Source organism: Leuciscus leuciscus, assembly GCF_965113295.1.
Source record: "Leuciscus leuciscus genome assembly, chromosome: 12".
In the NCBI taxonomy this organism is placed as follows: Eukaryota; Metazoa; Chordata; class Actinopteri; order Cypriniformes; family Leuciscidae; genus Leuciscus; species Leuciscus leuciscus.
The window spans coordinates 26,365,135-26,509,313 of record NC_138736.1 but is presented as its reverse complement, the minus strand read 5'-3'; the positions used below and the strand labels follow the sequence as shown (position 1 = coordinate 26,509,313).

Here is a 144,179-nt window from a genome sequence, read left to right as displayed (position 1 = left end):
TTTAGTTGTGCGGAACAAGTTCAGAAAATAAACTGGTATCTCCAGCGGATAGCCACGATTCTGTCATAAGTAAGAAAGCCAGGCTGCCAGTGGTTATATAGTCATTCAAAATAACTTTTTCCTTCATTTTAGAATTATATCTTTATTGTTATTGTAAGAACTGAGAAATTAGAAAATGCCGGGCAGTCTGGTTGAGGAACGACCTTTCTCGAAATTAACATTTGACTCTCTCTTGAGAAACTAGAATCCCTGAGTCAATCACCTCCCCCATGTTGTCTCCCTCTCACGCTGAGACCACCAGATATTCACCCAAAAATCGATATGGTTAATGTGAATAATTATCTTATATTATACGTTTGCTATCATTTGAAATGTCTCAGTGCGACTGATACAAATGTCTCATTCCCAATGAAGTAAACCAAAAGATAATAAAGTTCTTAAGAGTTAAGAGATAACTTGCACACAGAGGAAATTCCAGGCAAATGGCATTCTGCTCCCAAAAGGTGTTAACTCTGAATGCAAATTCCCATTGTTATTAAATGTTTCCATGTGAAAGAAGTTTCTGTCTATATAAAGAAATGCAACAAGAGGCTCAGGGCGATTCTGTAACTCAGATCATCCCATAATGTTGAAGGACCTCAAAGACTTCAGCATTATGTATTTTTCTAAATGTCGGGTTTAGCCTACATCTTATTACTCTTTATCTTTGAGCATTTAATGTTATTATATTGATTATCTTTGGACTGATTAGCATTATACATTTACCTGACATAATAAATTGTTACATTTGATTTTATTCTGACTGACTCTGAAATTGTTTTCCCAAGTAGATTAAACGGATTCGTACGTTACCGCAAAATCTGATTAGTGAAGACTAATATTTGGCATTAATTCAAGTGTACTTGGTTCGCCAAGACAAGAAGTGAATTTTCGTTTAGAACAGTAAAAATGCTGTTTGACCAATCTAAATTTGGGTGTCTTACCTCTGTTTTAATTGAATGTTACTTTAGATAAGTGTACGTGGGAAACCACGGCATGGCCAATCCGACTTATATCTGTAGTAGTGGCCATACCTCTGCCTGAAGTAAACGTTAGGTTAAATTCAAGTGTATGCGAAACCACGGGGCCTATACCAAAGTATCTTTGATTGTGTAAGCGTGAATTGTGACCATCTCAGGTATATAGCAAATTACCTCTGTTTAATTGACACAACAGAAGGCGTGAGGACCTCAGAGCGACATAGCATCCTAATATGAACTGGTAAAATATAAGTAAAGCGTTAAAAGGAATAATCAAACATTCGCTCACATTTAAAGGAACCGTATGTAAGATTGTGGCCAAAACTGGTACTGCAATCACTTTCAAATTACTGTAGAGCGGTGTATCCCCTCCCCCTCCCCCCTGACTCGAGGTTGCCAGATAGTCTTTTTTTTAATCCGACACGTTTGTAGCTGCAGCTGTGGTAACTAGAGCAGAGCTGGCAACCCGGATGCCGAAACACTACTGACTTTGTGATTGGTAGATAGGTGGAGGGTGGAGCATCAGGCCAAAACACAACATGACAACATCAACATCAGTTGAGGGCTGCAACTTCACTTTTAAATGACAATATCCTGGCCGGACTACTGTTGTCAGTGATATAAGTATTTGAAATGAACATGATTTCTTAATGTCTAGTGACATATCAGGGCCATTTTATGATTAATTGAAATACATTTCTTACATACGGTTTCTTTAATGATGCTCAGATATCATTAAAACCTTTTTCATTTATGGAGTCAGTTGAAATAACGAGGTAATACATATGAGAAAATGTATTTAATTTAATCTTCTTGTGTCGCGTGAAAGGAAAGACAGTAACACGCAGGGACCTTCACCCGTTCTATCGGATACCGCTATTGGACCAATTTAGACGGGCTTACATTATCTTTATAGTTATCCTTATGTCCTTATGTGAACGGGCCTTTAGGCTTCAAATTCATAAAAGCTGTTCATCTGTGAAAATAATCTTGATAGACAAAACGTGTAAGTATCATAAAACTTTTGTTGATCACAGAGCTTGTTTTGTTGTTGTTGTGATAATCCAAAAGCCTATGGAAAAATCCTAATGGGTTTTGTTGAGGGGAGTTCAGTGTTATGCTAACTGCTGATTGGCCTACAAAATGACGTCATATCTGCTCGACTCTATAATAAGACCATGGCTGAGTCCGAAAACTTAGGCAGCTGATTTGTTGCCTCACTGCCCTATCAGGCAATGACTTTGCAGGCAGCATTTATGCACAAAGGTACCTCACAAAACTGATTTCGGACAGAATTCTGAGGCATCATAACAGCAAAATAGAGCAAGCTTTGGTGAAAACTAAGAGAATATTTAATGATACAATAGTACAATAGTTACTACAATAATAATTTCTCACAAACTGACGACCAGCCACAACTTTCAGACGCCATCTTTATTTTTCTAGCTCAGCTGTCACAGAATGGAAAGCACAGGATTGTGGGATATCAAAGGCAGCGAAGGATACATCTATGGTGCCTTCAAAAATCGATCAGATGAAGGTATTTCAGGAGATAGGAAGTGAAACTAACATTTACATTTATGCATTTGGCAGACGCTTTTATCCAAAGCGACTTACAGTGCACTATCCCCCTGGAGCAACGTGGAGTAAAGTGTCTTGCTCAAGGACACACTGGTGGTGATTGCTGGGATCAAACCAGCAACCTCCGATTTACCAGTTCAGTGGTTTAACCCACTAGACCACCATCTCCACTAACATTGCATTAGGACGTGCCTTGATGCCTTCCAACCTTGGAATGTGTCCTCCGAAGGCAGCATTTATGAGTTTTTGGACGCAGCCAAACTCTGGTAAAAGCGCGCCGTACTTCTTTCTTCTTCTTTTGTTTATTGGTGATTTATATATTTAGTGCATATCGCCACCTATTTAATGGTTGTACAATCATTTTTCAATCTTTTCGTTTAATAATCTTTAATCACTGTGAATATTAACTATATTGTGAATATAGCCTATTGTTTGTTTGATGCTAATTATATATTAAAAATAAAGACTGATTAACTAAATAACAGTCTGTGCTTGCAAAGATAATGTTTATTTTTTGTATAGTCATATTGCTTCCACATTGCTTGAAAGGTATAAAGGTATGTTTTTTTTATTATTATTATAGAAATACATTAGCATAGAATATAGACATATATTACCTTGTGCTATGGCTACTTACCCTAAAGTTACCTCCGTTTTTGGAACCGAGTGTTGAGGTTATCCGCTTGCTTAACACATAAGCCTTAACACATAACCTGCTTTCTGGAATAACCCCCAGAGCAGATTCTGCAAAGCGTCACGAGAGACAACGTTAAATTACTTCATGTCTCAAAGCACATAAGAATAACAATATTAATGAATGTGACTTAGAGCTCAGACTTGTACCACCTGCAGATTCATTTCAGCGTTGATAATGTTGCCAGTGAAATGCAAATCATGGCATGAACGCAGCATAAGTTTGTTTTGATTCAGGAAAACTGTAAAAGGTGGCTGCTGTTTGTTTGCAGTGCTTGGTGACAGTTTGATGAATGCTGCCTCCCAATTCAGAGGCTGCATCCTTCGAAGGCCAATTGCGTCACCGCAGTGCGACGAAGGCTGTCCCAATTCAAAGGCTCCTTCAAATGTGGACTCCAAATGCGTCCTTTGGTTCTCGTGAAATGGATAAAACAGATGGATCCTTCGTGGCCTTGCCTACCCCCGAATTCATTGCGCACCAGTGATGACACAATATTTTGAGAGAAATTGACAAATTACACTTTTAAACAAGTATTGGGTTTCCACTTAAATATCTTATGATACAAATGTAAAAAAAACTCTTTAAAGCAGTTCAAATGTTGACATCTTACTAAGATATTATATATAGTTTATACTCTATTATACAGAAATGGACTACTGAACATATTTAGACAGTTTGTGATCCCGGTTTTGTTTTCAGACACTAATATAACTTTCAAAAAAAGTCCTTCAAAGGCATGCTGGTGGATGCAGTCTGCGAATTGGGACACAGCCTATAACTCTGCATGGCCTTATGGAACAAGCTGATGTGTGCGCAGAGGTATGCAAATACACAGGTTGACAGTCAGGTAAGACATTATCATTGCATTTGGATCGGCCACTTCTATTATTGATTGGTATCAGGATGTGAAGAGTTTCAACCAGAATAACAAAAACTAAGAAAAATAAAATAGCCTGCCTTTAAGAACAAGACAGGGCACAAAGCATTTTATATATATATACACACATACACGTATTTTTAGAGCAATTAAAATATTCTTGCATTAGCACTTTGAGGGCAAGGAAGGTGCATTAGAATTAACATTGAATGGTGTAGTAATGTGACCTAAACATGTTTTAAAATTCAAAATAAGTGCCTTATACATTTATGTAATCACACAAACACAATTGGAATAAAAGTCTTTTATTGATTAGCCATGTCATTATCCATGTTCCCAAAAAAAGAGCCACACAGGCTAACAATGACATTGCTTCAATAGAGAGTTACCTCCAGATAGCATAGAAAAGATTTCTGTCTCTGTGTATACCTCATAAACCCAATCTACATCCCCCACCCCCCCCACCCACGCTGCACCCACACCCTTTTTGGAACAATCGTGACATTGAAAACTGCTTCTCCTTGCTTAACATTAAGCATTTTGTAAGAATGCATATAATTTTTTTGAACTCCCAACAACCACCATTTTAATTGATCATATAAAAAGCTACACATTGTTACACTTTCAGTCAGATTACATAGAAACTGAGATTAGTGTTGTTTACTAGCATGTGATAAAGATCCAGAAACCAATGAGGCAAGTCCACTACAACTTAACACTATAGAAGACATTTTAAAAAAGAGAAAAGAAAAAAAGAAAATATTGAATACAGAATGTATGGCAGAAAAAAAAATGTGCCAGGTTTAAAACCAAGCTAGGGGTCAGTACCATGAAAAGGTAAAAAAAAAAAGAAAAAAAAAAGATAAAAGAGTTCCATCATAAAAGATCCTTTTCATGTGCACTCGTCAGTATCCACATCACAATCCCTCTTGTACTTGCACTTTTCCATCCTGGGCAAAAATAAAAAAGGGGTCATAGCAATTAAGGAGACCGACATCCAAAATTTCCTGTTAGACATCTCCCTTTCGTCTGTGACAAGTGTGTTGTGCGTCAGGCACTTTCTGAAACACTGGCCCACCCTCTTGCAAACCTTCCACGACTCTTCAATTCACAATGCAGATTCATTCAACATACATCTGTGGAAAAACAGAAGTACATTAACATTTATATTAAAATGTAAGCAGAATGCAATGAGTTTTTGAAAGTCATCTTACCTTCAATACTTTTAGACCATTAGAGGTCCGTGTCAAACCACGCCAGCTGATTGGAGTCTGTAGGGGGAAGGCCATCCATCAGGTCCTGAGCATGGCCCAAGTCGGGCAGTCCCTCTACTGGGTACTCTGCTCCAGGATGGTGGCCTCCCATCTCATGCTCCAGCATGCCATCCATACCGAGACCATCCTGACCATAGCCAGAGTGGAAAGAACGATAGCTGGGGTCTAAAAGGGATACGAGAAAACCATGAGTAGTGTAAATGTGTTCAGATCAAAATCATTTACATTAAAAAAAATTATAAATTTAACGATTACATCTGCAGATTGTTTTTATTAAATTAAAATATACGTTTAAATAAAGTGCCATGAAAAATGTCTTACCATCCGGTCTGTATCCAAGAGGCTCTCCCTGAGCACCAATATCAAGACCTAGGTCACCAGTCTAAGACAACATAGAAAAATAAAAGTCTATAAACATGGATTTATAGAGTGATTAAGACCATTTCTCCAGTGTGCAGATGAAAGTTCGTACCTCATTCCAGGACATGGGCTCCGTTCTGAAAAGAGAGCTAGTAAGTTCCACAGAAAGACGTTTCTTGTAGTCCTGAGGCTTATCCTCAGACATGCGGAACAGCACTGCTGCGGCATATGTGGCTATATAGAGAAAAGTACATGACAGAGTCTAGATTAAATGGAAAGCTTTTGTGTCTTAGACCCCTTCCACCCTTTAGCTGGTAGCACAATCCACAACAAAGAAAGAAATTGTAAAAGATGCACCACGGATATAAAATGCGTTTTTTATTTGCTGTAATGTACAGTATTTGACAGTCAATAGGGGGGCAGTCACTCACCCACTCCCTCATTTCTGGAGTGTAACAGCTCTGTGAGAGGAGCAGTGGCTCCTTCTGCTTCAATGGCCTCTGCCGCCTCCTTATCCTGAGCCAGCTCACACAACACTCCTGCTGCTACTCGCTGGATATTCTCAATGGGCGAATAAAGCAGCTACAGAGCAAGAGAAACAAAAATCACAGGGTTTACTAGATTAAAGATGGCAGCCATCTTGCATGTTGATTTTATAGGGAAGTAATTAGGTGGTGAATGTGTGCACATGAAGACAATGAGCAAGTCAAGTCATACTTGTACAAATAAGGGGATGGTGTTGAGCCCCCTGATGACGATTCTGTTGTGCACATCTCTGGCCAGGATGTGAAGTGCTCCAGTGCAGCCTTCCACAATCTCCTCCATACGAACTCCCTCCTGAATATTACAAATCAGACAATTAGTATAAAACATTTGTTTGTATTTCCCACTATTACACAAAAAAAATACAACAACTCACCACAAACTGTTGCTGTGTGCCACCCATTGAAGTGCGTCTCTGGGTGTCCTGGTGTGCCCTCACCAGCAGTTGGACCAATCGAGGAATTGCACCCTGCTCACGGAGTGGTGCATGATTGGCTGGGCATAGTGCCAGATTACGGATCAGACCGACCGTGGCCTACGAGGATGTGGAAAGACTTGTTAGAATGTGCAATCATTTCAGAAAATGCAGAAAAACTAGACACTTTCTAGCACACTCACCTTAATTAACGGCCAGTGTGAGGGTGGGTGCAGCAGTTTGACCACTACAGGTAGGCCATAGTGAAGACGCACAGCATTCTGGGCCATCTCAGCATCTTGGTGTCTGGAGGTAAGATGGCGTAGAGCGCATACGGCAGGCTCAGTGATGTCCTCTCTGTCACCAGCCCTGAGAACTGTGCGGACCAGGGCCTCAATTCCACCAACTTGGCAAACCATCATCTTATTCTTGTAGTTGTTACATGTGAGGTTGGATAGTATGCCGGCAGCACAGGTGACCACATTGATGTCATCAGAAGCAAGAAGCTGAACTAGAGTGCCAAGAAGTCCTTCCATCCCTTCCTACAACCCATGAGAAAATGGGAAATTTAAAAATAGGTGCCAGCAGTTCCATAAACTTGTCTAAACATTTAGTTAGCGCTTCAGTCCAAGCATGTACCTGCTTTGTGGCAGCATCTGACAAGTTTCTGAGGGTCCAGAGGCAGTTTTGAACCAGACGCTGACTGGGATCTGTCAAGTGAAGGCCGAGAGCCTGCATACCACCTGAACCACACAAGGAAGCAAAAGATGAGACACTGACATCACACGCATGAATGAACACTTTACTGGCACAAGCAGGCAAGTACGTACCAGCCTCGACAATGGCAGGTTTGTTGCTGGAGCAGACGGATAACACTTTGAGCACACGACTTGTGGTCCAGAGCAGTTTCTCATACGTGTATGTTCTCATGATGTTGACCAGAGCCTGAGGTCCTCCACTGGCCAGGATGATCAACTGTGGCGGTAAGAGTTTAGATAAGAGCATAAATAAATGTGTACTTTTATTCCCCATTTAGCAAGACCAATGCAGTACTTGCCTTGCTCTCCTGGTTGCCATATGCCAGGATCTGTAAGCAGTCTGTGGTGATGGCGAGGAATTTGACGTTAGTTTTGTTGAGTAGGGCCACCATCTTCTGAAGTCCTCCAGCTAGACGGACAGCCATTTTAGCACCTTCCTGATGGAGTAGGAGGTTGTGCAGGGTTGTGATGGCATAGAACAGCACACTGTCCACAGGGGACCTGGAAACACAATCATGTAATCAAAATCTCAAGACTTAGTGCCTTTGTTTAGGATCTTCAGAGTCTCAGAAGTTTCCATGGATCTCTACTCAAGGCTCTCTAAAACCTGGCGCCTTTGCTCTTACCCCAGCATTTTGACGAGTGCAGGGATTCCTCCTGACTTAAAGATGGCGAGAAGACCCTCTCTGTGGTGGGACAGGTTGTGCAAGGTGCCGGCAGTGCAACGGGCAGTCTCCACGTCATTGGTGTTCTGCATGGTCCTCACAATGGCCGACACCATCTGGGGGGAGCGCATAATGGCGTGGCGAGAGGCCTCTTTCTTGGAGAGCTGGTGCACCATCACTGCGGCTTTGTTCACCACCACCTGGACAGCAAGTGTGAGTGTTTAAGGGTTATCGAGATGGAGTGAATTTGAAACTACTGGAATTTGGCAACTTGTCATTTATCAGTGAGCTTCAATAGAACAACTGCAGACACTGATCAACCAGAAAAACCTGGATTGAAGTGACTAATTTGCTTGTCAAATGCAAAACTTTCAAGGGTCACCTCAAACTAGTGACTCGCTCTTCCAACCTCACTTCCACAAATAGGCAAACATTACCTTATGAAATTGACAACGACAACATCCAAAAGCAAAACTTCAGGTGATTCAGAAAGCATTGTCACTGCTTCAAATTTTCACTATATGGCTAAAAATAATCTTAATGAAGGCTCTTGCAAAGAGCTTCCATTTTTAGCTTCAGCTGCAAATAAACATTCCCAGGAGCAGAAATGTCCTGTCAAAAGAAATTGCAATTCTGACAGCTTAACACCTTAGGAAACAAACATTAAGTATTGGAACATTCCTAACCTGGTCCTCATCATTGAGAAGTTTGGTGAGCTCAGGAATGGCTCTGGTGGCCAGTTCAGCATCATCCTGGTAGTTAATGAGATTGACAACAGCATGTTTGAGCATTTGGGAAGGCTCAGCCAGCCGCTGCACGTTGGTAGGGTGGGCAGAGTTAAACTGGGTAGAAGCGATCTGCATGCCCTCATCAAGAGTCTCAGGAAACATGGCTGCACGGACACGCTGTGCACGGGTCATGGCATACTGCCCATCCAAGTCTAAGAGAGGAAGTTTGTGATTTAGCCAGACAGGAGGCAGGTAGGAAAATGGCAAGACTGAAAATATCCAGGCAGAAGGGCTTCCATATTTATTTTTAGACTAATACAGGAATCATAGGGTGTTGGAAGCAAATACAGCCACATACCCGTCACCTGCTCAGGTGTGAAGGGCTGGTTGAAGCCCTGCTCCCACTCATAGAGCACCTGGTTGTCCAGATCCTCCTCTTCAGGGTTGCCTTTGCCTGAGAGAGATGGCGCTGTGGTGGTGGCCCCAGAGTGAATACCTGAATCCAGGTAGGACTGCTGTTGCCAGTGACTCACAGCAACTTTACGATCCTGCTCCATGGCCATATCAAGCTCCATAAGGTCAGCTACAGGAGATCAATATAAAAACATAAATTTAATGTTCCACATAGATTTTTAGATGGGTTCTCCTCAGCAGTCCTCTGCTACACTATAGGACTGTCAAATTAAAATACAAATTTAGAATGTGTCAAATTTATAAATGTAAAAAAAAAAAAAAAAAAATGTAGGTGAGCATCATGCAAAACGATGTAAGAGTCGTTGTTGCATTTTAATGTTTTTGTTAGCCTAGACTAGATGTGGCGCTGCATTGTTCATTCAAAATATTGCAGAAATAGAGAAGCTCCATGCAGCAAAGATACTGGTTACGTCAAAACCACAACCAAGCCATTCACAGAGTGGTGCTTTTCCATTCTTTTCATGTAAGCATGCGCTAGACGGACATCTTTAACCGTTGCACTCGTTTCACACATGACAGCCGCATGTCTAGAAAGCCATGTAAAGTGAAAAAGTTAGACTTAAAAACATGTCGAGACAAAACTTTATGAAATTATATCCAACTTAAATGTTATAAAACAATTTTTTACAGGGAGTCTTTGTTTTGACTATTTTCCTTATGTTTTTCCTTGCTTTGCAGTGCATTCATATTTTGCTCATTGTGCCTGAAATTATGCCTTTTAAATTTGAATAATTGAAATATTAGTAATTTAAGCACAAATTCGAATTTAGACCATTTTGACAGCCCTACTACACTAAAGATTCAGGAGCACACAATAGCCTTACATCTCACTGAACTGGCAGTGGAGTATGTGAAATTGCATTTTTATGCTACTTGCCATACCTGCAAAGCAGAACTACAATTCATTTAGGTAGAAAAACTTGCAACATAACAGTAAATACATATTAACCTTTAAGTTAAATTTTTTATTTGTTATTTGCTGTATGTTATATTTGCATAGTTGTCCTATGACAGAAGTAAAAAAAATTAAGTTTAGAATTTTGCATTTGAATGCTATCATTAAATTTGATACAATTAGTACATTTAATAAAAAGGGGCATTTACTTTGTGTTTGATATATTGGCTCTCTGAGGGTTAGGCTAACTGAAATCATCAAGTAAATAAACCAGTTCTTTATCAGCTTATCTGTGTTTGTGTGTCTGCGTCAAGAAACAGTCATCGGGCAAGCATGCTGAAACTGACTGGTTACTTTGGAAAATTACTCACACTGGGTAGCCATCGTTGTGTCAATCCCTCAGCCTGAGCGACTTCCAAACCTGTAGACAAGAAAAAGAAAAGCCAATTAGGATAGGAATAAAACTACATAACAGGTCAAGCATTTAAAAGGTCAAGAAGATGCTCCATTTTACAAACTAGCAGTAACATTTGGCTATTCCCCTCAGACACCAGCTGCTTTTTTACAAGCGAGAAAGAGGCTTCAAACTACATTTCAGACCCTAAAGGTAGTGTAAATGGTTGGGAAACTCCCCTCATTTAGACTGTAGGGTGTCACGCGAGAAGTCGAGAGTAGGAGACGGGACGGTGAGTCATCTTGGCAATACCAGTAAAAACACGCTGAGAGGGTTAGTCAGCTTCATTCATCCAAAGCTGATGAGAACAATACAGCATAAAGCATCACAAATTATGTGATTATAAAGAGCCAGAGGACATGAAATAAACACTGTTGCTTATTAGGATCTTAACCTAATGAAATCAAATGTACCCTGCTAGGGTGGCAAATTTGAATATAGGTTGCAGACTATTATTCTAGGATAGTTAGACCCAACTAACAAGAAAAGCATTAAGTATGTTTTCTTTGACAATTTTATTGTTGAAATTTTTAGGTTATAAATAGTCAGCCATTCATTTATAGGCGACTCAAGCTGAAAATCTTCAACCTGGTTTAGATCACTACAGAAACAGATACTATAACTAGCAAGAGATTGTGTCCTTAATGTGGTTACGATGAAGTGATGACACCAATGTCATTAAATAAATGTGACCATCAACATGCAATAAATAACTTGACAAGTCACCTAAATCATAAAAAAAAATGGATGGTGGATGCTGAATATATGTTATAGTCTGTGTGACCATAAAGTCTTTTGCTGTTGTTTTAAAACATTAAAGTAACTTGCAATTATTGGATTACTAGGAATTACCATTTTTAACTATTTTAAGTTTCTTGTTTTACCAGTAGGCCTATATGATAAACAGCCTACAGTAAATCAGGAAACTAAGCGAGAACCATGAGTATGGGTTGACATTCTCTGATTTATTACTAAATATGATCAAAACTAAAAAGGTACATTTCACACAGAACTAAGACCAAGCCTATATTTAAAAAAAAAAGCTGACAAAACTAACACTAATCTCCAGTACACCCTTAATGGGTACTCACACAAGACATTATGTTTAAAAGTTAAAAGCAGCTGAATGGAGTGCAACAGAATGGAACAATGCAGGGAACTCAAGACAGGTTATTAAAGAAAAGTTGGACAATTTTTAACTGTAAACACTGTCCCTGTCCCAAATGGCACCCTAAACACTTGAGTTCTTCCTACGGGTCTGCACTTTTGTGACATAACGCAGCTTTGACTGTCGGGAAGAAATCTGCTGAGGAGCTCGCTTCAGTGCGGCTCTGCAAAAGTGTGCATCAAGGGCACATATTGACAGCAAAGGGGGTGTTCGCGAGCACCCTGAAACCTAAAATGACAAGTGGGACACCCTACGGTCTCCTGGACTTAGCGGACGCGACAGCCATTGTAGTCCACAAGACCAAACGTGCATATAAAGTGCCATTTGGGACAGGGAAACAGTCTAAAAATGCAACCTTATTTGCAAGATACTCAAGCGTGCAAATAACGGCAACATTATATAACGTAAAAACCTTTCAAAAATCATATGTATAAAATATCTTACTGACCACAAACTTTTAAATGGTAGTGTTTAAATCATATTTACAAACAGTAGGTTATGCATTTACTACAGTTGATGCAAGTGTTTGAAGTTAAGTCACAGTGCTGTAATGACCTCTGTAAACCTTAGTTTTGCGCAGAGCGTCAGGCTAGTGATGCCAGTTCATGGGGAAGGACATTTTTAGCATGAAAAGATGCCGCAACGAAAGGAAAGCAGTCAAGCATTCAGAATGTGAAAAGTTTCCTCACACTGGCCTCAAACCAGAGAGTTCAAGTTATATTTCCATAGGAAACTGCTCACGTCTGTTCAGGGCCAGTCTTCCTTCCTGCACGAGTCAACGCGCCAAACAGCAATTAAACCAATGAAATGAGTCTAACATCCCTCCTCAGCTCAAAGAAAAGAAACGAATAAAATAGGTCTAAAACATCCTTAAGTATAAATCAGCGTCAGATTAAACTTCTGTATAAACAGGTTAGTGAATAGCCTTAATAGTTAATAGCAGACATTTTCACATAGCATCAAGGAAGCGGACAAGCATTGGAAACTGACACGTTGACAATCTGGCTTCCTGCTGCAGTGAAGAACATCAGCTCTCACATCTTGCAGGCTTTAAAATATCTGATATGCGTCATGATATCAGGGTTAAATGCAAAAGTAGGCTACAACATGGCAAGAAACCGACAGCTTCATTTCCAACTAAACTAGACATTCAGCAACAATCAATGTGGTTAATCCAACCGCAAGCAAGCGTCATCTAAGCACTGATTTGGTGCCATGGAAAGGAAGAGCATCATGTGGCAGGGGAGATCAGTGAAAGACTGCATGCAATATGAACAGTGCATTTAACTCCATATTAAACATTCCAAAAATCACTAAATTTAGGGGTCAATGACTAACTAAAATAAATATATGCATTATTATGCACTTAAATGTGAAAATTATCATAAATGTACTAACTACCATAAGTATATTAAATAGGGATGCACCGATACAATTTATTCAGTACTGATCTGAACCTGATACCAAAAATGATGGGCAGTCCATGAGCAGAATGATGCGCTAAGGAACAGAGTCAAAGTGCACAGCTCTTCGCATTAAAGTTCAAAGAACACAGGGAAGAGATATTGATGCGTAGCGTTTTCTATTTATGCAACAGTTTGAGTCTTTTATTATAAGTTTTAAAATTTCAATTACATCTGTTTCAGTTTTTGCACGTAGAACAATTCATAGTCCAGGGTTGTGATCTAAGGCCTGGAACACACTAGGGCCGCAACGACGCGTCGACGTCATCGATTACGTCGACTATGAAAATACGTCGACACGCATGAAATGCGTCGACGCGTCACATGAATTATTTACGTTTAAATATCGAGTAATGGCGGCTTCTGCTCCCTCTCATGGTGAAAATGACAGAACACGATCATCCGAAATATGGGAATACTTTAAACTACGGCCGAACAGAAAGGTGCTTTGTTCACTATGCAAACTATGCCCCATTCGGCGACGATAAAATGGACTTTAATTTATAACTTAAACTTAAATCTGTTAACGAAGCTTTCAGTGCATTTGACAGTTTTTAAAAGTTGTGTATGCACATGTAGACTAGAGACCTGCACTCCCGCGGGACCCACGATCTGATGGCCGAGTGCGGCGCGGGAATATAGATCTGATGGCCGATTGCGGACGGTAATGCACTCGTGTGTGTGCTGGTTGCGGGAGAATAAAACGATTTGCAGGACTCCCGCAAAATAGAATTATCTATAAATTGAACATCTAAAAACGAATAAATTGTCATTCATCTGTTGCACAAAAGCAGCAAGAACATCTAAAACAAAATAGAAACGATTTACAGGCCAGAGTCTCTATCCATTTATAACATGTTTGCAGCGTTGAACAATGTAGCCAATCACAGACATATGTGTTGATTTCTTGAACGGCAATCAGATGCATTTAAGATAGAATCCCCTCACCGCTCAAAATGGACTTTTTGTTCAGTGCTGAATTCTGCATACTGGCAAATCCTTTGATTATAGCAAACAAAGTGTAGATATTATGAAAGATTCATTGTGCAGCCAGTTTCATTTATAATAACCAAGATTTGTGAGATCACGATGAACTGAGATGTCAGCTTTTTAGGAATTATTAAGGGAGAAATCCGTCCCGCGCAGATGTCTAATGTAGACTTTAAAAACAAACGACTAACATTATATTTAACAGTAGCCTAGGCTGCAATCTAGTGTATGTGAACCTTTTTGCAGATAAACACAAGTGCATTTTCGGACAAGTTAGAGTAAATCATACTCCCACTACGGTAATTAATAACAGACTATAGTAAACACATTTCCTAAATAGGCCTGTGTATCTTACATTTTATGAAATAGTACCATTAGTTAAAAATAAAGTTAAAAATGCTTCCTGTTCGCATAGGCCTATTTCATAATAAAATGACAATTACCCTTTCTGAAATACAATTTGTGTCATCATTTATAGATTTCATGTTAAAATAATATACAGATGCACTACCCTCTTCAAAATACAGCTGATATATTGTTGTACTTATTTATTGGAAAGTTTGCCAATGCATAAATCAGCTAATCCCAAAAATAAGCATTAGATTAATCGGAAAAATAATCGCTAGATTAGTCGACTAATCGAAGAAATAATCGGTAGATTAATCGACAACAAAAATAATCGTTAGATGCAGCCCTAGAACACACCAATCCGACGGTCGGCCATCGGGCAGTTTGTGTGTTGGCCGACTAAGTTTTCGCAGTGTGTTCCGCACTGATTCGACATGTTGAATCGGCGTCGGGCCGTCGGTGAGAGAGAACTCTGATTGGCTGTTCAGCTTAGTGAACGAGTCAGTGCATGAGAATAGCAAAACAGCGAGCAAAGTAGTACAGATAGAAGGCTGTTCTAATGTTACATCAATGTTAGACAGTTGTCCCATTTACACGCAGGCGCAGAACACGCATTCTAGCTGACAGTCGCCTGTAGTCCTCTGTGCGTTCAAGAGCAGCTTTTTTCCCCCAACGCAGGCGACAACAGAGACAGACAACAGAGACAGACAACTTTCGTCAGTGCCGGCTTGGTGTGTTCCAGGCTTAACAGACAGCCCGACACAAGGAACATGATTTAGAAACGGCAATAAACTCCAGAAAGATAAAAAAAAACAAAGACCTTTATTTACAAATCAAGTGTATAATGATGGGAATATTGAATGATCTTGGAGAACGTCTTACTGTGCTGACTTTTGTAACCGAACGCGAGGCACCATTTAAATGAAGAACGACAGACAGCCGCAGCGGAGAGAAGAACTTAGGACTGCACGATTTGGGGAAAGTCTAATTGTGATTTTTCTGGTTAAATGCGCCTTTATAAAATATGACTAATAATAATAATAATAATAATAATAAATTATTGCTAAATAAAAGCATTAAACAATAATTACCATTGAAATAACACTTTCATACAAGTATTGTCTTGTATTTATTCTTAAATGACAGAAATTATTTTACTAAAAACCTGCATGGTTACCCGTTTACATGCAGGCAGACTATGACTAAATCATTAGAATGGTCTAAGGATTTATTTTTAAATCTGTGACAGTTTCTCAGGAGGAATGCAAAATAAAAAAGTTAATATATGCTGTTTTTGAAATTCAGTATCTAACATTATTGAATCATTAAAAAGTTGAATATTAATATAATTAAAAATAAGCTAATTTAAAATTCTAATTTTGGTGCATCCCTGTGCAAATGTGTGTATAACTTTCTGATCTGAGAAACCTTGGCAACCTTCACATCAAATTCACTGAAATATTGAATGAACGCACAAAGAACAAAGAACAGTCTACCACTATTAGGGATGTGCATGAGTATTTGGACGTGACCTCGACGATTGATCATGAAAACGATGATCGCAGGGTAAAAATTTATTTTGTTTTTCTGCTTGGTTATTGCAGCATTTTGGGCAGTACCTGAGGTCTGATTGGTTAGCGTTAGGACAGCTTTCTGTCCAGACCGGCAAAATAAAGTAAACCATGGATTTGAAAGCGCACAGTGACGCCTGGAATCATAAAAATAGTTAAATGCAAGATGTACAGTGCCAATCTGTCATATACATAACATTATAATGAGAACACTATTGTAATGGAATGTTGCAAGTTCTTTGTGCTTTAGTTGCCAGTGTTTCAGCGTTGTTGTTACAGGAAGTAACAGGAATTTGTAGTTACACATGCGCATTCATGTACATTTGTGCAGATGTAAGGTGTAATATTACCGCTATCAAAGCATTTCAGTTTACCGTTGTTTATTCATTCATTCTTCAGCATCAGCTCAAACAGCAAATGCCCAACATTGACTATTGAAGAAGAGTCATTCTTCTCGGATGTTTCTTTCAAAACATTAATATTAATAATCCATAACACTGTGATGCCATTTTTAAACAGTATTAATTAAAACAGTTTATCATGGCTTCGAAAATGTGCAGGGATGTCTAGAATCACTTTATAAAGTAGATGAAAATACAGCTGAGTGCAAGATGTGCAGCACCAATCTGCCATTTTGGCTACATACCATTATAATGACAACTCCATAGAATGTGAATTTCAGCACGCTGTTACAGGAAGAGTAACACTTTCTGGCTAGCACTTAACTTGGGCCAAGTTCACTTGCATGCTTTGCGCCCTTTTGTGAAGACGGTGGTAAAGTAATGTTTAGCCTATGTTGTGTGTATGGAAATCTGATTAACATCATGTAGAATGTATCTTATAGAACGGGTCTCAGTTTACTGGTGTTCATTCACTCTTTAACTTCACCTGATGCAGCTATTCCTTTTAGAGAGGTTTCTTTTTCAAAAACATTGATGCATTTTTGATAATCTAGCAGCAGTGTTATTTTTCTAGTCATTTTCATATTTTGATAGACATTTTTATTTGTCAACATTAAGTTTCGTAACGGTTTTACTTAAAATATCAACATTATCGGACACACCCCATCCTGCCCCCAAGTAGGCCTACTTGTTTGAGACCTATCAGTACATGAAATCAAATTAACAAAAATGCCCATCCCTAACCTAGGGTTGTTAACAGTATGAGATTTTCATGGTATGATAGTCTCAGAAAATATCACGGTTTCTCAGTATTAAACAATCAATTATCAGTTAAAATGACCGTTAAATGAAAGAAAACCTGTTTTTTGTTGAACAAATGCTTTTACAGTCTTGAAACCATTTGTTGGTGATATATCTGCATACCAATAGCCTATACCGTTATGTATAATGTAGAAATCTGACATTTGAGGACGTTGCAGGTATCCCAATTGAACAGTCAAAAGAACTGAACTTCTACAGCTGTTCCATGGTCATGGGCGAAGAGAGACTGAATGAGAACACTGCTCAAGTCACATGCACTCCAGATCTCTTCAGCTAAATTGCAAACCTGTGCAACTAGGTTAAGTGCTGGTTCTCAGCTGGGTGAGTATCCAGGCTGTCTGAGAACATAAGGCTGAGTGAGAACAGCTCTTAATGATGGGGAAGCTGTAGAATCACAATGTTATCCTTCACCCAGCCACAAAAGAAAAAAAAGAAAACAACATGGTACATACACCAATCTATAGCACTAGTGTAGCAGAATTTGAATGACCTCAAATATAACATCAACACAAGAGCTGCTTTCACATACAGGCATTAATGGGAAACCTTATGACAACATCCTGGAGTCAGCACTGGACATTCCCCTCCTGTCTGTGTATGTCTGCATGACACAAGATACAGCATTTCAAATACAGGCATGCACTGAAAGACCCTGCTAGCGGGAAAAACAGTGCTGTGAAGCCGTGCCAATGTTAATAAATTAGGCTTTTTAAGGGTGCGTGTGAAGGGAGATGGTTTGATTCAAGAGCAAATAGAGGTAGCTGTAATAGTTTATGCAAAATGCATCATCATCCACAGTGGTGAGACAGACCTGGAATTAATTTACCAGACAATAAACACAGAAAGAAGTCAGACGCAAACTCACAGGGTTTTCCTTGCGGCACCAGTCAGCATTCCACACAGACGCACGGGAGGCGGACGTGCAGACGAATCACTGTGTTATTATGGGACGGATTTGGAAACCAAACCTTCAAAGTAACGGAAGACTGCCTGATTAGCACTTTTAATGGGCTTGTTTAAAGTTTATTCACTGTATCCGGTTAACACAAGCAGAGATGTTGCTGCTGCACAGGGCCAGTGAAAACAAAGCACGTTTAGGTTAGCTAGTCAAAAAGCTATACAATGAATAAATTGGTCTTTCAAAGTTGCTCCAAACACTTAGGCTATGTAGCCTATTGTTTGACAGAAAATAGGTGATTTTAGGCAAAACTGACAGCCTCAAAGACTATAACTATAAAGTTAATTCATTTCTAATTGTGAGAATAGGCAAATCCATACTACAGCTGCACGATTTGTTTGGGGGATGGGTGGGGGGCCGGGTTTCCACACCCTGGTTAACTTCAAAATCAATTCAAATTCAGTTGGAAATCGCAATTAAGTATTTTTCCATTTTTTTTCTTACCCAAAATAGGATGAAGCAAGCATTAACTGAGCACCAAACACAAGTCTGTTTGATTCATACTAGGGCTGGGACGATACACATATCTCCCGATTCGATACTATCACGATACTTGGGTGCCGATACGATATGTATTGCGATTTTTAAGAATTGCTATTCTAAAAGTATTGCGATTCGATATTGCATTTTTTTTTACACTAAACCATGGGAAAAAGTTAAATATAATTATACAGACTGCACATGTATAAGCTGAGTCATATTTACAAAAAACAAATCACCACATCTTTCTGAATTTTATTTCAGAAGCATCATACAATACTACATTCTCTTTAATAAATGATTCAATAACAAATAAATTTAACAGTCACTTATCGTCACTTAGTGGCCAAACAATGTAATCGATAAACACGTTATTTTAAGCACCAAGTTTGGTGCAAGGGCTTTTCAGTGCTTTCAGTCTCACTTCTCTTCCATTCATCCACTTGGGATATTACATCACTCAACACTCATAGATGACATTTCATCCTCTGTTGGAATGAAAGCGGCTAACTTCTGTCAACCTCATCTACAAGCAAAGACAAAAATAAAGCAAATGAATTTGAATTAATATCGATTCTGGAATAAAAAAAATCGATTTTAGAATAAAATAAAAAAATCGATTTTTTTCTACCAGCCCAAATTCACAATGGAAGCCCAGAGGTCACCCTCACACGCAGCCTTTGGGATTTTATGATCGCACTATGCCAAATCGCGATATTGGTTTAATTTCAATTAATCGAGCCCCCCCCCCCCCCCCCAAAAAACACATCCATCCATCATAAGTAATACAGCTCAATCTCAGGTACTACTCACTCCCATTATTTTATTTAGCCTTTATTTAACCAGGAAGATCCCATTGAGATATCACAATCTCTTCTTCCAGGGAGACCTGGTCAAGACGGCAGCACAGAGTTTATAAAGCTTGGAAGAGCCAAGATATTTAATATAGGCTAACTCCGATTGTGTTTGGCTGTCTGAAAGAAGAAAGTCATGCCTACTACGATAGCTTGAGGGAGAGTAATTTATGGGTCATTGTTTTGGATGAACTAACCCTTTAAATCAGGCAAACAACATAGCAGTGCACGCTTATAAACCGAAACTTTTGCCACCATTCAGCTTCACTGAATCTTTTCAATAAAATGAAACCGATCATCCTACTTTTGTCAACATCATACACATTTGGAACATGAAGGTGAGAAGTGACAATTTAGATTTTTGGTTAAACTATCTTAAATTATGTTTTGTTGAGGAAAGTGATTATAATTTACAAAAGTAAACATGAGTCAAAACTATTAGAACTATATTTTTGCAACATTAAAGACTACATCCACAGTCAATTATTTTCAAAGACCATTTCCACAGGTTCTTCCATAAAACCACCATTGTCTGCGTGTTATGGGAAACAGAGGTTGTTTTTAAACAGACTACTGCGGGTATTTCCCGCACAGGTACGAAACCCGAGATTCGTTCTCCGCTAGACAAAGCGACCACACGCGCAATCGTGGAAAAGTTTCGACCTCTTCAGTTTCCACAGCGCACGATAGACTTTAGCCCCGCCCACACTTCCTCCAGCGGAGACGCGCACGGTGGCTGATCTAAGGTCAGTTCTGCTGTGCCTCTCAAGGTGGGTACGTCTAACTAAAGTGTGTGAAACAGCTGTTCCGGGCTCTGGGAGCCGAGAAACCCGAGCCCCTCCTAAAAGCACGCAGGAATTCGGCCATCGGTGCCTTTGTTTCGAGAAAGAGCAATGAACCCTGAAATGTTTTGACTCAGTTTCCCATTCGCAAACTTGCCTATCGGATGACACCGAAATGTGACCAACTATAACATCACAACACCTTGAAGACAAAACCACGATAGTTCTTGTAGCCAAAACTCCCTTTCCCCCCCTACAAGTCCATCGTGGATATCCACGTACACATACGTAACTTACGTGTTGCTGGATGGGTTGTCAAGACAGCAATTTTAATTAACATAACTAACGTTAAATTCAACCCAACAATCCACTTTTGAATAAAATGCCCAGCAATCTCAGTTTTAGAGAGATTCAGAAGTTTTACACTGCACTTCTTCAAACTGAATACACGTAAATTGAGGTGTGCGATAGAGCAAAAAAAGAAGAATTTTTTAAAATAAAATAAATAAAAACACGGGACGGGGATCTTCATTCTCACCTGATAAAACAAGCGCATTTCTAACTGACATAATTTTACCCGACTGACTTACCTTAATCTTACAAACTACAACATAACGGATCGGCTCAGTTTATACTAATTTGAAAATATTCGCAAAAGACAAAACAAGTTAGTTAAGTTAACGTTAAGTTAAAAACTCCCCGGTATGCCTGACGACATGGATTAAACCGTTGAAGGAGAGGAAACTAAAATCATGATGTGGTTAAGAAAAAAATGGGTAGAATATGTGCATAGAAAAACAACATGTGGAGTCCCTGGTGAAATCATACGCGTATTTATTATTAATTCTAGTTTATCGATTGAGATCTGCTGGTTTGCTGTTAGCTCGCTGCTCGAGCCATATAACTGAATGAAGCTAACGTTAGCCAGTGTTTGCGAAGCTACCGTAAACAAACACAAGAGTAAATGTGCGTCGAGTATAAACCTGCAAATTCCTGCCAAAACTAGTGTAAAACAAAAAGGAAAAATCTAAACCAAGCGTTTTTATATGCCCAGGTCGCGGAAGGTAAATCCAACCCCAAGTCTCGCATGGAAAAACCTGGGAAGATCCTCTCCTCCAATCAAACTACTTGGAGTTTAACGTTAATCAATCCTCATTTAAAAAGCTTACCTGAAATTAAAACGACGAACCCCTTTTTTTGGCCGGCGAAGGATGACCAACGCGTTGTTATTCAAATAGGAAATGAAACAGCCAAGCCAGCCGGTGAAATTCCCGGACGGGTAGCTGTTCTCCTGCGTTAGAGGTGCTGCAAACCTTCCGCGCTGATGTAAATCTAGACCTTAAAATGGCGTCGCTAAGACGCAGCTCTTATACAAGGAATGCAGTTCATGTATCCTACCGCACGTGACAAACTAGGGCGCAGCAGCGGCTCGTCCAGTATGAAACTAAGCATTAGTATTGTATGTATACGTTGACAGGTGATAATCAATAAATACTGTATCATATTCAGAGTACCTTATCTGAGGTCTGGATGTTTTTAAGTCGACACCAGGAATGTGGTATGCGCGGAGTAATATAGCAGCTACAGGAAGGGCGAGGTGCGTCCATTAGGTTGGAATGTGGGTGTTTTGAATGGGATGTCGGGAGCAGCTATACAAAGGTAACATTTGTATTAGGGATACAGGAAACACTGCTGCTGCAGGATGGTTAACTTAAGTTACATCGTTTTTTTTCTTTTCTTTTTTTTGTATTATTACTAAATAGTTTGTAACTTTTTTGTATACTGGGTTTATCTTTTAGGCTATAATGTCTTATATCATAGGACCTAACCAGCACTGAACACTGAAGGCTAATAATTTTGCTCATGCAATGGACCTTCATCTTCTAGCCCTTCAGGTCTTGTCACTGTATTTTTTTTTTATTTTTTTTTTTTTGTGGTCATTTTTTATTTTATTTAACTGGAATAATCATAAATTCTGGATGAAAAAAAAAACTAGTCTTTTTTACAAAATTTGCTGTTTGTTTTGACACTTATTTTTTCCTTTTGTGGTTTTGCTTAAAAATAATGTGATTTACTGTTTGTGTTTACAAGCGCATTTAACACTTCATATCAAAATAGCACAACATATTTTCTTATCCAAATAGCACAACACAAATAAAGACAAAAAGAAAGCACAAATGCTGTAAATATTACAAATAAATGTTTTATTGTAACGATCAAAGATAAAAAATTTAATTCAAGTCTATCTTAAATTCATGTATCCTGTTTAAAAATCGATAAATTAAAATATGTCAGATGATTTGAATATGATTGGTGTACAATAAGGAAGACATACAGCAGTAGATTCCAGATGAGACATACACATTAATTCAGAATATAATTGACACATATACAGCAGTTGTCAATGAGAACAGTGATGAGGGGAGCAGGTTTTCGTCAGTAAGTATTCTGAAGATGTTAGGGTCGCGCGTGTGTGTGTGTGTGTGTGTGTGTGTGTGTGTGTGTGTGTGTGTGTGTGTGTGTGTGTGTGTGTGTGATCCTCATTCATGTCACTATAAATTCAAAAGTCAGTATGCACTTCGGACAAGTGAGCATCAATTTCTCTTAATATAAATGTTAAACATTATCTACAGGTGAAATCGAGAACAAAAAAATAAATAAATGTAAACATGTTATTCATCATTTTAATTTGACGATACAAACTTTAAAAAAAGCATTAACCACTGTTTACATATACATGATTCAGGAATGATGCAATTTATCAGATCACACAGTTTGAGATGCATACACTTCATTTGTGTTAGCACAATATTATTCTTGAATTAGGCGTAACAAAACATGTTGAAATGTTGTAACAAAACATCATCAGTTTATTATTAAAGCCATTTGACATCCCAAATTGGTGTTTAAGTGCTTGTGTGTGCCGTATCACACTCCAATGGTAATTGTGCATGCACATTTTGGGCAGTGGCCACAAAGTTTCTGAATGGTGGGAGTGTCCTTAACAAATTTAAGTGCTTTATGCCTTTCATCAGGCCAACCCCCATGACCCACATCAAAAGAGATAGGATCTCTTATATTATGGGCCTGTTCATCTTAAATAAAAATAAGATGTTATGATAAAAAAAAAGATTTTCACTTTGAAAATGAAATCATTACCACCCATTTTTATTTATTAATATTTGTTATGATTCTGTTATATAGCCTAATAGAATGTAAATTATATTTTAAAAATCCATGCAGTTTTGTAATAATAAAAAAGAATAAACAGAAATCTACCAATTTGTCTTTTATCTAACCCGTTTTGTCTTTTGGCAAGAGGTAAACCTCCCTTTGAGTTCATGCTGAGAGCTACCAGGTGTGAGGTAGTCAACCAAAACTCAAACAGTCATATTTTAATAACCTCCTCCTGTTCCTTATTTTATTCCTCGCCACATTTATCACGGCCTGCAGAATCTGTCTGTCATGTCTGTCTTCATCCTACTTTCACAGGCAGATTTAAAACAATACCTTAAAAATATTGATTTTATTACATCTTACAATTCTGCTTTGAGCGTTTTAGGGGGAATAATATTTTGGAGTGGATCTGTTGCCTTCTTTAGCATAAAACATTTCAGCATTAAAGGACAATTATGAAATTAATTTTGGACTCTGAAAAAGATTTTAAAAACCTAATCAAACATACATTTAAATGTGAAATGTAAATCTAAACCAAATAACCATCATAAAATGATATGACAAATAATAACTTCATTTTTAAGTACAAAATTATGATTGCTGCAAACATATTTATTTTCTATAAGGTGACAATAAAACAGTAAAAAACACTTTGTTTGTCTTAAATTAAAGAATAAAAAAATACATTTAAAATGTTCTCTATTTGGTTTGTTAAAGAAATATTGAACAACAATTATCAAAGGAGGCTGATATTTTTCTCATCACATTCTTTTTTCTATTTAATATAAATGACACAGTCCCACATTGACATGTGTATCCTGCGGAAATCAGTGAGACTGAGGCCTTTGTACTGAAGATTAGCAAGCACAGATCGATTGCAGATGGTATAGAATAAAGGGAGAGAAATGATTCATATTGATGCCCATGGTAGTTTCTCCTTATATCCCATTTTTTCAAAAACCGAGGGAAGGCTTCTTGAGTCATCTTAATGCAGACTCTATTCTGCTTTCACAGAACTGTGTTTGTCTTTCACCTTTTTTGAGGGATCTTCTTAAAAACCAGAGCACACCTTAAACCAAGCAGAAAATCAATCAACTCTCATCTCCTTGCCTTAAAAGTGTGTGTGTGTGTGTGTGTGTGTGTGTATATGTGTGTGTGTTTAAATAGCCGAACAGATGTAAGGAATCGGCTGCCTCGTATTACAGCTTTGACAATACTCTGCAAATAAACTCTCATGTATGGTTGCTTCAAATATTATTCATGTAATATTGTGTCACACTTGTTAACATAACATAGGGTATTTAAATGAACAAATAAATGCAGCTTGGATTAAAAATCTCTCGTATTATCTCTCCTTTTTTGTCATGTATTCTCCCACTAAGGATTCCTGATGCAAGTGCACTATATCAACACATTTACCATTGTTACCTCTTTAACAAAATCAAATCCTTGCATTAACCTTATTCAATTTTGTATATTTTAATTAAAACATGCATTAGTTTGTTTATTAAGCTGTTTTTCTCGTGGGAAACACAAGCTAAAATGAACACAATGTGAGTAATTTCAGGTTTTACTGCCACCGGTTCCATTTGAGCATCTGACCCATCTGAAAATATTCATTCAAAAACAGTGATAGTAAAATTGCATAAACACTCAAAATAATCAACCAAATTGCTCTCTTTATAATCCATTTCATTACATTACATACACACTGTCCGTATCCATTATCACCATAGTACAACTATTTTGCCATCTTGGTTTCGACAGTATATCCTGCATTCCTTTCACTGTCATCTCTTGAACACTGTAATGAGCCTGAATAATATGTCTTCATCATTAATTTCTACTCCAAACCCACAATAGGAAAACATTAGCATAGTCAAATTAATTCAAGCTAAATCTTACCCATATAAAATGCAACTTCCTCCACTCCTGAAGGGGCAGATTTGCATATTAACCCAGATATTCACCTGCGGTATAAAAAAGCAAGTTGCTATTTAAATTTGCTTTACAGTATATGGCCAAAAAAAGAGAGAATCTGAGAGTGACTGAGATTGCTTGCTTTCAACGTTCGCATCCATTTCTGAGTACATCTCTCGTTTCTCCTGGGATAGAAGGGGCATATGCGCGCTCCAGGAGGGGTGGGTTCGCGGGGGTGGCACCCTGAAATTTTAAGCCTAGTTTTCTAAGCTCTTTTTGTGGGGAAAAGACGCTGCAATCTGGGCCTCCTCTCCCCAGGAGCCATTAGGCATGGTTTGGTGGCCAGCATGAAAAGAGTACGAGGACTTGGCACAAAAGAAAAAAAGCGTTTTTGTTTTTTTTATAAAAAAAGAGGGCTTCGGATATATATATATATATATATATATATATATATATATATATATATATATATATATTGCTTTTTACTTGTGCTTTTCGGCAAATGACACAACCCTGGAGTTTTGGTAATGTGTGAGATGAGAATTGAGTTGGCATCTCAGCTCTTCAAATGAACAGCGGGACATTTGGCCAGAAAAGGATGCAGGATTTTGCTTGGATAAGGAGCCTGGTGCTACAATACTTCTATTCAGCAGTCTCTTTCCATTATGTTTATCTATTATTCTCTATCCATATTTTGCCTACAAACAAATGTGCACTCTTTCCTAGACTAGATTCATAATATTATAGGCCTCTTAGGGGTTTGTTCACACAGAGAGTGTTCTTGCATTTAAAAACGTAAGAGGTAACAATTTTGAAACGTGTTCACATCGGTGCTCATGCGTGAGACGCTGAGAAAGCGGAGCAATGGTTAAAATGTCATCCAGTGGATGTTTACATAAAAATAGCATTTAAAAACATGCAGAGGCATAAAATGTTGTGCTTTTGTGCGAATCGCCTATTTGGAGCCATTTTTTTGTTGTTTTAAAAATGCACCATGCCACACAATAGTATTCAACTGCAGAACCGCAGCATTGATAAATGGCATGTTTTTAAAATTTAAACTTTATTTAAAGGATAGGTCACCCTAAAATGAAAGTTAATCCATCATTTACTCACCCTGGTGTTGTTCTAATGCCAAATTCCCTTCTTTCTTTTATGAATTTCTTCTATGAATATCTTCTCAGTTCTAACGCATGCGTCGTGGCGATCTCGTGAACTCATGTCAGAGGCCCACACAGAAGAAAATGAATAGTTGAATAAAGTCGTAATTTTAGATTTTTTTGCACACAAAAAGTATTCTCGTCGCTTGATAACCTTAAGGTTGACTATTTTAACGATGTCTTTACTAACTTTTCTGGGCTGGCAGATGCAATTACCTAGTAGCCTATGAAGGAGTGAGACAGCTCTCAGATTTCATTAAAAATATCTTAATTTGTGTTCAGAAAATGAACGAAAGTCTTACAGGGTTGGAACAACATGAGGGTGAGTAATTGCTGACAGAATTTTCATTTTTGGGTGAACTAACCCTTTAATCAAAACAAAAACAAAACAAAAAAGTATTAAATTCAGTACCCTTTTTCTTTTTTAATAGATCACTAAAACCCAATTATGGTAGACTTCATAGTGAAGTGTTAAGAAGAATAGAAATAAAAAGAGGTTTGAACAACAGAAAGCACAGATTTTCTGAGAAACCAGATATGGGCCAATATTTCTGACACACTGTGTGCAAATATCTTACAAATGATGCATAATTAGGTGTGTTGGCTTTATGCAACTTACAGTAAACTGTATCGTCATGTACTGCGGTTTTATGAAATACATTTTTACCAGTGTCAGTATAGTTATGAATTTGACACATTTGCTTATTTTAATTTCCCTGCAATAAGCCATACACAGTTATGTTGGTAATTAAAAGCATACAGTGGCACTAATTCATTTCCTGGAATAGACTTTATGTGTTTGAGAGTGAGAGAGGGTGAATGTGCATTGTGAAAGCTACGCGTTTCCAACAACACATTGCTGAAACCATAGCAATACATTTTTGGGAGTCTAATTTCTCTTCATTTCACATCTTCCACCTCATCCCCAACTATAATCATATCCAGAATTAGATCTAAAATGTGCATATGTATTTCTGTCTGAGAGAGTGATACAATACAAGTGAAGCTAATGTTTGTAATGTCCATTTTGCTTCACTGCAGCATAACTAGATTTTCTCCCTCCGATCAGCATCATTCACACCGTCACTGTCGGTTTTCTCAATACTTGTATATGTGTGACTGTGCGTCAAGAATTAGGACATCATCCTGTGACAGATGCTGCACTTTGCATTATTTATAGACTTTAATAAAGGACAGATGCATTTTTATAGTTAAGGCAAATAAAATGCGAAAATACTGTTTATTCTTGAGCGAAGCTGCACAATATGCAATTTTATTGCACACACACACACACACACACACACACACACACACACACACACACACACACACACACACACACACACACACACACACACACACACACACACACACACACACACACACACACACACACACACACACACACACACACACACACACAATAAATATGAGTATCTGAAGGCTTATTTTAGAGATCAGGCACTCATCGTAAGCTTCCATGGAATGCTAAACAGATTATATTGGAAATTATCCTTCTCTAATGTGAGTATTGATTAAAGACGTACAAGGTGAAGCTAAAAACACATATTCATGAACACATATACTCCTGACTCACACACTTATACATGCTGTCAGCAGAACCTTGACATCAAGACATGCCTATAAAACCCAATCCACATGTATCTTCAACATACATGAGCATTCTTAGACGCTGCTGGAATGATGACCTTCATAGTGTCAACATGCTCAGAAAAAAAGGGATGGAAAATATGTGAAAATTTATGTCTATACCTTTTCAGATTGTATTATACCCTACAAGAATATCACAAATAGCCCATCACTTCAAGATGCCCTTGGACACAACTGCCTTTGAGATGGAGGCCTCATTTTTATGTCAAAGGAGACATAAATTCCATTTTGCTGCCAGACTTTATATATTGATAAACATATTATTATGTAAGAAAATGTACAGGACAATAGCAAAGGTACAGTGAGGATCAATTTGGATGGATAGTTTCCCCTGTACAGCAGGACTCTACTTTTAGAATAAATATGCTGTTTAGACTGGTATTATTCAATTAGAGCTATGTTTTTTCTTAATCTTAAATTGTATGTTTCAAATGGGTTGCATAACCTGTGGTACAAAACAAGCTAATTTGTTTTAATTACTCTGCTGGTGATTATATTTCAAATTGCTCCTCTTACAAGCCAGCACAGTTTCAGTCACCCTTCCTCATCTGTGATTGGGTAGTACATCACATGAACACAAAATAACCGTTTTCTGATTCGCTACAACATTGGTTTGAGAAACGAATGCATGATTCAGAGCTGTAGGCGAAGTACACTGTGTGCTTTAAAATGAGAAAATTGCAGAGATCAAAGTTGTGATCTTTTTAAATTTAAAATCACAGTATGTAGACTCCCATTATAATGATGTCTATTTTCATACGCAGCAATGTAATTTAATTTATTTTTATTAGAGGTAATTCAGTCAATGCTCTGGCTGTGTTTGAGTTTTGCATTAGGGGAAAAAAACCTAAAGAAATTATAAAGAAAATTTCAGTGTGCATGAACATTCAAATTATTCTAGAAAGGTGCTCTTCGTCACACAGAAATAGCAATTTATTCCATTAAAAATCAAAAACTACTTAAGTATTATTACACACTTCTGTACATGCCTTAACAATGTTCAGGTTTTGTCTCATAAATAGTTTTATAGCAACTGGGTCTTAGAAATAGAACAATGCACAGTTTTAAACAGGCAAATAAAATGAGCCAGAAAAATATATATGACAAATTGTTGTATATTTCAAAAACTAAATATACAGTATAATGCAGTTATCCTAAATGTACTAATTTATTGTGCTTTCAAACTGCTTTTTACATTTATAATAACAGACCACGGTTCTTGAGCTAATCTCATAAGGGATTACAGGTGATGGATGTAATAGGAATTTAAAAAATGTCAAGATATATTGCTGTAAATTGTCTATTTAGAATGTAAACAGTGTAAAATTAATGCAAAATATTATTATAAAACCCTAAAGGGTAAAGAGGTTTTAAACATGTTTTAAGGCATTTTCTTCCATAGAACAACGCATTTTGATTTGATCAGTGAACAAGCAGATTACATCAAGATGGTAATCAGTTATGTTAAAATTGTTTATTTTACACAAAATAAAGACATATTGTTCTGAAAGGGATATGCGACAATTTACAGTTTAATACCCGTAGAGCTCCATTTTAGGCATGCGTTTTATGTGAATCTGTCTAATACCAGTGTTCTTACGTTCCTTCTGGATGGATATAAGGGATTATAAATTGTCTTTCATCTAATAACAGTTTGCACTTCTCACCTCATCTACTAAAGCCTTGAAATCATCCTAAGCAAAACAGCCCATTTCAAGCCCTTGCTCGAGTTAAATCTAACAGCACAAAGATACTGAATTGATGTACACTTTGAGTATATTGCAAACAGGAGGCTGACATGCAGTAACAATCAGTTCTTTTTCATGTTTCCATTTTATACAGTTCATCCACCTGAGGAAAGTGTGCTGTTTTTCAGAGCTGTTTTTTAATCACAGATTTAGACTCGAGAAATTAAAAATGTCGAATAGGTTGTAAGTTTAGTTGCTGCTAGGCCCGCGGTAACTATTATGACATTTTCAGCATTGGCTTCCCACCAAAACAAACATCCTAGACTCTCCGCTATGGCAAGAATTTGAAGTCAAGCCAATATCACAGAGCAGAATCTGAAAATATGAGCATATGCTGACTTTAAATGATATTTGACCACAAATCTCCTCTTACGTATACTGCACACCTGGAGAGGTGAGCCAAATATTGATCAGCTCCTAAAAGTTGTAGGATTCTACCTCAGGTACCGTATCGATCGAATTATGACACATCTCCTCAAACCTCCCATTAAATCATAACCTGCCATCATTATGCTTGTATAGTGTGAATGGGAATATTCAAGCATTAGCAACTCAGTGTCTTGCTAGAATAGCGTTCCATTACACAGAACTGTATGACCAAATATAACCCTAACTTTTACATACCTCAGATCTTTTGTGAGAACCTTCTGCTCAGAACTATGTGTTATTCCCAGCTAGTTGTCAAATGGCTGGAATTTTTGCAGGTCGATAAACTCGATAAACTGGAATCTCCTAAACCAGGGTTGAAGTCTGGGTCCAGAAAGACATAAAATGGTGTAAAAAGAAAATTAAGGTAAATTAATATGGAGACCAAGTCCGTGTTCAGTCCTCTGTGGCTTTGTAAGAAGAAAGTGAGGCTGGAACACTGAAGATTTGGCTTTTCTTTCCCTAAAGAAGTGGCTGCTGGAGCTTCAGGCCCCCCAACTGTGCACAGCATGGGCCTGGAGCTGGGAAAGCCAGAAACAGACCCACTTAACACAGAGAACGATATATTGTGTAAAGAGAAAATTTATATCAGAATACTGTAGAAATATTTAGTAGACTTATATTGGAGAATCCACTTGAGCAATCCTAAAAGATAAAGACGCATACTATTTCACACACTATATTTTACATAACATTACTTTATAATTTAATTAAATGACCGAAAGGCATGTGAACACAAACACCTAATTGTGTGTGTAATGTTTAAAAAAATCGATTTGACTTTTATCAACCTAAACATTTGATGTATTTTATGCTTTTTCTGTTGTTTAATTGATATTTACAAATCATTGTAACAGTTAAGATGTGTTGTTAGGGCTAGAAACAATTTTTTTAAATGTATGTATGCTCAGTATTGCTTTACTGCTCTAACACACAATATATTAGCAAAGTATATCCCCATGCAGTCAGACTGTCACATTCGGTCTATTCAGACTGAGAGGGCAATGAAAGGACCAGTGCAGCTTACACACTGGCTAAACCAACATGAACACAAACACACAAATACACACTCTCTAGTCTATGTCTGGCACCTAATATCATGTTAATGACCCTGTGCCTAAAGGCTGCCTTGCATAATGGGGCTTGCGAGTAGCTGGTCGGTCACTTTAGTGCGGGTGGATTAGGGAAATGCTGTGGTCCCTGTGCAGAGCGGGGTCGCAGGACTAAAGGGTTTACCCCGCACACACACAGGCCCAGACTGACACTCTCTCATTCGGCTGTCACTTTGACTCACCTCTGCGAAGCTCCGCACCCTCTCCTCACAAAAGAGTCTTTCTTGTTTTCTTTCTCTCTGCAGCCGGACGCTCCTGCCTTTGTCCACCTCCAGCTTCCTTTTTTTGTCTTTTTTTTTATTTTTTTTTATCGAGTCTCTATTTTTTGTCTTTCTTGTTTGCTTTGCATTTATCGATGTTTTGTCCTTTATCGTAACCTGTAACGATATTCATTGCAATGTTACCAAAAACTTTGTTAAAATTCTTAAAGCAAGATTGTTTAAAGATTATTACATTTTGTAATTTATATTAGAATCAAAGGATATATTCATAAAATAAATAAAAAAAATTAAACAATAAAACACACAATATATAATTAAACTTACAAAATACAACAGTAACTATATAAAATTCTTCAGTTTAATATTTGAGAGAGTTTACATTTTAAAATTTGAGTGCAGAGCAAATACACGAGTCTTAACTCCTCATGGATTCATGTTATTTCTGTTTTTATTTATTTATTGCAACCCATAAAGCTGACTGGCTAGTTTCATGTCATTCATTTTATATAAATGGAAAAAGATTCTTATTCATGGATTTATTAGCCTAGAATACATATACATATGTACTAATGGGATGCAATAGGAGGTACTGCAGCACACAGTTCCATGGCTTGCTGTTTTGCCATATGTTTTGCCATAACAGGCTGTTTTCCAAAAATAGCATGGCCAGAAACATCTCATTTGTTGGTCATTTGCAAAATACAGAAGGCCCAAATGAGCAATTTGAAATGAGGTACAAAGTAATATAGGTATGGCTTACTAAGGCCTTTAAATGCATATACTGCAGCAGGCTCATTGGTGACCTCTTCCATATGATTTCAAACAGCTTCAAAGCCTATTCTACTGGTTCAAGACCTACTGTTTTACATTTGGATTGTGTTTTAAGATATCTATATGGAGATCACATAACTGTATAGTGATCACTCAGGCTATTGAACTACAAGTAATCACTCTCCACATACGTATGGATACTTATGTTTAATGTTAATGTGACAACAAACTAACATACAAAGAATAGAATCTAACACATGCTGCCATGGAAATATTCATTCAAAATAAACCAAACACATTATATTAATTAACAGCTCAACAGACAGTTGTTTATTTGTAAGGCAGTTCAAGTTCAAGTTTAAATTAAAATGTATAATTTTATGGTAATAATACAATAGCAATTGAATTTTTTTAAAACTTATTTTTCTTCTTACCCAAATCTAAAGCCATCAGACAGATGTTATTGAAGCTTTAACCATCTGTTTGAAGCAAAAGCAAGTATACACTTTTTAGAAATTAGAACAGTAATCAGTTGCGTTGTTTCTGTTTTGACCGGTGCAAAAATTTGGGGTCTGAGATCCCAAACATATGTAACATGGAGAGCGCTGAATTACAAAAGCAAATAAATTTTGAAATTTTGCTTATAATCAGTTTTCAAAACTAATTAGGGATGTTTGCCAATTATGTTATCATTAATCACCCTCAAGAAGTTCCAAACCTAAGCATTTCTGTATTTTGTGGAACACAAATGAAGATATTTTGTCCATAAAATTAATATAAATAGGGTCTAATGTTCTAGTCATTATATGGACAAAAACAATTGAAATAGTCTTCAAAATATATTATTTTGTGTTCTACAAAAGCAAGTCAGTAAAATGACAACAAAATTGAACCATCCCTTCAAGCATCAGCAACCTGCTATTTCAATATGTACATATTTTGTGCTATTAAAATAAACTCTCCGAGACCCCAAACAGAATATGATAAGCCATAAAGACAACATGATATCTGAATTGAAATGCTTATTGCATACTGCAAAATTTGCACATAGCAACTTTTGCATTTGCAACCTTGGCCTGCACATCCACAACACAATTTCTACTCGGCTGTTCGAGAGATGTCTAAACTAGATATCTGAGTATGTGTGTGCGCATGTGTTCGTATGATAGACAGGGACACCGTCTCTTATGTTTCATTATCATTCCTGTTGCAGACCCTCCATGAAAGAGCAAAAATCCAGAGATTTATGAGACGGCTTACCCCCCGCAGAGCACATCATCAATGCCCTGCGCTACCCAGACTAACTCACAAAACATGCACATATATACTTAGACTCTTGCTTTGCCCTCATCTATGCCCAAACCTTCATATGAGCACATACACAGATGCTTCATGACGTTTGTACACTGACAGACAGACAGCACTGTATAGGGAGTGCTGAATTAAGGCTTAAAATAGTCCAAGTGCGAACTGTCAATGGATTGTCGCATTGTGACAATTGCATGTTTTGCACGTACAATTGTTAGTTTTTTTTTCAAATAAGAGACATATCAAAGCACGATTCCTGCTGTGCATAGTTAGAGCAAGCAGACAGGGGAATGAATTTTTCACAGGCTAGCCTCTATCCCAGCACACACACACACACACACACACACACACACACACACATATACATTCACATTCTACTTTTAAGTCTTTTTCATAAATAATTGTGTGTGCAATTTGAGTGACAGTGTGGGCACAGGCAGTACAAATACTAATTAAGTTTCACAGCAGGGGGCGGAGCTGTAAGAACGATTACTTTTGACAAAGAGGAAATTAAACTCGCCGCACAATAACATCATTTGCATATTTATTCACAGAGATGTGCTATAGATGATTTGGACTGGACTGTTAAGCGAGAGCTTAAAACATTTCCTTTCAAAACATTTTCATTTCCTGAAAGATATCTCAAACTTTGCTATAAAACTAGTATTTTAAATCACTCAGTGGGTAACTTGGATTTTCACTTGAGTATAGATGTCTTCAGACTGCTTTTCCTATTGAAATTAATTTTTCTTTGGGAACCTCATGAATGCTGTTTAATCCCAGCAAATTAGACATCTCAAGTAAGACATATAAGAAAATAAATAAATAAATCATGCTTTGGTGAATCCTATTTATGACAAAAAGTCACAATTATGACACATGTCGAAATTATGACATTTAAATTTAAATTATGAGATAAAAATCATTATAACAAGATTGCATTTTGTCATAATTGATTTTTTGTGTATGACATACTAAATGATAATTATGACATACTAAATCATAATTATGAGAATATTAAGGCAAAATTATGACAAGTTTATATTATAACATACTATGACCATTTTGACGTTTTATGTCCTAACTGACTTTATTTCAATTATTTCAAGTCATAATTTTGATATACTAATTCATAATTATGAGATAAAAAGTTTAAAATATGATATACTCAATCATTTACATTTACATTTACATTTATTCATTTAGCTGACGCTTTTATACAAAGCGACTTACAATTGCTATATATGTCAGAGGTCGCACGCCTCTGGAGCAACTAGGGGTTAAGTGTCTTGCTCAGGGACACATTGGTGTCTCACAGTGGATTCGAACCCGGGTCTCTCACACCAAAGGCATGTGTCTTATCCATTGCGCCACCACCACAATCATAAATTATGACTTATATATGATTATGACTAAATCATAATTGAGATTAGAAAGTTAACATTTTGAGATAAAAGTTGAAAATATTAACTTTTTATGTCATAATTATGACGTCATATTTTGACTTAGTAGCCATGTCATAACTTCGACTTTTCATCACATTAATATAATTTAGTATGACATAATTTCGACTTTTTATGTCATGATCTAGGCCTACAAAAGCATGATTATTTTTTTCTTATATGGCGGAAATGTGTTTTCATATGTAGGCTATATTGTTAGATACATAGGCTACACAAAACCGGCTGGCAGGTGACTCACCTGCAGATAACAGTGAGTGAGGTCATGCAGGAGGTGAGGGAGGGGAGAGAATGTCCTCTTGACTTTGGATAAAAGAATGTATGAGTAAAACCACACGTGCTGTCACTAACACCCACGCATACATTCCCACGTATCGGGTAAAAAGAGCTAGTTCACCCAAAAAAAGAAAATTCATTATTTGGTCCCATGCAAATACGTGAACACAGACGTGAGCGCTTGCACTACCAACTATCAATGTCCGTTTTAACATGCGTTGTTGATCAGGCCTTAAAAAGATCTCATTCAAATGCATATATATATATATATAAATGCAATTGAATATATTCATATATGAATATATTGCTCAAAATATTGTTGAGCAAGTTAAGTAAAGTGAATATATATATATATATATATATATATATATATATATATATATATATATATATATATATATATATATATATATATATATAAATGCATAATATTCACTTTACTTAACTTGCTCAACAATATTTTCTTCAAACTGTTGCTCCACCCTGATAGTATTTGAACCGAAAGAAAAATCTCGTCGCAAAACAAAACAGTAGGATCGTCTGATTTCCATCGAGCACCGAGATTCTAAATTGGGGCGTGTCAAACATGGTAGAAACAACGGATGCAACGTAGTTTATGGTAAAATAATAATAATAATATGGTAAATAAAAAAAATCAAATAGCAAATTGCATTCTTTGTTCTTCATTGAGTTAGTCATTGAGTTCATTGAGTTTTTTAATTTTTATATATAAATAGGCCTCTTGGTGACGTTTTTGTGGGCGGAGCTTAGCTGGTGGCAGAACGATCCCTCTGGCCTCTTCACTAACGTTAGTTTGCAAGTTTTGTTAGCTTGTTTTTTAATAATGACTGGATAAAATCCGATTTTATCTTAATGTGCAAGGTCACTCACTGTCCAGGACCGCGATTGTTATTTGCAAAAGTAAATTTTAACGGACATCCCAGATAGGCTGACCCCTTTTCAGCGCTGCGCTCGTTGTCTTTTGTCTTCTGGTCTGTATTTTCACAGCGATCTTGCTTATTTATGAATGAACGGCTCGTTTTAAAATCTTCCCGGTCTAGTGACATTTTAAGACCTCATGATAACTTTTGTTAACTTTACATTAAGTAAATCTGCTTCAAAAGCTAATTACTCCTGGACAACAATGCCATAGAAATATACAGAACAACCGCAAAAACGGAAGTTCAAAGACAATAATCTAAAGATGGCTGCGCCCTTGTTTCTCTGGCGAATAAGGTCTCATAGACATAATTTGTATATATATATGTATATATAAATATTATTGTCCAGCACAATTAGGCCTACATGATAATAGTATTATTCACTATATAAATAAAGGATAGGCTAAATAAATCAAATATAAAAAAATATTTTTATATACTGAATTTTATACTGTGCATGTGTAAATGGTGGTCATCAAGTAATATTTTCAGTCTGTTCCTTACACAAAACTGCCATATGGTTTCAGAACACCTTTACAGTTGTATACATGAGGGTGAGCAAATGATGAGAGAATTTTCATTTTGTGTGAACCATCCCTTTAATGCCACCATGAAAAAGTTGTGATAGTCTTTTCTTCCCTATAGTGCTGCAGCCTAAACTTGAGTGAAACAGCTTCTCAAACAAGAAAAAATGTAGGGCGGAACTTGATTTCATGGTGACTTTAAGATACCCCTCTGTAGTAGATTTTACTGGCCATTTTCCAATTATTTCTTTTGTTTATGTGTGTTTGCAGTTTTTCAAAGATGTGCTGTTTCTTGTCTTTAAGTATCAAATCATATAGGCCTACATATACTACGTAATAAAAACATATACATGCACTCACATACAAAGGGGCCTGTCATGTGATGCTGACTTCATGTCATTCTACTTTAGGAGCAACAAGAGGGATTAAAAAAAAGAAGCAAATGTGTACGAAGGCCGGTTCAGGTGTTGTCCTAGTAGTGTGTGAAAGATGTGCGTGGGTGGATTGTTTATGGCTGTTAGAAATGGGGGCAGTATGTTTAAGTCACTGCTGAGTGATGAACAGTTTTTGTATGAGCAGGTGAGTTTGCTCACATTTGAAAAGAGTTTGCTTGAATGCCAGCTTTTTTTTGTTTGTTTTTTTTGCCTTTCTTTCATTGTATTTTAGACATTGTTTATGCGTTAATTTCAATCTTTCAATCAATCTTGTATCAACATACATGATCCTATGTCTGCTGCAGCGCCTTATCTCCTGACCTGGTCTAGTAGAGCTGACCGCTGACCAATGTGCTGTACTGCCATCTAGTGGCATCTCTGCAGAATTTTCTACGTAAGAGGAGGCGCGGCCAGTGTAACTTGATTGTGTCGAGGTTTCAGTTCTCATCGCAGTTATTTTACCTGTTATTATGCTGCTTGATATTTCATTTTTTTTGTTATTTTTGTTATTTGTAATAATATTTGTATCCTAATCATAAACACACTGGTTTGTAGAAGAGAAAGAGAGACTAGTTGTCACAACGGAAACCTACTTCGCCTCGTTGCAATTACAATAGACTACAATTCCCAGTGAAAATTGCACGGGGTGTACGGTTGCTTAGCAACGCCGTCACACGAAGATGGACGCTTCTGAGACGCTACGTGATGAAGTTACTTTACAAGGTGAAATAACACTTTTAATGCTTCATTTTGACACAAAACCATGTGTTTGAGAAACGCCTATTGTTCGTTTGTCGTTTAAACGCAATTCTTATATAATTTTGATTAAAAAACAACTCTTTAACTCTAGGTTATCAGCAGTAAACAAACCTGATAGCTGCTTGCCTAACAGTAACACAAAGTTATTGTCATGTAAAACAATATTAAAATTGTTTAGCAAAATTTCATGCAGACATATTAGAACATTCATCATGCATATTTTCTCAGTGTGACAAAAACACAATTTACATTTTCCTGTTTTAATGGCATTTTAATTTCAGAGCAGGCAGATGTTTTGGTGGTTGAAGAGTGTGATGGAAACAACGAGGAAGAGCACAATAAGTTAATACCACATGATATGTATTACAGCTATGAGGAACTGTGCTCCAGACCCTTCATCACTGCAGACTCCAACATCCCACAGAACCTACTGCACCTCTCGTATCCACAGCAATTAAAACTAAATAAAATATATACTATATTACTATTTATGCTACCAGTCAAAAGTGTGAAATAATTACGATTTTTTAAATGTTTTTGCACACCGAGGCTGCATTATTTGATTAAAATGCTGTAAAAACAGTAATATTGTAAAAAACAACAACAACAACAAAAAAAAAAAACTATTTGAATGTGTTTTTAAAATGTAATTTATTCCTGTGATGACAAATCAGAATTTTCAGCATCATTACTCCAGTCCTCAGTGTGAAACGATCCTTCAGAAATCATTCTAATGTGCTGATTTGCTGCTCAAGAAACATTTCTTATTATTATCAATGCTGAAAACAGTTGGAACTGCTTAATATTTTTGTGGAAACCGCAGTACACTACCATTCAAAAGTGATTAAATGTGACAGTAGATATTTATAATGTGTTACGAAAGATTTTTATTTAAAATAAATGTTATTCATTGAACTTTCTGTACATTGAACATTCTATTCATTCAGTTTCTAAAAAAAATGTATGCAGCAAAAACTTTTTTAATGTTAATAATTATAAGAACCATTAATAATAATTGAGCACCAGTAATAATTGATAATAATTTCTGAAGGATCATGTGACACTAAAGACTATGTAAGTAATGGCTGCTGAAATTTCAGCTTTGCCATCACAGGAATAATTGATCAAATAAATGCAGCCTTGGTGAGTTTAAGAGACTTCTTTAAAACATTACAAATCTTGATTATTATACAGTATATATAACTAGATGAAAAAGTTTGTAGACAAACTTTAAGTTGGCATGAAAAAGCCTTGCCAGAAAGTTTGAAGAATTTTTAAAAGCTTGAAGTTTAAGTTTTAGTTTTAAAAGTTTGAATGTTTTCAGTTTCAATTAGTTTAAGTTTAATGTAGTAGTTTTAAAAGTTTGTAGAAGTTTGACGGTTTTCAGTTTAGAAATATTAGATAGAAGGGAAGTTTAAATTAGTCTTGATTGATTAGAAATAGTACATAGAGCGGCAGCTGATGGAGTCTAATGAGCCTCTCCAACTGTCAAAATTTGAATTTAGTTTGAAGTTAGAATGAAAGAAAGCAAGATTAGTAAGAAAGAGAAAAAGAAAGAAAGAAAGAAAGAAAGAAAGAAGAGAATGAAAGAAAGAAAAAGAAAGAAAGAAGATGAGTCTCAATGAATTAGAAACAGTACATAGAATGGCAGCTGATGGAGTCTAATGAGCCTTTCCAAGAGGCTTTCCAAGAAAATGTCAAAATTTTAATTTAGTTTGGAGTTAGAATGAAAGAAAGAAATATTAGTTAGTTAGAAAGAAAGAAAGAAAGAAAGAAAGAAAGAAAGAAAGAATGATTAGTTAAAAAGATAGATAGATAGATAGATAGATAGATAGATAGATAGATTAGCAAGAAAGAAAGAAAGAAAGAAAGAAAGCTTAAATGAGTCTCAATGAATTAGAAATAGTACATAGAATGGCAGCTGATGGAGTCTAATGAGCCTCACCAACTGTCAACATTTGAATTTAGGCAGTTGAAGTTTAAATAGTCTTGGCTCAATTTGAACATTCCGCAATGAAAGTCTATTGGATTTTTCCAAGTTTTTATCAGCAATTTTAGGAAAACAGCAAGTCTGATCAGTCTACTCTAAATAGATGAAGCAACTCGAGTCAGAACAGTTTGAAGGTCTAGTCTGAGATAGTGGTTATAGCTTGAACAGTTTAGGAGGAGTTACGTGGAGAAATTTAGTCTAATAATAATAATAATAATAAAAATAATAATCTTAAGTACAATATCAGTAAGTTGGCTTTTCCAAGCCAACTTAATAAGTTTGTTGTCTTGGGAAGACTATCTGTTCATTTAATTTGCTTCTTAAACTGAGCCCAGACATTCGTTTGGCTATGACTGTGGGCGGAGAGGAAACCTACAGCTATTGGATGAGCATACGTTGGCCTTCATAGCCGGAAATCTGCTCATCCTATTGGATGTGCACACCAAAGAGCAGTGTTATATCCGCTCTAGCAGCGGGGGCGGCATTGGTGCCATCATGGTACATTAATACTGTTATTTCGGTGACTGTATGTTAATAGAAATGCAAGAGCTGAAAATATAGCTGTGAGCAGCAATTATCGGGGTTCAATTGCCAATTGCCAAAAGTCCTTTAATCATGTGCGTAAAAAAGGTATTATGTTTCATTTAGCAAGCCTGTAACCATCTCAATCATAGATGAAAAAGGCCATTTACAGCCAATACAGGCAATATATGGTTTTTAAAGCTTTTCAACAGTTATGGCCCCACCTATGGGCCGATCTCCATAAAAGTTTGCATGCTACTTTAGAATCACGTGCCACATGTGCTCACCTAATGCAGAGTTCTGCCATGCCTGTTTTCTTAAGGACCTAGCTATAGCTATCCAAAGGCCAAAGTTAAATTTTCTTTGATAATTATTGACCTAGAGAGTTCTGTAAATTGTGACTCAGTGGTTTTATCGAGGTTGAGCCAAAAACCTAGGACTAGTTCACGAAAGTCGGTTTTTGAAATAATCTCCAATACAGGTAGCCTGGTTAAAACCAGACCATTCTCAGTAGTAACCGAGTTATGGTCTGGCAAAGCTTCTTTAATAACTCATTTCCAAAGGGGCGTCACCAAAGGACGTCGCTCAAATGCCTCTGGGCGCAATTGGATAGACATAAAACCAATCAGAGCGATCGTCATCGTGTAAAGCCATATGCTGCGTCCCAATTCGCCTAAGTTACACTACGCCATAAAAGTATGTACTCTTTTTGTGAAGAAAAGGTATTTACTTTTGAATGTGTAGCAAAAAAAGTAGGCAAGCTTTGGGACATACTACTTCGTCATCTTTATTGGACGGATCTGTCGCGTGCATTCTGTCACGTAAACTGCCCTGTCAATCATCTTGTCACAGTTAAAATCTTCTATTAAATCTAATTTAATTTCCTACTGTTTCGGAGAGAAATGTAGTAGCACGTTCATCTGCCAGTGGGTCTTTAATGGAGACTGTGCTCATGTGTTTGCAATTTGAATATAATAATGCATTTAAAAGTTGCTGCGCTTCACCAACGGACGTCGCTCAAATGCCTCTGGGCGCAATTGGATAGACCTAAAACCAATCAGAGCGATCGTCATCGTGTAAAGCCCGCCCCAACGTTTCTGATTGGTGCCGCGATTTCGACGGATTAGAAATGGGCTTGAATGAGCTCTTTGCCAGACTACTTGCAGAGCAAATCTAAATTTGCCGGAATGAGGAGTTCTACCATGCGGTATGAATGTCGTGGGCGTGTGTGAAAAATCTTGTGGTATACAATCCCTTAGGCACGTGAAAAGCGTAAAGGCACCCCTCCCAGGCCCTGTCCCAAATGGCACACTTCATATGCACTTTCGGTCTTGTGGACTTACAATGGCTGCTGCGTGCGCATGTCCGTTAAGTCCATGAGACCGTAGGGTGTTCCATTTGTCATTTTAGGTCTCAGAAGGGTGCTCTCGAGCGCCCCCTATATGCGTCGATTTGCGCCCTCGATGCGCACTTTTGCTGAGCCCGCACTGATGCGAGCTCCGCAGCAGACTTCTTCTGACAGTCAAAGCGGCGTTACGTCACAAAAGTGCGGATTTAGAGGAAGATCGCGAGTGCTTAGGGTGCAATTTGGGACAGGACCCCAGTGGCCGATTTCTTTCGAATTTCTTACAAGGCCTCTAGGGCCGTGAGTCAAACAGGCCCAGCGAGTTTAGATCTGAATCGGCCTCCGTTAAGCTTGTCTGATAGCTGCTCAAAATTCATTGGCCGCCGCCAACCGCGTTTTTCGAGATACGTGAATGTCCTCAAAGGCAGTCTTGGCACATTGGACAAAGACACAGCATAACAATTTTCAAGTCAATCAGACTTAGGGCTGCGTAGTTATAGACATTTTTATGTTTTTTCCATGTCATAGCGCCACCAAGTATACCAACTATGCGCTTGAACCCATAAATACCAAATACCAACAACAACAAAGAATGGCCTTGACATATGAGTGTATGAGCAACATGAGAAAAGTCATAGCTCTTACTTTTTACAGGCTCAGACACATTTATTCATCATTCATTTTACACTCTATTGTATGCACATAGATTATTATGCACAATTATGGGGTTATATAGCCTACAGATTTGTGTGGACCTGAAGACCTAATATCTCCTTTCGTCTCTTCAAAGACTCATCCAAGTAAGCAATATTTCGCAGTGGCAGAGAAAGGCCGTCAGCCTAATATCATCATATATGAGTACCCATCCCTGCGGCCTTACAGGATCCTCAGAGGTAGGACATCAGTGGCAGGTCAAATGTCTTACAAAAGTGTAACTTAAATTTGAACAAGATGTGATTTGAGACAGAATCATACATACATAATTGTAGTTTGTTGTGTTTAATATGAAGGTGGCACAGGCAGCACATATAGCTATGTGGATTTTAATCGGGATGGCTCTCTACTGGCCAGTGTGGGTGGTGCTCCAGACTACATGCTTACACTCTGGGACTGGAGGCAAGAACAAGTGACGCTGTGCAATAAAGCTTTTGCTCAGGACGTCTACAGGGCCACCTTTTCGCCCGACTGTGTTGGACAGCTTACTACTTCTGGCTCTGGGCACATTAGGTCTGTATTACTATAATTTATCCACTTATGAATTTGCATTTAAAACATTTTTTAAAAAGATCTTTCAAAGATGCTTTTTGTATGTTAAGAAATAATATTTATACACTACCGTTCAAGGGTTTGGGGTCAGTAATTTTTTTTTTATTAAACTTTTTGCTTACTTTAAAATTTATTCAAAGACATTGTTGTGTCAGGATCATTGTTACACACCTGCTTTCAACAGTGAGAATAAAAACAAAGGTTTCTTGAGGAGCAAATCAGCATTAGAATGATTTCTGAAGGGTCATGTGACACTGAAGACTGGAGTAATGATGCTGAAAATTCTGATTTGCCATTACAGGATTAAAAAGAAAAAAGAAAACAGTTATTATAAAATAGTATTACACAATATTACTGTTTTTACTGTGTTTCTGACCAAATAAATGCAGCCTTAGTGAGCAAAAGAGACTTTTTCAAAAACATAATAAGATCTTACCGACCCCAAACGTTCGAACAGTCTATATATGTGCTGAGAGAGTTTGGGTTTAATGTTTTTTAGATTCTGGAAAATGGCCAGTACCTTCACTGGTTTAAAGTTGCAAGGGTTGCTTGGAAGTTTTGGAAAAACAACTGTAACAGATATAGAAGGATACGTGGAGCTTCCTGATGGAAAGGTTTTTTTCAGCACCTTCTTACATTTTGCATGTTCACACGCACAAACCTACAGACTTTTAAATGAAATATGTTCTTGAAGAAATTGATCTTTCTTTCTCTCTCTCTCTCCCAGGTTGTGTCAGGATCAGAGTGGGGAAATATGCTCCTTTGGGAGGGGGGTCTGATAAAGGTGGAAATATGCCGTAAAGGTAGACGCACGTGTCATAGCGGAACCATTTACCAGTTTAATCTGGATGAGGGAGAACTAATGACTATAGGATCTGATGGTGTCGTCAGAGTAAGTACAGGTTACTTAGTGAGATTATGCTACTTCACTGGTTTTTGCTGTTGCTAAAAAGTGTAAACTTATTTGAAACAAATTCATTTAATGGGGAGGATGTTTTTTGTTTTTTTGAAAGGTTTTAAAGCAATTTCTCCATCTTTTTCCTCAGAGCTGGAATTTGGAGACCATAGACACGGCAGATGCAGTTGATGAGAGTGGCCTGTTTGAGACTGAGCCCATGAATGAGATAACAGTAGGCCGTAATGTCAGCTTGTACTCTATGGTCAAGAGCTCCATCCCAGAAACCTCCAACTGGTTTGCTCAGGTATGAAATCTTTTTCTTTTAGATGTGGAACTTGCTTTATGTATGTATGAATGTATGTGTGTATGTATGTATGTATGTATGTGTGTATTTTTTTAACCATCCAGGACCTAGTCTGAATCTTTGTGTCTGTGTGTGGGTTTGATTTTTAACAGGATTCTAAAGGCAGTATTTGGAAACTGGATCTCTCATTCTCCAACATTGTGAGTCAAGTTAAACAGGTTAAAAGATGAATCGTTTTTTTTTTTTTTTTTTATGGTGGATCCTATTAGCATTTTTTCTGGTCTTTTGTCTTGCAGACCCAAGATCCAAAGTGTCTCTTTTCATTTCATGCTGGTGCCATTCAGGGCATGGATGTTTCTGAAAGTAGCCACCTCATGGCTACTACAGCCTTGGACTGTAAGAAAAAATGTTGCATTGACCAAACATATACCCACATACCTACATAATGTGCTTCTGTAAATAATAACAAATACCATTTTATCCTACCCAGCCTCTGTCAGGGTGTTTGACTTTCTTTCAAAGAAAGAGCTCACGATAAGTCGCTTCAATCAAGGAGGGACAACGCTCACCTGGGCCTCAGACACGGTAATGTAAATGAACTTCTTAGAAACATGCTTGGAGACTCTCTGTGCATCATAGGATTGAGTGCATAGGGATGTCCAATATTAAAATTCTGGAAGATAATATAAGCTGATAATTATTTTAATGTGATGGCCAATAACCAATAAACAGTCAAGTAAAGTCAAGTCACCTTTATTTATATAGGGCAATACAGATTGTTTCAAAGCAGCTTAACAGTGATAACAGGAAAATTATTCAATGATGCAAAGAGTTCATTTCGGCTGTACAGCAGCTCTAAAAGAAAATAGTGTCATTGTTCAGCTAAAGTCAGTTAAGTGTTGATTCAGTTCCATTGCAAAGAAAAACAATTGTTAAATTAGTTCATTTCATCTATAAAACAGTTCTGCAGAAAAACAGTGATGTCATTATTCAGCTCAGTTCAGTTCTCATCCATTAGTGTCAATAATATTGTTGAATTTTAAGTGTTCCCTAAGCAAGCCAGAGGCGACATTGAAACTCAATATTGATATTGAAACTCTTTACAATTTTGTCTAAATAAAAAAAAAATACACAAAAAACTGAAATATTTTTTTATTCTACAGTGTTGTTGTTGTACACTAAAAGTAAAACTATCGAATTTTTTTTTTAATAATTGAAATAAAGCTGAAATAAAATAAAACATAAATATTACATGAAAAACTTAAACCTAAAACTTGAAATAGGACTAAATAAAATAAATAGGTTTAAATTGAAGTGCTAAAATAACAACAACAAAAAAACTTAAAATAAGAATAAATTAAAGATAATATAGAAATTAAAAATATATATATTTAATGACAAATGCACATAACAAAATTACCAAGACTTAAACTAAAATGAAAAATGAAAAAAAAAAAAAATATATATATATATATAAATTCAAATGATTAATAAATATTATAAATGTATATAAATACTACTAATATAACACTGAAATTCTACAAGTGAATTTAGGAAACACAACATTATGATTTACAGTATGAAAAATGGATATTCATTTTGAGATTGGACAAAGATTATATTTATCAGTGTTATAAATGATTAGTGTTTTTAAAGATGAACTTTAAGTGAGTGTTTGATGACAGCAAAGGTAACTTATATGTAAAAATAGGGCTTTCACAAATAAATATCCAATATCAAACAATACAGATACATTTAAAAGTCTCTAATATTGGCTGATAAGCAGTATAGTACCAGGATGTGTGCATATTGGATATTGATGGAGAGTGTGTCTGTCTCCGCAGCTGAACAGTGCTGGGGGTCTGCTGGTTGTCGGGTTTGATGATGGTGTGGTACGTCTCTTAGAGCTGTATAACCCTCAGAGTCTGCACACGGTTGCAGGGCGCACACGCTCTGGATATGCCGAACTCCGCCTTAGACAAGCTCTCAAGCCCCACAATGCAACTGTTACTGCCATCGCTTATGAGAGAAGTAGAAAGATCATGGCTACTGGGGTAAGGGTTGAGTGAGTGAGCATGATTTGTGTCGGAATATTCTGCTGTTAATATTACATTTTCTCTCTGTCTTTAGAGTGCAGACAGCACTGTTTTCTTCTTTGCGGTGGGAGAAACATATGAGCCAATTGGTTTTGTTACTGTCCCAGGGCCTGTGCAAGGCCTGGAGTGGTCACCTCAGTCACATGTGAGTGATGATGATAGTTAAAGGGATGGTTCGGAATAAAATCAACCTAGGGTCCTTTGCACCATGACCTCGAGCCAAACACCCCCCCAGAATCCTTTTTTCCCTTGGTCGAACATTATTAAAGTTAGAGCTTATTTAGAGATATAAGTGTTATGTAAATAAACTCCTGATGTACTTACAAACTTTCCAATGCCTCGTTTTATGAGTACAGAACCTATTTGTACTACTGTAGAAGATTGGTACCATTCTGGGCATTATTAGTGGGGTAATTTACGAGATACATCCTTGGATCCATTAGTGCCTGCACTAAGCCATTCAGCTGATATCTCTAAATAAGCTCTAACTTTAATAATGTTCGACCAAGGGAAAAAAGGCTCGAGGCATGGTGCAAAGGACCCTAGGTTGATTTTACTCCGAACCATCCCTTTAAAGGTAGGGTAGGTAGGATTTTTCTAAAAAACTTTTTTTTCAAATTTGTTTAAACTGTCTTTATATACCAATACATAATTTAAATGTAAGTGCTCTGAAAAAGAGAGTATAAAAATTGAGTGACTGTAGACCTTTTAATCTGCAATAAACACAGCTCATTATTTCCATCCGGTACGAAACAATTGATTGGTTTGGGCGACTGTCACTCTCTCTCGCAACCATGGCTACCACCCCTGTTGCTACAAGATCTGCCCATATGCACGCGCTCACCCGTTTGATTTGAGGAGTGCAAGAGAGGCGCGGAACCTACGAAGAGTAAAATTATGGCAGAGAAAGAGCATTCAAAATTCAAAGCACCTGCATATGCAGTCAGCGAAGGCAAACAAGGCAAAAAAAGAATCTTGAAGGACCTCCTCTGCTTCGCCCTCGACCTGTCCTCGAACCGATGATGCGGTACTTGTCTCCGGAGTGTAACGTTAGTCCTCCTCAGAGTCAACAGTGTTTTCATCATGGAAACTCTTACATGCAAAACACCGTATATGTTATGAATCTTACACGAAATTCATCTTCATCACAGTGTAACTGATGGTAATGGAAAAACGTGTATCAATGCAACCTGTTTTTAGCTTTGCCTTATAAATATAGCTCGTTACCTATAAATATAGCTCGTTACCGAATCAAACAAAATATATTTTAAACTTTACCAGTATCGATATGCTAGCTTGATAGTGAGTACTAAAAGCCATCTTATTTGTTTATATTTATAGTGATAAAGTTAGGTATTTTATTACATGTGATTCTGACATGATGTCACTGCATGCACTGCGCTCCTTCCTCTCCACTCGTCTCAGGTAAATAAATAAGTAAATAAATGCGTCTTCCAGCTGAGCCTGAGCGTCGCGCGTTCATGTGTTTTGGGGGCGTGGCTTTGGAAGAAGCTCAGAAGGGAGGGGGTGGAGTGAATGGAAATAATTAGCTGTGTTTACAACAGTCGTGAGAGGTCTACAGACACTCGATTTTTATACTCTCTTTTTCAGAGTACTTACATTTTAATTATGTATTGGTATATAAAGACAGTTTAAACAAATTTGGAATGTTTTTTTTTTTGAAAAATCCTACCTACCCTGCCTTTAACTGTGCAACTCACTGAGGCTCTTGTTGGGATTGTATCATATGATTTATCGTAGCGCACTGAAGCTTTGTGTATGTGTTTAAAGGAAAAAAACACTTTGCTGATCTTCTGTCAAAATGGTCACGTGGTGGAAGTTCAATGTCCTGATCCTGGAGCACAGACTGGTGGAAACACCTTCCAGCTTTCAGGACTTCCCACAATGCATTTCTACTTCAGAAGCATCAAGTCCCGAATTAAGGTTATCCACTGACTCTCTTTTTGCCGTTCTCTCTCTATTTCTCTTTAAGTTTGTATTGTTGTTTTATTTTGTTGTATTCAGCTTTCATTCATATTTGATTTACTTTTAAAATTTATTATTTTAAAATAAATTATTCAAAAAAACCACAACTTTAATGTATTCATTTTTTTTAACTATTTTTCTACATTTAATTCTATTGATTGGGATTTATATTATTAAATTAATAATTATTTATATGCACAGTGATGATACAAACAAAATGATTAAAATCATAGCAATGGTCAGTAATAATGTCTATGATGTTTAATGTTCGATGCATGTGTGTTTTCAGAGAGATGCAGAGGTAGCACTCAGGCAGGCCAGAAAAGAGAAGAAAAAGAAGGAGAGGGAGGAACGCTTGAAGAAACTGTTGGAGCAGAAGCCAGATGCCACAGAGGAGGAACTACATGAGAAAGAGGAAGAAGAAGATGAGGAAGAAGTGGAACTGCCTCCTCTTTACATTCCATCTCAACCCAGTCCTCTACACTGTGGCTTTTACTCAACACCAGGGTCATTCTGGCTTTCTATGGTAAATAAATACACTCACAGACATACACTACAGTTCAAAAGTTAGTAAGATATTTTTAAAAGAAAATAATACTGTTATTCAGTAAGGATGCATCAAATTGATCAAAAAGTGACAGTAAAATGCTGAACAGTTATTTCGAACTTTCTATTAATCAAAGAATCCTGTAAAATATATAATTGTTTCCACAAAATTATTAAGGAGCACAATGATGGTAATAAGACATGTTTCTTGAGCAAATCAGCATATTATGATTTGTGATTATAAATCAGAAAATATGATTTCTGAAGGATCATGTGACACTGAACATGAAAATTCAGGTTTGCTTTCACATGAATAGATTGCTTTTTAAATATATTCAAAACAATTATTTTAAATTGTTATAATATTTCACAATATTTGTACAAACTGCTCCGAGACAAAAAAGGTTGGAGATCCAAGCGCAGCTTTTATTAGAGGGACAATCCAGACTGTAATCTAAAATAGAGGCAACAGGTCAATAACCAGGCAGGTAATCCAAACAAGCAAACAAGGCAGGAAACACAGGCAAAAGGGTAATCCAAAAACAGGCAAGAAATCCAAAAACCAAGAGACATGAACCAGGGAAAAGGCTTAGAAGTGCAGGATTTGCAAAACCTCGCAGTGAATTAGCCCTATTCGTACGATAATTGTTTCTTATGTGGACGTCCATAAAAAATAAGTTTATTGACGGTGGAGGAGCGAGTTTTGTAATCCCACAAACGCGCTGCTCACGTGGTCAGTCACATGATTGTCTCCTGTAAATATCTGTATTTAATTTAATAATATGAAAACAATGTTCTATTTATTATTTTATTATTTAAATCTCATTTGTAAAAATAGGAAGCTAGACGCACGTATGCTATATTTGAAATGGTTTTCTGTCTTGCATTTTATCTCAAAAGGATGTCATTTAAAAAATATGGACATTAGCAGAAACAAGTTAATGCAGCCTCTTATTTACATGAGGTAAAAATAAAGCTGCTTGGTTTGTATTTTTAATGTTGTGCATAATAGCCTACATATTTTAAAATTGCATCATATATTGTTGCCACAATGACAGCTCATTTCAAACGTTTTTTCTCTTTCTCCTTTTCGCTGAGGTGGAGCGGTGAAGAAATATTATTCTTGTAAATATTTTACAGCATTTCAATAATAAAAGTGTACATCTTTAAAAAGTATGCAAATTATGGTGAAGCGCAACAGTTATCTTACGTACGGTGCTTGGCAGTGATCAAAAAGGATTTAAATTTTTGAAGCGATCTCTTCTTAAACACAGAGATGTGGATTCGGACGGCAATTAAATGACCACACAACCTTGGTGTTTGTCAAAAAACAGTAGGTAATTCGGCTGGGGATTTTTACACAGGTGGTGGGAGAAAAACCACTGACATTCTGGATTTAAGGATGGCTGACGCGAAACAGTCGTTCCGAAGCTTTGCGAGATCCCGAAGCGCAGATGTTTCGAAACACTGATCCGAAGCGTGATTCAAAACACCCATGTCACATGACTATGGCCAAACGAAGCCTCGAAGTGTTTCACTAAGTGTTTCATCAGGTGTGGTCCGCCGAATCAGCGTTTGATTGACACGGTCGGGAACAGACCACACAGTCGCACATCTGTATAAAAGTGAAATCAACGCATATTGACCTCGTGGGTTTTTGTGAGAGGAGTTTGATTTTGAGATAGTGGATTTTTGGTGATATAGTGACATAATGCGATTTGATTTATAGGCTATTTGGCCTTGCATTTAAATTTAACTGGAATTTAAATGAAACTGGAAAGAGATAGCAGTAATCTTTCCTCATTTGTATGTCCTAGCTAAAAAAAATATCTCCGCCGTCTGCGTCAATGGCCTCGTGGTCAGTGCGCCGACATGTAGCGCCTTTGCACTCGGGCGTCCCGAGTTCGAGTCCCGGCTCGTAGACCTTTCCCGCCTCGTTTTTTTGTCATCTCTCTACTGTCCTGTCACAATAAAAGGAAAATCACCAAAACAATATATATATATATATATATCTTTGCATGCCAGCAACAAGTGTCCCTTGTGAGAGGATTTTTTCAAAGGCTGGAGAAATTATCTGTAAAAAAAGAAGTAGGCCTAGTCTAAGTCCTTCCACAGCAGAGAAATTAATATTTTTGAATAAAAATCTCTAAAAAAGTGAGACATTGTGGCTTGATTTCTTTTATTAATATTCATTTTGCAAGACCAAAATAACATTATGCACAGTGAGGAGCCTATAGGTTACAAGCTTCACATATTAGAAAATTATAATAATAAAAAAACAACACATTTTTTTAATGGCTCGTCAAGGTTGTTTCAGATCAACACCTGCAAGTGACCACTAGGTGTCACCGTTGAGACGGGTGTCGGATTGATTCGAAGCCTCGAAACAATATGGCACATTTGGTTCAACTGTTTCATTGCTTCACGAGGCCTCGATCTGGCCATCACTATCTGGATTTGGACAGCAATAAAATCACCAACTAACCCCTGTCAATGTTGAAAATACCTTAGGTCGTAAGAGAACCATGAGAAACAGTTACCATCCGAATAAGTCTGTGAACATGGTTTAAATAGGCTGAGACTGACAATGTAATGAGGAACAGCTGAATGCAATCATTTATGATGAGTCCAGGCAAAGGATTATGGGGAATGAAGTCCATGACTGAGTGGCAATTGTTAGGGGTGGAGTGCCCTCTGGTGGCTATCACTGGCACTCCAAATGGTGATCTTAGCAATATTATTATTTATTTATTTATTTTTTACTGTATTTTACTCAAATAAATGCAGCCTCGGTGAGCATAAGATACTTCTTTTAAAAAATCTTTCATATCCCAGACTTTTTAACTTCAATGTTACTAATAAATGTGCTGTGTGTGTCACTGAAATGCCCCTCTTTCTCTTTCTCTCACTCTCTCTTTCAGGGTGGCTATGACTCAGGGTATCTGTACCACTGTAAATTCTCTGAAGAGCAAATTCAAGATCCATTAGAGAGAAAAGATGAGCCCTTCTTCTTCTTACCTGTGCATGACACAGACCATAACCCCATTCTCACCATCACTTTCAAGTAAGGTTTTTCTCTCTCTACACTTGGTGTGTCTATGTGTGCATGTGTTTCTCTAATAGCCTAGGAACTGAGAAATCATTATTAGTTTCCTTATTGGATTCTATTTATTTTGTTTATTTTTATTCAGCAATTAATCAGAAGGATGATATTTTCCACACCTTACTTCTCATTCTTCCTGTCTTAGTTCCAGCAGGCAGTTATTGTTATGTGGCATGGAGGATGGCAGTATTCGGGCGTACCCTGTACAGGCCTCTGACCATCAGCTCAGCTCCATGCAGGCTTACTGGGCCCTCAGCGTCCATGACAATCAGTACGGCTGTGTGTGCCACCTCCGCTTCAGCTTTGATGACATGTTTGTCCTGACCGCAGGAGAGGATGGCAACATCTTTTCTTTCAGCTGTTTGCCAGAGGAGGAGCTCCAGAAAGCCATGCAGCTCAAACATGCCAAAGTGCCCTCTCCACGGGTTAGTGTATATGTATGTTTGTGGGTGGGTTAGTGTGTACTTATGTGTTTCAACTTTACCACCTTATTCTGTCATGAAAACAGGTTGGGCTGGAGTTGGAGAAAGCAGCACAGGACATAGAGGATCCATCTGCTTACAGGTGACAATGTGTATATTGTGTATAATGTATATATTATATGTAAATAAAGCAAGCAATAGGGTCAAGGCTTGTGTTTTTTCCACTTACAAAGACACAAGAGCAGTGCTTATCTCCATGCTTTTCTGTGTGCCATATCGCCCAAGTGTGCCACAGAGGTACTGTCAATTGTAAATAATCTTTAAAATGTTTCACACGAAACTAAATAAACTACCATTCAACTCTCTTATGCTCACCAAGGCTGCATTTATTTGATCAAAAATACAGTAAAACAGTAATATTGTAAAATGTTATTACGATTTAAAATAGCTGTTTTTTATTTGAATATATTTTGAAATGTAATTTATTCCTGTGATGAAAAGCAAAATTTTCAGCAGCCAATTGGCTTCAGTCTTCAGTGTTACATGATCCTTCAGAAATTATTCTGATATGCTCAAGAAACATTTATTATTATTATCAATGTTGAAAACAGTTGTAATATTTATATATTGTATATATATTGTAATATATTGTAATAATAATTATATATATATTGTATATAATCATATTTTGTAAGAGTCATAATGACAGAATTTCCATTTCTGTTATCATGCATGGTGCTTGTTTAGTTAGCATAAGTGTGTGTGTGCAGCATAGAAACAGCTAAACAGAAGCTGGAGCTGGACCGCATGCATAAGGAAGCTGAAGAGAGGAAACAGGAGCGGCGTAAGAAGCTGGCTGAACTGCAGAGTCGATTTCAAGCTTTACTGGAGCAGAACCAGAGCCTTCCTGAACACATTCGCCTCCATCGCTCGGTGCACAGCTCTCACACTCCTCCCCGCTCACTCACCTATTGCAGTGTAATGATTACATTTACACAATAATCTAACATAATATTTTATGGGTGTTTGTAGGAGTTTGAACTGGACACGCGCTTCCACGAGGAGATTGAAAGACAGACTGAAGAAAGAGTGATGGAGGTCAGGAAAGAACTAGCCTGGGAGGAGGAGAAACACCGGATTGGCCTAAAAAAACTACAGACAATGTACTATACATCCACACATATCCACTTTTTCTCTATTTACATGTTTTTTTTTTCTTTTCAATACCTCTTTCTCTTCAAATTTCTCTAAATCTCCAAATATGTTACCAAATAAATTTTTTTATCATTTACTCACCCTCATTTTTGTTCCAAATATGTATGACTGACTTTCTTCTGTGCAACACAAAAGAAGATATTTTGAATGTGTCTGGCCATACAATGACAGTCAATGAGGTCCAAAACAACATTGTACTCTTATGACTTTCACTGAATAGACAAAAACAGTTGAAACAGTCTTAAAAATCGTATTTTGTGTTCTACAGAAGAAAGAAAGTCAACGATATGAGGGTGATATGATGACGGAACTTTAATTTTTTAACGAACTCTCCCTTTAGTCTTAGATGTTTCCAATAAAGCTTTTAAAGGAAAAATAAAAATAGACACAAATGAGACAGCTGTTGAAATACAATATAGGGCTATTAAAATGAATACACAAAAATATAAATCTGAGAAGCTAGACGCTTAAGCAAACGTCTTAATTTGTAAATGTCATTTATTCTCATTGATTTGTAGGAAGAAACAATTGAGTACCACAGCTTTAGTTATTCTTTCATGTTGCTGTTGTCTCTGTAGGTTCTGGGAGTCAGTGGTGCAGGACATGGTCACGGTGTATGCGTTTAAGAATGGACATAAGATCTCCAACTACAGACTGTTGGCTCTGCCTACCATACAAATGCATCTGCACCAGCACGGCACAGTGGCCTCTCAGAGCGCAAACGTGGAACAAGAGCATTGGCGGAACAAAGCACAGCCTGGCAAAGAAGCCAGCAACATTTCACGTGAGACAGGATGAGTGTGTTAACTTGACACTTAGACTTTTAGAATGTATGTGTGCAGTCATCGTTCTACTTCTCTCTTTCTAAGCAGTGCAGGATGAGCTGGTAACAGATTCAATGATGCAGTCAGGAAGGATGCAGTCAGGGTCTCGTAAACTGGGCAACAGAGAGGCAGAGAAACTCCGCAAAGCTGCGGAGAAGGCAGAGAAAGCTCGAGCCATGATAGAGAAGAGGAAAAAAGAGTGGGCAGAACTGTGAGTGAATGCCAGTGTGTGTGTCTCTTGGTCTCTGTGTTTATGTGTGTAACATTTTTAGTGCTTCCTCAGCTATGCCTCAAAGCCCAGTGAGGACTACGAGGACCCTAAGGATGTGGAAGCGATTCGATTGGCTAAAGAGAAAATGGGCGACTTTAAGCTGAAGTCAGCGAAAGACTTTACTGTTCCTGAACACCTGAGGATGAACGTGGACAAAAAGAGAGTGCAGTTAGTGGAACTGGAGAAGAAGGTGAATGACACAACCGAATCAGCAAAAATCACACTTTCCTAAATGGAAATGTAAAATGTCCACAATGTAAAAAATAATAAGACAGTGAACTTGAACTGTGTAATACTCAGTCAGAATGCATAAGTAAAACATGAAAATGATTATATTTTTTTAATTTTATTATTGAACATACACTTCTTTGAAATAAGTCTTTAATGTTCACCAAGGCGTTATTTATTTCATTAAAAAACAGTTCAACAGTAATATTGTGAAATATTATCACAATTTACAATAACTGTTTTAAATTTCAATATATTTAAATTTGATTTTATTTATTCACGTAATAGCAAACCTGAATTATCAGCATCCATTACTCTAATCTGCAGTGATCCTTCAGAAATCATATGCTGATTTGCTGCTTAAGAAACATTTCTTATTATTATCTATGTTGAAAACAGTTGTGCTGCTTAATAATTGGTTGGAAACAGTGATATTTTTTTTTTAGGAATCTTTGATTAATAAAAAGTTCATGAGACCAGCATTTATTTGAAATAAAAATCGTATAAAATATCTTTACTGTCTCTTTAATATTTTAATATGTCCTTAACAATTTAATATGTCCTCGCTGAATTCTTACTAGCCCCAAACCTTTGAAACATTTCCTACATTTTGCATATTATTGTCAATGGAAATATTATTTTCATAAAAATAAAAAATAAACATTTTAGTGAGAGTGTTTGAAATTCATCAAAATGAAAAACTGAATTGGATTTTTATTTTTTTTGCTTGTGAATTGGAATTGTGCTTATGGCAAAAAAAAAAAAAAAACTTTACTAGCAGTGTAAGGTCCTCTTTAAATAATTTGGTGTCTTTTTAACTAAAATAAATCTTAGTACGACAATAAGCTCTTATGATCTACTAAATGGTTTGATTTAACAGATGTGCAGATACAGCATGTGGTGGTGTATGTTTTTTCATGTATGCTACAGATCTTTGAGATGAAGTCTGAGATGAACTCTCGTGTGATGGCTCTTCGAGACAATAAGGTGGAGATCGTGTCTCAGCTCCATGCCAAGTTGGAGCAGCTACAGGCGATCCAGCAGCACCTGCCACCCGAGAAGCGTCATCCACTGCCAGCTGTGCCTGTCTTAATGCCAGAAGAGATGCCCGAGAGGAAACACAGATACACCCGGGCAACCTTGGAGCGTTATGCCGCTCTTAGGGCCAAGATGGCTTCCACTGGTTTGGATGAACAACAGAATGGGGAGAACATCCTGGAGCTGCTTGAACAAGAGATGCAAGACACACACACTGAGGCTCAGAGCACGCACATGGAGGACGAAGGTGTGGAAACAGTCTCTCAAAAGCAGGAAGAGGAGCTCACAGAGCTAGAGAAAGAGATGAGAGAAGTTGAGGAGACCAAAAACTTGTACCGGCAGGACAAACTTCTTAAACAGGTGAGTTTGGTGTGCATTAGGAATATCGAGGGGAATTTTATTTATCACAATCCTTCAAATGTCTTTCTCTCTTTCAGCAGATGGAGGAGGCAATGTGGCGTTTCGACGCTGAGTTACGTGTGTTGCGTCACGAGAAGCAAGAGTTGGATGTGGACATGAAACTGGCTGATCTGAGACATGTGACCCTGTTTGAGGAGCTGTTGCTTTTGAAGGAGTTCGAGAAGAGAGAGGACATACTACAGGAGCGACTGAGCACTTATATACAGGAAGAGCAAGAGATCAGGGTGGGTGGGTTTTTATTTGTGCATGGGATTGTATGATGTGTGTGTGTCCAGTACAGAACAGTTTCCATATTCATTGTTTTGTGTCAGGCCAAGATGCATGAATGTAAGAAGCAGATGGAGCAGAAGAAGAGAGACATCCTGAGACTCCAAGGGAAGGAGAAAACTCTCACCGCCACCTTTCAGGCCTCATTGGGGGAGAACAACAAGTTTGAGGAGTTCCTCACCAGAGTGTTTAAGAAAAAGATCAAGCGTACGAAGAAGAAAGAAACACGTGGAGGTGAAGGTGAGCTGTAAGAGTGTGTTCTGTGTATTTCACCTGGTGAATCTCAAAATGTCACATTTCACCCTGAAAACTAATAAAAAGAAGTGCGTAAAGGAAATATATTAAGATTTGTTTTAATCTTTTTATCTTATTATCTAAAATATACATATTGTAATGATGATTCTCATTACTGTTTTGCATTTTTTTAATAAATTTTTTTATTAATACATTTCTAATAAATTAAAGGCTATCATGCTATCATAATGTCCAAGTATTTTAAATATATATTCATATTTTTTTAATGTCTCTATGTAATGAGAACTCTGTATTTCACAATGCAGTAATGAGAACTGGTAAAATGAGCTCAATGGTCTTTATTTTCAGGTTGCAATATCATTTGTCTTGATTTTTTGGGGTAAACTGTAATGCAATGGCAGGAACAGTTAGGATATACATAAAATTGTCAGAGATTGCCATCATCAGAGTCATGTTGAAATATAGAACACGTGATTTAAATGTAATATTCGTTTTGTTTATTACTCCTTCCATCAGGTGATGATGTGACAGATGATGAAGATGACAGCGATGAAGACTCTGATGATGAATCAGACAGGGATAATGATGAGGATTATGATGACTCTGAGACTGGAGCTCCCCTGGACGACAGTGTGTGCCCACCAAGTAAGATCAAATTTGTTTAGACATTTTCCAAGATGTGAGTTCCAGACCGTCAGCGGCCGTTCATATACCCACTGAGAACTGCTTTATCTCGGTCAGTCCTTCTGGAATTTGCCACTGGCTCGCCTCTTATGTAGATAGTTTAATCAGGAGGTATAATTCATTTTGAATATAATATAATAGGCTATCTTTGCTCTTATTAATCTACTTGTTCCAGAGCAAGTCGATTTGGCCAAGGGCAAAGTTTATTTAACTGAAATCCTGTTCTATAACTAGTGCTTTTGTACTTTTGACTGAATTGTTTGCTTGTTTATTTCCTATTGTACAAACTTATTATACTTTTAGAATGGCCAATATTGTTTATTTAAAAATTATTTTTCAATAATAATATTTTAGATAAATATCATTTGGTATTAAGAAAGGGTCCGTTAGTGATTGTGATTTTGACTTCAGTGAAAGTTACATTTATTTATTGCGCCATTAGATGGCAGTAAAGACTGTCTTTATGAGTGAGTCAGTAGCAAAGATTTTTATATTGAAAGGGACTGAAACAAGATTGTAAATAGGGGTGGAACGATCAGGATCGCAGTTGATCCGTTATCCGTACGGTTCAGGCCCCACGGTTCGGCATGCATGTGATTCGCGGATTAACTTCTAAATTTAACCAACATAGAGTGAAAGTTTATATGTTTTGTTTGCCAATTTACGCATTCAAACTATTTTAAACGCAGAAGAAGAGGCCAAAATCGGGACTTGCGCGTTATCTGTACGCTCAGCCGCACGCACCTGAAGCGAGAGAGAGAGGCGCGTTCAGATAGCGCTCGAACACCGAATTGATTCCTCTTTCGCATTTTCTTGCCCTTGAACGGACACATAAACACAAAATTAGGTCAAAATACCCGTCTCGGCAAGTATTCTCTCATTTATGTCATAGGTGAACAGTTGATAAAGAAGAAACCGGATGTTTGTCAGTTTTTTCGGTACGTGCAGTCGGCCTTAAATTGACAGCACATACCTAATATCCCTACTGTTGTCTGTGTCATTAATAAAACAACAAAATACAGCTTTAATAAAGATGAAACTATATATTTAATTTCTACAGTGAACAAATAGTGTTATTTTACATTTAGGCTTAAAAATTAATTTCTGTACCTGAATACTAATGTTAGACTTTGTAACTGTTATTTAGTATTCATCTCTGCTTGTAATTTGTGTATTTGTTCTTATTTTATTACTGACTGTTAACTTGTTTTAAATAATGTGTGAACTTAATCAGTTAGGCTAGTAGTTTTTGATGTAGTAGCTTAGCTATTGAAGAACTTCAGGTGAGCTTTAAGTAATAAATGAAAAGCAAAGTCACCCCCCCCCCCCCCCCTCCCCATATATATATATATATATATAATTTATTTTTATTTTATTTTTTTAGCTGATCCGAAAAATTATCCGATCCGTGGCTCAAAAACCGTAAATGATCCGAACTGTGAATTTTGTTTTCAGTTCCACCACTAGTTGTAAAAAAGGATATTATTTTTACTTCGAACAACAACTTACATTGCATTAACTAGCGCTGTCATGGGAGATCCCCTTAAAAGAATAGTTCACTTAAAAATGAATGAATTCTGTTATCATTTACTCACCCTCAAGTTCTTTCAAACCTGTATGAATTTATTTCTTCTGCTGAATGCAAAGGAAGATATTTTGAAGAATGTCAGTAACCAGAAAGTTGATGTATCCCATTGACTTCCATAGTAGGAAAAAATTAAATACTATGGAAGTCAATAGGGTACATGCACTGTTTGGTTACTGACATTCTTCAAAATAGCTTATTTTGTGTTCAGCAGAAGAAAGAAATTTATACAGGTTTGAAATAACTTGAGGGTGAGTAAATGATAACAGAATTTTCATTTTTAAGTGAACTATTCTTTTAACTGTTAAAAGGACAAAGACAAAGATATCGCTTTCCTCAGCAGACATTCAAACTGATTTTGTGATTATGAAAAAAAGATTGACCTGAAAAATTTCTCCTAGATGCAGGTAATGCACTCACTTAGTCGATCTCTCTCTTATAATAGGCTACTCTAATCTTTATCATACAATAAGCTTCAATGAAGCAACTCAGCGTTCCTTCATTGCTAATTCTAAAGAATTAGTAACGGAGACTTGGGCTCAACTGTTTAACTGTCAATTTGAGATTTGAATCTGTGGCGGAAGGAAGTAGTTCCGCTCAAAAGACACTCCGTTTTTAAAAACACTCCATTGTTGTTTCTTATTTATTTACACACTTGTACCGTTGAACTGTTGTATAAACGCAAAATCACACTCTAAGCCGTGTGATATGGCTCTATATCAGCATGGCTGTGATTGCCTACGGCCAAATCACAGCCAGCTGTGCTGATATAGAGTGATATCGCACGGCTAAGAGTGTGATATTGCTTATAAGTTTAGGACGAGTAAGATTAGGGTCAGTTTTTTTATTCACTTTTAAATTAATACTTTTATTCAGCAAGGATACATTCAACTGATCAAAAGTGACAGTAAAAACATTTATAATGTTACAAAATATTTCTATTTCTTCATATAAATAAAATGTATCAAAGAACCCTGAAAGTTTTTTAATCACAGTTTACACATAAATACCCCAAACCTTTGAACAGTAGTATATATATATATATATATATATATATATATATATATATATATATATATATATATACTACTGTTCAAAGTATAAAATATAGGTCCTGTCTCTGTGTTTCAGACTGTGATCCCGAGCTCTTTGATAACACACTGAGGTTACGTGAACATCGTCTGGATGTGGAGGAGCAGCTGCAAGAGGAGATAAAAATTGTTGACAGTTTAAAGAAGGAGTGTGACACACTGGCCAAGAAAGTGAGATATATTTCTTTCCACTCCCACCTTTCTTTCTTTTTCTTGTTTTTCAAAAGAACACCCTAAAGAGACAGTATATGTTTGTTTGTGCAGGAGAAGATTGTGCAAATCAATCGCAAGGCAGCAGAGGGCGATCTGGAGCTCATTAATCGAGAAAAGCAGCAAAGGCTGAATGAAGTGGATGTGGTGGTGCCACTCAGACTGCATCAGGTGTGAACATAATTACACATACTGTACTTACTGATTATCTTATGTTATATTGTACATATATTTACCATCTCAGCCTCTGCTAAAGTGTAACTCACAACCAATATCAAGTCTCTCTCTTTCTCCTTGTCTGAGCAGATTGAATATGTGAACAATGGTCTCTTGCCGGGTAAGCTTGACTCAGCACTGATCCTGAACACAGCTGATCTACAGCGTTTGCAGAAGCGCCTTAAAGAGTTAAAGGAGGAGAAGACTGAACAGCGAGAACTCTATAAACAAGCCAAACAACAACACGTACAGCTCAGACATGACCTTAAAGACATGGAGGCCAGAACAAAGGGTCAGAGATGTGCATACATGATGACTATTTCAAACCACACACTTACTTGCCTGATAGGATTATCTAGGCAATTTTACAATGTATTATAAACTCAATTTCCAGTCTTTTTTACAAACTGAGGGAAAAGACAAAGTTATATTTCTTTAAACTTGAGGTATGAGTTTAAGTGTATCAAGTAATACATTACATACATTTCTTTGCAGAGTCAGAAGTACGTTGCGAGCAGCTGATGCTCATGAAGTTTGGAAAGCTGGTTGAACTTGAAGTTCTGCAGACACTCTCAGGCAACAGGAAGGTAGAGGAGATGAGACAAGAGGTCAGAGAACGGGACGCCAAAAACACACAGGAGCTCAAACATTGGGAGGTACACTGACACAAAGAACCTGTGACTGTTTGGGGGTTGCTTTACACTATCGGTCAGAAGTTTGGGGTCTGTACGTATTTTTAAATACAATAAAAGCAGTAGAATTGTGAAATATTAATACATTTTAATTTCATAAATATATTTTAAAATGTCATTTATTCTTGTGATAGCAAAGCTGAGTTTTCAACAGCCATTACTCCAGTCTTCAGTGTCAAATCATTCTAAAGTTGATTTGGTGCTCAGGAAATATTTTTTATTATTGTCAGAGTTCTTTGATGAATTTAAGTTTTTAAGCATTTATTTGAAATATAAATCTTCTATAAATGTATTTATAGTCTCTTTTGATCAATTTGATGCATCCTTGCTGAAAGTATTCTTTAAAAAAAACCAAAAAAAACTTTCTGACTCCAAACTTACACAGTAGTAGTGCATGTTATGAGTCAATTATTATGGTTAAATGTGCCAATCTAGAGCAATTGTTCATTATTATTTGTGTGTGTGCAAGGCAAAAGTTACTGAAGCAAGAGAGGCACTGACCGAAGTCACTAAACAGAACACAGAGAGACTACGTAACATGAACAGCCTGCTTAGCCAGAAAAAAGCATTGGACGACCAACTCAACTCCCAACAGAGGAAGACGGTATTCTTTTCTTTCATTATTCGTATTTCATCAGTTTCTTTCTTTAGTTCTTCACATTAATAAAGACAGATATCTGACATGATTTGGTGTACTACATTTCCGTTTGAATTTCTACAAATTTACTGCAGTTCATTCACAAGTTAAGCAGCAGCTGCACCTGCAGCTGTGAATTCATATGCAGGACACAGACATTCAAAATGTGTGTGTTTGTTTAAGGTGGGTCAGTTCCAAGGCCGTCTGGTAGAGAAACAGGAACTGCAGAGGCTGCAGCGGCTGGTAGAGGCTCAAGCTCAAGACATTGAGGCTCTCAGTGATGAGATCCGTGCTCTCTCACGCAAAGACGGACACATTCTCCCTCCGCTCGATCCTGTCCCGCCTCCCATTCCTGCCCCGCCCCACAGACACACAGCAAGCAACTCTGGTGTGCACAGGAAACTCAACCTCAGCAGCAAAGCTATGAAATAGATCCACAGACACACTTTTACCTTAAGTACAAAATCAGCATGTTAGCACACATACCTCTAACTATCGATCTGTTCCTGTAGACATATACGACAGGCTAAATGCAATAAATTCTTACCTTGGGGATTTTAATATGTTTAATGTGTCTTCTTCCTCTAGATTTACCTTCTTAGAAATTGCTGTATAACCTCTGAAATTTCCCCCATTATTTTATCATAATAACCAGGCAAGTTTCAAATCCAAATCACAATGTCAAAGCACTACTCAACCATATTAAATAGAAAATGAAACTGTACATGACCAGTTGACGTGTGACAACATTGTCCTGTAGCGTGACATGCTTTATCTAAAACAATTAATTAAACATTTACATTCGTTCTGTATGCACTTTTTATGAAATCTTATTCAATTCGAGACTTAAATGAATTTGTGCACTTATAACACAGGACTATTTCTATGTATACTATTTTTTATAAAATATTGTGTGTTAATATTAAGAATAATATTAAAATAAACAGTTACAGCACCTACATTTAATATAATTTCTTTAAAAAATGTATATTAAATTTAAGAAATCTAGTTAACTAGATGTTTGGCATTAAAAATGTCTGACATTACCTCTTCTTCCCGTTTCTACTGACAATAAATGAACACATAAATTAAATCAAATAAGGAAATCTATAATATTTAGCCCTATAAACAAACACAGAGAAATGATGTCACGTCCTTTGTGTGACATTCTGGTGCTGTCAGCTCCTGTAGGAACGTTTGACGCGTGACGTCACGAACTTTGCGGCGCTCACAGATTGAGAATGAAAGGAGGTGATACAGGAGAGGATGCTGTACAGGATGTGCAAAATATGAGCACTCAGAGGAACTAAGAACTAAATCTGATTGGTTTTGGAAGACTGCTATTGAAGACTCTATCTCATATTGGTTTTGGAGATTCGAGGACTGCTGTTGAAGACGTTATCTAAATTCCGGTGGTAAAACAATCCGACAATCTAGGTTTTGGGTTGCCTAGGTACAAATACACATTTCTAGTCTTTGCTTTCTCGTTGCCACGTCGTTCACTTGAAGAGGACAGATAATCTGTGGTGCGCGCATTATCCGGACGACGATAAATGTTTAAAAAGATTTCCAAATTGACTGGGGATTCCTCACATGTAAGTATCCAGAGTTATTTATCTAGAGGGTATTAAACTCATTACATTATCTTGTTTGATAATATAGATTATTAGCTACAAGGTGGGCTGTAATGAAATATAGATGTTCAATCTTAATGACTTAATATCAGTTTGTTTGTTTACGCAAGGTTTAGGTACCGCAGAAGATGCGGAGGAACGTCATGACGACACATACGTAGACACGCCCATTACAAAAACAAACCACATGATCTCATATGAACTAGTATGTGTGTGAGGGCTGTCCTCTGTGTTTTATAATCTCAATATGTACACAGATCTAATACCTATCCAATATTTTTGTAATTCATTATGTAAGATGAGTTTTTATTCCACAGGATTTGTGTGATCTGTGCAGGTAGGCAAAAATCATGGCTGTAATTTTAAATGTTGATGTTGGTATGGGATTTTCAAACGTTTTGATGCCAAGGATTCCCATACGACAATTCCTTTGCAAGGCACTTTCTTAATTATAAAGGCAGCTTTATATTTTCTCCCACACACGCACACGTGTTTGTTTCATTATGTTAGTGAGGAATTTGCATAGACTTCCATTGATTTTATTTCACGTTAATGTTTTCTATCTATCGCCTAAATCAGCCCCTACCCCTAAACACAGCCCTCACAGAAATATTTGCAAAACACTAGATGGTCAAATCGGCTAAAACAGATTATTATTATGTTTTTGTTTTTTTTACCTAGTGTTTTGCAAATGTTTCTGTGAGGGTTGTGTTGTCGGTTGTCATAATATTTCATTATATAAGTGAGAACATTTGGCCCTCACAAATATAGCCAAACCTACACACACACACACACACACACACACACACACACACACACACACACACACACACACACACACACACACACACACACACACACACACACACACACACGGCTCAATCCTTGTATTTGTGGGGAAATGTTTTGGTCCCCATGAGGAAAACGGCTTATAAATCATCCAGAATGATTTTTTTAATGTAAAAATGCAGAACGTTTTCTGTGAGAATTAGGGGATAGAATACAATTTGCACAGTATAAAAATAAAACATGCAAAATGAAAAACCAATGTGTGTGTTTGTTGAGTGAGGAATATAGTATGCATGAATGATGTGTTGTTTGCAAAATTCAAAATGAAATAACTTTTTTTTTTTATATTGTCATTGATTGTACTAAAGGCAAAGGAAAATATATATTTTTTTGTATTTTAATGTATATTTACATCATGGACTGTATATTTTTTTCTACCCACTATTAGATTAATGAATAAACGTAAAAGGAATCCCCTTGTTACACCTGGTGGTCCTACTTTAGAATAATCACTCTAATACTGAATCGTGGTGTGTGTTATAATCTTCAATCTCACTGGTCTTTGTTTGTTTGTTTATAGAGGGCCAAAGCTGGACATGTACTAGTATCTCATTAAGAAGTTGCCAAGCTGGACGAGTCCAGTTCTGAGTTCTCGAGAACAGACCCTACAGAACCTGTGCACCTCGGACCCATCCCAGAAGAGCAGTATGTAGGTGAAGGAACCGAGGAACCAGTGCGTTTAGCACCACATGCCCGCTACAGGGACGCAGAAACAATCACAGGTCAGAACGTGCATCGTTTCATTACAACATGCATAAGATGCACTAGTGTTGATTTTCACATCTTTCTCTGGGTCTCTGTTGTAGATGTTTGTAACAGCACAGAGCTCCCTGAGGTGGAGATTATCAGTCTATTGGAGGAGCAGTTGCCGGTCTACAGGCTGAGGGCAGACAGTGTGTATGGCTATGAGCACGACGACTGGATCCACACGCCTCTCATCTCGCCCGACACACGCATAGACCTCACCTCTGAGCAGATTGAGGAGACCCTCAACTATTTTTGTGAGTCAAAGATACTTCCTATCATCTTAAAGAGTTATGACCACTAATTGATTTGAATTGAGTCTATCTTCTTTAATATTTTGTTTTTATATATATATATGTTTGATATAAATGTTTGAAATTCTATACTTTTGATGACCAACTCGACTGTTTGGCCTTAGTTACTACTGTTACATATAGTAACAGTGACGTGGAAAACATGGGTGAGGGTAGAACCAAAAAATGGCAACAATATTGTACAGTTCATCATACTAAAAGAGTTTAGTTATCATTTTATTAAAACATATAGCCTATATTTTAATTAATAATAACAGTCAGCTCATTAGTAAGCAAAGCCCGCTGGCCTAGGGCCAGTTTAAGAGGGTTTCGGACAGTTGATCTTACATTCATTAATCTTGTGCATGTGTTTTTATGCCTTGCAAACCAAAACATTTGTTTTTTTTGCATTGCATTGTGCGTTGTTGATGCAAATTGTGCTTTTTAAAACTTTTAACCTAGCTGGCTGACATAAATGAAAATGTAAGAATGACTTGTACTTTTTTTTTTAAAAGCCAGAATCAGAATTGAAAATGTTAAAAACCTTTCTTATTCTTTGGTTAAGAAAATGAAACATTTAATGAACATTTTTATATCTGACACATCTAAAAATGTTTTACTAATCAAACTTATAATCTTGTGGTGAAGCCGGCAGAAAAACAAATATTACTTTTGAGCCTGGTGGGGTTTTTTTTAACCTAAAAATAATTGTTAGATTAGAGTTACAGCTTGTCTTCTGATCCCCTAGCCTACATTTTATTTTTAGTTATGAGACAATCATTTTCCTAGTAATATAATATGATATTGCTGATTTTTCAGTTTTTAACGAGCCTATGTAACACAATATGTAATGAAGAAATATCATGGTCATTGTGAAAATGTAACTGTGTTGTCACTGACATGGCTCAGCCAGTAGAAGGTGCTGATTTCTTTCTTTTGCGTCCCTACACTGGTTTCTGAGTGAGGTACAGTTTAAAATTAAGTGAACCAATGTGAAGTTACAGATGATTGCAGCCTATATGTTATATAAGCTATTAACTTATGTAACATTAGAGTAATTGCTGTTTTTTTTCTGTTCTTGCAATAGAGTTATTGCTTTTTCACAGGCCTTATTGTTTTCTCAGGTGCCTGAACTGGCATGTGCCATTGTTACTTGTGAGCTGTTTTGTTGAAAGTTAAAGTATATAAATGTTACATATTACTGGAAACATGTTTATAGTAAAATATATATTACTGTTCAAAAGTTTGGGATTGTTAAATTGTTTAGCTAATATTTTTGAAAGTAGTCTCTTATGTTCAGCCTATATTTATTTGACCAAAAATACAATCAAAACAGTAATATTGTGAAATATTTTTGTATAATTTAAAGTAATTGTTTTATTTGAATATTTATTTGAATATATTTTAAAATGTCATTTATTGCTGTGATGGCAAAGCAAAGCTCTTCAGAAATTATTTTAATATTTTGATATTTTTAATATTAATTAATAAAATTAATTAATTATTAATAAAGAATTTTTTTTACTCTTATCAATGATTTATTTTTTTTATCTTACTGACCTCAAACTTTTGAATTGTAGTCTACGTTTTTTTCCACTTGAAATAGCTATACATTTTGCTGTTTTCCCTAATTGTTTTTGAATACCAACACATATATCTTCTTTTTTCAATGAACTTCTCTGACTTGTAAACAATGACACATTTTCATTAGCATTCTGAGAATTTGCCTAATTAACCTTTCTGTAGCCTTTTCTCCCCCCAGTGAGTCTGGTTACATAATTGTTATAGATCTCCCCTCTGGGGTGTCAGACATGTCGATAAGAGAGTTTGACGCACATGCATCAGTGTAAAAAGGACTTTTAACGCACAATTCCTCTGATTTGCTGCTGCATGTACAAGTATGTCACTGCAATAATAAGCCATTTATTTAACACTAATTCAGTTCACACAAAAAATGGTGTAGGTATATGGTATATAATGTGTGTTGTAATTGGAATTATTCAACCCCCATTGCAAATCAGGCTTATTGGCAAAATGTACAGACTTTCTGCTGTTTGCAATGAACAAATCAAACAAAAGTAATTGAAATGGCTCAACACAACAAATGTTTGAAGTGGTTTCCCCAAATTCAACTTTTAATGACAGTCTGCAGTTTTCTGCAGTCTCAAAATTGTTCAACCCCTTCATGTCAAGCATCTTTAGTACTTAGTAGAACACCCTTTTGCTGTTATGACCTGCTGCAAACGAGACACCAGCTTCTGGCTGTGTTCCTGAGAAATCTGATCCAATCATGAGCAATGGCCTCTACTTCAGTAATATTCTTGAGTTTGCGTGCTGCAACCAGCTTCTTAAATCCCACCAGAGATTTTCTATGGGATTCAAGTCAGGTAACTGTGATGGCCAGTTGGCCACTGTAGGATCTTCCAGGACTACTTCTGCAACCAAGCCTTGGTGGAATTTGAGGAATGATTGTCCTGTTGGAAGGTCCAATGATGCCCAAGCTTCAGCTTCCTCACTGACGGCATGACTTTTTCTCATATGATTTCCTGATACTTCAGTGAATCCATCTTGCCTTCCACATGCTGCTGGTTTCCAGTCCCAGAGGATGCAAAGCAGCCCCAGAGCATCACCAAGCCACCATCATGCTTAACTGTAGACAGTTTTCTGTTCAGCATTTGCTGCATTCTTCTTCCTCCAGACATACCGCTGATCACTGATTTTGAGCAAATTGGAGCCAACTTTTCTTGTTCTTTTGGGTCAGTAGTGGTGTACGTCTTGGAGTTCTGGCATGCATTTAGGCCCGTACACACCGGGACGAATATCGGCGCGCGTTATTCGCCAGCGTTTTTCAACGCGTTTTTTGTGTTCACACCCAAGCGATTTTCGCTGACGATGAGCCGAGTGAACATGCAAATTCATTCCCTGACATTAGATGGCGCTTAATGTAAAACAGAAATACAATACCACTCCATAACAGTTCTCTTTTATCAAGATTTTTGTAGTCGCTGTCGCGTTTGTCATATAGTTCTTTATGTTCCGACACCAACGAGACCAGCAGCTCTACATTCATCTTGCCTTGCATCTTCCTCGTCTTATTTCTTCCCGGCAGTGTCTGTCTATGGGCAGTGTAGACGCTACTTGGCGTATATCTTCTTCGCCGTTACGTATGTGTGCTCGGAAAGACCGTTTTGTGTTTGAGCGCCCCCAAGTTGTGTTTTACTGTAACTTCAGAAGCTCCAGACACGTGAGCAAAAGCGCCAATCTCATTGGTCGGATAGTTTTTGACGCGGTGCGTCAAACCAAAAAAAACGAACCCGAGGCGTTTTAAATTTTTTTTACACTTTTACGCGTTTGGACCATTCTTTTGACTTAGCCATATTTCTAACATGCAGTCAAATGTGACACTCAACAAACCTAGCCAGTTCAGGTATTTCTTGTTTTCTAGCTCAAGCACACCTAGTGCAACTAATGAAGCCCTTGAGTAGTTGCATCAGTTGAGTTTGAGACAACACCTGTTTTGCTGTTGTGAGCGATTTTATTCAGGGGGTTAAATCATTTTGAGACTGAGTCCCAAACACCTCTGATGTATTCCGTAAAGGCCAATGGAATTGGCATGTGTAATTTGCATGCCTGGCCATACCCCTGAACATTCATGTGGCCGGCGTGCATCACACACTTCAATTTTGTTCTTCTGAGCCTTAGCATAGCATCTCTTCATGATAAGAGAAGCAAATTTCCATTCATCTCGCAGCTGCTGCTGGATTCAGAATACACATCAGCGGTCTCTCTCCAAGTTTTGCAGAGAAAAGTGCAGGGAGTCCCCCTGGGTGCATCAGCGGCATTCTAAAAGCTTCCTGCTTCCTGCTTAGCTACTGTTGCTTACTGCTCTGCACTTTGCTCTATCGCTTTTATATTTTATCTCCTAATTTTAACTTCAGCAAATCAGCACAGCGCTAAATCGACATAGTTTGGCATCAACGTTAAAACTAGAAATTTTTGTGACCGGAAGATTACTACAAAAAAAGCGGTTTTCCTATCCGACCAGCCTCCCACTGCCATCAGCTTACATTCTGGAGAAGAGAAATCTCTCCAGAAGATTTGGAGCACAGCTGCCTACATCCAAAAGGGTAAGAAATAAAATGCCTCTTCTAGAATCTACTTGCTGCACAAACTGCCACAGACTTTTACAAAGGATTGCAGTTCTTGAAACAAAGTTACTTATGGGACTACCAAACCAGACGGAACACACAACAGAGCTTCGTCATGGACGCCCTCAGCATACAGCCGGTGAGTCTCATGAATCTAGTGCTCCATGACAGGCCATACTGAGTGTAGAGAAACAAGCCGATCAACACACTAATCGATGGCACAAGCATCACATATTGCCGCAGTAGCATCCTCTACCCCAGATATGGCTATGACAAGGATTGCAAACACTTTCCTACCACTGCCGATACATCTTGAGAACAGATTTTAAGTATTAATGAATGTAAATGAGGAATCCACAAACGAGATGAATGTGATCGAACATAGACTGAATCAGCCAGTAGCTAACACTGATGCTAACTGGTGCTCAAGACCGAGCAGACAGCGGCACTCAGCTCAGAGCGCAGCCAAGCACAGGACTCTGATAGTGGGGGACTCCATAATCAGAAACATTAGCAACATTAGCACATATAACTACGTGCAGCCTTCCACAAGCAACAACTTCTGATGTAAACAGGGAACTTCAGAACATTCTGATGAAACATAAGACTGCAAGTCAACTTATCATTCATGTGGGGAAGAATGAAACTCAGAAAGAGCAGCCAGAACTCCTCAAGAGGGATTTCAATGAACTTTTTGAAACAATTAGAAGACTGAAAGTTCAGACGTTCATCAGTGGACCACTTCCAGCGAGAGGAACAAATCAGTTTTCACGGTTGCTTGGGCTTAATACATGGCTGCAAAAAACCTGCAAGATAAAACGAGTAAACTTCATTGACAACTTCAGTCTTTTCTGGAGTTCAAACTGTTCAAACATGATGGCCTCCACCCAAACAAACTTGGTGCAAGAAGGCTAAAGGACAACATTAACTTCTCCCTCCATCACCCTTCAGCAGTGTGTGCCAATCCACTCAACCTGAATGTCACACACACACCTGGACAGAGTATAAATGAACACATGACTTAACTTCAGCACCTGAATGGACATGTGGTTGACATATCACACAAGGACAATGATAACACTATGCAGCCAAAACAACCTCTGCTCACGGACACAATCTCAGCTGAGCCCTGCCCACAGAGCTCACCACAGGCAGACTGTGACCGATTAGAACTGCTCGAAGTTTCTGCACCCAAAGGATGGCTTTCTGGAAAACAGCCAGGACAACCAGGACAACATATTACAGCCTCCGGCAACACCAGAGTAAACAGCCCCTCTCACCAGACATGTTATTCCTTTCTCAAGTAACTTTCTCAAATATTTACAGAACAAGCGGGAACCCAGTGTTTCACAGCCTCAACAAGATGGCCTGTGTATGGCCTGCCGTCCGTTGTATGTTATACTTGCCCATTTTTTTTGTTTTAATGTGTTTTATGTTAGCTATTTTACTAAATGTTTCATCACTTTTAACATATGATCGTCAAACGCTGCTTGACATTAAAGACATCACTGAAGAGCTATTCCATGTCTTTGATCAATGCAAGGTCAGTGGTTAACAAGACGGTTATGCTGAATTACTTTTTTACTTCACGCAGCCTAGACTTTCTTTTTAGCACGGAAACTTGGCTTACTCCAGGGGATAGGAGCCCTTTTTCTGAACTGGTACCAACTGAATGTACATTTTTAAACTCTCCTCTTTCCGTGGGCCAAGGGGGAGGACTGGCTTCTATTTTTAAACAGAACTATTGCTGTCGGATGTTAGCGACTGATGTCTATTCGAGTTTTGAACTTCAGTCATTTGTTTTGGAATTGGATAATCCAGTGGGAATTTCAGTCATTTATCGTCCACCTAAACCTCACAAAGACTTTATCAATGAGTTTTCAGACTTTTTAGGGGCAATTATTGGTTAATTGAAACATGCCATTGTCCATCCACTTCTCAAAAAGCCAAATTTAGATCCGACAGTTCTGACAAATTTTAGGCCAGTCTCAAATCTTTCTTTTGTATCTAAAATTTGAGAGAAAATAGTGTTTCACCAACTACAGAGCTTTCTGAATAAAAACAAGATTTTTGAGGTGTTCCAATCAGGTTTTAAGAAAAACCATTCGACAGAAACAGCACTGGTTAAAGTTTTAAACAATATTTACTGACCCTTGACTCTGGAAAGTCTGCTGTGTTAGTGCTGTTGGATTTGAGTGCGGCGTTTGACACTATTGACCACTCTGTCCTCATCTCACGTTTGGAGCACTGGGTGGGCATTCGGGAAAATGCCCTTAAATGGTTTCAATCCTATTTGAGTAGTAGAAGGTTCTCTGTTAGTATTGGTGAGTTTACTTCAAATGCAGCGCCGCTTACGTGTGGGGTCCCTCAAGGTTCTATTCTTGCTCCGAATTTATTCTCCTTGTATATGCTTCCCCTGGAGTAATTTTTTAGGAAACATGGCATCTCCTTTCACAGTTATGCTGACGATACCCAAATATATTTGCCCCTGGGATCAAATAACATGGGTTTAGATACTTTGTTGGTTTTGTCTAGCGGAGGTAAAGGCCTGGATGTCCCTAAATTTTCTTCACCTTAATGAAGGCAAAACTGAGATTATAGTCTTTGAACCATCAGAAGCCGCTAGCTCCCTTTGCTTATATATATATATATATATGTATGTATGTATATATATGTATATATATGTATGTATATGTAAACTATTAATTGATTGAATTTACAGAAAAGGTACTATATCGTGATATATATCGTTATCGGGATATGAGATGACTTATATTGTGAGATTTTTAAAAAATGAGATTTTGGTCATATCGCCCAGCCCTATTACTCTTTTAATGTTTTTTATAACTGTATCCACTGCATTCCTCCTTTTGATTCTAACCTGAACTCAAATGGCACTGAGAATTGGGTAAGAGACAAACATAAATTACTTAATTGGGGAACTTGAGAGATGAAACCATCCTGATAACCTGGGTCTGTGGTGGAGTAGTGAGTTTGATGTGTAATTAAACTCGAGCTTCTGTGAAGTGCGGACTGGATTGATTCCATTCCTTGAGCTTCCAAACAAATGGGTTTTTGGAGTGCGGACTGATGGGACAGTGAACCCGAGGTTATCCCGTGAGTCAGTCCTAGAGCTCCTCCTGTCTGATTTTAGGGAAAAATCGGGTCCATCGGAGAAGTCCAATAGATTTATTAGGCATGCCGAAAGAACACCACAGACACAGTGAAATCACCATGGTAAAACTGGGAGTTGTGAAAAATATGATACACCGGTGTTTTGCCAGATGAGAAGTTTATCTATGTATCATCTTTTTACTCTTAATTCATTTTATAACTGTATCATATATCTCTTTTAATTTATTTTATAACTCTTTTAATTTTCCTTGCTTTTATTTTGTGATTATTTTAATTATTTTCTGTAAAGCACTTTGAATTGCCATAGTGTATGAATTGTGCTATATAAATAAACTTGACTTGCCTAAAAGAGGCAATTTCATATTAAAAGAGCAAGTTCATCCAAAAAAGCTGCACGGCAGTCTTTTCCTTGTCCTTCTGGTTGAGGGCGATTTCTCTCTCCCTCGGCTGGGCCATGCTCTTTCTGAAACAGCGTTTGTGGATGGGTCATGTGCTCACTGTGAGAGCATGCCCATGGGTACTTTGACTCTCATACTTCTTCAAGAGGCTGAGAGTCTCCTCAATTGCTTCCCGTCCTGGTCATTCTACCTCCAGGTATGAGGCTTTGGCGACGAGTGCTGAAGGCGATCTGGGGGTTACAATGGGAGAGTTTCCACCAGTTGGCGTAACCATAGGTGTCGCTCCTGTCCAGGTTTGGTTAACCCAGAACATCTTTTCTACCGCCTAGCACTCGTCGATAGTGAGTTCTGCAGTGAGTTCAGAACTCACCTCCAGGCCCATTACTCGTGGTATGCCCCATTCTGGTGAGCCCTTGTAATCTGTCCAGTTCTCCGGATGTAGTGGTTCCCTTATGGTGACCCCATACAATGTATTCTTCCACTGTTCAGTTTCTCTATCGGTGAACCCAGTGTCTTCCCCTCCATCACCAGTTTCCATCACCAGTCTCCCCCCTCATCATATGGAGCCCTCCACAGGGACTCTTCCCTATGTAATACTCTCCATCTGGTGAGTCCTTAGGATGTATTTCAACATACTTACCTCCCCCTCTGGGTAGGATGTGGTCTTTGTAGTGTTCCTTTCTCAATGAGAAGGAGAACGCTTCCCAATGTTAAAGGTGCTGTAGGACATCTGGGAAAATGCTAACTTTTATCCTGAGAGCAGTAAAAGCGTCCGTCCCACCCTCATTGCAAATCACCGTCCAAAGCCACGCTTCCTGAAAGCATGAACGCGCACAGCCAAGAAGACCGGAGACAACATTACTGCAATACATCATGTGTCATTCACCGATGAGAAAACTTTACAGTACAGTGAATATCAGTACTACAATACCAAATGTAAACAAATTCTTAAAAACAGATTTAGATGCAGCAAGTTTTCGGTTTGTTTAGCTAGCAAAACTTGTCAGTGTGTAATAATATTTCTTGCATGAGAGGGTTTCCACGATGACGGTCTGCTTGGCTCCGATGAAGATATATAGATCGTTGATCCTTTGCCAGTGCCACTTGTTGTCGGTTCAGAAGGAAAGTTAGGTTGTTACTCTTGCCTGCTATTCTCGCTCTTTCTGCAGAGCGTACGTGAACACGCTGATGACTTATTATGTCTGCGTGAACAGCCTGCACAGTGGTATACTTGGTCACACATGCTATAGGACTGTTCGGACCGAACGCAACAATTGAACGAATATTGTATGGTCCTACGCAGTGTTGGGAAAGTTCACTTTCTACATGAACTAGTTCAAAGTTCAGTTAACAAATTTTTAAATGAACTAGTTCAGTTCATAGTTCAAACTTCAAAATTTTGAACTAAAGTTCACAGTTCCAAAAAATGAACTAGTTCAGTTCTTTTTTCCATATGTTGCTGCGAGCTATTATTTTTCAAAATTATTGCCACAGCCCATATAAAACCACAGACAGCAATTATGTTATCAGTTTTAACACTGAAACTATGCGTCAGATTTCATCTTCATATCCAATTTTAAAATCCTTATCCAACCAGGGTTTACATATAGCATTGAGGGTAGGGTTGCCAACTAAACAAATGCGGGACAATCGTGCATGGTTCTTTACAGGAAAATGAGGGACACTCAAAATATTTGTAGGCTATAGGCTAGGCCAACATAACACAGTAGGCCTATATGTCATTTCAAGTTCGTATGCGTTTAAAAGGTTTTCAGACAACACATTTGTTTTGATTAAAGTTATATTACACACAAACCATAGTTCAAAATAATAGCATTTATCTGAAATAGAAAGCTTTTGTAATTATACACTAGCCTACTTTTAAAGAAATTAATAGCCTACTTTTATTCAGCAAGTACATTTATAATGTTACGTTTTTTTATTTCGGATAAATTTACTTTGAACCTTTTATTCATCAAAGAATCCTGATTTTTTTTTCTTTCTTTTTTTTTACATTAATAATAATCAGAAATGTTTCTTGGTCAGCAAATCACATCAGTAGGCCTATATTATTCCCTCAGGATGATTTGATGCTTTCTTGCGTGGCTGGATGTATGTTGGACTCACAATAATCACGTTGTTTGAATTCGTTAAAACTGATTTGCCGAAATCAAAACCCAGTCGGACAGTGAAAGGGATTTGCCGGTAGCGCGAGTCCGGATCGAAGCGACCAGACAGCGGAGGATTCTGTGCGCAAATCAAACAATGATTTGTCCCAAAATAATAATTAATTCTCAATTTAGAGTTTGTTATTCGTATGGTCTGATCTCTGGGTCTGATGCGCGTGAGTGTGGACTGTGATTGGATGATGACCGGTGTCGTGATCAAGTGCCGCTGTTGTATCAGATTCAGTCATACATCAGTGGTTAGATCAGCGTCAATAAACGGGACAACGGAGGTTCCGAACGGGACAAATACATTTCTATAGAAATCTTGCACCCTTTTGAACGAAGTTAAACTGAGAGAGCGTGCCGTTCACAGACACCAGAATGAACGAGTTCACAGTAACGTTCATCAGGCAGTAACAGAGTACGTTCAGTTCACGTTCGCCCAAAATATGAACGAGTTCATGAACTATCGTTCAATGAACGCGTTCAGGCACAACACTGGTCCTACGCCTTCCACAGACGACATATATTTATAAAAATACATTTAAAACCGCTTAACAGAGTGATTACTTTCAACTAGAAAAAAAAAATGTTTCTGCAGAGAATCACCTATGGCACCTTTAACAAATAGGTTTTACTCAAAAAATATACTTTTAAACAAATCAGAAGAGGCCCTATGGCTTGAGTGACCTCTTCTCAGAAGTGAGGGGATCCCCCTGATATGGGGAAACCTGAGGTCAGTTACCCTGGGCATTGGAAGGTTGCAAGTAGCTTAGTTTCACCTACTTGGCACTAGAGCTGCACGATTAATCGTTAAAAGATCTCGATTCAACCCCCACGCGATCTTAATCCTGCATTTCTACGATTCTGCCAATGACATTCAACGAGATAACGCGGGTGGAACGGATCGCACTAGATTCGGTTCGGCATGCATGTGATTCGCGGATTAAATGCTAAATTTAACCATCATAGAGTGAAAGTTCATAATTTGGACGTGTATTGACTTGCCAATTTACAAATTCAAACAATTTTAATCGCGGAAGAAGAGCCGAAAACCGGGACTCGCGCGTTATATGTGCGCACACACTCGAAACGCAGTGAAAGAGAGGCGCGTTTCAGACAGCGCTCGAATGCAGATTTGATTCCTCTTTCGCGTTTCCTTGCCCTTGAACGGACACATAAACACAAAATTGTCAACATACCGGTCTAAATGACCATCTCGACAAGTATTCTATCGTTTATGTCATATGTGAACAGCTGAGAAAGAAACCGCTATTTATCCGTTTTTTTCGGTCCATGCAGTCGGTCTTAAAGTGACAGCACACACTTAATATTATGTATACTGTTTTCTGTCATTGATATAAATAAAACAATAAAATACAGCTTTAACAAAGATTAAACTATATTCAATTTATACAGTGACAAATGGTGTTATTTTACATTTAGGCTTAATTATTAATTTATGTGAATATACTGTTAGACTTTGTAAACTTTGTTATTTAGTATTCATGTTATGTAATTTGTGTATTTGTTCTTATTTTATTACTGACTGTTCACTTTTTTTAAATAATGTGTGAACTTTATCAGTTAGGCTAGTAGTTTTTAATGTAGGCTAGTAGCTATCGAAAAACTTATCTCAATTAAACTACAGTATTAGATGGTTAAAAACAAAACTGATCAATCACAAAGTAACGTTACCAGCGGCCAGTTGAAACAAACGTATATAAAAGCAACGCTATTCAACGCAACACCATACCCAAAAATGTTGATAGTGTTTCTTGCTAAGAATCTTTAATAGGTCTAGCCTGGCGTATACCTTTGAATGTTGTCAATGTTTAATTGTCTTTTTTTATTTATTTAAATATTACATTCTTTTTGTTTACTGCATTTATTTAAATTTGACTGAAGCAAGCGTTTTATGTCTTATTTTTTTTCTATCTTGTTTGGTAACCTAATGTTCAGGATTTGTAGATCTTTAAAATAATAAAGCTTTTCAGAATCGTGAGAGAATCGTGATCTTGATTCCAAGCAAAAAAATCGCGATTCTCATTTTAGCCAGAATCGTGCAGCTCTACTTGGCACGCGGAGGCTTGCCTGCATCTGCACTAGGGTTGGGAATCGTATGAAATTTTCAAGTTCTGGTTCTGCCTAGCGATTCCGATTCCGGTTCGGATTCCATTAAAGTTACTCAACTCAAACAATCCTTTGTGTTTATTTCTTATACTTGTCAAATGAGTTTAACACACTGGTAATGTCAACAAATTCAACATTTTATTCAGCCATTTTTGCAAAAGAAAGTAAATTTTTCTGAAGGAAAAATCAACATTTCTGCATTCTCTGGGAGAATTTGGGACCTCTCCTGGCTTATTGAATCTCCAGCAGTTGGAGAGTACCCTCTCAGAAGGGGTAGAATATACTTGAACACACATGTAAGTTCCAAACAGGTGAAACAGAATGATTGATTCATAAAGGCTTCACTTGTTTCATTACTGGATGAATCAGCATTTTTGAACGAGTTTCTTGAATGATGATTCAATGACAAATAATTTTTTAAAGCTGCAGTCTGTAACTTTTGGTGCTCTAGTGGTTAATAAACAGAACTGCATGTGTCTTGCGGAAGAACATTGTAGCCAGAGCTTCTTTTCTCTGTTTATATCTATGAAAAGTCACGCAGATACTGGGCTACTCCGCAGTGATGCCGACCCAACCAGTCTAAAGTAGTCTGAATATAAACACTTATTATATAGGATTACCATAATGATTCAGGATAAGACAAAAACACGGTTTGGAAAATGCATTCATGATGTACTCTCTCATTACATTTTTTAATTTTGAACAAAAAAAGTGGCGGACTACAGCTTTAACAGTCACTTGTCTTTATTAACGTTTTGAAGCATCAGATGTAATCGATACACTCGTTATTTGAAGCGACTTTCAAAAGGGGATTTACTCTATTTTTGGTATTTACAAATAATTTACACAATGGCAAGACAATTATCAAAATGCCTAAGAGTAATTAAACAACTAAATTTAACCAGTGAGGTATTGACAGTTTTAAAATCTTTTAAAATGTAATTTGTTCCTGTGATGCAAAGCTGAAATTTCAGCAGCCATTATTCTGTAGGCAATCTGTAGGCACCAATTTGTAAAAAATATGTTTTCTTTGATTAATAATTCTAATAGTAGATTTGCAACTATAAAATAATAGATTTACAAACTACAATACAAAACTATTAATTAAATTATTTTTAAACCCTTTCAAAGTGGAACTTCAACACTGTCTTGGATTGATGCTGTGGGTGTCTGAAGCATGTGGAGAAACATGACAAATTTTATTGGTTGACAGTCCATGACGTCATTAGCAGAGAGCGCCCGTGAGTATAAGAGGAAGCCTGTAATTCACATCATCAGCTTTTTTTTGTCTTCAGGAGTTGTTTGTTTGTAAAATAGCGCGTGTTGAAGGCAAACTAGAAATGGAAAATCCATTTCAGGAGCGTTTCATGAAGTGTATGCCTCTGTGTCTCAGATTTCTGAAATCTGAGGACACACAATCCGTGCGTTTTGTGCTTGGGTGAGGAGCACATGCTTTCAGTATACTCAAGGTTTCTGAATGGTTTAGAAGTATAGAAGATTGTATATGTACTTAACCCTCTCATCCTGCCAGCCCTGCATACGGGGAGCTGTTAGATGTTATGGCCCGCACCACAACCAGATTGGATCTGTTGTGGTGGCGTGAGAAACAGGAAGATGTTCGTTGCAGACTTGACGAGCGATTCCTGTCAGACCATAATCGTCCCTCCCCCAGGAGCCTTCCCTTTTTTCCTGAACACCATGCAGAGGTGAAGTCATGGAAGAAACCATATTCAGCTCACATTTATCCATTCCAACATTCGAATTATGCGAATGTGGAGGGGTTGCTCGAGTGAGGATATGTGAGAATGCCCACAGTCGAAGAGATGCTTGCAAGCTATCTCTCACAGGGTGAATCGTCCTCTCTGAAGGCTCTGGCCCTGCCATCTAAGCCGCTACAAACCACTTCACTAAATGGAAGGGCGTATGCGGCAGTGGGTCAGTGGTAAATGGCACCATGGACTGTCATCAGCCAATCAAATTTGGCATGTTTTCACACATGCTTTAGACACCGGTCACACTGATGCTGTTCCCCATGTCAATTGGCTACGTCTACATTGATCCGGATATATTTGAAAAGCGGCGTTTTCGTTAAAAAATCTCCGTCCACACTAGCGTTTTCAGACGTTTCAGTGTGGATGAGAAACTTTTGGAAAATGCCTGAAAACGCTAAATTAACCTTACTGTGCATGTGCAAAACCTCACAAAAGTTCACTGAGATGATACAGACGGAAAAATAAATAATAAAGTTATCGCGCAATACTCATAACAGGACAAAATATCTCACCATTCACTGATGCGTCCAGGTTGCACTCAGTCACCATATGTTTGGTCTAAAACGCAACTGCTCTCATGTATTGCCGCAGGACAGCAAATTTGAGTACATTTTCTGTCATCTTTGTGTCAGGGTTTACAGAGGATGCAGACAAGATGGTAAGGTTAATAGTTTATTTGCAGGAAGTGCGGAGATGCAGACAGATGGTGAGTAACAGAAACACAGAATAACAGTGGATGCTTAGCTGGTTGGTAATGTCTTTGTCTTTCTTTCTCTTTGTAGATGATGTCGGGCTGAAGGCAGAACAGGATGGCAGGCAGGACGGATTGGAGAGGATGAATGGCAGGTAGGAATCCAGGTAAGTGATCGGAAGTCTGTGGGTCATGTTAAGGTGAACATCGACGAGACCAGACAAGGAGTGAAGGGAGAGTGCTGAATATAAAGGGTGGTTAATGAGGGAGTGCAGGTGATGATGATTGGTGATTGCGTGAGTGAGTGCAGGTGTGCGCCACGGAGGATTCTGGGGAATGAAGTGCACACACAGATGAAGGCTGACGACCGTGACATTACTCCCCCCTCCCGTAAGGCGCGACCCGCGCCGAAGAAGGCAGCATACGGGAGGGGGGGGTGGGCATCCTGGAGTCCGTGACGGGAAGGTGGACCAGGTTCAAAGTACGGACTCCAGGATGGTGGCAGGACAGACAGAGGAAGTGATCAGGACGGTGCAGGCTGAGCAGGGGACCATGGTGATACAGGCTGAGCAGGGGACCAAGGTGAAGCAGACTGATCAGGGGACCATGGCGGTAAGGACCCTTCGGGTGGCCATGGCGGTGCGGACCCTTCGGGTGGCCACGGTGGTGCGGACCCTTCGGGTGGCCACGGTGGTGCGGACCCTTCGGGTGGCCATGGCAGGGACGACTGATAGCCCCACCCCCCAAATTCCTTTGGGGAAATATCAGGTTTTAACACTGGACTGGAAGAGGCAGGGGGCGAAAGCGGCTCTGGGCAGGACAGGACCAGTGATGAAGGCGGCTCTGGACTGGACAGGACCAGCGGCGAAGAGGACTCTGAGCTGAATGGGACCAGCGGCGAAGAGGGCTCTGAGCTGGATGGGACCAGCGGCGAAGTGGGCTCTGAGCTGGATGGGACCAGTGGGGAATAGGGCTCTGAGCTGGGTGGAACCAACGGGGAAGAGGGCTCTGAGCTGGGCGGAACCAGCGGCGAAGAGGGCTCTGAGCTGGGCTGAACCAGCGGGGAAGAGGGCTCTGAGCTGGGCGGAACCAGCGGGGAAGAGGGCTCTGAGCTGGGCGGAACCAGCGGGGAAGAGGGCTCTGAGCTGGGCGGAACCAGCGGCGAAGAGGGCTCTGAGCTGGGCGGAACCAGCGGCGAAGAGGGCTTTGAGCTGGGCGGAACCAGCGGCGAAGAGGGCTCTGCGCTGGGCAGCGTTGAGGGCTCTGCGCTGGGCAGCGTTGAGGGCTCTGCGCTGGGCAGCGTTGAGGGCTCTGCGCTGGGCAGCGTTGAGGGCTCTGCGCTGGGCAGGACCAGCTGTGAAGAGGGCGTTGAGCTGGGCAGGACCAGCTGTGAAGAGGGCGTTGAGCTGGGCAGGACCAGCTGTGAAGTGGGCGTTGAGCTGGACAGGACCAGCTGTGAAGTGGGCGTTGAGCTGGACAGGACCAGCTGTGAAGAGGGCGTTGAGCTGGGCAGGACCAGCTGAGAAGAGGGCGTTGAGCTGGGCAGGACCAGCTGTGAAGAGGGCGTTGAGCTGGGCAGGACCAGCTGAGAAGAGGGCGTTGAGCTGGACAGGACCAGCTGTGAAGAGGGCGTTGAGCTGGGCAGGACCAGCGGTGATGGCTCTGTGCGGGGCATGACCAACGGAGAAAGCTTTGTGCTGGGCAGGACCAGCGGAGTAGGCTTTGGGCTGGGCAGGACCAGCGGTGAAGGGGGATCTGTGCTGGACGGAGCCAGCGGTGAAGAGGGCTCTGTGCTGGACGGGACCAGCGGTGAAGAGGGCTCTGTGCTGGACGGGACCAGCGGTGAAAGCTTTGTGCTGGGCAGGACCAGCGGAGTAGGCCTTGGGCTGGGCAGGACCAGCGGAGTAGGCTTTGGGCTGGGCAGGACCAGCAGTGAAGAGGGCTCTGTGCTGGACGGGACCAGCGGTGAAGAAGGCTCAGTGCTGGAAGGGACCAGCTGTGAAGAAGGCTCTGTGCTGGACGGGACCAGCGGTGAAGAAAGTACTGTGCTGGACGGGACCAGCTGTGAAGAAGGCTCTGTGCTGGACGGGACCAGCGGTGAAGAGGGCTCTGCGCTGGACGGGACCAGCGGCGAGGAAGGCTCTGTGCTGGACGTGACCAGCGGGGAAGGCTCTGTGCTGGACGGGACCAGCGAGGAAGGCTATGTGCTGGACGGGACCAGCGGGGAAGGCTCTGTGCTGGACGGGACCAGCGGCGAAGAGGACTTTAAGCTGGACGGGACCCGCTGTGAAGAAGGCTCTGAGCTGGACGAAACCAGCGGTGAAGGCTCAGTGCTGGACGGAACCAGCGATGAAAAGGGCTTTGTGCTGGGCAGATCCAGCGATGAGGGCTTTGTGCTGGACAGGACCAGCGGTGAGGGCTTTGTGCTGGGCAGATCCAGCGATGAGGGCTTTGTGCTGGGCAGGACCAGCGGAGAGGGCTTTGTGCTGGGCGGAACCAGCGAAGAGGGCTTTATGCTGGACGGGACCAGCTAGGAAGAGGGCTTAGAAAACTTTGGCTCTGGCTCGGGAAGAACGACACTCACAGACTCGAGCGGGCAGGCGACTGGCTCTGGCTCTGGCTCTGGCGGGCAGGCGACTGGCTCTGGCTCTGGCGGGCAGGCGACTGGCTCTGGCGGGCAGGTGACTGGCTCTGGCGGGCAGGCAGGATGAGCGGGATCTGGATCTGATTGGCCGATGAGAGGAGGGAGAACGGAGAAATCATTATCTCTGGAGATCAGCTCGGTGGGTGTGACTGATTTGACGAGATGAGTGGTGTTGGTTGAAAACGCACTCTCGGGGATAAAGCTGTCCCAGCAAACAGATATCGCCTCCCTCCAGCTTAATCCTGAAAGATCAGGGAGTGGACGTGGATCTACGTACTCAGCCCCGATCCGGTAACAGGCAATGATAATATGATCGCTCAGACCACAGTCAGCCACCAGAGAACAAAATCCTTGAGTGAACTCAAAAAGATCGCGGCTGTCCTGAGCCAGCGCCGCGATCAGGTTCCAACACATCCTGACCTCTGAAGCTGGAAATTACTTCGTGTTTTGGTTCTGGTCTTCTGTCAGGGTTTACAGAGGATGCAGACAAGATGGTAAGGTTAAAAGTTTATTTGCAGGAAGTGCGGAGATGCAGACAAGATGGTGAGTAACAGAAACACAGAATAACAGTGGATGCTTAGCTGGTTGGTAATGTCTTTGTCTTTCTTTCTCTTTATAGATGATGTCGGGCTGAAGGCAGAACAGGATGGCAGGCAGGACGGATTGGAGAGGATGAATGGCAGGTAGGAATCCAGGTAAGTGATCGGAAGTCTGTGGGTCATGTTAAGGTGAACATCGACGAGACCAGACAAGGAGTGAAGGGAGAGTGCTGAATATAAAGGGTGGTTAATGAGGGAGTGCAGGTGATGATGATTGGTGATTGCATGAGTGAGTGCAGGTGTGCGCCACGGAGGATTCTGGGGAATGAAGTGCACACACAGATGAAGGCTGACGAACGTGACCGTGACACTTTGCAGGACTGTGATATGAAGAGTGTGCAAAGTAACATATTTTAGCAACAGTGTGAAAGTGAATATCACATAACAGGCACAATACCGGTATAAACATGAATATCTATTGGTACAGTATGCGTCACATGACTAAACTTATGTCATAGTTTTTAAATACCTCCGTTTTGACAGTCCACACTACAACGTGAAAACTGCGTTTTCAGATTTTTACACTTTGGAGAGCTTTTTCATTAATAAAAACGCCGTCTCGGTGTGGACAGAAGGCCAAAACGGAGAGAAAAGGATGCATTTTCAAACAAAAACATATTAGTGTGGACATGTTCTCGTTCCCTTTCTCAGGGAAACCATGGTTACAGTCGTAACTGAGACATTTTTCTAATTCAGTCTGTGTCCAGTGCAAACTTAATAGCCAAGACACATAAGTTAATATTGCTCAAATACTAGCCAAGAAAGCTATTCTTCAAAATGTAAAAACAAGACCATTATTTAACATCAATCATTGGTTAAATGTACTATTAGAACACACGACAATGGAAAAAAATAGCTGCAATAGCTAGAAAGAGCATAAGAGTCTATTTGGAAATTTGTTCCCCCTTTGTACCTTTTTGGTATTGAGGATCATCCTTAGTTACATTTGCGAAAATTCTGTTCAGACATACAGTTGTGTGAAAAATAAAGTACACCCTTTTGAATTATATGGTTTTACATATCAGAACATTTAAAAAATATCATTGGTCCTTGGCAGGTCTTAAAATTAGGTAAATACAATCTCAGATCAGACAACAACACATGACATATTACACTGTGTCATGGTTTATTAAACAAAAACTAGGCCAAAATGGAGAAACCATGTGTGACTAACTAAGTACACCCTTACTGCTTCCATAGGAATTAAGAGAGTATGTAGCAGTTAGGCGCTGCTAATCAAGTGTCTTTGTTTAATTGGTCATCAGCAAGTGTGACTGACTCTATAAAAGCAGAGGTTTTGGCAGCTTGCATGTCTAGAGCATTCAGGTGTGTGTTAATACAATGCCAAGGAGGAAAGACATCAGCAATGATCTTAGAGAAGCAACTGTTGCTGCCCTTCAATCTAGAAAGGGTTACAAGGCCATTTCCACACAATTTGAAGTCGATCATTCTACACTCTATTATTCACAAGTGGAAAACATTCAAGACACGGTTCAGACCGTGCACCTCTCAGAGAAATTGCAAATAAACCAAGAGCTTCATCTCAGACTATACAGGCCTCAGTTTGCATATTAAATGTTTAAAGCTGCAGTAGGGAGTTTTTAGAAAACGTTGACTTAGCCTGAAAATTTTAACAAGCACAACTTACAGGTCACTCCCCCTTGCTCTCTGCTGCGCTACATCCCTCCCTCCACAGCTCCTCCCCCACAACGGAGCCTGCCGTGAACGCGCAGGCTAGTAAGCAGGGCCACCGATGACGGCGGATAAACAGTTGTGGCACATTCACTTGTAGGGACGAAACATCAACAATATGCTTTACATTGACTATGTCCTGCCCATACTCTGACTACAAACTTGGTCCTCAAATCATTACGCATTTTGCAATACATGTAATGTAACTTTATAACTTTGTAAGTTATAAATAGCTAGTAAGACAATTTAACGGTAACTAACATTACAGTATGTAAGTAATTATTCTAGCGATATGTAATGCTAAATAAGGTTTGGTAGTACATTATTTCAGCAACATGACAAGCCAGTGAATTAGCAGGTTTCAATTGTTGCTTTGCACAGTGCGTGACATTTTATCTGTATGTTATACGGCTAGAGTTTTGACACTGAGTCAATGGGCTCCGACGAGGATTTCACTCTATTTCTAATTCTTTCTTTTTCGCTTGTTTATCATCATCTGTCTTTTTCCGTTTACCTGTCTTTTTTGTATGAGCAGGTGCCACTCGAAAAATTGGCAGTTTTGGTTCTTTGTCCGCCATTAGCACTGCTGCGGCACACCGGCAATCTTGATTTTGAACGACGAACGGTACGCGCTGTGCAAGAGAGGGGTGTGATCAGCGTGTACACGAGCTTGATTGACACTGCTAAGACATTCCTCCTGGCTCTGATTGGTTGTTTCTGACCGGGAGCGGTGTATTTCTGCAAATGGCAATAGGACCACTGGGAGGAGCCAGAGGAGCTTGATTTTTTTTTCAGATTATCTGTCTCATATTCTACTGTCAGGACATATTGACAGTTTTAACAAATATGTAAAAAATACATTTTTACAAGAGTTACCTACTGCAGCTTTAAGTTCATGACAGTACAATTAGAAAAAGACTGAACAAGTATGGCTTGTTTGGAAGAGTTGCCAGGAGAACCCTTCTCTAGAACATGGCAGCACGGCTTAAGGTTTACAAAGTTGCATCTAAACGAACCACAAGACTTCTGGAACAATGTCCTTTGGATAGACGAGACCAAAGCAGAGATGTTTGGCTATAATGCACAGCACCACAAACCAAACACAGCATATTAACACAAACACCTCATACCAACTGTCAAGCGCGGTGGTGAAGGGGTGATGATTTGGCCTTGTTTTGAAGCCATAGGACCTGGGCACCTTGCAGTAGAGGTCTTCACGGAGGACCATGGACCTGGGACCCGTACTGGTTTAGATCTTTACCGGGTCCCAATCTATTACTTTATGTCCCAGGTCTGTTTAACATTATGTGTAATACCCGAGTCACTCGGAGAACAACCTGCCATGATCAGAGTCTGTCATCGCTGTGCGTGTGTTTTGACCCAATGACTTTACCAATTGACAATTGTCTCTTTTATGAATGAACCATCTTATAAAATGTTTGGTCAGACTCTTCTCAGAGAGCACAGAGATGATGGAAAAGAAGTAAATTTAACGTCAGCGGCCATGGCACTGAACGAAAAATCTTTATTATAGTTCAAAAGGGTAAATAGTTGAAGTTATCGTATTATGTGAGTTGAATAGAGAAATAAAAAAAGATATAAAAAGATACAAAACTGAAGTCGCATTTGTCATCCGTCACCTTGACAGTAAATGGACTTTTGAAGCTGGAATAATGAGTGGATTAATCATGCTCTTTCAATAGGCAAGAGAGGAATAACATGGATGGAATTTTCTGTCAGGACTGTTTCTTATCACAGGTACAAGGGAGAAGGCTACTAACATTAAAGGGACACTTCACCCATTTGCATTAAGCTTTGTATCGTTAGAAACCTAGTCATATTTTTAAATGGTCGTGCATTATTCCCTCATTTTCCTCTGACACGGGAGAAATATGGATTTCAGTGTTGCAGTTCCTGCTTATAATGTCATTCTAAGCAGGAAGTCCCATATCTTTGTAGATTGAGACTAGGGTTGAGACTACAAACACTCGTTCCTCATTTTTCCAGGGGGTGGGACTCACTCACGCTACAGACCTATTACAGATCAGTGGGTGGGACTTCACTTGCAGAAACTAAAAGCAATATCCGCCATCTTGTTTGGAAGCTAAGCTAACAGGCGCTGTGGAGCCAGATGTGAAGTTACGACAATGGCGGAAAGTACTCAATATGATATGGAAGAAGAGGATTTCGAAAGTCTATTGCTACCTTTACGAGCCGCAATATAGCGAAGAGCAGCTGAGGCTGATGGAGGAACAGAAGGCCAGAAGGCTGCGGCTTCTGCAGCCGAGGTAGAAGACCTGCCTGTCGCGGACGAGGAGCCTGGACTGGCTAGAGCTTAGGCGGACTTGTGGTGCCTGTGCTCTCACTGTGCGCCTACAGACACAGAGATAGAGTCCGTCTGCTGCAAATAATTTCAACGATGCCAGTTTCTCCTGGACGAAATCTCTTAATCAGACGAGGACACGGACGTTTGTGTTGTTAACCATCCTAGATTAGTGGGAGTGGCTTGCAGAGCTGTGCAATGTGGTGCATTGTGGGATTGTTGTCTTCCATACAAATGCGCCCTAAAGTTACTTTTTGTCTTTCCTCGGTCAAGAAGGCACCATGTTTGTTAGGCACAATTAAGTTACATTTTGACTACATATATGACACACTTTCAATAAAGATTAATGTTCCCACGGGTGAAATGCTCCTTCAAGTAAGTCAACTTGTTTATTGACTTGTTCATAGCAATTTGCTGTAGAATATGTTCCAATCGTGTCCTGTCAGGTTGGGTTCAACTTTCACCTCCGCGTCGGTTCGGGGTAGTACATTTATGGCATTTCCGGGTCCGGGTCCGGGTCCAACTTTCAAATAAAAGACGGGTCCAGGTCGGTTCCGTGTAGCACGTTTACGGGTCTCTTTGGGTTCAGGTTTTTGGAACCGTGAAGACCTCTACCTTGCAGTCATTGAGTCAACCATGAACTCTTTGCATACTGAAGTATTCTAGAGTCAAATGTGTGGCCATCTGTCCGACAGCTAAAGCTTGGCCGAAATGGGGTCATGCAACAGGGCAATGATTCCAAGCACAGAAGTAAATCTACAACAGAATGGTGGAAAAAATAAAATAATCAATGTGTTGCATTGGCCCAGTCAAAGTCTGAAATGTCCCCGACTGAAATGCTGTAGCAGGACCTTAAGAGAGCTGTGCATAAATAGATGCCCGCAAACCTCCAAGAAATGAAGCAATGTTGTAAAGAACAGTGTGCCAAAATTCCTCCACGACGATGTGAGAGACTTATAAAGTCATATAGAAAATTATGACTTCAAGTTATTGCTGCTAAAGGTGGTTCTACAAGCAATTAAATCATAGGGTGTAGGTGCCATGTAGTTTGTCACACATGGCTTCTCCATTTTGCCTTTATTTTGTTAAATAAATAATTACTCAGTGTAATATGTCATGTGTTGTTGTTCGTCAGAGTATTTACCTACTTTTAAGACCTGCTAAAGACCAGATGTTTTTTTTTTTTTTTTTTTTTTTTTTTGACATGTAAAACCATAGAATAAAAAGTGTACTTTCTTTTTTCTGTATGTATCAGTCTTGCTCTATATAAGTTTATATATTGTTACTTTAAATTCTTATAATATAACAGGACATGCTGGAAATGGGAGAAACATTTTTTCCCTTTAATTTGATTGAACTGAAGTACATCATTGTGGCGAGCAGGACGAGGGCCTTGAGGCCGGTGGCGTGATTGCTGATGAGTGCTACCTGCATGACGCACCAGTCTCGTATCTCTCACAGAGAAGCGGAAGCATAAAAGTAGGAGCAACAATAGTAAAGGACGAGAGAGTGAATGATCAGCATAATATTTTATTGGATGATAATATGATAAGATAATTGTGGATAATATTTGGGCATGAAAATATACTACATAGTGTTAATGGCGCACTAGTTTACACAATAGATTATAGTCTAGTGTGTAACCTTTACATTTTACCTTGGGATATCAACCCCACTGTCATGTCCCTCACCCCACACCATCACAACCCCTCTCTCTCTCTCTCTCTCTCTCTCTCTCTCTCTCTCTCTCTCTCTCTCTGTCTGTTTCATTCCCTCCCTCCCACTGTATCTCTCTCACCATAGTGTTTAAATATAGTTACTCTACTCTTGTTGCTGTAACTGACCAGACTCTCAGCATCACTCATTACCATTACGGTAGTAAGGAAGTGTATAGTGCTCATGTTTGGTTTGATCTGGTCCTCTCCTCTCTGCTGAGTTGAGAGGGAGTGGAAGGATGCACAAGATCATGGGAGCAGAAGACTTTGAGCTGGAGAGGTGCTGTGAGCAGAATGCCAATGGTAATGCATCTGGTAAAGCCACTGTGTGAGTGTGTGTATGTGTGGGTTTTGTGTTTTATGCACTTTTATCATCTCTTTGATTAGTCTCTTTTCTAAATTCTAATTTATCATGTGTGTTTTTGTTGATTTTGAGGTTTAGATTGTTTGTTGTGGGCTACTTTTATCTATAAAGCTTTCCTGTAGCTCAGTGGTTAAGAGCATTGCGTTAACAACGCAAGGGTGTGGGTTCGATCCCAGGGGATTGCACATACTTATGTATAAATGTATAGGTTAATGCAATGTAAGTCGCTTTTTTTGGGAGGTTCGGAAGTGCTTTAAAGCTAATCGGGTTCTCCTTTTTACTCTCTCTTTCCTTTTTGAGTATAGCCTGAGGCCTCTGGATTTCTCTCTCTCTCTTTGTGTGTGTGTGTGTGTGTGTGTGTGTGTGTGTGTGTGTGTGTGTGTGTGTGTGTGTGTGTGTGTGTGTGTGTGTGTGTGTGTGTGTGTGTGTGTGTGTGTGTGTGTGTGTGTGAAAGAGAAAGATGGCATAGTTGTTTTAGTGTTTGCTCTGTCAAGAGTCATTTCATTTTCTGGCAGGATGTCCTTATAAAACTTCTCTTTCTCGTTCTCATCTCTGGAAGCGTTTAATGTTTTTACAGTCAATGTTCCGAGGCTGAGCATTTAGATATATAATCCTCATTTAAGCCATTAGGAACTCAGATGCATGTTCAGTCTTTATCTTTGAAAACATTAATCCATATTCAGTTTTACATATTGCAATTAAGCCTCTATTGTATATTTTGTAATATACTAGTATTTCTTGTGACAAAAAAGTTCCTTCTGCATGCCCATATCCTGTACATTGAATTTAGTATAAAATGTTTAATTAACAAGATGTTGTAAAGTTTATATATATATATATATATAAAATCTCTTATTACATTTTTATTTTTGTGCTTACATTTGTGCATGTGTGTCTGTGTTACTGTTAAGAGTGTGATGTAACAGTAATTGTGGATGATCTGATTCTGGCTGACTGTGGATGGGGTTGCTGGGTAACAGCACCATGGAAACAGTCGCCAGGACAATCATGCATGATTTGTCTGATGTTATTGTAAGAGCGTGATGGTGCGAGGTCAGCAAGCCATAGCTGTTTTCCTTCCTCTTTATCTACTTAAATTCACATTAGATGTCTGTACGCTTAAGAGTTTTTATGTCAATGTAAGATTCTCACTGTATTGAACTGATTTGCTCAAGTGCTTTGCTAACAAGTTTTTCTACACTCTATCGGTCTGTTTTAGTACTATGTGCTGAGCGAGTGGGCCAGATGACTAAGACCTACAATGACATTGACGCTGTCACAAGACTTCTGGAGGAGGTGAAAATGAAAAAGAAATTATGTGCATTTATTATGATGCTAGAGTTTGGGGTCAGTAAGACTTTAAAAAAAAGAAATTAATAATTTTATTCAGTAAGGATGCATAAAATGTATAATGTTACAAAAAAATATTATATTTCAATTAAATGCTGTTAAAATACATTAAAATAGAAAACAATTATTTCAAATTGAATTGTAATAATAATCAACAGTATTACTGTTATACTTTATTTTTGATCAAATAAATGCAGCCTTTCAAGAGCTCTTTCAACAACGACAAAAAAATCTTACAGACTCCAGACTTTTGAATGGTAGTGTATTTGAGAATCTTTTCGTCGACTCTTTCTACAGAAAGAGCGGGATCTGGAGCTCTCTGCCCGCATCGGTCAGTCCCTCCTGAAGAAGAATCGCATACTGTCGGAGCAGAACGAATACCTGGAGGAACAAGTGGGCACCATCAGGGAAGAGGTACATGAACAGATTCATTACAATGTGTAGGTAAAAGTGTCTCTGGTGCTAAAAATGAGTTGCCCCTGCTGATATACTGTGCACAGAAGTACTGCAACTTAGTGTATTCAGAAGCTTTTTTGAAGTTTCAGCTCAGTTAAGTTTGTTAAAATATTAGTAATGAAATGAGTAATGACAATTAGCCTACATAGGCTAGGTTCAACCAGTTAGTAAAAATGAAGTCATGAGTAATGACATCATTAATGATAATCAATTTTGTTGATTTGATTGTACCGCAGGTGGCTCAGCTGCACCATGAGTTGAATCTAAAAGACGAGCTCCTGCAGTTCTACACTAATGCAGCGGAGGAGAGTGAAGAGGGGTCTGGATCGCCCACGTAAGTCCACTGTGTTTTATAACACTGTTCTCATTTGTCTCTCGCTCAAGGCCAGTGTAGCAAGTTCTGTTGGCTTCAGTTAGGATATTTTTAGCTCAGGTGTTTTTCTTCAGGGCTTTTTAGCTATATTTTAATTTATAATGTGTAACTAAACAATTATTTTGTTATAACACTTGTTATTTCTGATGAATGAGACAGCCCAAAGATCTTCAATACAAGTAAAGAAATCAGAATTGTAATATTTTTACATTTATAGTTTTTTTGTTTTGGGTTCAGGGGTCAACAGGGAAGGGCTGGAGTTTCTGCCCCTTGCGGTTCATCTCTGGATATTCTGCAGCACAAACTTCGAGACCTTGAGGAGGAAAACCTTTCTCTCAGAGCAGAGGTACATGCACATGCAGAGAAATTATATATATATATATATATATATATATATATATATATATATATAATGTATGTGTATGTATATGTGTGTGTGTGTGTGTGTGGGGGGGGGGTATGTATGTTTGTATAGAGTATATAGACAATTTCTAAAGCCTTGTGTGTCTCTTTCCAATTTCTATTTGTGAATAGAAAAAAATCTTTATATCTCTGTTGTACGTGCATGCTGCAATCACAGTAGATTGTGAATCCTACTGATATCTTTAACCCCTGTTAGTCAGAGTTGTTCTGAACTTTTCAGTGAAATACTAGCAAATGATCAATAATTATGTTTAATTTATAGGGTGATATTTCATGTTTCTGGGGGGTTAATGATTCCTCCGTACAAAGATTGCAAATCACTTTGCTTTTGTTAAATCTTCATTTGATGTATTTAAAAAATATTTGGTTAAAGGTATTTTACAAAATTACAAAGAACATTATGAAACAGTTTATAAATAATACTTATTTATATTTTAACTTGACTGAGTACTTGTCTCTCTTTCTTGTCCTTAGGCGAGTCATCTGAAGTCTGAGACAGAGTCATATGAGGAGAAAGAACAGCAGCTGGTGAATGACTGCGTCAGAGAGCTAAGTGAGTGAAATGTTGGCATGAAGTGGAGATGTAGAGCTCTATATTATTTTAGTTTTGTTAAAATATAAGATAAGATAAGATAAGAAAAACCTTTATTTGTCCCACAATGGGGAAATTACGGTGTTGCAAACCGTAATTTCCCCATTGTGGGACAAATAAAGGTTTTTCTTATCTTATCTTATCTTATATTTTAACAAAACTAAAATAATTCCACCCTTTCTCCTCATACAGGGCAGTCCAGCATCCAGATCTCCAGTATAGCAGAAGAGCTGGCCAAAAAGACAGAAGATGCCTCTCGCCAACAGGAGGAAATCACACACTTACTCTCTCAGATAGTGGACCTGCAGAAAAAAGCCAAAACTGTGAGAATCGTTTGCATCTTTCACTCTATCGGAGAACTAATTTAAAAATACATGAGATCAATTTGTGCTGAGATTTATATGTGTATGTGTGTTTGTGTATGTTTTTGACAGTTTGCCATTGAAAACGAAGAACTTTCTCAGCACCTTTCGGCAGCTAAAGACGCTCAGAGACAGCTCACAACCGAGGCACTTTATTTCAAACATAATAAATCAGTATTCCACGTATTTAATCTTACAAAAGCAAATGTGAATGTTATTGACCATTGTTGGTTCCTCACACACACAGCTGCAGGAGCTGGAGGAGAAATACTCTGAGTGCATTGAAATGCTCCATGAGGCTCAAGAGGAGCTCAAGAACCTACGGAACCGCAGTGTGTCTGCAGGAACTCCTCGACGCTATCACCCTCTGGGACTTTTTCCCATGGTACACAAACAAACACACCGTTATATAACTCATGCAAGGCCAGTGCTCTAGGAGATCACAAACATGTGTATATTTTGGTTTAATGTCTGCTGGTGTGGATTTTCTGGCGGGAATGACAAAAGCTGGATAAGACTTGGACTTGCTGATACTGCAAGTTAGCTAGCAGTAGGGGTGGGCGATATAGCCTCAAAATTATATCACGATATTTCAAGAATATTTGCGATAATGATATTTATGCCGATATAGAAGAAAATAAATAGAACAACGTTTTATTGGTGATTGCAGCTGGCATTTATTAGTGCAAACAAAATGAAGGGCATTTTCCATTCTTTTCCAATGAGCTACTGTCATTGATGACAGAATACCTAATTCGAAGTGTAATTATTGTCATAAGGTGGCAGCAACAGCATTATGGTGCAATAGTAGTTACAGTCACACAGCATGAGTCAAATGTAAGCAAAAGTAAAAAAGTAGCCTTGGTAACACAAGTTGGCAGTGTTTCCCCTGGATCTCCTTAACATTTTAGTTTTAACAATAACTAAAGTAAATTAACCTTGTAACTCTTCAGGAGCCTTCACAATATTGTCACCTAATAAAATGGACCTACAATTTTAAGTACAAATGTAAACAAACAGCAGCAATCCAAACAAAATGGATTTATTGCAGTTCATCAATGAGAAGGTTTGATCGCAGATTTAGTCGCAGCAAACAGCGCAAGCAGCTCGTGAAGGAACACAGACCGATCAAATTACACTTATTTAATTTAAGCAGAAAATCTCAAATGGAGATCGCTAAACTGCAGTTACTTGTTTGTCATGTTTTCAGATCACCCGCGCTTCTTCAGCAGTGTAGAGAGAGCCCGCGCGCAGGGTTGCAGGGTTGCCAGATTGCAAAGATGAAGTAAAACACCGGAAGAAAATATGTTCTTTTAACAGAAAAGCTCTGATTGGGGGATTTAAATGGTTGAAATCTGAATGCATGAATGCTCGTAAAGCGGCTTGTTAAACAGTCTGTAATTTTTTGTCGTCTTGTTGTTGTTTTTTCTAAGAAAGCAAGAGTCAAGTTTTTATTTATTTTTAATTACATGTAAACTTGTCTTTCGTCAAGGAAATTGCATGTTTATTTAGTCACAGTTATCATTTAATGACGTTGGTGTTATAACTCGTCTTCATCTCGTCTTATCATGGAGAAAAAAGGTCGTCAACAAACATTTTTCGTCATAGATTTCGTGAACGAAATGAACCAGGGGGGTAATCTATCAGCCGGAAACTGAAGCTTCCCCGGAGGCCGCCATTGATTAGCAGACCATCACCTGCTGTTAGCATTCCATTGACTCCCATTCATTTTGGCATCACTTTGACAGCGAATAACTTTACATCTGAGGCGTTTAAAGACATTTGTCCATTATTTATTTCTAAAGAAACACGAAAATGTATAAAAAGCTCCATTACCTTGTATCTTACGTTATGGCCCCGTAGAAGCAGTTTTTGTGAAATTAGGCTAACGATTGCGTCATAACCACGCGACTCTCTGTTGCAAAGTATAGAAATTACCGTATAGACAGGAGGAGAAGCTCACGGGCAATCGGGGGGACATGGAGGCAAAATGACAAAATAATTAATCAGAATACTTAGCAAAAGTTGCTCCTGCTCCTAGCTCATGGACACTCCTACTCACACTCTCTGTCTCTGCAAGTTTCGGAAGGGAATGATTCAGATTTCTCTTGGCACAGCTACTAGAAGACTTACAACTGTCAGACAGGTTGCTCACATCACATCTACGTCGTCAAGATCAGTTTGAGTCTGCGCAGTACGGTCAGCCATCAGGAAGTGAGTGCTTCTAATTGACTTCACTTTTCTCCGTTGAATCCAATGGGGTCGCTGTGTCCATTTCTTTTACTGTCTATGGGTAGAACAGAGGTGCGCTCACTCATACTCTCAGACAGGTGTTGTTGTGCGCTCAGGAAAGTTAATGTGCCATACGTCTTCGCGTCGCTATATCATTGATATCGCGATATGACACTTTTGTAAAAATGTATACCGGTGTTATCGTGGACGGCATGATATGGCACACCCCTAGCTAGCCGTCAATTTACACTACTGTTTAAATGTTTGGGTCAGTAAGATAAAAAAAAAAAAAAATCAGAAAGGACGCATTCAATTGATTAAAAATTACAGTAAAGACTTAAGTTGTTTCAAAAAAATCTATTTGAAACTTGAACTTTCTATTCATTAGAGAATCTTAAACATTACATTTTACTTAAGTTATAATGTTTACAAATTTCTGACTGATTTGGTAATTACATTTATGAAAGCTACTAATATTAAAAATGTATTAATTTTTTAATTAATGACATTTCTTTTCTGCTAGAGATGTGTTTCTCTGTAAATTATAATTTCCATCATAATCAATGAAACCTTTTTGGAAGACTTTGTTCTGTAAAATGCTAAAATGTTATGCCAGCTCCCAGCAGGGTGCGGGACTGCAGTTTTTTTGTTCTAAAAATTACAAATTGTACAAAAATACCAAATTAATTGAAAATCTAATAGTACATTTTATGCATTGAAATGGGAATTTAAAAAGTCTGAGAAGAGAACAAGCCCCAAACAGAAAAAAATATGGTATTGTTTATTATAACTAATTACTGTTATAATATTATTATAATGTTGTTTATTATAAATAATTGTTTTTCTTTTTCTTTGTGTTTATTTAAACATATTTTGATGACAAAATTGTATCCAAAAGTTAGCTAAATCTTAAAGAACATTCTTTTGGGGATATCCTCATTTGTAAAAGTGTGTGTGTGTGTTAGGACTCCCTGGCTGCTGAAATTGAGGGAACCATGAGGAAGGAATTGAGTCTCGAGAATCCTGACAATGAAGAACAGAGGTTTGAACCTTTTTTCCCCTTCCCATCACACAGCACATTTTCTTTCATTGGTCATTATCTGATTTTTCTTTTACTCTCAATGAATCTTTGCATTCAATAACAAAATATGCTTTTGTCTCAAGGGTCCGTCATAAGCGTGTGTTTGAGACTGTGAAGAACATCAACCAGTCCGTCAGACAGCAATCTTCTGCTAATTCTGCTACTAACATCCCTGGGTCCAATCAGACGCTGTCCTCCCTTAGCTCCGCCCTATCCGACAGTGATAGCAACAATGCAGCACCTGATAATCGTACACAGAGCATGCTCCAGGAGACCGGCTCCTCAGATGCTGCGTGAGTCTATTATGAGGCTATACTTACAGAGGCTGTGAGCAAATAACTTTCAATTGACCTTTAGCCAAATCATAATGTAGTCACTGCTTTACTGGGGAAACAATAAATGCATGTTAAAATATTCATGGGTCTGAAAGGTCACTGGTTCTGGCCCACTTGAATGAGTTTGTGGGTCATTCTCAGGAAAATCAAACATTTGAGTTTTACATCAAAATAACACATTTAAAATGTAACTCATGAAGGGGGACATGCAAATGGCTTGATATTCCTGATGGAAAAGTTGAAGCTATCAAATACTGTGACTAGTTCAGCATCCTTTTAACTACACTGTAACAAGTGATCAGTTGACTTAACTTAAAAAAAAAAAGTGAGGAATCCCGTTGCCTTAAAATTATTAAGTAAATATACTTGCCGTAAATATACTATATAAATATATATTCCTATACTGTGGAATTGTCAACTTCACATAACTTAATTATTTCAATTACACATGAAGTTTATTTAGGCCTACTTATTTTTACGGCAACGGGTTTCCTAAATTTTTTCAAGTCAACTGATTACTTTTTACAGTGTAAAATGAGTATGATACGACTTTCCTTGTTCTTTGACTGCAGAGTGGATGCCTCTGAGAAGCGATCCGGCTCCGAGGAGCTCAAGCTCGCTCTGCGGCGACTGTCTCTACGTCGACAGAACTGTCTGAGCGAGCGTCTCTTCTTTGAGGGGGAGCGGGGGAGGCGTAATCGGGAGCCGGCGGACAGTGGAGATTATTCAAACAGGCTTGTCCACAGTGAGAGCATCATGTCCCTGGGCGCTTGGTCAAGTCGGCCTTATCTTCCCGACAAGCTCCAGATTGTCAAACCTCTGGAAGGTGACCGAAATACCCAAAATGTCTATCCTAAGACATTCCTGCATTACCGTTCAAGACCACGCCCACCCACTATGATGCTTTTCAATTCACTGTGGGCGCTAATGCATCCCCGCAAACACTCCTACTTTAGAGAGTCCCGCTCCTGGGTAAATTTACACTAGTGATCCAGTTTTGACGAAGTTTTGAAAATGGATAAATGTAAAGGAATAGTTCACCAAAAAAAAAAAAATCTGTCATCTTGCCTTTTAATTTAAAAAAATTACATTTTGAATGAAACACACCCTCCACTGTATCACTTGGCGGATGCAATTTATTTTGCATTTGCAATTACTGTTATGCATATTCATATATTCTATAAAAGCTCTACTATGAGGCAATCCAAGAGGCAGGACTTTATTTGTGTTTTATCTATGCTATTCTATGTATGTGAGATGTAAAAGAGTCCCATTAGTCATTTCTATATATTCTAGTGTCTAATATAGTGTATGAAGTAGTGATTTAAATATTGATTTGTCTAGTTTGTTGTGAAAGTTCTTGGGGGGGATTTCTGTTTTCTATTTTATTACCGCCACCTAATGGACAATAAGTGAAAAATAGAACTTTTGTTTGTGTTATTCTTCATCCATTTTTATTCTGTTTCTGTATTTCTTGTACTTGTATTTTTTCCCTCATCTCTTATTCTGTGTTCTGCACTTTTATTTAGTATATCTTCAATAAAGACATCTTAATCTCACTCTTTCTTTCTTTCCTTCATTTTTTGTTTTTCATTATCACTTCATTGCAGCATTGTTAATATGTGTTTGTTTTCACACTAAGTTGATGTAGCCACTGTGTAAATTAGGTTATGAAATCACACAGTTCTCCGTCTCAATATCCCTCGTGTCTTTTTTTTCCTAGGCTCAGCTACCCTTCAGCACTGGCAGCAGTTAGCTCAGCCTAATCTGGGCGGTATCCTGGATGCTCGACCTGGTGTGGTCCCGAAAGGCTACCGTCCTCTGGAGCTGGATCTGGAGGAAGTTTATCACTATGCCGACTACGAGGAGGATGAGCCTGGAGATCAGTACTTCCAGAACCTTCCCACCACAACCACATCTAATCCCAGTGTCCCTCCTGCCCATAGCATTGCTCCCTCAGCCTCCCCGTCACCATGTCTCAGCACAGGTCACGCGTCCATAGAGTTCTCAAGTAAGTCAACATGTTTTAGTGTGCTTCAGACAGCTTGCATCCGATGCAAAGATATTTATGTAATAATAAAAAATAAAAATACTTGTGTTTCTAAGAACACTTTTTCTTGTATGTATGAAGTCAGAAATGGTCATATGCTACATAATGTTTGATAAATATTAACTAAATATATAGAGTCCTTATCAAACCTGAACTAAAAACAATGAATGCAAAATATTTGTATTTATTTATTTATTTATTTAAAAAGAAATCAAGGCTATATCTTTGCCCATTGTCCCATTCATTTTGAATATCAGAATTACAGATTTTTCAAATCAGTATTTTAAATCTATGTATTTGGTCAATAGCTGTGTAAATAAAAAAATTAAAAATAAAACATTTTATTTTATTTTAAATAAATTGATTCATTTAGATAAATTAATATTTGCTATATCTGTAATTAGTCCTTACACAAAACTATTTGACCTAAATAAATGACATTTTATTATAAAATATTTATTGATTGATTGAATGATCGATTGATTGTCGATCGCTTAAAACTGTATATTTGCCCATTATCCCAGGCAAATTATTTCCTTTATAAAACGGATAGTTCCAGTCCTTGATTCTGATTGCTTGACTCCGCTCCACGTCGTGCCTAACAACTGTTCTAAATCCACTGTAAAACACAGCTTCGCAGGGCTTATTGCTTAAATATATTAAGCTAATAAATAAAAAAATTACAAATGACTGGCACAGCAGACACAGATGAGCGACTAGCGCGGTCATTGGCTGTGCTGCGGCAACTGCACGAACCTATGGCGAGGCGGTTCAGACGCGCGAACCAATCAGGCCTCTTCGCGCCCTGGGACGTCAGAGCCCGCTAGAATGGGTGTGGCTTATGTCTTTATAAGCATCCATTCTTAGCCAAGGAATTCAGAATTTATCTCCTTCAGCGAACTCTCCACTTCGCTGACCTCCGGCCTCTTTGCCGCCGTCGAAAAGCCTTCAGCAGGACAAGCCACCTGCCTTGCAGTTCTGAGGACGCCGGCATCCGTTTTCCTGTGCCATCCAGCGAGCTAGATCCTTTTCAAAAGCGAATATAGTTTGTTCGCCGCTATGACGCACTTCTAAAAGAGTGAATTTCTGAGGCGTTGTTGCAAATGCCTCGAGTCACGTGCGCCTCCTTCAGAGGCCCTCTCTTCGGCTGAGATCGTCACATCCTCTGCGCTTCCTGTCTGGGCCGTGACGCACTCGCCAAGGGCGGCTGCCCTGACTGTGACGGGATGACGACATAGCTTTTCAGCGGAACGAGTGGCCAGCGAACGAGAGTTGCCGCTCGTCCCCTCGCACCCACGGCTAGCTTTCTCTACGTTCAGAGAGCTACCCCGCCTTCACGCCCCCGTTTCGCTCGTCATGCAGAGCCCTCTCGAGCTCTCTGCATGACCCAGATGGACACTATGAGTGAGTTTCACGACTATCGCTGAAACTGCGTCACTCACATCGGCGATAGGAAGAAAGAGAGTGTTTGAGTTCCCCCGAGGTCAGACCAACCTCCATTTCTCACACATTTCCCAGTCCCCTCTTTAGTTCGGGCGGCTGGAAATGTCAATATTGCAGCTAACGAGCCTGTTATAAAAAACATGCACACCTGCAAACAAATGCTGTTTTTACAGGCGACACAAAACATTCCGCTCGCGCTAACTGTCTTACGTCATTCCCCCGCGTGGCTCAGTGGTGGAATCTAAGGCTTTCGCGCCATAGACCCATGTTCGAAACCCGGCTCTGGCAGCAGATGAAAATTATATAACAGCTGCTCTTTTCACTGCGCTCGTGGCCAGCTTCCTTACGATACAGAAAGCGACCCCGCCCCTCGCGCCCTCCCGTTCACAACGGCGGGGTTAGAGTATTAATGAGGGTTCAAAAACAGGTGAGCCCACGCCGGCCCCACCCCGCCCCCGCGTGACTCACATTCTACAAAGAGAGACTTTTTTCTCCTGTGCTTATGCCGGCCCGCCCCCGCGTGACTCTGTTGTTATATGTACGCTCCCCTGCAAACATACGCTGTTCCAACAGTGACTCTAATGAAAAAATTGTGCTTTCTACCATTTTCCCCCTTTGGCTCACGCTGGAGGTATTCTAAATGTAGGCTGTGTGCCCAATATAAAGAATGCACCCTTGCACACAAGCACTGTGCCAATAGCACACAAGCATGAAACAGCTGGGCAGCCGGGTCCCTATCATGAAGCTGTCCGGCCCCAGATTTATTCAGCCCACGCTGGAGGTGTTCTAAATATAGGTGGTGTGCGTATTGCGTAACCCGCCGTGCTACTGTGCTTTGATCAGGGGATCGCTTCAGTCGATTAAACCTGAATTCCTTGGCTAAGAATGGATGCTTATAAAGACATAAGCCACGCCCATTCTGGCGGGCTCTGACGTGACAGGGCGTGAAGCGGCCTGATTGGTTCGCGTGTCCGAGCCGCTTCGCCATAGGTTCGTGCAGTTGCCGCAGCACAGCCAATGGCCGCGCTAGTCACTCATCTGTGTCTGCTGTGCAGCTGCACTGCGTTTAAAAAAATTTGGCTTCAGTATTCTCGAGAAAAGGAGTTTTCCCATAGCGTAAGCTAGCCTTATGCAATACTCGTTCCCTCATCTCAGGGAACCGAGGTTACGTTAGTAACCGAGACGATTTGCCCATTGTCCCAGGCAAACAATTTCCTATAAATTAAGCTAACACATTTCAGGTAACAAAATGACAAATTTCTCAAATCAGTATTTCAAATCTGTGTATATGGTAAGTAGCCATGTAAATTTAAATATATATATTTAAAAAAACATATTTATTTAGATAAAAATAAGTGAAAACTTTGCTTTTTTCTCAGCTTTTGTACCTTTTTCAGTGTATTTCCCAGGCAAATGCATGGCTCATACAAGTTCGACCTACACCTTCACCACCTGCAAAATCCTCCATCCTTCTGATGAGCTCACAAGGGTGACCCCCAGGTAATGTAATGTCCTGTAACTGAGACAATAATTGTCAAGCCAATCAGCAAATAATGTTCTGCTTCTCTGTCCAGTTTAAACCCCGTCCCAACCTCGTCCTGCGTGATTTCAAGCAGTCTGCGGTCGACGCCTGCGGTCACACCCTGTACTCCTCGCCGAATGAGCCTGTCCCAGTCACAATCCTTCACCAACTTGCGGGACCCCACAAAAACCTTCAGCACGTCTTTGGGGCTGGTGCGCCTCCTGCAGGAGAGGGGCATCTCTGCCGCCGTGTACCAGCCTCAGAGCTGGGACAGAGGAAGTGGAGGAGTCCTCTTTTCCACCTCAGTTCTTCCTCCGCCACCTCACGACCCCCACCGCCCCAATACCCCACCCAATTCCCCCACCCGCCTCACTCCTAGCCCGGGATCGGTGGTTTCTGATTCAGACACCTCTATGCCTTTCTCTTTCAAAAGCCCATCCTATGAAAACTTTTTGGCTTCCAAACCGGCACGGTCCATTTTGAAAGAGGTAGCAGGGGTGTCCGGAGCTCAGGCTAAAGACTGTGAGAGCCAAACTGATGTCAGTATGTATAATCTCAATTTGGTTGATAAGCTTAAAAGGTTGGGTTTGGCAAGCCCCGGGGCTTCTGGGGCAACAGGGGGTGGGATTCCAAGGCCAGGCCCACTTATAAGTCATCTTGGTGCGCTACGAAGGGCAGGGTCCCCCTTTAGTCCACTAAACGAAGGGATGAGGAGGAATCGGAGCTATCCTGCTATGGTTGGGGCCAGTATGGCGATGAAGGGGCCTGGCCCTCAAGGGGATGAAATTTTACTGACTCCTAAACTACCTAAGCAAACAAGTCTCAAATAAGTTATGCATAATAATGAATCACACAATCAATAGATAGGACACTAAATTACTAACACAGAAGTCATAACTTGTACAAAGACACACTAACTAAATAATTCATCCAATTTATTTTTGAATCTGTCTTCATTTGCTCACCCTCATTCCAAACATGTATAACTTTACAAGATATATTATTTTGAAGAATATTTTAGCTGTTCATACACTGAAAGTCAGTGGGATCCAAAACTATTGGACTTCATTGACTTTTATTGTATGGACAAAAGCTAAGACATTTTTCATAAACATCATTACACAGTCATTTGCTCTGTCACAGTCACATAATTTCCAACATTTGGAAGGACATGAGGGTGAAAAAATAAAGACATCATTTTCATTTTTAGGTGAACTATCCCTTTAAAAACAGGCATACACACATAAGTTTGAAGTTTCTCCACACTTAACTCCCTGAATTGCTCTGTAAAATAGAATGCGATATGTTCCTGTACCGATGGTGCTGATTGTACATAACCTTTGACCTCACTTTCACTTCCCAGTGCACATGCAGGAAGGAATAAACCATCAAAAAACAATTGAACCAGAAAATCTACAGTCACATGTATGATTCAATCACTATGAATTAGAACTAAGTTATCACATTTGACGTGTAGTTTTTGGAGCTGAGGGTATTTCCAGGATATAATAAAATGTATTGATTAGGGATCAATGGTGTTCTGCCCCTGCTTTGGGCAACTATAGAGATGTGTTCTCCCTGGATGCCTGCTGGTTTTGAAGGGTGGCATTTGAGGCTGATGTATTGATGCTGGCAGAGAGAATGTGTAGGACATGTTTAACTACTCACCTGACCAACTCTCTTTTCTTCCATTTCTCAGTTTATATCTTTTTTAGAAGATAAATATTTAATAAAGTAGTGAACATTGTAGCTTTTGATTCAATAAGTGGAAGAATAAATTGAGGGTTGGCTACATGGATAGACTGATTTCAGGAAGTGCTGCTGTATACATATGAAATTCTACATACAGTATGGTTCCCTTTCAGTCGCTCACATTCGACATGACGGCGTAATTAGTGATCCCAATTAGGTCGACGTTACGGCGTAACCGAGACGTTTTCTATGATAAAAAAGCGAGTGCCTGTATTTTAGTCATCTGTCATGTCTTTACTGAACGATTAGGAAACATTTGAAAAGCTGGAGAGCACTGTAAACTAGAATGAGCACTGAGCACTTGTGTTTAATTGCTATTTTATTGTCTTTATTCATTTACCTTGTTTTTTCATGTTATTAAAATGTGCACTTTGACGTTCTAATGTGCTGTTTAACACCACCTGTTTCATAAAGTTTTTGGGATTTAGTTGCTCTTAGCTTATGGTCTTACAAGGGCAAAAGCTTTTAGATTAGTGAATAAGCTTTAATGTTTTTTTATTATTATTTTATTTTCTAATTAAAATAAATGCAGAGGAAAAAAAAAATTACGCTTTTGGTCATCGATGTCCATAACTATGGAAGCTTATGGGTAGCAATATTCAATTTGAAATGTAATATGCAAAATGACAATGCAATATGTAAAATGGCAATGCATTTCTGTATTTCAATTTTAATTTTCCCATACATTTGTGCAACGTTTGGTGCAAAATGAAAATGAAAATTCAATTATAAATTTACATTTGCCATTTCATACAGTAGTTTTAATATGTAATTTGAATCCATATTTTAACGCTTTATAAGTTTCATAATTAAAATTAAAATGTATTACAGAAATGATTAGATATGTTTAACATGTTCAAGCAAAAACTGTGGCAAAATTGTAATTTAAATGTTATTTTTTCTTAATTGCATTTACACTCACAGTTAAGACACTTGCGATTGCATTTCCATTAAGTGTCACGCAATGAATGTAGCAAAATTCAATGTGCAATTTGAAAATGCATTCTGAGCCGATCACGTGCCCGTCCCGCCCTGTCAATCACTGCGTGAAGTTGGCCCCGCCCCCAAACCAATGCAAAACGTCGGCAAAGTGGGCAAACTAGTCCACATTCACCCAAAATAGAGTAGACTCATATGTTTGTTTGCGCGCGATAAACGTTTATTTTGTGCTGCTTCGGTTTCTTAAATATTTAAATAATATTTATTGGTCATTCTGAGACCACTCAGCCCCCCTACCTGCTCCACATTCACCCAAAATAGTCTCGTTTGTTTGTGCCGGTTAAAGTTTCGTGTGCTGCTTCGTTGTTTAAAATATTAGACACTGAATCGACCAAAAAAGGTTAGGTCGATGAATTTGACCCGTCAGATTCCGTGACCATGTAGCCTATAGGGATCTCCCAGTCACGTGACCCCTAGCCGCGTGTCAGCCATTTTGACGGAATACTATTGCACAAGCGCACATACATGAGAATGCGGATTATCACGTTTTATGGCTGCGAATTGATTAAAATAATGAATAATGGTCACGGTATACTATTAATTATCTTGAGCCTGCTGAAATGTTACTATAAATATATTTTCTTTCCAACTGTGCAATCTTAATAATAAATCGGCTAAATATATTTATCCACTAAGCTGCAGCAGTCCTATGCTCGTCTTCCCATTACGTTTTTTTTCTCTTTCTGACATTTCATACCTGTTGTTACATTTTTTAAATTAAATTGACTATAAAAAAGATTGCTTGTGTGTGCTGGTGTTCATTCCAGTCTTTTAAAATAGTTGAATGAATGAATGCTCGCGAGGTGCCTGTAACGATTTTAAATAGACTAACGTTAGGCTATTTAATCAATAACACAGGGTAGAGGAGAACGACAGTCAACTACTTTGAATATTATAGCATTGTGGGCATAAACATGTAAATAGTGAAAAGACTGACATTGAAAAATGACACAGAATGATTAAAATGTAATATTTAAATATTTAATCCAAATAAATAAATGTTCGTGGTTCGCACTGATGTTATTCATTTGTTCTCACACACTTCAGCGTCGCGGTCACTGGCCACTATCTATTATTAGCGCAGCGGCCGTCAGCTAACTCTTCACGTCAGGTCATCATAAAAAGAAATATACAAGAGGAAGATCAAATAATTAGGAATCATAGATCCATATGAAGCACCACGAGTTCTTTTTACAGGCATTAAATGTGTAGAAAAACTTCCTGACATTGAGTTCGGTGACATTTACAGCTACCTTATTCACTTCCCATCACGCTATACCGGAGCTTCATTAAAAGCAAATAACAGTTAAAAGCTTAGCAGGCTATCGGTATCACGAGTCCGGATGGGTCAGCAACTCTTTGATTTGGACGCCAGCGGGGAAGGATTTTTCAATCATCACCGCAAAGGTTGGTCAATAGATGAATATTTCGCGACGAGCTGTATTATCACCAGCGGTTTAGCATTTTTCTATTCCGTCAAGATGGCTGCTCCAAATGGCGTGACGTCACGCGGGACGTCCCTATATGTATTAATAACAGTTACCTTATCAATATGCTTTATAGAATGGAAAGGGACTCGCATGTCTGCCTCATATTTTATGATTATACAGCTGAATAAACAGAGATGGTCACACATCACAGTCGTCACTTTATTGAACATTACAGTCATTTATAAATAAATAAAGAGCGGTCACATTTTTCGGTAGCTATTAATACCGAATACCAACGGAGCTTATGTGATCTCAGAGTAATAGGCCTATGCATTTGTAAGGAAAAACTATAGGATCTCCAACATTATTGGGTATTACAGTTAATAGTAGGCTAATAATAAAGATAAGCATGTATCAGACAATGATAATATTTTATACAAAACAAAACCATCAACACAGTCCAGCATCAGACAACAGCAGCGCAGCAGAATGTTGACATGGGTGTCGACGCTTGATAAGGCAGAACATTCTCCCAGACCCAGACGGTCCAACATCGTACTGGTTCCATCACCTGCAGGCACGTAATAATCTTCGGAAACACTACCATTTCTCTGTTCACGCTCCACTTCATCTGCTAGTGAATTTAACGCTCGTATCAGCTCTGCCACCGCCGTGTTTCCTTCCAACACCTCAAAATACCATAGACAGTATATAAACACGCACCATAGCGTATGTTTACCTGTTGCCCCGCCTTCACGCAGTGATTGACAGGGCAGGACGGGCACGTGATCGGCTCAGAATGCATTTTCAAATTGCACATTGAATTTTGCTACATTCATTGCGTTACACTTAATGGAAATGCAATCGCAAGTGTCTTAACTGTGAGTGTAAATGCAATTAAGAAAAAATAACATTTAAATTACAATTTTGCCACAGTTTTTGCTTGAACATGTTAAACATATCTAATAATTTCTGTAATACATTTTAATTTGAATTTTGCAACTTATAATGCGTTAAAAATATGTATTCAATGTACATACTAAAACTAGTGTATGAAATGGCAAATGTAAATTTTATCATTGAATTTTCATTTTGCACCAAACGTTGCACAAATGATGGGAAAATTAAAATTGAAATACAGAAATGCATTGCCATTTTACATATTGCATTGTCATTTTGCATATTACATTTCAAATTGAATATTGCTACCCATAAGCTTCCATACATAACTGTCACCTAGAGGGCACTGTGTCCTCACACATTTGTATTCCTTTCCTTGTCCTCCCACTGATAGCCATTACAAGTGAAGTAGCCTACCAGTTGTATGTTTTTCTCATGATAAAAAAATCTAAAAGCTCAAACATAATTGTTTGAAATTTGTTTTTATTATTCAGTACAAATATAAATTATGACTACATATAAATTTCTTAACAATTTGACTTTGAAAAAGCTTACATTAAAGTGCCCATCTTATGCTATTTATAGTTTCCTAATGTTGTTTTGGAGTCTCCTACAACAGGTTTACATGCATCAAATGTCAAAAAACGATTTCATTTTCTCATAACATACATTTGCACATCACCACATTTTTCAGTGATTCTCAAACAACTCGTCAGATGAATTAATCTCATAGACAGTATATAAACTGGACACAGCGACCCCATTGGATTCAACGGAGACAAGTGAAGTCAATTAGAAGCACTAACTAACTTCCTGATGGTCGAGCGTACTGCCAGAGCCCGTCTACGGAGAGCCTGCCCACTCCCTAATAAAGCCCTCATTATGCTTCTGCGTCAACTCCACGGCGTAGCTACGCCGTCACTCCAACGGCGTCGTGACCGTTTTATGGTTCTGCGTCGGGTTGCGTTGCATCGCGGTGCATTTCACCGCCAGAACGCTAGGGGGGTGGTGTGGTTCGCGAATCTCTTTCCTAGTTTGTTTTGGTTCCATGCGCCGGTTCCGCTTTTTCATTTCCGACAATGGCGAGCGAAAGAGAGAGAGTGTTGTTGCAGCTGGAGCTAATCAACGTTGAACAACAAATGATTTTATTGCAAATGTTTAATCGTAGAAGAAAAAGACGTCAGCGAAGGTGGTCTGTACGACCAGTGCACGAAGACAGGGGAAGGATTGGCGAATTTGTTACGGTTGTTCGACCGCTGAGGGACTTGGACGAAGAAATGCACTTTAAGTATTTTCGGATGTCGAAAGGTCGATTTGACGATCTTGTTCATCGTTTAAAGCCGTTAATACAGCATCAGACTACACACAGTATGCCTATTGACCTCGCTCAGAGACTGGCAGTGACTTTAAAGATTTTATCTTCGGGTGCAAAGATCACCGGGTTGGGCTAATGGGTTCGACCACGGTGCCATGGCAGGATAATGTAGTGTCCCGTGGCAGACTTGGTTAATTACTTGATATCCATGATGTACCCGTGAACATTGTATTGTAAATAAACAACAAACTTTTTTTCAAAACAAACATTGATTTGATTGATTGAAGTTTATTTCTAGCAACAACAAAAAAAGAAAAGAATATATATAAATATATACATATACACTACCGGTCAAAAGTTTTAGATCGGTAAGATTTTTAATGTTTTTAAAAGAAGTCTCTTCTGCTCACCAAGGCTGTGTTTAGTATATAAAAAACAATAAAACAAAACATATTTTATGACAATTTAAAATGACTGTTTTCTATTTTAATATATTTTACTCCGGAAATGATGTATAATCTGACCAATCACAGCCCCTGCGGTCTGCGTCACCGCGACGCGTAGTTACAATTTTTTGGAGGTGCACGTCAAGCTACGGCGGAGGGGTCGCGTCGAGGTTCGCGTCGACGCAGAGGGGTCCGCGGGGGTACGCCGTCGATTCGACGCAGAAGCATAAAACAGGCTTAAGTCCTATTGTACCGAATTTTGGTTGTAGTTCCACCAGAGTTCCACTGGGGGGCGCTCGCCATGAGTGCAAAATGAATGGGAGTCAATGGGGCTAGACGGCTAAATTTGTCTCTTTCACCCGATTGCCGTTGAGAAATCTCAGATTTGATTGTAGGTTTTGCAAGTTCAACATGGGTTATAGGTCGAAAGTTGAATGAACGAGTACTTATGTTCTTTCGATTTCTTACAGGTTGAGTTGTTGTTGCCCATAACACGCTAGCATTCTGCTAATGAACGCTGATTGGTCAGTGAAGGACTGATTACGACCAGAGATACAGCTTGATGGCATCTTGGCATCCGAAGCGGGACCAGAAACAAACAAAACAAAAACTCTTCTAGCACGTGTATTTCCCTGTGTCAGCTGTGTTGTCGATGCCTCGAGAGAAAAGAAAGTGCAGAGCGCGAAAGCACTAAAGTGACTGAAGGATCGCCGTAAAGCAGTATCTCTGGTCGTACGATGTGTATGACGTCATTGACACTTTAAAATACTTTTTAAAGCAAATAAGTGACTCAAAAAAATCTAACACCCAGCAATGTGTAATTTCTTTGCATCCCCTTTCGAAAACAACATTCAAATTACTCGACAAAAAATTATATCCTGAGAAAAGTGGATTTTGAGAGCAATATCTCCATAGACCTCCATTCATTCTGCACTCGTCCTGTGAGCGCCCTCATATGGAATCAGAGTGGAACTGCAACCAGTTCAGAAGCCGGAAGTTTACTGAGAGTGAAACTTCTCGCCATATTAGACATTCTCTGGTACTGCGCAGACTCAGAGCCATAGAGAGAGAGAGTTGCGACACTCCCATAGACCTCCGTTGTAAATAATGGCGGCGCTTTTAACCGCCTACTTCCGGGATATGAAGATCGGAATAGTTCCAAACACTGTCATGTGGGCGTTGGACACCATTCACTTACATTGCTGCGCGTCGAGTTGTTCCAGAGTTAAAGGTATAGCGGAGGATCTTTCCAAATTTTAGATAAGACCCGCCCTCTCCACTTTTTGAAAAGTTTGATTGATTCACCAGAATGATTGACAAATAGGAGGACCAATAGTTTAGACTACCCACCAGGAAGTAAAACATCCTCCGCTATACCTTTAAGTTGCCGAAATATCGACCTCTTTTGAATTGTCAACTGTCTATATTGTATCAGAGGCCCTTTGCGATGCTTATACTGGTCTTCATTTGTACATGCCCAGCGTAATTATTTATATTTTATGTTGGTTGTTTCAACCAATTTTCAAGCGCGACTTCGTCAGCTAAGAGTTCGGTAATGAATCGCTACCACCTTTATAGCAACTTTTATTTAATTTAATTTTTTGGGATATACTAACTTTTCATTATGTTATTATTGTCTTGAGTGAAGCGGCTTGTGAGAACAATGCTGGACCTTTAGGATTGTTATGGCCATCACCAGTCCTGTCTGTTTCATGGATCACCTGCCCCTGGTTTTTGTTTTTCTTGTTCACACACACAAGCACACATTTTTGTTGTCTGTCATTGTTTAATAAAAAATATTTTATTTGAAAACCCATTTGTATCAGCCATGCTTAAATTCGTTTTTAATCTGTTATAGTTTTGATAATGTGTATGGCCTTAATCTTAAAATAATATTCTTAGTCTTAACATGATCATGTTTCACGTTGTGGTCCTGGGGGTGGCCACTTTCATCAGAAGAAGTGAGCTAGCTTCTAAGCGAATTCTGAACGGACCGCCACGGCAGACCTCTTGCGTGATCATGAAGGTAGGCTAATGGCTGAATCAAAATTTATAAGCAAAATCACGGGAATCAATAGCCTAATACAGCCCAGTTGTGCTAAAATAAATATCATGAGACGTCCATCATCAGATGAATGATATGGAAAAGTTAAGTTAGAGCCGCTAAAGCCAGTGCTACTACCCATGCGAACATGAACACTAAGCTTTTCCCTCCAAAAATATAGCCTAAAACTTATCTCCAAATGCAAAACTGACATTAACAAAATGCAATAACAGCTGAAAAAGTACTTGGGTGTGTGTTTTATTTTATATTTACCGTTCAATAATGCAATCGCTGCTGTCTGTCCCATAGAAGAACATGACAGCCAGCGTACCTGGTGGGGGTGGCGCAATGGATAAGACACATGCCTTTGGTGTGAGAGACCCGGGTTCGAATCCACTGTGAGACACCAATGTGTCCCTGAGCAAGACACTTAACCCCTAGTTGCTCCAGAGGCGTGCGACCTCTGACATATATAGCAATTGTAAGTCGCTTCGGATAAAAGCGTCAGCTAAATGAATAAATGTAAATGTAAATGTAAATGTACCTTTTGGAACTATTGGGGCTTACATGAACCACGTGACAGCCATAGCGGCGACATCAAAGAGTGTCGCAACTCTCTCTCTCTATGGCTCTGCGCAGACTCAAACTGAGTATGACAACGTAATGTGACGTGACAACCCGTCTATCTACTAGTAGCTGTGCCGAGAGAAATCTGAATCATTCCCTTCCGAAACTTGCAGAGACGGAGAGCTTGAGTAGGAGCTGTCCATGAGCTAGGAGCAGGAGAAACTTTTGCTAAGTATTCTGATTAATTACTTTGTCATTTTGCCTCCACGTCCCCCCGATTGCGTGTGAGCTTCTCCTCCTGTCCATACGGTAATCTCTCTACTGTGCGACAGAGAGTCGTGTGGTTATGACGCAATCGGCCTATTTTTGCAAAAACGGCTTCTACGGGGCCATAACGTAAGATACAAGGTAATGGAGCCTTTTATACATTTTCGTGTTTCTTTAGAAATAAATAATGGACAAATGGAGTCTTTAAACGCCTCAGATGTAAAGTTATTCGCTGTCAAAGTGACGCCAAAATGAATGGGAGTCTGTAGGCTTGTTTGAGATGCGCCTTGCCTCGCCTGAAATGTACGCGAGAGTAGGCGGCTGCAGTGAGGGGAGGAGTGAAAAAAGCGCAGGCAAGACGGACAGTTCTCTCTTCTCGTAGTGGATCTGACACCTGCGAGATCAAAGATGGATATCGCGGGATTCACCGGATTCACGCTCGTGCACAGTGTTGCTAATAAACTGGATGGAATTTAAGTTCTGTTGCTTTTATATGAAAATAAATATAATGAACAAGACACCCAAAGTAGCCTACTTATTTAATTCCATTCCAAATACATGTTTATCAATCTTCTTTTCTTTAATACATGTGTTGTTTTTTTCTTTTTCTTTTCTTTTCTTTTTTATAAAAATTACATTGCATAACCCATAGAGATCGCACTGTTAGATAGTTTGGGAATATTCACACATAACGTATACACATAAAACATGATATCAGAGTTTTAAAATCAAACATTTTAAAAGAGAACAATACATCACGGTTGTTTAAACCAATGAACATTAAGCTGTGTCGTCAGCAAGTCGTTTCCCATCGTGCTTTTGATCAGCGCAGTCAGTGGAGAGCAACTGCGCTCGACTGCAGAATCCGACAGGTGCGCCTTGCGCTCGCGAGAGATTTTTGACATATGTCAGCATGACATCAGAGCAAGGCGGACCGCACTCGGACACATTTCTAACCGGCATGCATGTCGCGCTGACCACCGCTGATCGATTCTGCGCAGATTTTGCTCATCTCAAACAAGCCTAATGGGATGCTAACAGCAGGTGATGGTCCGCAAGCCAATGGCGGCGCCCGGGGAAACTTCAAAATAATATGAAACCCTGCCCCCCTGATTAATCTCTCTAAAGCTGTTTCTCAATTCCAAGAACGCAAAGAACAGACTTGCGTTCTCTTTGAGACTGGTCTTGCCCTTACCTGTCAAGTATCCCGTTTTGGCCGGGAAAGTCCCGTATTTTACCCTTCTTTCCCGCCGTCCTCCTGTATTAGTATTTTCCCGTAAATCTCCCGTATTTTAACTTGCGTTATTAAAAAATAATAATACCCCGGGCCCGGGCGGAGTAAAAAAAAAACATTCCCAATAGAGACAGAGCGCAACGCGTCATAATCGGAAGACCACGCCCACCAAGGGGGAAAACAAACCAACTGCCTCCATTGACTTTGCATTGCGAGAGGCTTCCTCCTTGTCATTTCTTGCTTCTAACAAAATACAGAATAATGCCTAAAAGCTGCTATGTGACATGGTGTACAGCAAACAAGCTAAGAAACCCAGAAATAATTTTTCATAAGCTGTCGACCCCAAAAAACGAGCGTTTGAGGACATAAAAGTGGATACAGGCTGGAACGAATGGGTAAATTGTGGGATCCTGACACTCAGTATGCACTAAAATACACTACGTGTGCAGTAAGTTAAACATTTGGTCACTGGTGAGTCAAATATCCAAATGTCAGTTTTATATATTATATTTCTGTAAGATAAACTATCCTGTGTTGCCGATTACGGTCCCCTCCAGCGGGCGTACATTAGTTCTCAGAGTAATGAGACACGTGACGCTCTGTCTCAACTGCCTGTATCCACTTTTATGTCCTAAACACTCGTTTTTTTAGGTCGAGAGCTAATAAAAATGTATTTCTGGGTTTTTTAGCTTGTTTGCTGTACACCTTGTCACACAGCAACTTTTAGGCATTTGTCTGTCTTTTGTTAGAAGCAAGAAATGACAAGGAGGCAGCCTCTCGCAATGCAAAGTCAATGGAGACGGTTTGATTGTTTTCCCCCTGGGTGTGGGCGTGGCCTAAATCCGCTCTGTCTCTATGCTCTGTCACTAGCCTCGCGATAACTGCCATCTGCAGTAGCCGAGGTACTGTAGGTGGCAGTTGTCGCGAGGTTAGTGTGTGAGTTCAGATGATGAGTGACAACGCGAAAAAATAAAATAAATAAATAAAAACAGAGACGGATGATGGACGCTACGACAGAGACGGAAGGCACTCCTGCCAAAAAAACAAAACCCTCATGTAAGTTAAATACCGCGAATGCAAAGTCTGCAACAAATTTGTACAATAACTCACTAAAAGAGTAGAGAAAAGTTATGTGAAATGAAAAGAAAAACTGTAAAAGAAAAGCAATATGAAATGAAAAGAATGTGTGGAATGAAAATAAAATGTAAATGTAAAGACAAGCAATGTTAAATGAACAGAAAAAACGCAAATACGCCTTTAAATAAATGCTCTTCATATTTCATTTAGGCTATAATGAATGTTCACTGCATGTCAAGTGGTGATTTTAGCTTTCTTGTAGGCTACACCTGTCTTAAAGGGATAGTTCACTTTGAAATTAATTTTTGGTATGTTTTAGCTTACCTCAAGGGCATCCAAGATGTAGGTGTCTTTTTTTCCGCAGTAGTTTCAATTTTGATATTTTTAGGTCAAACCGTTCTTGTCTGTCAGTCAGGTCGATGGTCACTGTCTCAAAGAGCATGCACAGAGTCCAAATTAAAACAATTCCCCGTCGTCCAAATTAAACAATTCCCCATCGTAAGTACACATTGATGGCCTAAGACAAAAAACGAGCGGTTTGTGTGAGAAAACGAACAGTATTTATATCGTTTTTACGTCTTATACACAGCCATGTCGAAGTGATCTGATCTGACGTGTACGCAGACTGGTGCATAGATATTATACACTAGATGTCGCCTTAAAGATATTCGTTCCAATGAACTGCCGTAGACAAGGCGACGTCTAGTGTGTATATATCTATGCACCAGTCTGCGTACACATCAGATCACTTCGACATGGCTGTGTATAAGAGGTAAAAACGATATAAATACTGTTCGTTTTCTCACACAAACCGCTCGTTTCGTGTCTTATGCCATCAATGTGTGATGAAAGTCACAAACGCGGCTATAAATATTTTATTTTTTAAACAAAATGAAAAAGGAGCAATTTTTTTTTTTCTACTTTCGATATTAAATCAAAAAACTAACACGCCTCCCTGAGCTTTTGTTTATTATCCTATTTGTGTCATTTCATATTTTGGATGATTTGGACTTGGTTTCATGGTTGTGGGTCCATGTACCTTCTGGTAATTTGATTTTCTACTTAAAGAGAAATGAGAAACGGTTTGATCTTTGTGTTTTTCGTTTTGTTTAAGAAACGGGAATAATTTGAATTAAGCTATCATTTTTTGTATTTGTTGTTCAGGGGTATAAAAGGAGATTATGCCTTAATATTTGTTTCACATTCGTGGGCAGCCCTGCAATGCCCCCTTTTAACTCATCCTGTCTTCTGTATACTGTCTGTTCCATCATACAGAATAAAAGTTCATCTGATGCTCTGCAAATTAGTTACAATAATGTTTCTTCATACTGTTTGGCTGTTGCATATATTTCCTGTCAATATACACGTGGTGTTTACTGCAGAGTCAAATGATGTCCAGCTCCATCTCTCTGGACTTCTAATGGGGTGGAGGGATAGAGTTGTGGGTAGGGTTAGGGTGTGGTTGGATATTCTAGCTTCAGCCATTAGGCCCAAATTACATTCACTCCTCCTCGCTGGACGTCTAGTGAGGGGGATCTAGATGTAAGCTCCACCTATTTGCTCTGTAGTCAATATACATTTTGTTTAGAAGACAACAACGGGTCGGCGGAAGAACATCCCCTGCATCCCTTGCGCAATCCCTTACATTGTTTTCTGTGTAACGACTGAGACAAATCAGATACAAGTATTTTTGTTTAACAAATAATATTTAAAACCCCTCACCAACCACAAAACAGGGTGTCAATGACAACCCTCAATGTAATAGAACAGCCCTCTGGTTGCCATGGTTTTATGACATAAAAGAATGCAGAGCAAAGTCATTTAAATCAGGCCATAGGGAAGACCCATAGCCCCTAAAACAGACTTTCCTGCATTGATTTATAGACGAACTGATCTATAAATTAGCATGCATCCCAGGACATTGTGTGTATGAGTATTACTGTCTTGTGTAGTGTCTCTTGTATGGTATCTTGTTTTATGCATGTTTTATGATAGAACCAACAGTTAATGTAACCCCCAGCGACTCACACTTTAGTGGACATAACCCCATAGAATGCAGTGTGTGTTTGTTATATTAAGTATAAATGGACACAAACTGCTAGACCCATTCTAACCATGCTCCATAATGGCCATAAAACCTCCCAACAGAGGAATTTTCCCACTTGGAAATTTCACCTTTCTCATTGGTCAAGTCAACCCTGAGAGGTGTGATTTTCCCAGGCTTTATAGTGCATCCGCACAAGTTCCTCCCTCTCTTCCTGTTTCTGCTGGTTGCTGTGGGTGTGTGGGACTGGAAACCTGGTCCGACTACGCGGTCACGGGCCGGCAGTCCCAACCATCAAGCCATGTGCAACTTCCTCGACCATGGCGGAGTCAAACTAACTGTGAAAATTCATCATATATTCATTCAACGCAGAAGAAATCAATTGCAACATCAATGCCATCGACTCACGGAACCATCAAATCAGGAACTTTACGAAACTGCTTCAACTGCAACGGCAATGCAAGTATCTTACAATTAACTGACCATACAGGAGGTTTAGTAATAAGCTGTGAACCCTTCTAAGGCTTTGAAAATAATAACCCGATGTTTTTTTTCATAGTTAAAAATTAATCTTTTCCATAGCTTCATTCCCTGTTTCTGTTACCGGTTTCATTCTGTCACTTACTATTTTACCCATGTATGTGTGATTGTGTGTATGTGTTTGTTTAGATTAGTTGTTTTCGTGATTTAGTTAATAAAACTTGTGCACAAATACACATTTGGTTCTGATTCTCTGCTTGCAGCAAAGTCAATTTAGCAATTTCTGGTCTTGTTACACGCTCTAATCACAGTAAATGCTAAGAGATCATTATTTTTCAGTGGCCCTGAAAAATAGAATTTTCTTAGAATTAATGAATAATCAAAAGTGTTTGCTGGATGAACTGATTAATTGATTTTAATATCAATCTAGCTAAATCAAGTTAATCAGATTGACTGATCCAAATATTCATAATTAATCATAAGTTAATTTGCTACACCTCACAACAGTGGAAAGTACTTAAAGAACTTGAAATACTCCTCATTTAAGCAGCCTCTCATTCATTTTTGAGAGGCTGCTCACTGCAGAGCAAATGGGTGGAGCTTACATCTAGCTCCTCCTCCACCCCATTCGTGATTGGTCAACATAATTGGGAGATGAGATAGTCTGTGGCTCTTACCATTGGAAAAATCATAGCAGCTAACTTGGATCAATTTAGGCACATCATCCCATCATATAATGGCAGTGACGTCAGTGGCCAGCATTCATAGTTTTATGACAGTCGGTTACAGTTTACGTTACACACAGTTTCTTATGGATTAGCACGTTCGTACCCTCATTCATTATTCCCTACATTTCTCCACTAATATAGTCCACTTGAGTGAGTGAATGAAAACGAGTGAGTGAATTCGGACACTGAGTGTGCCAGAAGGGCTGCCGCTGTTGCATACTGTAGTTTGTGCTTGCTGTTTAATAATCATTTGGAACTTAGCAAACTACCAGCTCCAGTAGAAATGAAAATATTTAACTTGAACTCTGTCATGGAAGCTATCATTTATAATCCTTAATTAAACAATTTAATAATCAATTAAAAAGGAATTTATACCATTATTATATTATTATATTATATACCTGTATGATATTACACTGTAGCCATTGGTCCAGCGGTTTGGAAAGTGGATGATCAGCTGCGTCCACCATCTTCTGCCAAGACGCTCTCACAGTGTCATGTCTCCAGTCTGATTTGCCTGTTTTCTTGTCCTTGTCCTTGTGTTCGTTGTCTGCGTGGTTTGTTGTCTTGGAGCACATGGCTGTGTTTTGACAGTTGTCATTGTGGCATGATTTTCCCCACCCTCGTACTGCTCATTCCCTGCACCTGTTATCAATTACCTTACCTTCCATTTCCCTGTTTATTCTCCTTGTGTCTTCTGTCTTTTGCCAGATCGTTGTGGTTGCTACCCACTATGCTTCAACCCAGCCAGTTAATATTTAACTCTAGTTGTGTCTTGTTCAGTCCTGTTTTGAGGCTCCAGTGCCCTGTTTGTTTTCTTTTGTGCATCTTCTTCTGTCGATCCAGCCAGGCTTTCTCTCTTCTGACGGCTGGTATTTGACTCACTGGTCCTGTCTTTCCGCACAAGTCTCTCGCCTCTCATTAGCGTGCAATCTCACCACCGCCCCTCTCCCTCTGCCTGGCACCCTGCTGTTTTCCCTCTGCCTGAGCTTTGTGCTCCACTTAGCCATATAAGGAAACGGGCTTCCAGCGTTTTTTAGATCAGTTTGCCTGTTGCTTTCTGCTGGATCTGTTCGTCTGTTTGCTTTATCTTCACTTCACATTTTGGGGCTGTTATTCAGTCAATAAGCTGTTGTTTGAGCCTGCAACTGAATCCCGTCTTGATTCCTTATAGAACGATCTGGCGAGGATGAATTCAGCAGGCACAGAGCAAGTAAGAACAGCAATCGCCCAGCAGGGGGCCCTCTTGGGTCAGCATGCCACTCAGCTAGCTACCACCTCCAGGGAGTTTGAGTTTCTCAATGTCTGGTCTCATCCGTCCCTCTTCATCGCCTGCTGGTGCGGGGTTCTTCTTTGTCAAGAATAAGGATGGCTTCACTAAGCTAGACCTCCGCAAAGCATATCACTTGGTACGGATTTGTGAGGGGGATAAGTGGAAGACAACGTTCAAAACACCTACAGGACACTATGAGTACTTGGTCCTACCTTTCATTCTGACCAATGCACCAGCTGTCTTCCAGGCTCTGGCTAACGATGTGTTGAGAGACATGAATAATAGGTTTGTCTTTGTGTACCTGGATGATGTACTTATCTTCTCTCCATCATTACAGGTACACACTCAGCATGTCCGCCAGGTCCTACAACAGCTGGAGAATCAGCTCTTTGTTAAGGTGGATAAGTGGAGTTCCACTCCAAGTCGGTCACGTTCCTGGGGATGTCATCTCAGCTGATGAGATTTATCAGGAACTTTAATCAGATTTCTGCTACTTTATCAGCTCTCACCTCCACCAAGGTACCATTCAGCTGGAATCATCAGGCTCAGAGGGCCTTTGATGAATTAAAGTCCTGTTTCATCTCTGTTCCTGTTCTCTGTATTTCAGACCCCGAACAGCAGTTTATTGTCAAGGTGGATGCTTCTGCTGTCGGGGTATGTGCGGTCCTGTCTCAGCGGTCTCCTAAGGAAGGGAGGGTACATCCCTGTGCCTACTACTGGTGGTAGTTGAGGAGATTCTCCCTTCTATGTAAAGCGCTTTGAGTGCAGAGAAAATTTTTATATATAAGGATCTATGTAAGTGTAACAAATTATTACTACTCCCATCGACTGAGCCGAGCAAAGGGTAACTATGACATTGGTAACAGGGAGCTGTTGGCAGTCAGGTTGGCTTTGGAGGAGAGGCACCACTGGTTGGAGGGGTCGGCACAACCCTTTTTGGTTTGGACTGACCATGAAAACCTTGAATATATTCGCTAGGCCAAGAAGTTAAATTCTCGTCAGGCCCACTGGGCATTCTTTTTTGGCTGGTTTAACTTCACACTTTCGTACCGGCCAGGATCTAAGAATGTCAAACCCGACGCCCTCTCTGCTGTTCGGGGCCCCCGGAGGGGAAACACAGGCCGAGACCCAGATCATCTGGAACCGGGGACACCTGATGTACTCGTTACATTATAAGAAGAATGGCATCTACGCTAATGTTAGTCTTTCTGTTTATTCCGAGCCTCCGAGGTTTACTGAAGTCAGCCAGATCCAGGCCGTATCCAGATCAGATGGTGGACCTGCGCCTGGACACATCCATGACGCATCCCTGAAGTGCCAGCCTCATCAGCCCTGTGAATGCCTCATCGACACGACAGCCATCAGCACTGATCCTCAACAAACTCGTCTCCATACCGGCGTGATGACTCCGACTTCCAACCTGATGGAACTGGATAAATATTCGGAATGTTCTGATCCAATCTGACTTCTGACCTGTAATGCTGCCTGAATCATAATCATACACTGTTCGCTCGTTGAGGAAAACTGGCCCCTGACTGAGCCTGGGTTCTCCCAAGGTTTTTTTCTTCATTCTGTCACCTGATGGAGTTTTGGTTCCTTGCCACTGTTGCCATGGCTTTTGGCTTGCTTATTTGGGGACATTTAATATTCAACAATATTATTGATCTGCATTACTTAAGGTGGACGATGACGCAATTTTCTTCTAGAAACAAACTTTGTTGTATTATTTTCATGGTAGCTGTGAAGCTGCTTTATATTTATATATGAAATACAATCTGTATTTTTAAAAGCGCTATATCAATAAAGGTGACTTGACTTGAATTGGGGGGACACATCCAAGCTGACCTGTCACCCAGGAATTCGGAGACCGCTGGCTGCCGTCCGCCTGCGGTTTTGCTGGCCCTCCATGGGCCCGGACATCAGGCAGTTTGTGTTGGCTTGTCACTGACCTTCCACCCTTGAGAGGTAACACCACTTATCTAAGGCGGCCCATTTCATTCTTTTGCCAAAGCTTCCCTCAGCCAAGGAAACAGCTCAGGTGGTGGTCTACCACGTCTTCCGGGTTCATGACCTTCCGGTTGATGTGGTCTCCGACAAGGGACCCCGGTTTGTTTCACAGTTTTGGAAGGAGTTCTATTGACAGATCGGAGCCTTTATGAGTCTGTCCTCAGGGTTCCATCTTCAGACCAACGGGCAGTGTGAGTGAAACAACCAGGATCTCGAAAGAGCCCTCCGCTGCTTGGCCTCACAGAATCCTAGTTCTTGGTGTCAACAGTTGACGTCGGTGGAATATGCCCAAAATTCCCTGCCAGTAGCATCTATAGGTTTGACACCATTTCAATGTTCTGTTGGTTACCAACCTCCTCTGTTTCCCTCACAGGAACCCGATGCTGCGGTCCTGTCTTCCTTAGCTTTCGTTCAGCGCTGTCATTGTACCTGAAACAAAGCTGAGAAGGTCCTGGCCCAGACCTCCCGACGAACCAAAGCAGCAGTCAATGTAGCCTACACATCAATGTAGCCTAAATGCATTCACTCCGTGCTGTCAAGCTCATATGAAAATTAACCATGTAGCTTTCTTATAGTAAAAGTGTAATGATGATTTTTTTGGGGCGGATTGATTACCATCTGTACAACCACAGTTTTACTACAAATACCATGTTTAATGTAGAAAAACCATGATTAATTTGTGGTTACCATGGTTTAAATATTAACCATGTTTTTTTAATTATTTGTAGTAAAACCATATGGTTAATTTTCGTAGTGCATCACACAGATTTTTATAGTTGGTCAGTTAAATAAAACAGTCAGTGTACAAAATATGTAGGCTAGGGGTAGTTGTGGGCAGATGTGAAGTAAATGAATAATTATGAGATAAACTAATAATTCACAACACCCGTATAGGTGAAGTTATGTCTACATAGTAGAAAGCCCTATAGGCTCTGCCCTGTTATAGTTTGTGTCAAGCCATTAGTTAGTCTGGTTGCTTAATGATAAAGAGATAAAATGTAGTTGCATTAAACGATTTAAGAATCAGTACAATTGTAACAGCTGATGATAGCACGGTTTGATGTTTGGTTGACCAATCAGTGGAAAGGGGCGTTTAATTCCCGCCCATGTAGAGATCGAATATTCAAGCTGTTTATCCATATTGGTTTTTGTTTTCATTTGGTGAATTAGAACAAAATGTGATGAAAACGTAAATAAAAATATGAAGAAGGGTCCAATTTGTGGTAAATGAACGGTTTCTTTGTTTACCCATTTTGAAGACAAAAACAAGAAAAATTATCTGAAGGTACACGGTACACACTGTCCTTGACCGTTTTGGTCAGTCAGTATGCTTTACTCGTCATTTCGACTGTGAATGGGTTTGCATTTCTCCTATAACACAGCTTTTTTATGTAGCCTATAGTGTGTTTGAAGGAGTACAAGACAGAAGTGATAGGAAGCAATTTGTTATCCCAGACAGGATGGTGACTAACCTAATTTCAGTTCTTGCCTACTTCAGACATGCTCACCAAATTAAGCCTCCATGCTCAAACTACCTTATTCAGATTGAAAAAATAAAAGGCCGTGGTATAGTAATTGCCATGGGAACAGGACGGGAACTATCTGCACTCAAGTATTTCTTATGAGTCACAAAGATGTCCAGCAATGAGCACAAACAGCATTTAATGTGACCCTGATGCAGGTGGGACATAATTTGAAGATGTTTCATAGGGCAGACTCACAGACATATGACTATTTAATTCATTACAATGACTTTTCTGTTGTCTTGGAGGCAAATCCATTAATGTCTGACATATCACTAAGATGTTTTAGAAATCTAAAAACCCTCAACTATAAGTTATCCATCAGAGAATGTTAATCTCTGGTCACAAATAAGTAGCCATGTTTTGGTTCATCCATTTGTGTCATCCAGTCAGGCAAGAAATAACAAGCAATTGCTCATCTTTTAAAATGAGGTAACACATCTTTTAAAGTTGAGCTAACACAATAAGAAGAATGTGACCGATGGGTCCAGTTTATACCTTAATGTCCCCAGCAGTGGTTGTGTTCTTAGGGTTGTTACAATTACGTCATTATCTATTATTACGAATCATTTAAATGTTCACATTTTAATGATATGACATTTAATAGCTTTTGTTTTCATTCACATTTATTTTTTGTAATCATGAACTTGCAGGAGGAGGAGCATAGGCTAGATTAAAGATTATGCATTTATGCATAATAAATATATTTATTATGAAGAGAACAGATGAACAGAGACTGTGCACCACAAAGCAGATGAATGTTTGAGGCCACTCAAACGTGAACTTTGTGCCTGTAAAATACAGTTATGAACAAAACACGTAAAAAATCAACTGAACTAAACGCAATCACAGAGGTGAAAAGTATTTGAGTAAATGTCATTTGTTACTGTACTTAAGTATGTTTTTGGCTACTTTGTAGTTTTAATGAGTATCAAAAATATTAGCAACTTTTACTTTCTTGACTACATTTTTGAATATGTATGTACTCTTTACTTATTTACATTTGTAACGAGCAATTACACATTACCAGACATCCCACCTCTCCCAGAAGGTCTGGGAGTCTCCCGCATATTGATAGTAGCTATTTCACCCGCAAATTATATACAATATCCAGGAAATCAGCTGCGTGACAGGTATGATTCAATTTACAACACTTCTCATTCATTTCTATGGTATCTGCAAACAGTGCTTGACTGTCGCACAACTCTGAACGAAATTCAATGACGTCAAGGCTGTAATGTGATTAGCTATCAGGGCACATGTGATCCAAGTTAGCCATTACGTTTTTTTTCCAATGGTAGAGCCACAGACCCTCGTATCTCCTAATAATAAGACCATCTCTGTCTGCATTACATTTCACATGGCACTTAACTTTTTCTGCCGCAGTTTATTTCAGCTACAAAATAAGTGATATTGCCATCTACAGAGCATTGAAGGTACTATATCTTGTGCTTTTTGCCTTTACCCAAACTTAACAACAAGGCTACTTTATGCAAATGGCTTAGCAGGTAGTTGCTGAATCGCAGGTGTTTATATGAGATGAGGACATGGCTGCAACAGGAACCAGCCCGTTTAGTGCAAGTAGGCTTTAATTAATTTTACTTAACATTATTTATTTATCTATTAAAGAGACCTTTTTGAAAGATATTGGTTTACTTATGCCTTTTTGGAGAACTTGAGCTTAACTGAGACTTGAGTGTTTGTAGACGTTCTGTTGTGTCGACCTTGATTTATTGCCATTTTGAGGTGTTCCGTTTTTTTTTTTTTTTATAAACATGTGATTGCTCTCCTCACAAATCAACTGTTTCTTGTTTTTCACTGGCATGTCTCTTAAGACCGGGACACACCAAGCTGATGGTTGGCCGTTGGGGAGCATCTATGTCGGGCTAGTTTTTGCAGTGTGTTCCTCACGTCGACATATGCCGTCGGTGAGAGATTGGGAACTTCTTCTTCTTATAGGATTCCGGCAGTGTAGACGCTGCTGAGCGTATTACTGCCCTCCACAGGTCAAAGTTTGACTTAAATTCTTACATACAATCCTGTATCATGCAAGAACAGATTGGGAACTTTGATTGGATGTTCAGTTTAGCGAACGAGTCAGTGCACGAGAATTAAAGTGAAAGTGATGAAAGAGAGCAAGTAAGTCAAGACGGCACAGACAAGGCTGATCTAATGTTATGTTTTCCTACCTGAGCATTCCAAAACGCAAATATTTTCATAACAACATGAGCCACTTAAAATGAAGAAAGTTATCAACATAACTGATATTCAAAATGATAAGCAAGTCTTCCTTTTACGTTTCGTTAGGGTTATCTCGTTTGTCCTTGTTTCGGTTTCTCCTTAAACCTGCTGATATAGAGAGTTACTTATAGATAAGTTCCTTACACACAGGCGCAGAATGCACGTGCTCATTTGCAATTGGCTGTAGTCTGTGCTGTGTGTTCAAGCGCAGCTTTTTGATCCAGACGCGGCCGACGCAAGGCGACAACACCGGCTAGTTTTTTGAAGTCGGCTTGGTATGTCCCAGGCTTTAGGTGTTGAGGACTAGTGCATCTTTGAGCTTACATTCAGTATGAGTAAAATATTTAAGTCCTGTCAAAATCAGATACACTTAAGAATCTTATTTAAATCATATGGAATTGGTGACTTAACTTGTAATGGAGCCATTTTTGCTACTTTTACTCAAGAATGGTTTTCAGGTACTCTTTACACCTCTGCGCAATCAACTTTCTGTATCTGCCTGAACTCAAACCTTCCTCCTGGGTGCTCGCCTGTGCCGGGGACTGATAAACGTTTTCTGCTGTTTGTCCTTGATCCTCCAGCGCATCCATATCAGTCCCTCTTTTTACACCTCTTTTATCATCAACATCAAAATTATTTTGGCCGTTTGAAGAAACTTTTCACAATCAGCTGCCATGACATTTTTGCAATTGTTTGTAGCGGTGACTAAGCCACAGGTTATGCACTGAGATCAAAGACGAGACAAAACTATAATAGACCATTTGGGTGTTGGCAAACAGCGAAGATGTGTTTTGTGTGTGGAGCCTAGCTGGCAATTCCGAGTTTATATCTGACAATTCTGAGAGAAAAAAAATCTGAATCGTAATATAAACTCATTATTCGGTCTTTTTCCTCTGAAGTACGAGTTTATATCCTGCAATTCTGACTTTTTTCCCTCATAATTGTAACCATTGAAGGTTTCACAGTCCAGTCTATCCATTTAATGGCTTGCAACCATAAACATCTGCGTTTAGCTTCGAGCGAAGGGAGTCTTCAACGACGGTGTCCTATAAAATGAAGACCATCTTTTTTTGCATTCAGATTCTGACAGCCAAAGGCACAAGAAGACATTTTTTTTTCTCTTAATCCATGGTTTTTCTCTGTTTTCCAGTTTTCTTGCCACCATAATGCACTCTCAGCTCCAAGTGATGTAACTGACGTTTGCTCCCAAATGATCTATAGCTAATTAATACGCACGCTCGCCACCAATTGGGCAGGGGTGCTACAATTTAAAATAGATCACCCTCATTGTAATCTGACAAAATGATGGATGGCCTTCTGATTTTTCTGTCACTGCTAAAAACAATTCACTCAGTGACGGATTGAGGGTTTGATGCGATACATTTTTGTTCTTATTGGCCTGTACTTGATTACAGCCCAGTATAGGATTTTGCTTTTATTAAGAGTCATTGGAGGGAAATTATGATGTTTTGAATATGACAGTTTTGTCCTGCTCTCAAGCATTTAAATATTGCCTAATTATAGTAGACAGTGACACGTTTATGTGTGTGTGTGTGTGTGTGTGTGTGTGTGTGTGTGTGTGTGTGTGTGTGTGTGTGTGTGTGTGTGTGTGTGTGTGTGTGTGTGTGTGTGTGTGTGTGTGTGTGTGTGTGTGTGTGTGTGGCGGCTGACCAGTCTGAAGACATATGCCATATTCACTGCATCTCGATGGTTGGTCTGTTATTATACAGAGAGATCAATTGCATCTGTCTGTCTTCCAGTCTATTTCTGTCTCCATGTGCCTGTCAAATGGAAATCTTTACCCTTGGACAGCGTATCAAGCTCAATAAGTCCCTTGAGTCTGCCTTGAAGTATATAAGGAACTTTCTACTCTCTCTTTCCATTTTCTGTGTCTTTGACTTAGACCATCTGAATAATTCAAAAGTCTTTTCTAACCAGAATTTTTACCACTCTCTCCTCTTAATGTCCCTTTAAAGCATTTCCTCCATTAATTCACTTAGTCATTTATTGATTTTTCACTTTCTTTTCAAGCAAAGAGGCATTGTGAGACTGCAGTTTGAGCCGCAAATACTTGTTAAGCCATTTGTCGAGCACGTTCCTTCCATTAAAAGCAAGTTCTTTTGGTTGTGAGTTGTTTTGATGGACAAAATGCCAGAGTCTGTAGGATTTAAGGCCAAAGTTGAATGCTGACCTGATTTATTGAAAACTGTGGTTCCATGAATCTGACAAACACATTAGCTTAATGGTTCTCATTTATGCAAAAACCACTGTGACAAATAAAATCAAATAAAATGACAAGATTTAAAAACAATACTTTGAGACTTTTTTGTCTTTTTTAGTAAATTTTGGCATATGTCTATTCTGCATTATACTGGTTTCTTAACAAATGTACATTAGAATAATAATAATAATAACAATAATAGTAATAAATATACTCTTTATTTGTAGATGAGGAACCAGATGATATTTATGGATTTTATGATGAGTATTCATATTCCTCAGCACTCCGGCGGCCAAAATCCATCCAGCCCACATAATCCCGATCTTTTATCCGATGGTTACTGTTTGCTCTGTTGTTCATGGAGGAGTTGCGACGAACAGAGCCTAGGAGAGAAAGAAATATATATATTCCACCTAGTTCCACTCAAATACCTATACTAAACAATAATCTTTCTGCCCATCTATCTAATATAGACACTGCTTTCTAACATAACACTAAGAAGAACCATTTTCTAAATGGCAAACTATCAAAAAAGTTGTACTGTGCCCAGATTTCTGACACCCATTTGAACATAATTCTTATTTAAGTGTGCGATTAATAATGTTAATGGTGAAAAAACAGTTCAGTGCTGTTTCAAAAAGACGGGAACCTTTTTGTGAACGTATCAAAGTGGAATTTAAAGAGTCGATATTCTCTTGGCCTGCTATTAACTGTAGTACTTGCAGAGCAACAATTAATTTGAATAGTAATTGGAAAATAACATTGTTTTCCAGAGCGGCATGCTACTGTGTGTGGCAATGTTTCAGCTACATACAGCATGTTAAGTGTCAATCAATCTGTTGTTTAGGGGTGTGATAGGGTTTGCAACAGATGGGAGACTTTTAACACACGACATACTATAATTTTGTTGAAATTTGTACAAGTTGTAGACTTGTTTTGACATGCTGACATGTGTGAAACTTGCACCTCCTACTCACAATTATTTAAAAGAGAGAGAGAGAGAGAGGGAGAGAGAGAGAGAGAGAGAGAAAGAGAGAGAGAGAGAGAGAGCTGACCTTATTGAGAAACTAAGCGCACTGAGAAACTAGGGCTGTTATAATGGGATCAATTAGTTTCCACTAAGCACTGAATGCCATTCTTTTAAACCACACACACACACACACACACACACACACACACACACACACACACACACACACACACACACACACACACACACACACACACACACACACACACACACACACACACACACACACACACACACACACACACACACACACACACACATTTGTGATTTAAACTTTCCATTTTTTATATACTCAGCTAATGGTATTATCTGATATTGAATCTAATGAATGATATTAAATCTAACCCTTACAGAAAACCGTTCTGCATTTAAAAAAACAACAACAGTTTATTAAGCTGTATTCCTCCTGGAGACCGTTGAACTTTTGGTCACTTTACTGTATGAAAAATCTGATTTACATACAAACACACATAACAGGCACTGTTAACAATAAATGTTTAATAAAAATAAAAAAATGCCAGACTGCACATGTTCAGAGGTACAATTCCCTGTTCCTGCATTTAGGAATGATAATAGTTATACCCTTTGAAGAGGTTACACCCTAAAGAGTGGTTATGCAATTTAATGGTGCACACCTGACCCAAAAACATCCACCCCTTGTACACCTCGGGCATAAACATGCTTCACTCGGCTGTGTTTATGTTTATCAATGCCAAGCAACGCTAACCTGGAGCTACTGTATAGTGCGTGACAAAGGTTTTTCTTTCATAATGTGGAAACCTGTAATTTCATGTAATGATTTTATCTGCTTGTTTGTCAATGCTTGTTGTTGAACATGATACATTTTTTAAATTGAACATGACTTGCTCTAAATGTGTTTAAACCCTTTTTTTTTTATCAAGTTGTATAGTGTGTTGTGTGTATGTTACGTTTTGAAGAAGAATCCAATTTGTATTTTTACGTTTTTAAACACTTGTATATTGTTAAAGGACTAAACAATATATAAACTCATGGCTAGTTTTCAATGAAAACTGAATGAAGGCGGAAAAAAAACCGAAAAAAAAAACCTGTGTTCATACACAAGGACATACATTGAGCAGAAAATGTCCTAGTCTGTCACTGTGCAGAACATTAAGCATTTGTTGAAGCTATTTTTTGGTCTTTATAAGACAATTGTGTTCTTCCTGTCATTGAGGATCATTGTGTATTCTTCTAAAACGTCATGTGTTTGGCCGTTGAAGTGTCTCTCACCTTTTTTAGTGATGAGTTTGGCCAGCAGTTCGCTGAGGTTGGCACGGGTGTCTGGGTCTGTGTCGACTGCTGGCTGCTGTTTGAGGGTGAGGCTGGTGGAGCGGACGACCCGGTGGTGCCCGCTTAAACTGGTTTCCACCTGCGAGTGGCGAGTGTCATCAGTGTCAGGGGAAGAGGAGCGGGGCCGACCCAAACAGGAGGCGGAAAGCGCAGCCAGGATCACACACACGCACACCCCGCTGTTCATCCTGCAAATGTGAATGAGAGGAGAAGAGAGAGGCGAACACGTTAAAAGAAATCCCTTTAGTAAGACTTTGTAATTCTGTTCATTTACTATACAATTTTTTTAAATGTATTATTCATTTATTATTAACTGTATGTGCTTATTTTTTGTTCTTACTGCTATAATTTTATATACATTTCTTTTCTAAATATTATTGTTGTATTTTTTCTAATTACAATTATTAAATTACATTCGTATTTAATTTCAGTTGTTTATTTTATGTGTTTTTTGTTTTTCTAAAAGAAAATCTAATTTAACCTTAAATTTGATTCAGTAATCAATTATCAAATTAATTAGGCTGCAAGAGAAAATAGTAGGGAAAATACAGTTATTTGATGTAACAAATTGCTATTATAGCTATTATTAATGCAAAGGGGAAAAATACAGTTTTTAAGGACACAAAGGTTATCAAGCACTGTTTTACGATAGTTGCCATCTGTTATTCTAATATTAAATTTTTCTATAAATATTTATATTTATTTGTAATATTTTCATCAAAAAATTATTAAATCCTTGTGTGAGGTTAAAGAGATAGATAGATAGATAGATAGATAGATAGATAGATAGATAGATAGATAGATAGATAGATAGATAGATAGATAGATAGATAGATAGATAGATAGATAGATAGGATCTCTTACCTTATTCTGTTTTGTGAGCTTGGAGGAGAATGAAAGTGTATTCTCGGGAAGGAGAGAGGCACTTATATACCCAGCTGTGACGTGCACACACACGCACACAAATGCATTCACACACACTTACACAGACGTGCACGCACATAGAAAGTGTTTAAGCATATACATATTTACTACATGCTATTTTGAGTCTGCTTAGAAATTTAATTTGAAGAAAGAGGGGGAGGGGAGGGGGATGGGAAGGGGGGGGGGGGGGGGGGTAATTATTAAATTATTCTATTTAAACTTTTTAAATTGTCATTCATTCTGAATTTGGTCATACTTAAATTTTAAAGTCAATTACACAGACATAGACAGTGAGAGATGTTTGTCTATTTGGTGATCTGGGCGGAAAAAACAAACATGCAATTTGTAAGCCATATTTATTTAAGTGTTAGATATGCTGCCCATTTCAGTCCTTGCATTTCATGTGTAAGTGAGTGGAAACCATTATGGCACCAGTCCATGCACCTGTACTCTCTGGATGTCCAGGTGTGAGCCAAAGTAGACACACAAGTGTGAGTCTGAATGTAATTGTTGATAGAACATTTTGTGAGTCATTGATAAAAACTGCTGCTGGTGTCTTTAGACAGACTTTATATAACTCTTTATATAACTTACAGCTTTATGTATATATAACTTTCTGGAAGTGTTTCAGCATCAGTACTTTTTACAAGGATTACGTAGTAAACACTAGGTGCCAACACCTGTCTCAAGGCCATTTTCTTTTTAGTTTGCTGTATCTGTTTCCCTTTCTCCTTTCATCAATGTCATTTTTCTATTACTTCTTTCTTTATCTTCTGCCGTCACACTGCTTTTTATAAACCTTTCTGCATAGAATGGAGACTTTGGTGTTTGACAAGAAAATCAAGCAGATTCATTTTGAGATAACCTGGTCAATCGACCATAATCGATCACAGTTGATTCCTTCATTTGCATAGTAATGGGAAGATAAGACACAAGGTAGAGAAGTTATAAGTTATTTTTGTAATTTTGGACCTTGATAGCCCCAGTAATTTACTTACATTAAAAGAAAAGTGTGGCCAAAAAGCCTGAGAAAACAAACAAACTTATGCAATACATCTCACCTGTCATTCATCTTATTCTTGCCTGCTGACCTTTTGTTGTGCAGAGCTCAACGCTGAGGATTTTTTTCTTCTGGCCAGTGGTTAAAATTTTTACTTGCCCTGCCAAAATTTTCAATGACCCCGCCACAAAAAAGTAATGAATAAAATTGGCCTAGTTATTAACTTCATTGTTTTTTATTTTGACCCATAACATTAATAAATATGGTTGTGACACCATGTTTTTCAGGTAAGTCTAACAGTAATTTTCAGGTCGAGAAAATTATTAATCAAATGTAAAATAGCACTGCATAGTCTTCACTATATAAATTAAATATAGATTAATCCTTGTTAAAGTTACAAATGTTATTCAGTCAAGAGCAGTGCTTTTTTCTTTGTCCTTTGTTTTTTGATTAACACTGATTAACATATGATCACTCAAGATATAACAGACTATGGGCCAGATTTTCTAACAGCTTCCGCCAGCGCAAACCCTCTTTTGGCGCTAAAAATCTATTGTCTGGATTTACTGGATTTAAGACACACAGTGAAAAGGCGTGGACAGGGTTATTTTTTGCGGCTGATCTTATGCATTTGTAGGAGTTTCCCTTTCAGATGCAAAATTTATGGGAGGAGAGTATTTAAATGAATCTTGCCAGGTGATTTACTTAGGTTTGCGCTAGTCAATTTACTAGTATTTGCACCATTATTCCCCCAACCCAACCCCCGCCCCTGCCCCCGCCCCCAAAAACTTTTCTTAAATCAGACGCTAATTTGCACTATTCTTGGAAGATTGTGTTGGTCATTATGGAAGTGATCTCGCTACATCTGTGTTTATTAATTTGTGTATTGTCAGTAAATCAATGCAAATGATAAACTTTCGTGATGCAGCATTGGCCCGATCAGGCAAGTGACATTGACTGAACTGTCCTGCATGAGTGACGTTTAAGCTTGCCCTGGGCCATTGGGCAGTCCTTATGGTTGAGCCCTGAACTTTGTGTATCTTTTTTTATATTTGACATCTTTTTTTAAGTGACAATTTAAGTTCACATGGGGTACTTTAATTTGTTTTCACAGAAAACAGCTGTGAATAAATATAACTGTGTCTGTCCACCTGTCTCTCCTTCATTCTTTCTCTTTCTCTCCATTAATCTCTCCCTCTCACGGTTATCAGGGTGCAACATTTGCGTGGTTGGTGTGGGAACACTTGTGTGGGAGGTGCTGTGAAGCATGAGAATTGATTGGCTTGCGTGTGGGAGGTGTTTGTGTGATTTTAGCCTGTTGTAGTGTGAAGGCAACCTGCACTTCAATTTGCTTGACTTCTTTACTCCAGGTGTGAAGCAACCTGTGCACACATGAGCAACACTCGCAACCTGTGTTTCATGAGACGATTATTATAGCAATCTATGTGCATCAAGACTACTGACCTTTAGTCCACAGTGCACTTTAAACTTTCATCACCTTACATATATATGAGTCGAAATCTGCTAAGGGTTAACAATGTCCAGACAGGATCTGCATTTTCATGGGTTTAAATAAAATATTGTTTGTTATTTGAGACAATAAAAGAGCTTTGTGCAATCAAAACCACTCCTATCCTGGTAAAATAATAACTTGATTTTCAAAAGTCTACGAATTTGCAAAAGCTGACGATCCAAACATGTCAGTCTCTGAGTAACATGAAATTTATTTAAGCCACAAAATAAACTTTATTCTGTAAAATAAGTATAATGAACTAACTGAATATTTTTCTTACACAAACTCATCGCTTTGCTTCAGAAGGCCTTTATTAACCCCCGGAGGCTTGTGGAGTTCGTTTATGATGGATGGATTCACTTTTTTGAGCTTCAAACTGTTAGTTGTAATTCACTGCCATTATCAAGCTTGGAGGATATTTTTAAATATAACTATTGCAAGTCAAATACATTTAGGATGGCTTGAGAGTGAGTAAATCATGGGATAATTTTCATTTTAAAACAAGAGGGATCTTGAGATGAGTCCCTGCAGTCATCCAATTTGACTCTCATTTGCTGATGTAATTTTGATTGCAAGCATACCATTAAAAAGATTGGGCTAAGTTAATTTTATTTACCAAAGATCATGATCAAATGTTTTGAAACTAATCTAAATGACACATTTATAATTAACAAATTATTTATGTTTTTATATATACAGGTTAAAATAAATTCTGAACTTTCTATTCATCAAAGATTCCCAAAAAAGTATTACAGTTTCCACAAAAATGGTCAGCAGCAAAACTTTTTTCAACATAACAATAAGGAAAGTTTATTGAGCACCAAATCAGCATATTAGAATGATTTCTGAAAGACCCAAGACACTGAAAACTGGAGTAATAGTTGATTTAAAAAAAATCACTGAATTACATATAACATTACAAAAATATTAAAATAGAAAACAGTTATTTCAAATTATAATAATATTTCCTAATATTATAGTTTTTACTGTATATTTTAACAAATAAATAAATGTCCAAAAAAAAAAAAAAAAAAAAAAAAAACTTGGCAAAAACTTTTGCCATGATCAGTCATGTCGAATCAACTGCTCTGCAACTCATTACTTCAATCTCACTCCAAATGGTCTTGGTTGAAACAATTACTCGCAGTCCTTGCAGAAATCCTGGCTCTGATGCTCATCATGTTTTATTCTGATTGGTGTCTGTCATGACAGGGTCAAATCTAAATCGAGGGCTAGGAGGTTAAATGGCAGATATAATTGTGCTCACCTCACATTCTTCTGGAAAGAAATGAACCCAGCGCCATTACCAAAAATCATTCCAGAGTAATTGAGGATGACCTATGTAAATCTATGCTTCTTACAAGACGGTTAAACTTTTCTCTGCACACATGAATGAGTCATTTAAAGCTGTTTCTCTTTTTGCTGCTGCCCCTCTCTCTGTCTATAATTACATGCTGGGGGGCATGTCAATTAATGAGACTTAATTACAACATTTCAGTCCAGAAAAGACAGTCCAGTAAAATGTCCATGCATGTTACTTCCAGATGTTAGCTGGAATTAGAGGAGACCAAGCAAAACTGGCAGACTTGTGTCTTGTGCAAGACTTTATGAAAAAAAAAAAATATATTGTAGCTCATATCTGTTAACTTTAAGAACATGGATAGTGTAGTGGAATGCACTCCTAAATGTTAAATTAACTTCTAGCTGATCAGATTTAACATGTACAGTCATTCCTTTTTTAGCAGAAATTGACCAAAATATTGGTGACTACTGCACTCTCAATAAATCTGTCCACTCAAATACTCTGTAGGGAAAGTCCCTCCCTCAATACCATCTACGTCTGACTAGCATTAGCATTTAGCAAATAATGTCACAATGAAAATGAAAAGGACCACAATGTCAAATGAAAAGGTTTTTGGCTTTAGTTTATGACAAGCCCTTTGATATCCCTGGAAAGAAATGCTCATCAAGCTATTGATGGGCACTTTATGATTTTAAGTGAATGCAAAGGACTCTGGAGATATCAATAAACAAAAAGAAAGTTGTTCATTTTGCAGATGCTTTTATCCAAAACTGTACATTGCATTTGTGGTATAGATACATTTGTGTGATCGCTGGGAATTGATCCCTTTACTTAGGCGTCGCTTGTGCCACATTCATCTACAGCAACTGTCAAGTAGCTGAAGAATCAAGGTAAAAAATAGAACAGTGTGACAATAAAAAACACACACTGCCAGATGTCACAGTGATAAACCATATGTCCTTTGGTAAACACTAAATAATTCACAACTAAATGAATGCATGTTTTTATGCAAGTCTCTGTCACCTTTACAATACCACTGTGATTTGAATGAAAGAAAATTACTATTTTATTCAAGGACCCTGCAGATTCCTTGATCATAATGATACTTCATCCCAGCAAACTGGGAACATTTCCATAGTTTTTACTAATGTTCTTTAAAAGTTAATGTTCATGGAAGGTCCTTAAGATGTGATTTGCACTTGATGAATGTTCTTGTAATGTTGAGAGAAAATGTTCATTGAATAACATTCTCGCAATGTCCTTATAATGTTGTTATTTGCTGAATGTTATCATAAAATGTTCTGAGTAGGCCTACAACGTTCATGGAACGTCCTTACAATGTAATTTGTCCTTGAAGAATGTTCTTGTAATGTTCTCATAACATTGGAAAAAAAACATTGTCTTTCTATTTCATATCCCATACTCCATATGAAACAGGTCATATATTCTGAACACAATAGTGTGTGTATTGTTTTTTTTTCTAGTGTGTTGTTTACCCAATGTCTTGTTAGATTTGACTTGTGTGCTGTATAGTTGTATGTTTGTGTTCTTTTTCTGCATTGTTTAACTTGGTGGGGTTGTGTTTTTGGTTTAGAAAAAATGTAAATGCTTTGCTCTTTATGAATCCATGTTTTGGACGGTGTAATTCCCAGAGACTCTTACACAATTTAGTGTATTACTATAGTAAAATGTGAATCTTAAAGTAAAGTCTTATCTGTTATTTTTTGTAATTCAAATATTTAATATACTTCGAAACTTTTATACTCTGGAAAAAATTAAACATGTAACTTTTTTAATCCAGTCAAGAAATTAATTGCTTACATTGTATCTATTTTTATCATTTGAATTAATATAAACATAAATATGAGCAGGGCAGCACAGTGGCAAGAACTGTCTCCTCACAGAGCGAAGGTCAACAGTTCATGTCCCAGCTATGCCAGGAAGGCATTTCTGACATTGCAGACCGTAGAGAGGATAACTCAAGCCAAGTCACCTTCATTTATATAGCGCTTTTAACAATATGGATTGTTTAAAAAAAGCTTTAAAGTGATAATAGGAAATTACCATAACAAATTGTTTAGGCTTAACAACAGCTATAGGATAAAGTTATTGTCCAGCTAAAGTTAGTTTTGATTGATTGATTCACTTCTGTTGCGAAGATCATTAGTTATTAACTTAGGGGCCGCTAACAACACGGTTCTAATAGGAAAACCCTTAACGCGCTCCGGCCGTCCATCCGCACAAAACAGTGTCTGAGGTCTCGAGAAGAACCCACTCCCTGAAATAGGTTTGAAGGTGGAAACAATTATCCGTTATCTCTGCGCAAACCTCAAAAACGCAAACCTACGCACATGCGCATTACATGTTCAATCCAAAGGTATGCGCGTTTGAATATATATGTGCGCAGGCGTGTAGTCCTTCTTTACAAATCAACCCTCAAATTACTTGTCTGTCTTAAAAATGTATAATACAGAATTTTTCCGCGTCTGCGTAGCCACATTAACCGGAATTATCCCGACAACATTTTATCTGTACTGAGGTAAAGAGAAGGGAAGGAGGCCTTCACAGGGGAGGGGGACTGGTTGACACTTCAGGACTTCGTACAAAAAAGTATACTTCAAGTTCATTTTATGAAGTATACTTAAGTAATGTTCAAGTATATTTTTAAGTATACTTTATGTAGTAAGTATACTAATATCAATGTGTACTTGTAGTAAACTTGTAAGTGTACTATTTCAATACTGTTTGGGACTAAACTGGCCCACTTTTAGTATATAAAAGTATACGTTTAAGTGTACTATAAGTGTAAGAGTAGTAAACTTTAAGTACACAACTAGGTTTCTCATTTGTACTGCATCTGTACTACAAGTAAACTTATAAGTATACTAGTAGTTTACAATTTGAGTAGTACATTTTTGAATTTATGAAAGTACACACTGAAGTGTACAGTGTACTCTCAGTAAACTTCTAGTTAAGTAGTTTATACCGCAAGCATACTTGTAAGTTTTCTTTAAGTGAACATAACATTATACTTATAGTTTACTATTTATATATTATTTTTGCACTTACAGTATACTACTATGTTCAAATGTAGATATTTTTTATACTTGAAAAATACCTTTAACTGTACTTTAATTTTAAAAACATTTTATTAGCTTCATGCATCCTTTTTTATCAACACTTGAATGTCTGTAAGTTTCATAAAGAAAGGCAACATTTTAAACAAGAAAATCACATTTTTGTCAATACGCCTAGATCAGATTCAGAAAGATGATCAAAACACAGATGCAGTAGATCGAGTCCAACACCCCCAAAGCTTCACAGTCGTTTTCTCTTCATGGGTTACGCTTCATTTCATTTGGTAATATTAAGCAGTTTTGATTTACACGTTGTTTAATGTTTGATGATCACGTTATTTTACATTTGCGTGAGCAATCTTCTATCATTTGTTTCAGCTTCTTCTTCTCCTGTGTTTTGATCCGGAGATTCTGTACTAGAAGATGTGTCATATAGCGCACCCTAAAAGTTCTAAAATTTCTATACACTACCAGTGGACTAACCTACACAAAAATTCAGATATGCAGAATTAGAAACATATCTGTTTTATATCAATATTCTAATCAATATTTATAAACAATTTAAGTTTCATAAGACTGTATATGAAAAATTATGTAAAAAAGAGTGTATTTAGTAGGCTACTCAATCAAAAAGTACAATCTACAACTGCAAGCCATGTATACTTTGAATACTTAATTATACTTTTAAGTATATCTCGATCAAAAGATTGAGTACAAGTACAGGCCAAATATACTTGGACTTTTCAAGTCAAGTACACTTAAGTGTAATTTTAAGTATATTTCTGAGAAGAACATAAAGTATATTTTTGAGAAGTATATAAAATGTAGACTGAAAGTATACTTTCTTATTTTTAGTTTAAAAGAAGTATGCTTATAGAACACTTGAATAAACTTCTTTTTTGTAAGGGTTGTCATCGTGTCCAGGTGCAGGTCCTTCATCAGATCTGGATACGGCCTGGATCCGGCGGACTGCGGTAAACCTCGAATAAACAGAGAGACTAATATTAGCGTAGACGCCATCCTTCTTATGATGTAACGAGTACATCAGGATTTATCAAAAATATCTTAATTTGTGTTCCGAAGATGAACGAAAGTCTTACAGGTTTGGAAAGGCATGAGGGTGAGTAAATAATGACAGCATTTTCATTTTTGGGTGAACTAACCCTTTAATACATAAAAATAAAAAAATGAACATTTAAAAAAACATTCAGAAATATGGTTTTCATAAGTTAATGGGAATGTTAGCAAAACATTCAAAAAAATATTTTGTTAGCTGGGGTGGCAGCTGTGCTTCGTTCAGTGGTAACTTTTAAATGTTTAAAGTGCATGCTTATGATGATGAAATCTGCATTGTTAAGGGGAACAAAATAATTTAGTTCACTTTTGTCTCCAATCAACAGTTTGGTCCAATGGGAATGCCCCAGTATTACAATGATGCTACTGTAATTATCTTTGTATTGGGTGCTGTATAAGAAATGGCATCCTATTTTGCAGTGTTTGGTTGTATGATTTACCTCTAGCTTGGCCAATAACACTTGAAGCAGGATGAATTAGGACTGAAGTTTGAAATTCTGCAGCAGAGCGATGACATCGCAGATCATTATTTAATCTCATGTATACTTAATTTAGCCAATGTTGCAAAGCCGACTCTGTGCAACAAATATGGTAGAACTATCACTTCTGCCTCTAAAGATTGCTTTATAAATAATCTTCCTGATCAGTTTCATCTCGTAAGCATCCCAGATAGCTTAGGAGAACTCGATGTGAAATGATTGACTCTCTCTTTTCCAGCACTGGAAAAGTGCTTTTCCAGCACAGTTGCTCCATTGCGCTTAAAGAAGATTAAAGGAAATAGTCCTACACCGTGGTACAACCAGCACACTCGGGCCCTTAAGAGAGCAGCCAGAAAAATGGAGTGTAGCTGGAAGAAAACAAAATTAGAAGATTTTCGCATTTCGTGGAGAGAGAGCACGATTGCGCACAGAAAGGCCTTCAAAACTGCTAGATCTGCTTATTTTTCAACCCTATTAGAAGAAAACAAACAAAACCCTAGGTATTTATTCGAAACAGTGGCTAAATTAACGAAAAATAAAGCTTCAACACCGGACGTTTCCAAACAGCACAGCAGTAAGGACTTTATGAACTTCTTTACTTACAAGATTGATAATATTAGAGAGAAAATTATAACTGTGCAACCGACTACTACAGTATCGCATCAGACAGTGCATTGTAGTCTCCCTGAGGAAAAATTCCATTCATTCATTGCTTGTTGTCTTTTGTCTTCCGGTCTGTATTTTCACAGTGATCTTGCGTATTCATGAATAAACGGCTCGTTTAAAATCTTCCCGGTCTACTGACATTTGTTAAGACATCTGCTTTAAACATTACAATCCACATTATAACTTTTATTAACTTTACAATAAGTAAATCCACTTTACCAGCTAATTACTCCTCAACAGCGATGCCATAGAGATATACAGAGCGGCCGCAAAACCGGAAGTTCAAAGACAATATTCTAAAGATGGCTGCGCACTTGTTTCTCTGGCGCCGCCATCTTTAGAATATTGTCTTTTAACTTCCGTTTTTACGGTCGCTCTGTATATTTCTATGGCATTGCTGTCAAGGAGTAATTAGCTTTTGAAGTGGACTTACTTAATGTAAAGTTAACGAAAGTTATCATGAGGACTGTAATGTTTAAAGCAGATGACTTAACAAATGTCAGTCAACCGGGAAGATTTTAAAACGAGCCGTTCATTAATAAACACGCAAAATGCTGTGAAAATACAGACCGGAAGTCAAAAGACAACGAGTGCAGCGCTGAAAATGGGCGGGGCTACATAAGGTCTATAGGAGAGGAAGAATTTTTTTTAATTGTTAAATCAACAACATACACTCACCTAAAGGATTATTAGGAACACCATACTAATACTGTGTTTGACCCCCTTTCGCCTTCAGAACTGCCTTAATTCTACGTGGCATTGATTCAACAAGGTGCTGAAAGCATTCTTTAGAAATGTTGGCCCATATTGATAGGATAGCATATTGCAGTTGATGGAGATTTGTGGGATGCACATCCAGGGCACGAAGCTCCCATTCCACCACATCCCAAAGATGCTCTATTGGGTTGAGATCTGGTGACTGTGGGGGCCATTTTAGTACAGTGAACTCATTGTCATGTTCAAGAAACCAATTTGAAATGATTTGAGCTTTGTGACATGGTGCATTATCCTGCTGGAAGTAGCCATCAGAGGATGGGTACATGGTGGTCATAAAGGGATGGACATGGTCAGAAACAATGCTCAAGGAAGGCCGTGGCATTTAAATGATCCCCAATTGGCACTAAGGGGCCTAAAGTGTGCCAAGAAAACATCCCCCACACCATTACACCACCACCACCAGCCTGCACAGTGGTAACAAGGCATGATGGATCCATGTTCTCATTCTGTTTACGCCAAATTCTGACTCTACCATCTGAATGTCTCAACAGAAATCGAGACTCATCAGACCAGGCAACATTTTTCCAGTCTTCAACTGTCCAATTTTGGTGAGCTCGTGCAAATTGTAGCCTCTTTTTCCTATTTGTAGTGGAGATGAGTGGTACCCGGTGGGGTCTTCTGCTGTTGTAGCCCATCCACCTCAAGGTTGTGCGTGTTGTGGTTTCACAAATGCTTTGCTGCATACCTCGGTTGTAACGAGTGGTTATTTCAGTCAAAGTTGCTCTTCTATCAGCTTGAATCAGTCGGCCCATTCTCCTCTGACCTCTAGCATAAACAAGGCATTTTCGCCCACAGGACTGCCGCATACTGGATGTTTTTCCCTTTTCACACCATTCTTTGTAAACCCTAGAAATGGTTGTGCGTGAAAATCCCAGTAACTGAGCAGATTGTGAAATACTCAGACCGGCCCGTCTGGCACCAACAACCATGCCACGCTCAAAATTGCTTAAATCACCTTTCTTTCCCATTCTGACATTCAGTTTGGAGTTCAGGAGATTGTCTTGACCAGGACCACACCCCTAAATGCATTGAAGCAACTGCCATGTGATTGGTTGATTAGATAATTGCATTAATGAGAAATTGAACAGGTGTTCCTAATAATCCTTTAGGTGAGTGTATATGTTAGACCCTATACCGACTAAGCTTTTGAAAGAGATGCTTCCAGAGGTCATAGATCCTCTTCTTAATATCATTAATTCATCTTTGTCACTAGGATATGTACCGAAAACATTTAAGCTGGCTGTTATTAAACCTCTTATTAAAAAACGCAACTTGATCCTAGAGAATTAGTCAATTACAGGCCGATCTCGAAACTACCGTTTCTGTCAAAATTAATAGAAAAGGCAGTATCCTCACAACTATGTTCCTTTTTAGAAAGAAATGTTCTCTGCGAGGATTTCCAGTCAGGATTTAGACCATATCATAGTACTGAGGCTGCTCTCATTAGAGTTATAAATGATTTGCTCTTATCATCCGATCGTGGTTGTATCTCTCTATTAGTGTTACTGGATCTTAGTGCTGCATTTGATACCATCGACCACAACATTCTTTTGAATAGACTCAAATTATGTTGGCATTAGTGGAATTGCACTAGCATGGTTCAAATCATACTTATCTGACTGTTATCAGTTTGTAGCAGTAAATGAAGATATGTCATATCGATCAAAAGTTCAGTATGGAGTACCGTTAGGCTCAGTACTTGGACCGTTACTGTTCACCCTATACATGCTACCCTTGGAAGACATAAGTAAGCATGGAATTAGTTTTCACTGTTGATGTTGATGCTGATGATACTCAGCTCTATATTTCTACGCACCCCAACAAAATGCACCAATTCACAAAGTTAACGGAATGCATATCTGATATAAAAATTTGGATGACTAGTAATTTCCTACTACTCAATTAAAAAAAAACAGAGTTTCTAATTATTGGGCAAAAAACCTCTGCACGTATTAACCCAGAATACTGTCAAACAATTGATGGCTGCTCTGTCAAGTCTTCGTCGTCGGTTAGGAACCTGGGTGTGCTCTTTGATACCAATCTTTCATTTGAAAGCCACGTTTCTAGCATCTGTAAAACCGCATTCTTCCATCTTAAAAATATATCTAAATTACGACATATGCTTTCAATGAAAAATGCGGAACAGTTAATTCATGCGTTCATGACCTCAAGGCTAGATTATTGTAATGCTTTACTGGGTGATTTTCCTGCACGCTTAATAAACAAAGTCCAGTTGGTCCAAAACGAAGCAGCTAGAGCTCTCACTAGAACCAGAAAGTATGACCGTATTAGCCCCGTTCTGTAAACACTGCATTGGCTCCCTATTAAACATTGTAAAATATTGCTTACTACATACAAAGCACTAAATGGTTTAGCTCCCCAGTACTTGAGCGAGCTCTTAACACATTATAGTCCTTCACGTCTACTGCGATCTCACAATTCCGGCCAGTTGATAATACCTACAATATCAAAATCAACTGCTGGCGGTAGATCCTTCTCCTATTTAGCACCTGAACTTTGGAACAGTCTTCCTAACATTGTCTGGGAAGCAGACATACTCGGTCACTTTAAATCTAGACTAAAAAATGCATCTCTTTTACCTGGCATTCATTTAGAACATTATACATTTCTATTATTCAAATTATTAGGCTGCATAGATTAGGTCATCCGGAACCGGGGACACTTCCTATAACACCTGATGTCCTCGTTACATCATAAGAAGATTGGCATCTACACTAATGTTAGTCTTGCTGTTTATTCCAAGGTTTACTGAAGTCTGCCGGATCCGAGCCGTATCCAGATCAGATGGTGGACCTGCACCTGGACCCATCCATGACGCATCCCTGAGGTGCCAGCCTCATCAGCCCTGTGAAGGCCTCATCGACACGACAGCCATCGGCACTGATCCTCAACAAACTCGTCTCCATACCAGCGTGATGACTCTGACTTCCAACCTGATGGAACTGGATAAATATTCTGAATGTTCTGATCCAATCTGACTTCTGACCTCCCTTACGAAAAAGAAGTTTATTCAAGTGTTCTATTAGTATACTTCTTTTAAACTAAAAATAAGAAAGTATACTTTCAGTCTACTTTTTATATACTTCTCAGAAATATACTTTATGTACTTCTCAGAAATATACTTCAAATTGCACTTAAGTATACTTGACTTATACTGACAGAAAAGTCTAAGTATATTTGGCCTATACTTGTTGATCGAGATATACTTAAAAGTATAATTAAGTATTCTAAGTATTCTTGGCTTGTACTTGTGTTTACTATTTTGATTGAGTAGCTTATTAAATACTTTTTTAAAAACATAATATTACACACAGTCTTATAAACTAACATGTTCAGCTTTATATAGTAACAAACTTTCGGGTGGAATAGCTTATAGAGTAAATAAAATAAGCATGGAAAATAAGTTTATTCAAGTGTTCTATTAGTATACTTCTTTTCAACTAAAAAGAAGAAAGTATACTTTCAGTCTACATTTTATATACTTCTCAAAAATATACTTAATTACACTTAAGTGTACTTGACTTATACTGAGAGAAAAGTCCAAGTATATTTGGCCTATACTTGTACTCAATCTTTTGATCGAGATATACTTAAAATTTGAATTATTCAAAGTATACTTGGCTTGTGGTTGTGTTAACTCTTTTGATCGAGTAGCCTATTAAATATACTTTTTTTTTACATCGTTTTTCATATACAGTCTTATGAAACTTTGTTTGAAAATATTGATTAAAATATTGATATAAAACAGATATGTTTCTATTTCTGTATCTGAATTTTTGTGTAGGCTAGTCCACTGGTAGTGTACATATTTACTTTAATTGAACTTTTCCCCACCATTGACTGAATTTTCCAGCTATCCATGTTTTCACTGGTATACGGTAGGGACTTGACTTATACGGAGTGAAAAGTTCAAGTATATTTGGCCTGTACTTGTACTCAATCTTTTATATAAATAGTAAACTATAAGTATAATGTTATGTTCACTTAAAGAAAACTTACACAAGTATACTTGTAGTATAAACTACTAAACTAGTAGTTTACTGAGAGTACACTTCAGTGTGTACTTTCATAAACTAAAAAAGAAAAATACTACTTGTATTAAAAATAGTAAACTACTAGTATACTTTTAAGTTTACTTGTGGTACAGATGCATTACAAATGAGAAACCTAGTTGTGAACTTAAAGTTTACTACTCTTACACTTATAGTACACTTAAACATATACATTTATAAACTAAAAGTGGGCCAATTTAGTCCCAAGCAGTATTGAAATAGTACACTTACAAGTTTACTACAAGTACACATTGATAGTATTATACTTACTACATAAAGTATACTTAAAA

The 144,179-nt window shown here is 38.6% G+C and overlaps 5 protein-coding genes across 8 annotated transcripts; 3 read left to right on the top strand and 2 right to left on the bottom strand.

Moving 5' to 3' along the window:
- Window positions 1-4,460: 4,460 nt before the first annotated feature.
- On the bottom strand, window positions 4,461-21,921 carry ctnnb2 (catenin, beta 2). Its single transcript, XM_082186721.1, has 16 exons — window positions 21,744-21,921; window positions 10,655-10,704; window positions 9,273-9,497; window positions 8,873-9,126; window positions 8,148-8,386; window positions 7,821-8,022; window positions 7,594-7,738; window positions 7,403-7,506; window positions 6,967-7,305; window positions 6,725-6,883; window positions 6,523-6,642; window positions 6,237-6,387; window positions 5,918-6,039; window positions 5,767-5,827; window positions 5,386-5,610; window positions 4,461-5,307 (listed from the first exon to the last, which is right to left on the bottom strand). The coding sequence occupies exons 2-15, from the start codon at window positions 10,665-10,667 to the stop codon at window positions 5,405-5,407; spliced, it is 2,340 nt and encodes a 779-aa protein (XP_082042847.1). The 5' UTR covers window positions 10,668-10,704; window positions 21,744-21,921; the 3' UTR covers window positions 4,461-5,307; window positions 5,386-5,404.
- A 16,469-nt stretch (window positions 21,922-38,390) lies between these two features.
- Window positions 38,391-63,154, top strand: cfap44 (cilia and flagella associated protein 44). 3 transcript variants are annotated; one of them, XM_082186684.1, is made up of 33 exons: window positions 38,391-38,446; window positions 38,764-38,923; window positions 40,808-40,970; window positions 43,130-43,232; window positions 43,350-43,566; window positions 44,105-44,219; window positions 44,333-44,497; window positions 44,652-44,807; window positions 44,960-45,007; window positions 45,104-45,203; window positions 45,298-45,392; window positions 46,652-46,861; window positions 46,938-47,048; window positions 48,695-48,847; window positions 49,179-49,415; window positions 52,357-52,499; window positions 52,684-52,963; window positions 53,047-53,102; window positions 53,731-53,893; window positions 53,993-54,123; window positions 54,754-54,959; window positions 55,048-55,210; window positions 55,283-55,460; window positions 56,429-56,896; window positions 56,977-57,180; window positions 57,268-57,463; window positions 57,995-58,123; window positions 60,879-61,009; window positions 61,103-61,219; window positions 61,355-61,556; window positions 61,760-61,920; window positions 62,426-62,560; window positions 62,777-63,154. In XM_082186684.1, the coding sequence occupies exons 1-33, from the start codon at window positions 38,404-38,406 to the stop codon at window positions 63,023-63,025; spliced, it is 5,388 nt and encodes a 1,795-aa protein (XP_082042810.1). In that variant the 5' UTR covers window positions 38,391-38,403; the 3' UTR covers window positions 63,026-63,154. The 3 variants fall into 3 exon arrangements, with proteins under 3 accessions (XP_082042810.1, XP_082042809.1, XP_082042811.1); XM_082186683.1 differs by having other exon boundaries at window positions 56,974-57,180; XM_082186685.1 differs by having other exon boundaries at window positions 38,395-38,446; window positions 38,769-38,923; window positions 56,974-57,180.
- Window positions 63,155-65,645: 2,491 nt separating this feature from the next.
- trak1b (trafficking protein, kinesin binding 1b) lies at window positions 65,646-104,435 on the top strand. Of its 2 annotated transcripts, XM_082186719.1 has the most exons (16): window positions 65,646-65,798; window positions 65,883-66,077; window positions 91,115-91,191; window positions 91,543-91,659; window positions 91,938-92,035; window positions 92,312-92,420; window positions 92,972-93,050; window positions 93,282-93,412; window positions 93,524-93,598; window positions 93,699-93,836; window positions 96,649-96,725; window positions 96,848-97,057; window positions 97,672-97,925; window positions 98,823-99,110; window positions 101,990-102,092; window positions 102,167-104,435. In XM_082186719.1, the coding sequence occupies exons 3-16, from the start codon at window positions 91,141-91,143 to the stop codon at window positions 102,942-102,944; spliced, it is 2,508 nt and encodes an 835-aa protein (XP_082042845.1). In that variant the 5' UTR covers window positions 65,646-65,798; window positions 65,883-66,077; window positions 91,115-91,140; the 3' UTR covers window positions 102,945-104,435. The 2 variants fall into 2 exon arrangements, with proteins under 2 accessions (XP_082042845.1, XP_082042844.1); XM_082186718.1 differs by lacking the exons at window positions 65,646-65,798; window positions 65,883-66,077 and adding an exon at window positions 89,425-89,834.
- Window positions 82,159-84,053, top strand: LOC309511531 (uncharacterized protein). The gene is made up of 2 exons (XM_082186801.1): window positions 82,159-83,218; window positions 83,261-84,053. Exon 1 carries the CDS (start codon window positions 82,232-82,234, stop codon window positions 83,090-83,092), a length of 861 nt encoding a protein of 286 aa, XP_082042927.1. The 5' UTR covers window positions 82,159-82,231; the 3' UTR covers window positions 83,093-83,218; window positions 83,261-84,053.
- A 22,167-nt stretch (window positions 104,436-126,602) lies between the features above and the next one.
- On the bottom strand, window positions 126,603-129,919 carry LOC309511687 (cholecystokinin-like). Its single transcript, XM_082186928.1, has 3 exons — window positions 129,868-129,919; window positions 128,944-129,191; window positions 126,603-127,045 (listed from the first exon to the last, which is right to left on the bottom strand). Exons 2-3 carry the CDS (start codon window positions 129,188-129,190, stop codon window positions 126,918-126,920), a joined length of 375 nt encoding a protein of 124 aa, XP_082043054.1. The 5' UTR covers window position 129,191; window positions 129,868-129,919; the 3' UTR covers window positions 126,603-126,917.
- Window positions 129,920-144,179: the final 14,260 nt, after the last annotated feature.

Excerpts from the sequence above, each read along its gene's own strand:
- ctnnb2 (XM_082186721.1), bottom strand. Across the intron at positions 9,127-9,272 it reads CACACCTGAGCAGGTGACGG|ACTTGGATGGGCAGTATGCC; the intron begins GTATGTGGCTGT and ends TTCCTCTCTTAG. Across the intron at positions 6,388-6,522 it reads CCATCCCCTTATTTGTACAA|CTGCTTTATTCGCCCATTGA; the intron begins GTATGACTTGAC and ends CTTGCTCTGTAG.
- trak1b (XM_082186718.1), top strand. The coding sequence starts at position 89,771 with ATGCACAAGATCATGGGAGCAGAAGACTTTGAGCTGGAGAGGTGCTGT. Across the intron at positions 91,660-91,937 it reads TGGGCACCATCAGGGAAGAG|GTGGCTCAGCTGCACCATGA; the intron begins GTACATGAACAG and ends ATTGTACCGCAG. Across the intron at positions 93,837-96,648 it reads CTCTGGGACTTTTTCCCATG|GACTCCCTGGCTGCTGAAAT; the intron begins GTACACAAACAA and ends TGTGTGTGTTAG.
- LOC309511687 (XM_082186928.1), bottom strand. The coding sequence starts at position 129,190 with ATGAACAGCGGGGTGTGCGTGTGTGTGATCCTGGCTGCGCTTTCCGCC. Across the intron at positions 127,046-128,943 it reads CAAACTCATCACTAAAAAAG|GCTCTGTTCGTCGCAACTCC; the intron begins GTGAGAGACACT and ends TTTCTCTCCTAG.
- cfap44 (XM_082186683.1), top strand. The coding sequence starts at position 38,404 with ATGGACGCTTCTGAGACGCTACGTGATGAAGTTACTTTACAAG. Across the intron at positions 47,049-48,694 it reads AGTGGTCACCTCAGTCACAT|GAAAAAAACACTTTGCTGAT; the intron begins GTGAGTGATGAT and ends ATGTGTTTAAAG. Across the intron at positions 55,461-56,428 it reads TAGTGGAACTGGAGAAGAAG|ATCTTTGAGATGAAGTCTGA; the intron begins GTGAATGACACA and ends TGTATGCTACAG.
- LOC309511531 (XM_082186801.1), top strand. The coding sequence starts at position 82,232 with ATGACCAACGGAGAAAGCTTTGTGCTGGGCAGGACCAGCGGAGTAGGC.